At 41.7% G+C, this 144179-nt stretch overlaps 1 protein-coding gene across 4 annotated transcripts; it reads left to right on the top strand.

The window, feature by feature from the left end:
• Positions 1-36983: 36983 nt before the first annotated feature.
• On the top strand, positions 36984-142516 carry Rnf38 (ring finger protein 38). Of its 4 annotated transcripts, none has more exons than XM_051187694.1 (13): positions 36984-37569; positions 81776-81846; positions 111858-111905; positions 118772-118965; positions 121618-121831; positions 125325-125492; positions 126505-126675; positions 128240-128401; positions 129126-129232; positions 131159-131243; positions 134688-134809; positions 138612-138711; positions 140128-142516. In XM_051187694.1, exons 1-13 carry the CDS (start codon positions 36999-37001, stop codon positions 140188-140190), a joined length of 2076 nt encoding a protein of 691 aa, XP_051043651.1. In that variant the 5' UTR covers positions 36984-36998; the 3' UTR covers positions 140191-142516. The 4 variants fall into 4 exon arrangements, with proteins under 4 accessions (XP_051043651.1, XP_051043650.1, XP_051043649.1 ...); XM_051187693.1 differs by having other exon boundaries at positions 111858-111920; XM_051187692.1 differs by having other exon boundaries at positions 111858-112007.
• The last annotated feature ends 1663 nt before the right edge of the window (positions 142517-144179 follow it).

Raw genomic sequence — 144179 nt, 5'->3', positions numbered from 1 at the left:
GTGTGAAGGATGCAAGAGTGAGGGGGTTGCAGATTCTTTCTCTGTGCTGTCAGAGAGTGCTGTAAGAAGAGGGTCTGGAATCCAGAAGGCTCTAAGAAGCCATTGTGTGAAGCTGTGAAAGTGAAACTTGGATTATGGTGAAGACCTTACTATGTAGGAGATATCAGAACCATAAGACATTGCCTGCTAAAGAAAGCTGTACACTGGAAATTGAGCCAGCCCAAGACAGAGAGGCAGGCTGCAGGCAACAATGCTGGAGGGGCTGAGCCATCTAAACTTTCCTTCTTTGACACCAGAAATGGAGCAGCAGGGTTTGGAGTTTACTGCTTTGTTTCCATCTTGCTTTGGACCAATATTTATTTCCTCACTGTGCCCCGACACCTCCCTTTTGGAAAGCTAATGTATATTTTGTGCCATCGAGTGCTGGCAGTATGTAATTTGCTTTTTTATTTTACAGGAGTGACAGTCAAGGGATTACCTTGCGTCCTAGAAGAAACTTTGACTTCTGAAACAATGTTGGGACTGTCAAAGACTATTGAGATTTTTGAGGTTGAGCTCAATGCATTTTTTTTGTTTTGGTTTGGTTTTCTTTTGTTTGTTTTGTTTTATATTATGATATAGTCATGAATGAGAATGCCCCCCCCCAGGCATTTGCATGCTTGGTGATGCTTGGGGGAGGCTGTGGGACATGCAGTCTCCCTGGAGGAAACAGAGCACTGTGGTGGGCTTTGGCCTCGACCACTTCTAGCTCACCCTCTCTGCTTTGTGTTTGTGGTTGAAGATGTGATCCCTCGTGATCCCTCAGCTCCTGATCCAGCCTTCAGCTGCCACACCTCCTGGGCTGTTATGAACTGGTCCTCTGGAACCATAAACCCACATAAAGGCTTCCTTCTACAAGTTGCCTCAATTACAGCAAAAAAAAAAAAAAAAAAAAACTAATGCAGATGTCTGCATATTTAGGGTCACAAGTTTGAGGCCACCCTGGACTACACAATGAGACCTCATTTCAAAATACTACTAATAAATTTAAAACAATAAAATAAGGGATGGAGGATGCTCAGTGAGTAAAATGCTCGCTGGGCTCACATGAGGACCTGAGTTGGGATTCCTAGCTGCCAGCTTTAAACTTGGTGTGATGGCACATACTTGTAATCTCTGCACTGGGAAGCAGAGACAGGAATATCACAAGGATTACCATCTGGTGAACACCAGATTCCATAAACGACCCTACCTCAAAAAAAAAAAAAAAAAAAAAAAAAAAAAAGAAAGAAAGAAAGAAGAAAAAAAAAAAAAAAAAAAAAGAAAGGAAGATGGATGCCTGACTTCAACCTATGGTTTCCACATGCACACATATGGCAAAGCACCTCCCCCACACATACACACAAATAAACAATTAATAGAAACATACCGTCTTAGTGATTTTCTAGGATGCAAAGTGTTGCTGTTAACTTGCTGCATAACAGCTGCTAAAACTCACTTCCTTAGTCCCAGATAGACATTTGGACCATAGAGTACATTTCAAATGGGACCTCCAAATAAACTTTCAAATATTTGAGAACAGAAAGTCTGTCTATCTTCCTTTTGCAGGCTAACTGTCCCCTGGGCTTCACTCTTCCCTCAAAGGTCATGGCTATAAACCTAGATTCAGGCTATGCACTCTACAGCTATGAAGCATGTCCTACAGGTAGGCTCTGTGGGAGGAACTGGGAACAAAATGACTAGAGCACAAAGCCAGCATCCCAGAGTATTGTCATTTGCTGACAATAACAGACAAACAGAAGCTTGTAAAGTGCCACACCAGTCCCACAAGAAGGTACTTGGACATCGCAGGAGTCCAACAAGGAGGCGGTTGGTTCCACCCAGGAGACGAAGAGAGCTTAGTGCAAACACAGGACTTGTCTCAAAGTGTCCATGCAGAAGTCCCTTTATCACTGACTTCATTCAGGGATTTTACCTCCTTCTGCCTTCTTTTCTTGGCATTCCTCTGACACATCCTGTTGGAGAGTTATGCTTCAGAAAAAAATTTAAATATATTCATCTGCCACCTTAGACATGTTTTCATATGAGAAGCTAGCAGCTTGTAGCAAGAATGACTATTTCAGCACATGGAGTCTGAAACCATTTCAACAACCCCATTCTTCTTATAGTCCCTCCCACCTGGCTTCCTCTTTTGTCATCTTTCTCTTTCTCCCCCCAACCCTCCATCTTTCACTCACTTCCAAAGCCTCTTGACAGTCCCATAGTGATCCCTCCAAACCAAGTTTTCTCATGAACTCAGAGGGACTGAGTGACTCAGCAGAGGCCACAAGCTTCCTGACATGATCGGGATTCAATCCCAGATCTTTTGATTGTGATTATAGGGAAAGAGGCCACAGGGTTGCACCATGACTCTTTGCGAATCCAAGAGTACATTTGAATGTGTGATCATCTCCTTCACAGGTCTGACTCCCTATCCAGCAGCCTTCTGCTCCTACTGAATAAAGTATCCATCGCTGAATGCATTTAGCCCAGGCCTGCTAAACATGCCAAATGTCTCACCATCACTTTCACGTTAAGTAGATGTCTTCTCACTATGTCCTGAGCAGCTACACTCTTAAAATCCTCCATCTTATCTTGGAAGGACGAAGTATAACAAACAGTGTTTGGGATTCATGAACTAACTTTTAAATAATTACGTTATTATTGTCATCATGTGTAAATTTTCAGGACTTGGTTTCCTCCTTCCGCCATGGATTCCCGGGACCGAATTCAGGTCAAGCTATCTCTCACCAGCCCCCTTTATGTTTTACCTTAAAATTTTACTTATTTATTTACTTATTCATTGTGAGTGTGTGTGTGTGTGTATACATACAACTTGTAGGAGTTGGTTCTCTTCTTTCACCACGTGAGCTCCAGGGTTGAATTCAGGTCATCAGGTTTGGCAATAAATGTCTTAATGTAATGATCCATTTCACCTGCCCGCTTTCCTTCTCTTTTTCTTTCTTTCACTTTTCTTTCTTTTCTTTAAGATTTATTTATTTGTTATGTATACAGTGTTCTGCCTGCATGTATGCCTGCAGGCCAGAAGAGGACACAGGAACGAGTGATAGTTGTGATGGTTGTGAGCCACCATATGGGTGCTGGGAATTGAACTCATAACCTCTAGAAGGGTAGCCAATGCTCTTAACCTCTGAGCCATCTCTCCAGGCCCTATTTTCTTTTTTGGAACTGGTTTCATGCAGCTGAAGCCAGCTTTAAACTTGCAGTGATAGAGGAGGACTTTAATACCTGATCCTCCTGCATCATCCTCCAAGCTGTGGGATTATGGGCTTAGACCACTACACTCAGTGTGGGATCCAACCCAGGACTTGACCAAGCATGCTAAACAAGCACCCTACCAACTGATCTATATTCACAGGCTAAAAGGAAATTTTACTTACTTAATTAATTTAATGTGTAGGTGTATGTATGCTATATATATGTTCATGTGGGGGTGTGTGCCAGTGTGTGGGTGCATGCACATAAATGTGGTCATAAATGTGAAAGCCAGCAGTGAATACTGGGAGTCCTTTTAACTAGTTGTGATGGGGTCACTTTGCTGAACTTGGACATATGCATTGGCTAGACTGGATGGCCAGTGGATTCCACAAGATCTGTCCTGCCCCAGCTCTGGGTTATAAATAACTGTGCCACCTCACTGTACTCTGGCTTTTACAAACCTACTGGGAATTAGAGCTCACGTGTTCCTACATTAACAGCAAACACTTTACCCACTGAGCCACCTCCTCATCCCCAAATGGGAATCCTGCATAAAACCATTACATCGGTGGGGCCGATAGTTAAACAAGCAAACAAACAAACAAACAAAAAACTTTTTGTTTTTTCAGAATGTACCTCACTATGTAACCCTGGCTAACCTTGAACTCACATGTGGACTACTAGGCTGGACTCTTAACTCACAGAGATACATCTGCCTCTACCTCCTGAGCACTGAGATTAAAGGTGTATGCCTGACCAAAACTTTTCTTTTAAATATTTAATTTTTTTAGATGTATGTGTGAGTTCCTCCATGTATGTATGTGCATTCATGCATGTCTGGTGCCCAAGCAGGTCAGAAGAGGGTTCCAGACTTGGTAGACTCCGGTTACAGGCAATTGTGAACTGGTGAATATGGAGATCAAACCCAGGTCCCCTGCAAGGACAGTCAGTCCTCTTAACCTCTCCAAACCCAAGGGAAAGAGAAATTATTGATCGTTCTTTGATATCCTCTACAAAATCAGTTTAGGCTGGTGAGTCGGCTCAGTGGGTAGGGGTACTTGCCACCAAGTCTGATGACTTGAGTTTGTTCCCCAGGGTCCACCTGGTAGAAGGAGAGAAAGTTGGTCGTGGTCTGACTGACACACATACATACACACAAAATACATTAAAATGTAAAAGGAAACTTTCAAAACTCAAAGCTTAATATGCTCTTTTACATTTTTAACTTTATCTTATTTTATGTGTATGAGTGTTTTGCCTGTGTATGTATAAATATACACTATGTGTGTATGTATAAATATGTACTATGTGTGTGCCTGGTACCTGAGGAGCCAGAGGAGGGCACCAGGTCTCCTGGAATTAGAGTTGGAGAAGTTTGTGAGCCGTTATGTGGGTGTTGGGAGTAGACTATGGGGAAGGACAGCAGGTACTCAGCCATTTCTCCAGCCCCTACATCTTTAAACATGAAGATGAGTGAGAATAATTCATATCATTTACCTGGGGATGCAGCTCATTTGGTAAGTGATTACTTTTCACACACAGAAGCCTGGGTTCATGCCTAGCACTTCATAAACCGGGTGTTGTGGGATATACCTGTAATCAGAGGTATACCTGTAAGCAGAGATAGGTGGATCTGCACTTGAAGACCATCCTCCCATACATAGTGAATTTGAGGCAGCCTGGTCTACAAGACCCTACATTTAAAACAAAAATCCAGAGCTGGAGAGATGGCTTAGTGGTTAAGAGCACTGACTGCTCTTCCAGAGATCCTGAGTCCAGTTCCCAGCAACCACATGGTGGCTCACAACCATGTATAATAGGATTTGATGCCATCTTCTGGTGTGCAGGCACACATGCAGATAGAGCACTCGTGCGTTAAATAAACAAATAAAAATTTAAAAAATTTTAAAATTTAAAAAAAAAAGTTGGAAACTAGGCAGTGGGTAGTGCATGCCTTTAATTTACCTGGCACTTTGTATTCAGAGTCAGGCAGATCTCTGTGAGTTTGAGGCCACACTGCTCTACAGAACAAGTTTCAGGAAGGCCAAGTGCCTTAGAGTTTCTGTTGCTGTGAAGAGACACCATGACCACAGTGACTCTTATAAAGAAAATATTTAATAGATGGGTGTTGGTGGCACACGCCTTTAATCCCAGCACTCGGGAGGCAGAGGCAAGCGGATCTCTGTGAGTTCGAGGCCAGCCTGGTCTACATAGTGAGTTCCAGGACAGCTGGGACTACACACAGAGAAACCCTGTTTCTGAAAATAAATAAGTAAAAAAATAAAAGAGAAGTAAACAATTAAGAGTTGCTTATAGTTCGGAGGTTCAGTCCATTATGATCACGAAGGGGAGGCATCGTGAGGGGAGCAGGGCATCGTGAAGGCAGACATGGTGCTGGAGCTGAGAGCGCTACATCTTGCAGGCAACTGACTGTCACACTGATGGAAGAAACATCAGGAACTAAGAAATCACAGGCAACAGGGAGGCTGGGACCGGTACTTGTACTTCAGCACCAGCGCTGGTAAATTATTGCTGCGGGTCTGTGGGAGTATCCTCCACCTGCCTTTCTGGCCTCTGGCATCCAGATGCTGCAAATGAGGCAGGCAGCTGGATCAGAGGTTCTAGACAGCCTCCCAGTTGTTAGAGTCCTTTTTTCCTGAGATGCTTTAACATGATTTTGAGGCTTTCCCATTTCCATGTTCAGAGGATGACAACCTCGTTCTTACTGTGGCTTGCCAGCTACTGCAGGTGCTTACAGACTGAGGACAGAGGAGGGTTGTTTTTTGCTTCTGTGTTTAGAAAACAAGACCAGGCAAGTCTTCCAAGATAGGGTGTTGCCAAATATTTGTTTGCACCGTAAAGACGAAGACGTGACTTTGCCAAGGTATCTTATGATTGGTTTAATAAAGAGATGAACGGCCAGTAGCTAGACAAGAAGAGGTTTGGCAGAAATTCTGGGGCAGAGAGGACTCTGGGAAGAAGAAAGATGGAGTTGCTTACCAGACCAGGAGAAAGCAGACAAGCAAAACATAGATTAAAACATAGATTAAAAAATATGGGTTGTTGGAAACCAGTAGTCTGCTGACCCTGTCCCCTGACACGAATGGCCATGCCATTGTACATCTCTCATTAGGAGACTGCGTAGGGGACTCAGTTTCCCTTTTAAAGCAAGCACCACACACTTCTCTCTCTCTCTCTCTTTGCTTTCTCTTCCTCTGTCTCCTGCTTTCAGTTGGCCACTAGATACCCCCCTTTTGTTCTCTATCCCCCTCCCTCTCTTCTCTTCTGTTCCCGGTGCCTCTATGTCTCTTCCCTTCTCCCTCACTCCCCTTTTTAAATAAACTCCTCATTCAAGCTCTATCTGCCTGGTGTGTTATTCCCTCCTGCCTTGGTCATTCTCACCTACTATGGAACCTGCTGTGCTCTCCCATGGGGTCCCTTACCTTGGGACCCCACTCACTTGGGACCACCTCCCCCCGCTTCTCCAGCTTTTGTTCTTATAACTGTAACTAAAGAACAACATGGGTTAATTACAGTTATAAGATCTAGCTAAGAACAAGCCTAAGCTGAGGCCAAGGTTTAAAAATTAATAATAAGTCTCTGTGTCATTATTTGTGACCTGGCAACCCAAAGAAAAATCCCTCTACAGTGGGGTGCATGAGGGCAAGGTAGCTCAGAGCAAAGTCATGGGCTTGTGATCATGGTTGAACATTGCACCTTGTCAAGGGGGTTCTGGGGTCATGACCTCTTCCTTCTGCCTAGAGCATGTGAAGGAAAGCACCAGGAAAGAAACCTCACTTACACTGTATTTGCCGCAAGGCTGACTTGGACTGTTGCAGGTCCAGGTTCAGTTGCAATTCATTTGGGAACTATCTCTAACCTCCTCCCCGTTTTGAGATGGGGTCTCTATGTAGCTCTGGCTGCTCAGGAACTTGCTATGTAAACCATGCTGGTCTTAGACCTATAGATATCTGCTTGCCTTTACATCACAGTGCTGGGTTTAAAGGTATGTTCCACCACACCCAGGTCTACCCAGTTAATAGCCATTCCTTGACCACCTTTGTGGCTGGTCTAACATCCTCATGACTAACAGGCGAAACCTTTTGGAATGTATTTACTCAACAGACCAGAAGCTTCCAATAAACAAAATGCTAAAAATGTTCTCAGATAGCATTTGAGGCCTTAACAGGGACTACTTAGCTTTGCTGTGACCCCTCCCAGATATGCCTACCAATGTACTAAAAAGTGTCTTGATTGTGATTTTCTTTGTCCTGTTGCTACAAAACTTCATGGCCCTGTTAACATGCTAGAACATGGAACTTGGGGTAGCCTGAATCTGTGTTCTCAAGCTATGGCTGTTCATATTTGGCTCTAAAATAAGCTATTCTGTGTCCCCTTTGAGGTGAAACTTGTGTTTTTGCTTCAATCGAGTAAATTCTTTGAAAGCCAAGTCTGAAACCTTCGCAGGCTTCAACACAGAGGATCTCCACAATTATTTGGAAACAAAAGGGGAAGAGGAAAACGAAGGGACAGAAGGAAGAGCATAAACTGGAGGGCCCCCCCCCCACTTTAAACCTCAGCTAATGAGTTTTGGTTTGTGTAAGGTTTATGTCACTATTTTTTCCTCTATTTTTAATTGGAAATTAAAATGCATTTTGTGGGGCTGGATATAGCAGCACAAACCTGTAATTCTAATGCTCATGCCAGGAGTCAGGATGATAGCTACAAATTAGAGGCCAGTCTGGTCTATATAGAAAGCATTATTTATTGGACATTGTGTATAGACCTTTTTCTAACCTTTTCACTACAGTTAAGACTATTTTACGGTTTCCCTTATGTATCTTTGCTCTATTTTGTATAACTGTAGCTACATAAATTACTCAAATACAATGCTAATTATTGAACATTTCCATTAATTGATTCATTTATTCAAAAATGCTTCTGAGCCCCTACTATGTGTTAGGAACCATACTAGGTACTTACTGATGAATAAGGTATGTCTTAAGACTTCAAATATCCAAAGGCTATTTTGGGAGAGAAATGGGAATATGAACAGACCCTTGACATTTTTAAATTGCTATTCATTGTCTCAGCTATTCACAAACAGCCTCAAAGATCCATGGCATGAATTTAATTGTCATAAGAACAATTACAATGATGTGGCAGGCTGTTTGGAGGATTAACTGAGATAATGCATTTTTAAGCACCTAGCATGAATTTGAAACAAGATCTACATAAGAATCTTTTGCAGGAGGGAACCACTGGCTTGGAGAGGCAAATGTAGGAGGATTATGAGAAAAACCATTCCACCCTCCAAATTTCAGTGAGGGAGAGAACTTTTTGTACCCAGTATAGATGCAGAAATCATTTTAAATACATGAAGTTACCTGTAAAACAGATGTCACTGTACAAATCCTTCAGTGGAAGAATTTTTAAACTGTGTGTGTGTGTGTGTGTGTGTGTGTGTGTGTGTGTGTGTTTGTGTGAGGCCAGAGCAAGCATTTGTTTAATTATTAATTAATTTAGTCACTTCTTGGCCTTTTGACTAAAATCAAGAGTGAGTTTGTATTTTTTTATTTAGTGTGCATCTCTGACTGAACTTCACATTGCAGAGCCAATGAGGACTTTGAACGGCTGTTCATCTTGCCTCAGTTTCCAGAGTGCTGGGGTTATAGGCACGTGCTGCACAGTTTATACAGTGCTGGAGATGGATCCCAGGGCTTTAGTTTGCTGAGTATGCAAGTTCCAAGCTGCAGCTCCAGCCCCCCATGCACTTGTTTTAAAACTCATCAAATGCAATCAAGATAGAAAAGCAAACACACACAAATTCGTGTGTGATCGAGATCATGTTTCCCTTCATCTCCATCCACAGGACATGTTGCTTCCCTGTCTGCATAAACATAGTTCCTCATATCAATACTTGCACAACTTAGTATCACTTAGAACACAAACTTACTGACACATCTTTAAATGTCTGCTGACATAAAACACAGCTCTCACCTCAAAAGGAAATGAGAATTTACTCTGGAGCCAAATACAATTTAGCATGACCTGGGAAACATAGAATAGGTTGCCTCAAATAACATGTTCTAACATGGAAAGAATTGTATGCGTTTATAGTTAGAGAACCAAAAATATAAATCAAGGCGTTTAAAAAACACACTAGTGGGTGGCTAATGAGATGGCTCAATGGGCAAAGGCACTCTCTGCCAAGTCTGAGGACCTGAGTTTGATCCCCAGATCCTCTGACCTCCACACATACGTCCACATACATAAACACATGTACAGACTGTTAAGTTTCAAACCTGGGACAAACAGCTGAAGTGCCGATTTAACACATCAAAGCTGAGCTGGCCTCCAGGTTCTCCCAGCATCCCTCAGTCCCTAACTGGTACAGGATATGGCTGGCATACCTGCCCTCTACCCTGAACTCTCCAGCCCAGGAGCTGGCATACCCTGCCCTTTCCACCAGAGGCTCTTCCCTATATGACCCAGACATTTTGGTTACCCACCCTCTTGGGCCTTTGACCTCCTGGCTGCTGCCCCTGGCTCCCCTCTCTCCCCTCCCCCTCCCCTTTCCCCTCTCCCACATATCTTGCTCTGCCTGGTCATGTCCACTCTGGACTCTCCCAGATGTCCCTGCCTCAACCTATACTCCCTCTTTTATCTGCGATAAGCTTTCCCCTCCACCATACCTGGGAGCTGTCTTTTCCTTTCCTTTTTATTTCTTTTTTCTTTCACAGACAAAATAAATAAACACAATAAAATAGAGACACATGGGTGAGAATGTCTGGTGACAGCAAAGTGGGGGTGTCTCTGCAGTGGGCTTCAGAAGCTATCTGGTGACATTCTTTGCTCCTCAGTTGGTGGGAGCTGGTGGTCTGTTAATGCATTTCAAAAGCATTTACCTCACAATCACAGATATGTTAAGCCTTACACAGACCCGGTCAATGAATGACTGACTGTTAGAGAGCACTAAAGATAGCCTGGGATACTTTGGTCCCAGATTTGCAACATTCCAACTCTACTATGTTAGGTACAAAAGACTGGGACAAAAGACTAACTGAGGTGTCTATTAACACATCAAAGTAGACACCAGCTAGCTCTCCAGGCTTGACAGCGTGACTGCTTGACTCAGTACCTCTCACCCTACCTCCTACCCTAACCCTCTCCCTCCCAGGGCCTGGGCTTCCTCTTCCCTTCCCCCAACTTCTCTTGCCTATGTAACCTCAACCATTTTGGACAGACAGTCTTTTGACCAATTGGTCTTCAGGCTCGTATTCTGGCTGGCCTCTTACTCCCCCCCCTTACTCTATTATGCCCCTCCCCATGGCCTGCTTTAGTCTGCTGGGCAAGTTCAGTCTTGACCCTTTCAGGTGCCTCTGGCTGAAGTGATCCTCATATCTACAATAACCCTTCTCCTTAACCATACCTAGGAGCAGCCATGTTTCCATTTTTCATTAATTCACAATCATAAAGTTCTAATCAGTCAGTCTGGAAAAATCTTTAATCTTGTTGTTGCTTTTTTTTTTTTAAACTGGGAGCCTGATTTCACATATCTATTATTATTATTTTGTTTTTTATTTTCATACATTATAAGTTGCTTCATTATAAAAATTTCATGTTTTGCTGGGCATTGGTGGTGCATGCCTTTAGTCCCAGCACTTGGGAGGTAGAAGCAGGTGGATCTCTGTGAGTTCAAGGCCAGCCTGGTCTACAGAGCAAATTCCAGGACAGGTCCCAAACCCACAGAAAAACCCTGTCTCAAAAAACAAACAAACAAACAAAACAAAATTCAAGTTTCTCCTTCCCAAATAGTGCCCTGCTTTTTTGATGTGTGGGGTGTGTGTGTGTGTGTGTGTGTGTGTGTGTGTGTGTGTGTGTGTGTGTACCAGTGAGTTGAATAAGAGCCACTTACAGGAGCATGAATGGCTACACCAGTGGCTACATCACTGAAGAAAATGTTGCCCCCCCCAAAAAAAAACCCTGCCTATAGAGCCCCAAGAAGGTGTGAGCCAACTCCTCCTCCCCTTTTTCTCCTCCTCCCAATTCCCCCATCCTCTTCTTCCTTCTTTTCCTTCTCCCTTTTCCTTCCCTCCTCCTTCTCCCCCCACCTTGTCTCCCTCTTTCTCCTCTTCCTCTTTTAAGGACAGTTCCATATATGCCAATTGGGCCTCGGATTCCCTGTGTAGCCAAGGATGAATTTAGAATCTCCTGCCTCCACCTCCTAAACGCTGGAATTGCAGGCAAGCACCACCACACCTGGCTAGCGGTCCATCTTTCTTGACTCTGATGGAACTTTTTGAAAACCATTTTCATTTATTGTTCTTCCCTGTCTCCTCTCAGTGGCTCTGCTTTGGCAGCCTCTGTCTGCCTCCCTCTGAGCCCTCATTCTTTCATCATATGTTCACCTCTCCCTTGCCTGCTCAGAATTCTTTAGTGAGGTTGGTCGAGTGTAATTGGCGTCTCTGTGATAAGAGAACATTTATGTCACAGAATGCTTTGAAAGTTCAGAACCGTGGACAGCAACAACGCGCCCTCCCCTTTCCGGCTGTCTTGGTGTTAGCCACGCCCATGCTGCAAACAGCGTACTGGAATTATTAAACGAGGGTGAGAGACCGGGCATAAACTCAGTGTGATAAGTGCTATCCTGACGGAATAAACAAGCTGCTGTGGGATAACCAAAGAACTCCAGAGAGACTGGGTTCTCATAATATATCTGGGAGAAGTTGTGTGCAAAAGATGACATCTCCCGGAGGATAATCGGAAATCTCCAGATATTTGCAACAAGCATTCCAAGTGTCATTTTACATCATTAATTTTTTTCTTAATAACAATGTTTTTCTTAGTGCATCATATTTGGATTGATTGTAAATAACAAAAACAAAGTTAATATTGTTTCTTTAATGTAAAAGAAGTCTAGAGATAACTGTGAGAGTGGTTCAGGGATAGGGCAATTAATTAACACGTGAAAAGCTTCGGTTTGATTCCCAGAACCACACAAAAAATGGGAGTGTGGGTCAGATATTGTCAACCAAAAGCTGATGTAAAATGAAGTGGAGACACCAGAGTTATTAGAAACCCAAGGGCCTTGGGTCATCAGTGGCCTACATTTTGAAAGGAATTTCATTGCAGAAACTGGCAACTAAAACTTCAGCCATTGTGGCTGGGGAGATAGTTCAGTAGGTGAGAGAGATTGCTATGTAAACATGAGAATCCCCTGCTCTTAAAAAGGCAGGAACAGAGCTGGAGAAATAGTTCAATCTGTGTCTTCTGCTTTTTGCAGAGGACCCAGGTTCATTTCTAAGCACCCACAGTTGCTGGTTCACAATTGTAAGTTCAGCTCCAGGGAATCTGATGTCCTCTTCTAACCTCTGGGAGCACCTACACACATGTGCTCATAGTCTCTCTCTCTCTCTCTCTCTCTCTCTCTCTCTCTCACACACACACACACACACACACACACACACACACACACACACATACAAAGTTTAAAATTCTAGTCATCGCTTTCCTGAGCTGTGGTCTCAACAGTACTCTGTGACCTGTGAGAGAATCCTGGGAGGGACCAGTCTCTCATTCTGTATCCCAAAGCACAGCAGATGAGTAATAACTGAATGCACACAGGTTGTGGCGTGTTAGGAATGTCATAAGTATCTGATACTTTGTGAAGGATTCTCCTCATATTCTAATTCCTCCAATTTCCACTAGCTCATCTTGAACAATTCAGGTTTCGTCTTTGTTTTTTCAGTACATGCTAGGCAAGTCCCCTACTACTGATCTCCAACCCCAGGCAGAATCTGCCTTTTCCTCAAAACCCCAGACATATGGAGACTCCTGTCACCCTCTGCCCTTAGGCATGGATGTTTGCCTCTTCAGGATAACAGCCACTCTCTTTTCAGCCATTCCTTGTAAGAGATGATGTAAGAGTTTCTCCATTGATTTCAGTCAGTGTCGGGCTATTGTAATCCAGGTTGACCTCAAACTCAAAAGCTCACAACAGTCCCCCTGCTCTAGCATCCCCAAGAGCCAGGGTTACAGGCCTGCACCACCAGGCCTGGTATTCTGGCATTTGAATTGAGGTTTTTCGTTTGTTTGTTTTTGAGACAGGGTCTTGTGTAGTCCAGGTTGTCCTCAAATTTACTATGAATTTTTGATCCTCCTGTTTCTACCCCCTAAGTGCTAGGAGTATGTGTCTACTCTATGCCAAAATGCTATTTGGTGCCAGAGAATCAAACCCAAGGCATTGTACATGTTAAACAAGCACTCTACCAAATGAGCTACATCTCAGTGTGATTTGTCTTAAGAAAGTTGTGTGGGAGGCTGGAGAAATGGTTTCGTGGTTAAGAATACTTGTTGCTCTTACAGATGACTTGAGTTCAGTTTCTGGCATCTACATCAGATGGTTCACAGATTACCTGTAACTCCAGCTTCTGGGGGATCTGCTGCCTTCTTCTGGACTCCAAGGACTGCACTCATGTGTGCATAATCCCACATACAGACATATGCACATACAAACAACTAAAAATAAAATGTAGTGTCGGGTGGTGGTGGTGCATACCTTTAACCCCAGCACTTGGGAGACAGAGGCAGGCAGATCTCAGTAAATTCAAGGTCAGCCTTGTGTACAAAGTGAGTTCCAGGACAGCCAGGACTGTTACATAGAGAAGCTCTGTCCTAAAAACAATAAATAAATAAAATGTAAAAGTAAATCTTCTACCCTGAGCATTCTGACAAGAACAAGACTCAATCCTAGGTACTCTTTGGGCTCTAAACTGACTAAAATAAGACACTGCACATTGTTTTTATTTAATTATTCTGCTTCTTTGTTTTTGAGGAAGGATTTTGCTATGTAGCACTGGCTGACCTAGAACTTCCTATCTTCCTACTTTAACATCTTGAGTGTTGAGGTTCCAAGCATGCATCACTATGTATGGTTTCCAACATTTAAACTTAACATTGGGGCTAGGTAGACAGCTTAGTGGATAGAGTGCTTGCTGCCCAAGTGTGAGAACTAGAGTTCAGACCCCCCCCCCCAAATCCACATCAAAGCTGAGCATGGGGACTACCTGTCATGACAACACTTAAGGCAGAGGCAGGGGGTTCCCAGGGCAAGCTGGCTGTCTTAGTTACTTTCCTGTTGCTGTGATAAAACAGTATAGCCAAGGAAGTGTATAGAGGAAAGGGTTTATTTGCCTTGGGGTTCCAAAAGAACAACAGCCTATGATGGCAGAGCAAAGGCAGCAGAAGGCAGGAGACTGGCACAGTGGCTGCGAGTTCATGTCTCAAACTGTGAAACAGGAAGCAGAGAGAGCCTACTGGAGACAATATATGGTTTTTTGAAATCTCAAAACCCATTCTCAGTGAGATGCTTCCACTGGCAAAGCCAGACCTCTTAAACCTACCTAAACAACACCACCAACTGGGGACCAAGTATTGAGATGCATGAGAGTATGGGGGTATCTCCTTCAACCCACCATTGCCTGACCAGCAGGCTCACAGTCTCTACTCAGTCTCTACTCTGCAGGCCAGTGTGAGTTTCTCATGAGCGTATGGTCTGTAGATCAAGACCTCAAATCTCAACTAAGCACCTCATTCATCTTCATTGTGTGTCTAAACCACCTGGATGATGCTTCCTTTAGAGATCTTATGAATATCTATATAGATATAGATATATCCCTGTGTGTCCTGGAACTCACCATGTAGACTAGGTTGGCTTCAAACTCACAGAGATCACCCTGCCTCTGCCTCTCAAGTGCTGAGTTTGAAGGTGTGCACCACCATGCCAGGCCAAACTTCTGATTCTCCTGAGTCTACTTCCAGAGTTTATAGCCTAGCCATCATGCCCATTTTATGTGGTGCAGGGGATCTTAAATACAGATCTTTGAGCATTAGCCAAGTATCCCACCATTAAGCTGTATCTTCAGCCCACATACAGAATATTTATAGCTTCCTGGAGGGATCTAGTTAGGGACGTTCAGGAGAGCCACTATTGGGGTTAGTTTTGCCTGTGTTTGGACCTTAGATAAGTGGAATCATTCTGTTTGCATCCTTTTGTGTCTGGCTTATGTCCTCCATTACCATCTGAGAGACTTATTTATGCTGTATGTAGTAGCCATTCTTTTTCATTGCTATGTTTCTTGTTGCAAGTGGCTCAATATCATTTCAATGTCAGACCAATATTTTGCCAGTGCTGAGAACCATGGTTCTAGGGTTAGACATGAAGGAGCTGAATCCCATCTCCAATTTCACTTGACCAAGCTTTGCCACTGAAATGTCCTCTATTAAATTGTCTTTAAATCCAACTAGATCTTTAACCTCACTCAAATACCATTAACCTTGATTGGCATCATGGTAATTTGAAGGGTCCAAGATGAGAAGCAATGTGCCAAGAGGACACACCATCTGGAGGTTGTGCTTTGGAGAAGGACCACTTTTGTAGTAACACAGTGGACTAGGCTTCCAGTTGACCTGGTGCTCCTAGTTGACCGAGAAGGGGCAAGGAGGTAGGCTCAGCAGGTGTGATAGTAATCCTAATTTGGAGGTGCCCTGTCCCAAATAGGAATCACGGTCTTGTGTCTTGTGGTCATACCTTTCAGGAGGCTCATAGGAGATGAATCCTGTTCTGTGAATCACTGCAAAGCTAGGGCAGTGGTTCAGCAGCAGAACCCTGTGGGCCAAGGTTCTCTGGAGCAGCAGAACTGATGGAATGAATACTAACAGAGGGTTTACTAGAGGGGCTCACAGGCTGTGGTCCAGCTAATCCAAAATGGTTGTGGTCTTTCAAAGGAAAGGCTAAGAATCTGGTGGGTGTTTCGTCCACAAGGTCAAATGTCTGAGCTGGTCTTCACTCTACATTGGAATCCCAAAGGAGTTAAGTTCTAATACCAGCTGCAGGATATATAAACATGCCGTGGAGGCTGAGGGCAAACACAGAAAGAAAGCAAAAGTATCCTCTTATGGATGCCACCAGAAAACACAACCCAGATACGGGGTGAGTCTTCCCGCCTGAAATGATCCAATCCCTTAAGGAAATCCCTCACAGGCATGCCCAGATGCTTGGGTTTTAGTTGACTCCAGATGTAGTCAAATTGACAACCAAGATCAGCCTTCACACTTGCTTAGCATCCATGAGGCCCTGGATTCATTCTCCAGCACCACAAACCAAAGAACCAGCAAATAAGAGTCACTATAATAACTAGGGAAGCCTGAAGCCACAGCTTCCTTTGGGTACCTACACAGCCTGTCCCAGAGGCACCTGAGCAGTCAGGAGTTATTTTTAGCATAAGTGAAGTGTCTGCTGTGGGAATCTGAAATGAACCCCACAGGCTTGTGGTTTGAATAGTTATTCTTCAGCTGGTGGCACTATTTTAGGAGATTATGGAAACTTCCAGAAGTGGGACCTACTGGCAGAAGTAAGTCATTAGGAGAAGGCTTTTGAAAGTGATAGCTCTCTGGGTGGTGGTGGTGGCAGCAGCGACTGTGTGTCTTTAATTCCAGCACTTGGGAGGCAGAGGCAGTTGGATCTTTGTGAGTTTGAGGCCAGCCTGGTCTACAAAGTAAGTTCCAGGACAGCCAGGAGTACAGAGAGTAACTCTGTCTTAAAACAATAAATAAATAAATAAAAATTTAAAAAAAAAACCCAAAAATGAAAGGAAAGAAGGAAGGAAGAAAGGAAGGAAGGAAGGAAGGAAGGAAGGAAAGAAGAAAGGAAGAGAGAAAGAAAGAAAGAAAGAAAGAAAGAAAGAAAGAAAGAAAGAAATGAAAACCCAACAAGAGATTCAAGCCTCAGGACCTGCTTCCTGGTCCTCTATAATGTGAACAGCCTTAGCCACAGACTCCTGTCAGCATGACCTAAACTGTTCCATCATGCTTTCCTCAACATAATGAACCAAAGCCCTCTAAACACTTGGGCCAAAATGTCTCTCCTCTTTTAATTGTTCCTGTCAGGCGTTGTGATTTCAATAACAGGAAAAGTAACTAACCCTCTGCCTGATTCTGTAACTGGCATCTCTAGGCTTCTAGGATAGAGATAGGGTATTAATCCAAGTTTGTCCTAAGACAAAAAGAAAGGGCAGGACTAGCAAGATGGCTCAGTGGATGGAGGCAACTGCTGCTGTGCCTGATGGCTTAGGTTTGATCATGGTAAGAAGAGAGAAGCAACTCCTAGAATTCATCCTCTGACCTACATATGCTTTCCTTAACACTCGAGGGCCCTATCCAACACACTAAATGAATGTAATTAAAAACAGGAAAAAAACAAAACAAAAACAGAAACCGACAAAGGAGAAACCCTTGACTCATACCCTCTCCAGTAGATATACCAACAAAGAGCTTACTTCCTTCTTGAGCCAAGTAGTATTTGGTACCTAAAGACAAAGACATAAAGATGCAAAACAAATGTAAATATGCAAATCCATGACAAAAAAACACTGAAGGGTTATATTAAAATTAAAACCAAACTAAGCAAACACTATGTGGTTCTGTGTTACCTATGGTAAATGTTTTACTTTTGTTTTTTAATGTTTTAGTTTTTTGAGACAGAGTCTTATTATAAAGCACTGCCTGGTCTGGTCTGGAACTTCCTATATAGGCCAAACTGGCCTTGAATTCACAGAGATCCACCTGCTTGGCTTCAGGAGCACTGAACTAAAGGCATGTACCCCCATGCTTGGCACCTTTGACAAATTCTAATCTTTCTAACCCTGCCAGCTCTTCTGTAAATTTGGAATAAGAGAAGTTTCTGTCTCATCAGGATCATTATAAAGATTAAATAAAACACTGTATTGCTGTCATTGCAGACCTGTAGGAGGCCAAGAGACAGAAGGGGGTTAGTAAAGACCACCACAGATTGTGACAGAACTGTCCAGGTCTTCTGACACAAATCCCAGTGTCTTTTCCACGGGTCACTTGGTTGCACCCTGCAAGTTGTTTGGCCCACTTAAGGTTTACGAATTTGGAAATCTCAATCTCACACTAACCAGGACTTTTGCTCCAGAGAGAAATACACACACACACACACACACACACACACACACACACACACACACACACTGTGAAGGCCTGTTTTTCCCTGAGGCTCCCCTAGTCAGCTTCAGAGGACTGGGCCCCTACCAGGTCACTCCTCCCAGGGGTAAAGAGGAAACCATGCTTTTCTCAAGGACGTGCAGGAAAGTGAAAATGACATTCTCAGCTTGCTGCTGATTAGCAGACAGAGCAAACAGAACCCGAAGCAATCTTCCTTCTTGAAGGCTCTGAATCTTTTTCCCTTCCCAACAGCCACTGCAGGGGGTGGTGGTGGTGATGTAAACAGCAATATGATCAGAATTTAATGAAGGAACAAATCTCACCAGGAGTGAAATACCATTATTTAAAAAAAAAAAAAAAAATTAAGGCACCGTGGACAAAAGCCCCCAAATCAGAGGTTTCCCCTAGCATTCTCAGAATCCACTTCTCAAGCTGTTAAAAACACCCTTAAAATAAACCTGCCATCTTGTGAGGACAGGAGGAAGGTTACTCTCCTTCTACCACCATCTGCAGGACTAGCTTAGCTCTAGGCTTCCTTGAGACGCACACCCCCACTTCCACCCCCAGCCTGTTCCTTATTACATATCAGAGTGGGGTTGGTTGTACTTTCTTTCTCTAACTTAGGAAGATTCAGTCAATTAACATCTGAACATCAAGGAGACACTTTTGAGACAGTAGTTTGCTTTATGATGTATTTTATTCTTGCAGTTTCACGTTTTCCGATAATTTTGGACAGTGTGTTTGGCCCTTCTGTGTCTTCTGTATTGAGTTCAGATTAGGTCAACTCAAATCGCCATTTAAAAGGGGAGGAAGTCTTGCTGGAGTCAGGGGCTGGATTTGGGGGCGGGGCCACTCTACAGCTGTGATTAGGACTCAGTGTGTGGTGGTGGAAGAGGGCAGCCTGTGATTCACATTAGCTTTTAATCTCTGCTGGAGACAGGTCTGGGCCAGGGCAGAGATTGGATTATTTGTGATGAGTGCTGGGATTGGACCAGGGGTTGGGGTCAGGGAAGGGTAGAGCTGTATTCCAGGAAGGAAAGTACAAAAAGAGAGAGTGTACAGGGATCTGTCAGGACAGAGTACACAACAGAAGGGGACATGTAGCCAAGAAGGGATCACAGCAGAATTGGCAAGCCCTACTACAATGGCTAAAATTAAAGGACTGATGGGGCAGAGGGTTCGAGGCTGGGAAACAAATGGAGAGCTGTTTAACAGGATGCATACAGTTAAATATGTGTATATACCCCGTGACTGCACTTGCAGTCTGGTTAAGGTCAAACAACATGGGGAGGTTACATTCAATAGTGCTGAGCAAGAGGAGACAGACAATGAAGAGGAGACAATGTGTATCCCACCTATATGACATCCCCAATCAGGTGACCATTATTCTCTGTTGACAAGAATCCAAATAAGGGCTGTATTCAAAGTATAGGAGGGCTGGAGAGGGTAGGGAAGAACCAAGCAGAGAGATGGTGCAGCTATATTTTGATCTGGGTGTTGGTTACATAGGTAGGACACATATAAAAATCCACTGGAGTGAGAGCTGGCAGGGGTAGCGGCTGAAGTAGGAGGATTGCTTTAAGTTTGAGGCTAACTTGGGGTACCTATGAGTTCCTGGACAGTCTGGGCTCTGCAGAGTGACACCTTACCTCAAAACAACAACAGGGATATTGAGATGGCTTGCTGCCAAGCTTGACAAACTGAGTTCAATCCCGGGGACCCACATGGTAGATGAGATAACCAACTCCTGAAAGTTGCCCTCTGACCTCCACAAAAGTGCTGTGGCATGTGCTTGTATACACAGTCCCCCCCCCCCAAACTATACACATGCCTCAAACAAATGTAAAAATAAAAACGTTTTTTTTTTTTTTTTTTTTTTTTTTTTTTTTTTTGGCAAGAAAGTTATTCTTCAAGGAAAAAAGAGCAGAGAGGATGAAACAATACAGAATGTGTGCTAATAGATACAGGCATGAAACGTTATCATAAAAAGTAAATTTGTGACCTGACTCTTTGGGTTCAGTTAAAGATAGGTTGGCAAATTAGTTCCTCAGTCATGAGTTTCTGCCATGGCTTGTTGATCCTGAAGCTGGGTCTGGAGGACGGTGGGTTTGTAAAGGTGTGCTCCTTCTAAGTAACACCCTGGTGACACAATATAAAAAGCCACAGATTCAGAGTGAAAAGCACTGAGCTTGAATGTGAGCACTTGGCTTTAGCATCCAATCCAGTAGGAATAACTGGTGTGTTGTAATCAGTCAGAAGGTGGGTTACAAATTATTCACTGGTAATTATAAACCACTGAAGCTTTTAATAATATTCTTTCAACTTATTTGAATTTATAATGCGTGCACTTGGTTGAAAACAAATTAAATCTTATAAAAGAAGATACAGTGAGAAGTCCATTTTCTTCCCATCCTCGCCTGCAAACAACAGTCCCTCAGACTTCCTCTCTAGAGACAAGCACAGCCATCGGCTTCTTAAATATCTTTCCAGAGGTAGTCTATACATATTCATGAATGATTTCCTTGAAGAAAATCAGAGCAGACTCAAGGTCTGTCTATAATGTTGCTTGAATACCAAATGCTTTCATGATAAAAATAATACACACTCTTTGGGAGAAAAAAATGGCATAAAAGTCCTCGTCGGCCACCATCCACCTCTCGGTTTCAGAGTTTACCACTGTTAACAGTTTCGTGTGTAGCCTTCCTAACAACCGTATGTACCTGTAAAAATACATGTGCTAAATAAACATAGTAATATAGTAGTACTATAAATAGTGAATTTACAATCTGAGTTTTTAAACCCATAATATATCAGGGCTATTTTACACCAACAATTACCCTTAACTCCACTTACCCTCCCAATGGGCATGTAACATTAAAGGCTTTCCAGTGGGTGGGAAGGACAAAGATGGGGCAGGGTAGCACTTGGGAGTGTGAGATGAAAGCATCATGGGTTGAGGGCTGCTGATGAAACTCACCTGGGTCTCAGTTTCTTGTCTGCAAAATGGAGACAATGACAGCTCTCCCTGTCTCATGAGACTGCCATGAAGATGACATAGAGACAAGGGAATCGATACCCTAGTACTGGGAAACCTGGCAAATACTGTGCCAGTGTGAGTAATGGCTGTTCCTGGAGGGGAGGGGCAGAAACTCCAGGGTTTGCGGTGTGACAGCCAGGACTGGAGAGGGATTCTCCTGCTCTCCTTTGCCAAATAAACCATTTGCTTTTGCATAATAATTGTGACCCTATACTGAGTTATTTGTCAGGCATTTGGTTCTCGTCTCTATTTTGTTTGTTTGTGTTGAACCACAGTTTTACTGTTAAGACAGCCCAGGTTAGCCTGGAATTCTTGATCCTCCTGCCTCTACTTCCTGAGTGCTGGGACTCCAAACAGATGCCAACACGTTCAGTTTCTTTGTTTAATCTCCCTCCCTCTCTCTCCTCCCTCTCTCTCATGCACACACACACATAATCCTTCTGACAACTCTACAAAACAGAAATTCATAGATACATTATTCAACTACCGAGGCTGACACAGTTGATAAAGGACAGTCTCACTTCTGTACCATCCCGAGATCTGTGTTGGGTTTTTTGTTTGTTTGTTTGCCATGATTCAATTACATGCCTGTGCTGTGATTTAGTGACTGGAGAAAGAGTGGTTGCTCCACCAGCACTGAGACATACAAAGCATCTGATGGCAAACTGAGTCTCACAGGCTGACACACTGCTGTCTGTCCCAGGACCCTTCGTGGCTCTTCCGTACTAAACACAGGAAAACCACAAACTCAAGGTGAGCCTGGGCTATATGAGACACTGTTTCAATAAATTCACCCTTCTACTTATCTAGAAGCTTTTTTTTTTTTTTTTTTTTTTTTTTTTATTTTGAAACAGGTTTTCTCTGTTTAACAGCCCTGACTGCCCTGGAACTTGCTTTGTAGACCAGGTTGGCCTCAAACTAACAGAGATCCATCTGCCTCTGCCTCCAGAATGCTGGGATTAAAGGTGTTTGCAACCATTCCTGTTTTAAGAGCTCCTTTTATATATAATTTGGTCTTATTTTATGTTCATTGGTGTATCTGCATGTGTGTCTGTGTGAGCATGTCAGAAGCCAGGAGTTACAGCTGTGAGAAGCTATTTGGTGCTGGGAATGAACCCCAATACTCTGGAAGAGCAGCCAGTGCTCTTAACCTCTGAGCCATGTCTCCAGCCCTCATCTAAGACCTTCTTATCAGTCATATCATGCCCCACTTCAAAGCCCAACATCTCAGGATTGACCTTGTTGAAAAACACAGTTACTGAACTGTAACTTGCTAAGGTGAAATCAGAGATGGGTATATAACTCAGTTGGTACAGTTGCTTGCTTGCCATGGGTGGGATCTTGGATTTAATCCACAGTACAGAAAACAGAAGGGACAGAGGTGGGGCAGGGTGGTGGTTCAGGGGAATAGGGGAAAAAACAGTGATACAAATAGGCTGAGCATGGTAACACACACCTATAATCCTGGCAATCAGGAGGTGGAGGCAAAATCAGGAGTTCAAGGCCATCCTCCTCTGCACAGTGAGTTTGAAGCCACTATCTGAAAAATATCTACATCCTAAAAGAAAAATAAATGACCTCCTATTGAAGTAAGGTAGACCCTGCCCTGATTAGGGTCCTTGGCAAAAGGCCTCAAGAAACAAACCAGGATATTCCACTGAATATCAAAGTAGTAACTAGAGTTATGCAGCCATAAGCAAAGGAATAACCATGAGTGGGTAAGAAGCATAGAAATATACTACTACAGATTTCAGAGCTTTGGACATCTAGGCCTTAGGCCTTAAGCAATAAATTTCTGTTGTTTTAAGCACCCAGTTTATGGTGTTTTGTTATGACAGCCCTAGAAACTAACTCTAAGGCTCAGCACTTAAACCGGGCCTAAAGATCTTGGTCCAAGATGCAAAGATGCCTTCTTTCTCTGTCTATTTCTATTCCCTTAATTGGTTGCTGGTATCCTTGGCTATTTGCTTGTTCACCACTCAGACAATCACACCCATGACGTGTTCCCCCCACCCCCTTATGGCAGGCAACACACCAGCAGTCTGTTTATTTCCCAACATGCTCTGCTCAGGGCCACTCAGGTCCCCTGCCCCCTGCCTCTTCCTGGCTCTGGGCCAGCCCAGCTCCTCTGGGGAGACAGTAGATTGAAGCCCCCTTCTGGGTTGCCTAGGCGACAGTGCCGACTGAGTGCCCTCGAGCCAAGCAGCTGTGGCTGCAGGGAAGCAAGGGGCCAGGGGGAGCTAAGTTCAGGGAGGATGATGGGGGTGGACCCTAGAAGAACCCCCAAAAGTGGCGCTGACAAGAGCCCAAAAGGAGACGCAGAAGTCCCAGTCTCACCAGGTCCAGTGCTAGAAAACAATGTACAAGTACTTCCTTGGGAGATGCTGGAAGGAGCTCAGCTCTCTGGGTCTTTGCATCCAAACAAACCCTGGTGGAACCTATGCACCGAGGCCCCTTGACTGCACAAAAGATCAAAAGATGACAAGACTCAGGCAAATGAAGACTGATGTCCTGCTTGGTAAATTCTTCCCTATAAAATGCAGTGAAGTGCACAGTGGATGAAGAGGAAAATGCAAATTTCTCATTTATACTAATCCTAAGCAATGCCTGCTCTGCACAGTGAAATATGCTGGGATTCCGGTTACAGAGGGAAAGGGACAGAGAAGAATCTCATGCTAGAATTGCCTTCAGGCAGCAGATGGTTCTGCCCTCCCCACCAATCATTACCTCAGGAATGGACTTCAGCAATTGCAGGCTGCAATGCTCCAAGGCAATTCTTTTCAGTCCACTGGGTTAGGTCAGGCCTCAGGGAGGGATGGGATTCATTCCTAAGTCAATCAGTTTGTCCTGTTGCCCTGACCACAGGTCAGTACAAGCGTGGTGTATACTCATTCTTAGTCAGGGAAGAGTAGTGCCTGACTTTGGCTCTGATCACTGAGTGGGATTCACACTGGGTCTTCCCAGTGGCCCTGGCTGCCACAATCTTGCCATCAGATGGAGTCTGATATGGTGCCGGGCCGTGATGGAGAAAGACTGATAGTGGACCCCTCATCATCAGCTCCTCAACTTTGCACTGTATCAGCCGATAAGCTCTGTGTTTCTTAAGGTGGTTTGTGTTACTTCCTACCAAGAGATTCAATAAAAGACATATCAGAGAGCTGGCAAGATAGCTCAGAGGGTGAAGGTCCCTGCTGCCAGGCCTTGCCATTGAAGTTAAATCTTTTGGACTCTTGTGGTGAGAGGAGGGAACAGATTCCTACAAATTGTCCTTTGACAAAGCGTATAGATGCGTGCGTGCGCGCGCGCATGCGTGCGCGTACACACACACACACACACACACACTCACACACACACTATTTAAAAAATGTTTTTAAGGGTCTGGAGACAAGACTCAGTGATTTCAAGCCTTTGATGCTCATCTAGAGAACCCAAGTTTGGCTCCTAGCACCCATGTTGAGCAGCTCCTAACTGTCTCAATTCTATCTTGAGATAGTTGATGCTCTCTTCTGGCCACCTCTCACACATATGTCATCCACTCACATAGACACACACACATGCAGAAACAATATTTTTATTTATTTAGTTTTTATTGAGCTATACACTTCCCCCTACTCCTCTTTCTTCCTCCCCTCTCCCCTTCCATCCTTCCCATGGCCCCCTCCACTCCCAAATTACTCAGGAGATCTTGTCTTTTTCCCCTTCCTAGGCAGATAGATCCATGTATGTCTCTCTTAGGGTCCTCTTTGTTACTTAGGTTCTCTGGGGTTGTGGCCTGTAGGCCGGTTGTCCTTTGCTTTATGTCTAATATCCACTTATGGATAAGTACATACTATATTTGTCTTTCTGGGTCTGGGTTACCTCACTCAGGATGGTTTTTTTCTAGTTCTGTCCATGTGCCTGCAAATTTCAAGATGTCACAAAAACAATATTTTTAAGGTTACTAAGAAACCTAAAAACAAATTCTAGAAAAAGATATATTAGAAATTATAGCTGGATATGGGGGCACATGTCTGGATCCCAGAGCTTGGAAAGCTAAGTTGAGAGAATTTCAAATTCAAGGCCAGCCTTGACTATATAAGGAGATCCTGTCTCAAAATATCAAAAAGAAAGACATAAAACCTTCTAATTCCATAACTGTCTAGCTAGAATAACGGATTCTCTTGATGCATATATAAAAAGTGCTAAAGAATACCCGTGTATATGAACATTCACAGACAGTATGCTTGCTGCTCTTACTGATCTATCTGCTGTGGTGAAAGTTTATCTCCAAACTTATTTATAAAAGTACACAACAGTTATTTAAATAAACATTAGTTAAGCTTCAAAAATACAAAAGCAAGAGTAATCAATTCCTCGGTCTATGAAAAGCAAATTAAATAGGCATGGAGGCTCATGCCTTTAATCCCAACACTCAGCACTCAGGAGGCAGAGGCAAGCAGATCTCTGAGTTCAAGGTTAGCCTGGTTTACAAAGTGAGCTAGCTCCAGGACAGCCAAGGTTACACAAAGAAACTCTGTCTTGGAAAAAAACAAGACCAAAACTAAATCATTTTTGAAAGGCTTGGTGAAATTCAAATTTTCTTTTGAGTTAGATAAACTTAAATATATCATTAAAAATTAAACAATAATCATTAACAATGGCAAAAACTGAAACAAAAAGCTGGGCCTGGTGATGCAGGAGCGTAATCTCAATGTCTTGGGAGGCCAAATGGCAGCCTGGGCTACAGTGTGAGCTCAAGGCCAGTCTGGAGAATACAGTAATAGTCACCCTGAAGGCAGAAAGAAGGCTGGAAAAGCAGGTGGAAGGTGGAGTTCCTGTGTGTGTGAAGCCCTGGGTTTGATTCCCAGGGATGAGAAAGGGAGAGAGAGACACACAGAGACAGAGAGACAGGAGCAAAGCAAAGCAAAGGAAAAAAAAAAATCCAAAGCATGGCAGCCAGTGTGTGCTATGCTAGAGGCTAAGACAGGAGGATCACTTGAGTCTAGGCAGTCAAGTGTTCAAGTGTTGAGTTTTTAGAGTCCTTTTCTCCTCTAAAGGAACCGATGTTGGCCAAGCACAGTGGTATATGGCTGTAATTCCAATATTTGGGAAGTGGGGATAGGAAGGTCAGGAGTTCAAGGGTAGCCTTGCCACTTGCTAACTTTGGGATCAGACTGGAATATATGAGAATCTGTCTCAAACAAAAAACAAAAATAAACAAACAAAAAAAACTACAGCAAACAAAAAAGAAATAATGGTAGATTTAACTAGTGGATGATATACATTTATATACTGAGTGGAAAATAAAATACTATAAATTGTCTTATAAGAAGCCTTGCAGCTTCTGCCTGGGACATTTGCTCTGGGAGAAGCTAGATATATAGGAAGTCTACCTAGTTGCTAGAGAGATGGCTCAGTAGTTAAGAGCACTTGATGCTTTTTCAGAGGACCTGAGTTCAATTCCCAGCTACCACATGGCAGCTCATAACTATCTGTAATGCCAATCAGGGGATCTGATGCCTTCTTCTGATCTCCCTAATCACTAAGTATGCATCTGTTGCACACACATACATTTAGGCAAATACACACCTAAATTAAGTTTACCTACCCTAGATTCACATTGTTGAAACATAGCCAAAGCCAACATTGAGGGTGCAGTGTACTGGTAATTAATACCCAGATGTTTCGGCCATTCTCAGTAAGTTTCAGAAGTCTTTCTTTTTTATTTTTTTGGACAAGGTTTCACTATGTAGACCAGGCTAGTTTGGGACTCACAGAGGATTTCCTGCCTCTGCCTCCTGAGTGCTAGGTTAGAGGTGTGTGCCATCATGCCCAATTTGAAAGGGTCATCTTGATGTCCAGCCCCAGCTCCTCTCCAGAGCTTGGTTTACAATGAGCTTTGAGAAAGGAGAGTTTGTTTACACCTCTAAATGTTAGAGGGGCTGTGTAACTGATAACCCACCCTTTGTGGATAAAAGGAATAGTTGCAAAGAAAAGGAAGTGCTCTCTCTTGTCAAAGATTATGAAGAGATCATGGGAGATGAGACCTGAGAAAAGGCCTTTGTAATTGAGAAGTCACCATTGCCTTTCACTCAGGCAGAAAGGAAACTGGAAATGTTTTTGAGAAAGTGAATGGTAGGAAATGACCAATAGTAGATTGGTCATTCTTTTTTCTTTCTTCTGAAATAGTTTAACATTTCCAGATGATCCTTCCCTGAATCAATTATCTCATTGGAGATTGCAAAATGGTGATTTTTCTAAGTCTATCAAACCTGTTATATGTATTAGCTGACATTGTTTTTGTGAAGAAGGATTTCCCTTCATCAAACAGGGAGGAATCTAATTTCTTCTTCAATGGCAGGTTAAATGCTTCATTCTTTCTCTTTAATTACCCAGTTCCTGACAAAGGAGTTGGTATCATAGCATTTCTTTTTATTTATCTATTTTTTTTTTTTTTTTTTGAGACAGTTTCACTATGTAGTCTTGGCTATCCTAGAACTTGCTATGTAGATCAGACTAGCCTCAAACTCACAGATAGCCACATGCCTCTACCTCCTGAGTGCAGGGTTTAAAGACTAAACTAACAGCTGGGCAATGCAAGGGCATGCATTTAATCCCAGTACTGAGGAGGCGGAGGCAGTTGGATCTCTGTGAGTTTGAGGCCAGTCTGGTCTACAGAGTGAGTTCCAAGACAGCCAGAACTGTTACACAGAGAAACCCTGACTTGAGAAACAAAACAAACAAACAAAAGAGACCAAGCTATCACACTCAGTGGATCATAACATTTTTGATGCTGGTAAACAAGTTTTCCCTCCCTCCTTTCTAAGTCTCTGTCTCTGTCTCCTCCTACCCCCAGTCCCATAATGTCTATGTGGCATATTTATTCAATGTATTACAATCAATTATAGACCAAATTGGTCTTTGTTTGTTTGTTTGTTTGTTTGAGACTGAGTTTCTCTGTATTGTTTTCAAGCCTGTCCTGGCACTCACTCTGTAGACCAGGCTGGCCTTGAAGTCACAGAGATCCACCTGCCTCTGCCTCCCGAGTGCTGGAATTAAAGGCGTGCACCACCAACACATGGCTCCAAATTAATCTTTAAAAGAAGCAAAGAATATAGGGTTAAGGATATGACTCCCCCCCTACAAAAAAATCCTAGGGATGGGGAAATGGCTCAGTGGTTAAGAACACATACTGCTCATCCTGAGGACCTGAGTTCAATTCTCAGCACCCATAGACTGCTTACAATTGCAGTTCCAGGGGATCTCATATCCCCTGACCTTTGTGGACACCTGTATTCATGTGCACATGCCAACCCCTTCCATGCACACAATTAAAATAATACAACATTTTAAAAAAATGTCCTAGACCAGTGGTTCTCAACCTTCCCATTGCTGTGACCCTTTAATACAATTCTTCATGTAGTGGTGACCCCCAGCCATAAAATCATTTTTGTTGCTCCTTAAGAACTGTAATTTTGCTACTTTTATGAATCCTAATGCAAATATCTGATATTCAGGATATATGATATGCAACTCGCAAAGGGGTCAAGAGCCACAGGTTGAGAGACAGTGTTTTAGGAGAAGACAGTGGTTAAAGAAACATACACACAAGGCTGGGGAAGTCCTCTGTTGGCAGAGTGCTTATCTAGCATGTTTGAAGCCTGGATTCTTTCTCCAGCACTTGGAAGGTAGAGGCAAGAGGATCAGAAGTTTAAGATTATCTTTGCCTATATATTGAGAGTTAGTTCAGCCAGAGCTACCTGAGACCTATTCTCAAAATGAAAATGTTTAAAAGGGAAGAAAAAAGACTAAGTGAAAATATAAACTCATACCTAATAGTAAATGAAACAATAAAAACGGAGCTGGTGCAGAGGCTCATACCTGCAATCCTGGGGGAGAAAAGTATGACATACTCTCTGACTGTATTTATAATCCAAATATCTCTGTTCCCTCACAGCTCTTGTAGTAGAATGTGAAGACATTCATGAAAATGATTTTGTAACTCTCTGTCTTGGCAGGGTTTTGCTGTATACCCTTGGCCTATGTGGAATCCACTATGTAGAGCAAACTGGCCTTGAATGTGGATTGATAGTCTTGCTTCTGCAGACTGAGTACTGGCACTATAAATCCATGTCATCATACCTGTCTTGCAGCACTGGTTCTGGTTGTGGTGAGTTGGAAGCAGTTTGGGTGTCCATTATTGAACAAGTCCTTGAGTAACCTGTGGTGAATTGGCTATTATACAGTAATTAGTAGCAGCGGAGTAGAGCTTATCTGCCACCTGGCTTTGTCTATTTTTTTTTAATATTTGTTTATCATATATACAGTGTTCTGCTGACATGTATCCCTACAGGCAAGAAGAAAGCACCAGGTCATATTACAGATGGTTGTGAACCACCATATGGTTGCTGGGAATTAAACTCAGGACCTCTGGAAGAGGAGCCAGTGTTCTTAACCACTGAGCCATCTCTCCAGTCCTTATTTGTTTATTCTTGAGAGAAAGTTTCATAGAGCCCTAGCTGACCTTGAAGTATCTTATGTAGCCAAGGCTGGCCTGGACACTCTCAAGTATTGGGATTATAGATGTGTGCAGATTATTGACTGGCTAACTGAGCAGACTTTAAAAATATTTTGTGGTTAGTGTGCTATAGTAAACTCTTCATCTCTTAAGAAAACAATGTGGAAGCTAGGTGTTAGTGGTGCACACCTTTAATCCCAGCACTGAGGAGGCAGAGGCAGGCGGATCTCTGTGAGTATGAGTCCAGCCTGATCTACAGAAAGAGCTCCTGTCTCAAAAAAAAAAAAAAAAAAACAAAAAAACAAAAAAACAAAAAGAGAAAGGAAGGAAGGAAAAAAGGAAGGAAGGAAGAACAAGGTGGCTCGATGTGTAAAGGTGCTTGTCACCAAGCCTGCTGATCTGAGTTGGATCTTTGGCACTGACCAGGCGGAAGGAGAGTGCTGACTTCTACAAGTTGTTCTCTGCCCTTCACTCACATATTATGGAACACACGTGTGCTTATGAGTACACACACACACACAAAATAAATGAATAAATAACATGCTTTAGTGAGGGAGAAAATAAAGAGAGGGGATACACAATTCTATTTTCCTAAGTAGAAAATACATGTCTTTAAAATAGCAATCTACATGTTAAACGTCTACAAACCTGACACATACTAGAGTTATGGCCTTCAGGGAAGAAAGGGAATAAGATTGGACAAGGCTTGTCTGTGGTGGTGGTGGTGGTGAGGTTGGAGAAGCCAGGTGTGGCATGCATGACAGTAATTGTGGCCCTGGGAGGTGGAGGCAGGAGACCCAGGTCACCTTTAGCCACATAGTGAGTTGAGTTTGCGGCCAGCCTGGACTACAGGAGACTCTGTCCAAAACAATAAAACAAAACAACAACAACAACAAAATTAGAAGAAATGATGAGTAAAAGAGAAATAATAACAAATGAATAAATAAAACAAGAGGTGACTTTCAGATAAGACATACAATCAAGTCAGTGAAAGTAAAAATAAGTAAATGACTAGATAAATAAATGGCCACAGTCTTTCTGGAAAGTAAAACTAATAAGAAAAAAATTGAGGCAAACCAGATGTAATAGGGCCTATCATTAATCCTATCAGCGGAGGCAGGGAGATCAGAGGTTTGACAGCCAGACTGCTCTACATAAGGCCTTGTCATAAAAAAGGTATTCATAATGAGGGATCTAGTCTAAAGAAATCGGGCTGGGTATAGGGCTCAGTGGTAGAACACTTGCCTAGCACATAAAATGCCGGGGCTTAATCTCCAGCTACATTCAAAAAGAAAACAAAGCAAGAAGTTTACACACATCAGCTTCACAGCAATGGAAAAAATGGTCACCATTCCCAAGTAAATCAGAGAAAACTTTGTGGGGTTCCATGTGTTTGTGCTGTGCTGGTGGTACTGCCATGTGGTTTTGATGGTCAAACTGGCCATCTCCTTGCCAGATGCAGCGGCACACCATGTCTGTAATTCTCAAATTTAGAGATAGAGGCATAAGGATCAAGAGTTCAAGGCCAGCCTGGTACACGGAGACCTCCTGCTAACAACCAGCTAGCAAAAATCCTGAGCTTCTAAAGTCAAAACAAAAACAACAACAAAAAATGGGAAAAACAAAAACAAAACAAAACAAACAAACAAACAAAAAAAAAAACCTCAAAAACCCTCATCTCCTGCTTCAGCTTCTTCATTCTTCGTTAGGCCTTGCTTTTTCTCCTGTGTGACCAGGTACAGCGATAATTTCCATTGAGCACAGTTTACCCTGGGTTCTTCTTTGGTTAGTAAAAGACAAAAAGCACTCTTTTGTTAAATTTGTATGACTATTTGCTGTTTTTTTTCTTAACTGTACATACAACTACAGGTCTGTTATTGTTTTATAGTTTCTCATGAAATTGCTCCTTCAGGGTTTGGGGTAAGCGGTTTAGTGGAGCCTTCTCTTGACATGATGGACTCTCCTTCTAGAACTAATGGGTTAACACAGTAATAGAAAAGTAACTAATCTACCCTATCCCAAGAAAGAAAGAGGGAAGAAATTAAATAGAAATTCTATATTTTCAACTGATGTAATTCCATTCACTGAAGCACATCCAAAATAATTGAAAGAAGGGGTTCAAACAAACGAATAATCCAACATTTGCAACAGCTATATTCACAATATTCAAAAGGTGAAAACAACTGCTATCCATAGACAGATGACTGGACAACTGAATGACCAAAGGTGGTGAGTTCATATAAGAGCACATTATTCAGCTTTAAAGAGGAAGGAGACACTGATGTGTGCTACCTCTCGGATGAATCTTGAAAACATGCAATTAAATGAAATGAGGATCCTAGAATACTTAAATTCCCAGAGACAGAAAGTACTGCCTAGCACATGCCAGATCCTAGGTTGTATTTCTAAGACCACATTAAGAAAGAAAAGAAAAGAAAAGAAAAGAAAAGAAAAGAAAAGGAAAGAAAAGAAAAGCATTATGATCTGCCAGAGGCAGAGAAGCCACTGCTGGGAGAAGTGGTCAACTGGATTTTGTTTGTTTGTTTGTTTTGCTTTTTTATGTGCCCTGGTGTTTTGCCTGCATGTATATCTGTGTGAGGGTGTCAGATCTCAGAGTTACAGACAGTTGTGAGCTGCCATGTAGGTGCTGGGGATTGAACCTTGGACCTCTGGAAGAGCAGTCAGTACTCTCAATGTCTGAACCATCTCTCCAGCCCTTCAATTGGGTTCTTATTTAGTGAGTAGACAGTTTTTGAGATGAAGGAAATGGAGATGGATCATGGCAAGGGTTACATTGCTCAGCTAGTTAATACCATTTGAAATTACAATTGCACCCTAGAAAAGGGTTAAAATGATAAATTTTATGGTACATATATTTCACCACAATGGGGGAAAAAAAAAGAACAAAATGTGAAATGGGTAGTTCTATTATTTTCTCTCCTTTCTAAATCATTGGTTCCCAGCTTAAGAACACTAGCAATTTTATGGTTCTGATTCTAGCCCAACCACCTTGGTGGATATCAAATAAATAAACTGACTTAAATCAGAGTCTCCTGCTCTCTGCACTGTATTTCCTATCTATCAGGATTGTATAAACATTACTTTATTGCTTAAATAAAAAATATTCCTTATTCTTTGACAGGCGGTGGTGGTGCACACCTTTAATCCCAGCATTCAGATTGCAGAGGCAGGTGAGTTTGAAGGCAGCCAGAGCTATATAGTGAGACTGTCTGAAAACAAACAAAAAATACTTATTACTCTTCTACCTCAATACTTATGCTCTGTTTTTATTTTAGTTTTTTAATTTTTACTTATTTATTTTGGTTTTTCAAGACAGGGTTTCTATGTGTAGTTTTGGAGCCTGTCCTAGAACTTGCTCTGTAGAACAGTCTAGTCTTGAACTCACAGAGATCTGCCTGCTTCTGCCTCCTGAGTGCTGGGATTAAAGGAATGTACCACCACCACCTGGCCTTTAAATTCTTTTATTTTACTTTATGTGTATGGGTTTTTGCTTGCATGTGTATCTGTGTACCACACGTGTGCCTGATTGTCTGTGGAAGTGAGAAGAGCGTTTGGGATCACCAGGAGCTGAACTTATAGAAGGCTGTCAGCTGCCATGTAGGTGCTGTAAACTGAACCCAGGTCTTCTGAAAGAGCAGGCAAGTGAGATGGCTTAGCAGACAAAAGCAGCACCACCACCCAGCAACCATAACAACCTGAGTTAGAACCTTGACAATGCCTGGGGGTTGGGGGAGGGACTAATTCTGGCAAGTCATCCCCTGCCCCCCCCCACACACACACACAAAGAAAATGCTCTTACCTGCTGAGCCATCTCTCTGGTCCCACCTGCCCTGTTGACTCTACCCCTTCTGCCCGTCTATTCTACCGTCTGTCCCTCAATTTGGATTTTCCTCACCCTTTGTCTAAAAGTTTTGTAGCCCATTTTCTTGCCTTTTTGTTTCCTTTCAGCCTACCTCCTATATAGCTGCCAGAGTGTTTCCAAAGTATGTCCTAAGCATGGTGACTCCAACAAGCCCCTTCACTTATTTTATAAGTAAGCTCACATACCTCCTCAATATGGCATTCAAGACTTCATAATCTGGCCTTATCTTTTAAACACATGTTAATTATATATATTAATGGAGTTCAGTATGATATTGCCATATACAAATTAGCACCAATCAAATCCAACCACCTATTTCCCACCCTTCCCTATGTTCAGTAATCACTATTCTATTTGCTTGTTGATTTTTATCATTTTTTATTTATATATTTACAAATTTTAATTAATTTGTGCATGAACTACAAGTTTTCTTTATGTAGTTCAGACTGGCTTCTTTTTTTGGTTTTTCGAGACAGGTTTTCTATATATTGTTTTGGAGCCTGTCCTGGAACTAGCTCTGTAGACCAGGCTGGCCTCAAATTCACAGAGATCCCCCTGCCTCTGTCTCCTGAGTTCTGGGACTAAAAGCATGCACCACCACCACCTGACCAGACTGGCTTCAAACCTGCAATGCTTCTGCATCTCCCTTCCCAGTGCTAGAATTATAGGATGTGTGACCATGATTATCTCTCAGAGTTTCCCTGTGTTTCCCTGCTTGTCCTGGAACTCACTCTGTAGATCAGAGTGAGATCTGATCTGCCTGCCTCTGACTCTGAGTGCTGGGATTAAAGGCATGCAGAACCACCAGGCCTACTTTTTTTTTCCTTTTGGTTTTTCAAGATAGGGTTTCTCTGTATTGTTTTGGAGCCTGTCCTGGAACTAGCTCTGTATGCCAGGCTGGCCTTGAACTCACAGAGATCTGCCTGCCTCTGCCTCCCTAGTGCTGGGATTAAAGGTGTGTGCCACCAACACCTAGCTTCCTTTTTCTTTTTTTTTTAAATAAAAAATTTATGCAACGAGTAGTAGTGGCACATGCCTTTAATCCCAGCACTCTGGAGGCAGATGGAACTCTGTGAGTTTGAGGCCAGCCTGGTCTACAGAGCAAGTTCCAGGACAGGGTCCATTCCAGAGCTACACAGAGAAATGTAAATCATTACATTTATTTATCTGTGTGTGTGTGTGTCCTAGGATGGAACTTTGGTTTTCAGATGTCTTTACCTGCTGAGCCATCTCAATAGCCTATTAGGTCAGCTTCGCAAAAATTTTCAGTTCTACATATTTAGCTGCAAACGATGAGCTTTCATGTTCTTCACAGCTGACTAATAGTGCCCTGATGTGCGTATGTATACCACAGCTCAGCTTCCCAGTTTGAGCTCTCTGACCCCTGAATTGCCTCAGCTGTGCTCCAACCTTGTCACACCTGTGGTTTTCCTACACCTTTCTTATTAACACCAATGGAGGACGGAACCTGAAGTGACAGGGACACAGCAAACAGGACCTGGCCTATGCTTCATTTGCATTGTAATGCGATTCAGGGCTATGCTGGCTCCTTTCTCTCTCTTCCTCCAGTTCTCAAGGCATCCTTTGGTGGGTGCTTTGGGCTGACTAGATCAAACTGCTAGTCTGCTCCTTTTCTTTAAGGGCTGTCAGTTATGGAGTTTGCTCTAAATTCGAGTTGTAAGAGCTGAAACTGGGGTATGGACTTTGGGGATACAAAGGGACTAAACTTTGCTTAAGACTGCTGAGACTCATGACAGGAAAAATGGTCCTGAACAGCGGTTTACAGATGTTCTTCAGTGGGCATTGGGATGGAGGCCCTAACCTGAAAACACCCCCTAGGAAAAGCCTGAAAGTCATGGAGGGAATTCAGGTCCTTTAAGGTCAAGGGAAATCTCACTGTGTTCCAGTACAGCTTTTCCCAACCGATAAGTTCCTGGTGAAATTCTCAACCTTAAGATTTTCTTTTTGGCCGGGCGTTGGTGGTGCCCAGCACTCAGGAGGCAGAGACTGGCGCATCTCTGTGAGTTTGAGACCAGCCTGGTCTACAGAGCGAGTTCCAGGACAGGCTTCAAAGCAATACAGAGAAACCCTGTGGAAAAACAAAACAAAACAAAGAAAAAGATTTTCTTTCTTTCTTTCTTTCTTTCTTTCTTTTTACTGAGATACATTCGGTGTATCTCAGAAGTTTGGCCACATATTTCTTATGTGACCAGGAATGACCTGTGATGCAGCTTTCATCTTTAACTTGTAAGACTCTCTGACCTCCGAGGAGATTGCAAGCTCTTTGAAGGCCTGGACAATGTCTTCATTACCATCGTTTCTCCATTTCTGAGCATTGCTAATGACCGGATAGATGAAAGGCAATGCATCATCTAGTGTCAACATGGAGTTGAAATGTCTTTTTTCAACTGCAGTTGCCAAAGATCACCCTCTTTGCCCTCCCCTCTTTGCTTTGCACGATGCAGGGAAAGGTTGAAGATGACATTTTATTAAAACAATCTAGCCAGCAGCTTAGCTGCATGCACCCTTACCCACATGCCTGTACTTAGAGGCACTCAGCACATGGTTGAGTTTATTTTGCTCTTCCGCGCATAACACAGAGGAGGATGAGAAGGAAATGGGTTCAGCCGCCAACATCACGTTTACGAAAAAGGGGACAAGCGGGGCGAGGGGGAGATTCTGAATCTGCAGAAATCTCCCCCAAATAATAGAAAAGCTTTCTGTGTAGCCCCAAGTGTTTCCTCACTTCACAGTCTCTCCCTCTTCTGAGATTAGGCCCAGTTGCCTGACCGGCTTCCTGTCAGTGCTTTACCAACAAGGACATTTAAAGTGAGAAAGAGGAAGAGAAAGTCAGAGATGGGGATGAGGGTCAGGGCTGAGCCCGACTGGGTTTTGCTGGGAATACAAAACTGGGTCTCCAGGACCCAGGAAAGGGCGCTCATCTCCAACTCTCGTGTCTCCGCCTCTGCGGTCCTCTGGGGGTCCGCGGAGACTGATCTATCACCAATCAGCCTCGGAAGCGAAGGGAGAGTTTCTTTCCTAAGCGTCTCAAAGGCACAAACTTTGAGGAAACAGCTGAGAGGGAGGACCGACGTGCAGGGGGGCAGCGGCAGGAAGCAGGCAGGCGCAGCGCAGGCTGTGCCACGCCGGGCGGGATCAGGCTAACCGGGACGGACCCGGGCACACTCCCCGGTGCAGACACCGCCCGAGGCGGCGGAGCGGCAGGGCCTGCGCAGCGGTCTGCCTGGGCCCTGAGGCCCGCGGCCGCGCCCCGGGGGCGGGCCGGGGGGCGGGGCGGCGCGGGGTGGGGAGCGCGGATGCGGAGGGCTTCGGTCGGGGCCTCCCCGCCTGGGCGGGCCGCGGCGGCAGAGGATCCCCCTGGACGCCGCCCGGGAGCCGCGGCCCGGAATCCGGCGCTCATTGGCGGCGCGGCGCGGCCTCCCCGCCCCCCGGCGTCCCCGCCCCCTCCGCCGCCGCCGCGGCCGGGCTCCGCCTTCTGGCCCGCCGGGAGCCGCCTCCGTCGCCGCCACAGCCTCCTTCGCCGCCGGCCCGGGCCCAGCCAGCGCCCGCCGTGCCGGAGTCGAGTCGCAGCCCGAGCTGCTGCCCGCGGCTCCGCCATGAGCGGAAGCGCCGCCGCCGCGGTCGCTGTCGCCGCCGCCGCCTCAGCTGCCGCCGCCGCCGCCGCCGCCGCGCACTTCCAGCCACGGCCGTCGTCTCCCAGGCCGGGCCCCGCCGAGCTCGGGCCCCCGCGCCGCCCGCGCCCCCCGCCACCACCGCCGCCGCCCCGGCCCGAGCCCGCCGCCGCCGGCCGCCTTAGCCCTCCGGGCCACGGGCCTCTTCGGACCGGGACGCAGGGTGGCGGCGCCTGCGGCAGAGCGCCCGGAGCAGGTACGGGGGTCCGCCGGCGGGGCGGGGCGGGGCGGGGCGGGGCGGGCTGTGCGGGGTGGGGCGAGGGTCAGTCCGGGCCAGGGGTCCCGCGGACAGGGAGGAGCCTTGTCCGCCACAGCTTTGTCCAGCCCGGGAGCCCCCGGGAGCCCCGGCTCCTCGGCCGAGCAGAGCGCCTCACAAAGCGTTTTCGCACCCGCTGGGCAGCCCCCTCCTGCGGGGTGGGCAGGGCAGGACCTCGTGAGGAATCGGCACGACCGGGGAGGAAACTGAGGCTTACCGGGGGAAGTGACTTGCCCAAGGTCACAAAGCCAGCTAGAGTCGTGTCTTGGCTGGGAACCAGGGCCACCCTGGAGCTGGCGCGGGCCGCCAGCCCAGGGGCCTGGGAGGAGGCAGAGCCCCTGAGAACTAGAGTGGTTGGGAGGAGGGGGCAGGGGCCTGAGCCTGGCACACCCACCAGGGTAGCTAGCGCTTTTGGGGCTGACCAAGAGCGGTGGGAGGAGAAAGAGGAGCTGCCTTAGGGAGCTTGGTGCCCTGGGAAGCTAATTTGGGGAGCTGGAGGGAGTGGGGTTGGGGGTGTATGTGCCTCTAAAGGGTTTTATTGAGGTAGTAGTGGAGAAGAGCTTTGGAAACTTATCTCAAGGACCCATTGGTCCCCTCCAGGTCATCTCTCTCATCACTGCCTAGGCTAAGCCAGCCCAGCGGGAATGGGGAAAGAGGCCTGCCTCTTATAAGGTGTCTTTTCCGGGAAATTGCCCGAATTTTGTTTATGCCCCGAACAGAAATGCTAAAAGCACACATGACATAGAAGGCCATACGAGTTTTTTTTTCTCGATGGTCTAGACTTATCACACTTAGAGAATTACCAGAGGAAAATCAGCTGTCCCAGGCCTGAAGGGGGAAGGAAGTTGGGAGGGTTGGGACAAGTAAGTCACCCTCCTGCCTGCTATACAATGCAAGAGAAATCCGTTTTCATTTGGGGTGATTAGGTGAGTTGCATTTACTTTGAGGGCATCTTAGAAAAGGAGAGAGGATGTCAGTCCAGAGGAGAGGGAGAAGGCAACAAACGGATAGCAGGCAGTGAAGAAAGCCCAATAGCAGTCGTGGAATGGGGAAAAAGGAGACGGTATATAGTCAGTGTGGAGGAAGGGAGATAAAGGGATTGCTGAAGGGGAGGGAGGAGGGCAGCTAGTTTGGAGAAAAAGATCGTGATGCTTCAAAGAGGGAGCTAAATACAGTAAGTTTGAAACGAGTCTCTGCAAGCTGAACGCCGTCTACAATGTAGACTTTACATATTGGTCTGACAAAATTTCATGTTGAGTAAGGACAGTTGTAGTGTTTTTATAGACACATACTGGCCTTCGTATCACAAACCTTTCTTCATTCTCACCACTAAGGATACAGGCCCCAAAGTGCCTATGGTATTGTCTTGGAAGTAAGGCTTGACAAAAGAGGGAAGAGAAAGACTAATTAGCAAACGAATTAATTAAGGCCTTTGTCCTGATTGACTCCTTAAAGTCAGCTGTTTCTTTGCTGTCCTGTCCTGTACCTGAGCTTTCCATCTTGGCTGCTGCTGGAAGGGTGCTTTGGGGTTGTAATCTCAGTGTGGGAAGACTGCTGTGGAGGGGTCAAGAGTTCTAGCCTGCTGGTCACCACAGCAAGTAGGAAGTCAGCAAGTTTGAAGCCTGGTCAATTTAGGAAGATTCTGGGATTTTGTTTTATGGTGTGTGTGTGTATTTAAATGTTTACTTTATGTGTGTGGGTATTTTGTCTGCAGGTATGTATGTGTATCACATGTATGTGGTGCCCATGGAGGCCAGAGCAGGGAGTCAAATATTCTGGGACTGGAGTTAGAGGCCACTATGAGCCTTCATGTGGGTGCTGGGATCTGAACTTGGGGCCTGTGCAAGAGCAGACAGTGATCTTAACTACTGAGCCATCTCTCCAGTCTCAAGATCTTGTTTTGAAATGTAATAAGGTAGAGTTCTTGTCAGGCATACTTTAGGCCCTAGGTTCAATTCTAATAGTACAAACAAATGTGACTCTAAGAAACATACTTAGCAGATATGTCCACATGTATGTGCATGTATGTATAAGAAAGTTTATTTGTCAGAGACTTGTAATCAGATACATGCAGCCTGGACAGCAGTGCATACCATTTCATACCTATCAGACAGGCACAACTTAAATGTTCTGGTGAGTGGTAAGTAGTAAGACTGTAGGGAGATACACCTTTGTTGTTGTCTTGCTGGGGATAGATCCCAACTCCTCCCCCATGTTAAGCATTCTGCCATAAAATTTTATCTCCAGCTCTGGAGAAACACTTTTATTTTAAAGACAGGGCCTCACTATGCAGTCCTGGCTGGCATGGAACTTGCTATGTAGACCCAGTTTGGCCTTGAATTTAACAGAGATCAACCTTTCCCCACTTCCCGAGTTCTGGGATTAAGGAACTATACTTTTATATAGTGTTGGTGAGAATATAAGTGGGTACAACCACCTTGGAGAGTAGTAGTGTAACAAATACCTAGTTGAAAGCTGGTTGATATACCCACCATCTAAAATGTGTAAAAACAATAATAAATACAAAAGAAGTGCAGGAATTAATTCTGTTCCAGCTCATGTATGGATGGCACCCATAGGGCCATACATAACCTTCAAAAGAGCCTTCCCAGCACAGACTGAGGAGATGGCTTCCTAGGTAAAGTGCTTGCCTTGAAAGCACCAAAACTCAACTTTGGATTGTAAAAGCCAGCTGGGGCAGTGTTTGCCTGCAACCCTAGTATAGGGGGAGGGCAGTATGGAGACAGATTACCCTGTGGGTTTAATGGCTAGCCAGCCTAGGAATGGATTCAGTGAGAAACTGCCTCAGAAATATGGTGGACAGTGGTAGATGGAGATACCCAAACCACCTCTAGCTTTCACACGAGCATGCAAATACACGTGCATTCATTCATACACTGAATACACACACACACACACACACACAGAGCCAAGGCCCCACACAACTCAACATTACATCGATGTGAGAAAGTAAATAAAAGCAGCAATGGTGTCACATTCCTATAATTCTAGTACTCAGGAGCTAGAACATGTCCAAGGCCAGCATAGGCTACTTAAAAACTGTCTCAACCCCCCCACTCCAGTAAATTGTAGCTAATGCATAAAAATGGACATATATCAGACAGATACTTGATATGGATTGGGAAAACAAATCCCAGAAGAATTTTACAGAATGTTTCCACTTGTATATATTGAAAACTCAGGACTATTTGTGGTTATATACATACATAATAATGTAAGTACATGCACAGGAACTATAACAATTCACAAGTAGTACTTATCTTTGGGTAGAAAAGATGAAGCGTGGGGTAAGACTGGTATTCAAAGAGCTTTAATTTCAAATTAAGACTGGTTAATGTTGGACATGGGGTAAAGAGATTAAGTATATTATTGTAAATATTTTTCAGATGTCTGAAATATTTCTCATATGTAAAGCATTTTCTCATTTATAGAACACACAGTTTTATCCCATAACACTAGGTCTGTAACTACAGCTTCTAGTCCAGCATGGTGTGGTAGGCAGGGCTGCCCCTTACCTTTTCTGACCTGTAACCTATTTTTGCCACGAGTAACTTAAAAAAAAGGGCTCTAAGATTATTTTTAATTAAAAAAAAATGTAAGCGTGGGTGTTTTGCTTGCATGTGTAATGCTGCATGTCTGGTGCTTGAGGGGGCTGGAAGAGGGTGTTGGATCTCCCAGAACTGTGGCTCCCAAAACTGTGGCTACAGTTGTGAACAGCTGTGTGAGTGCTGGGAAGAGTGGCCAGTGCTCAACTGCTCAGCCATTTCTTTCCAGTTGGTAATGGACGTGGAGAATTTCTAGCTTCTCTAAATTTTCTGGTGGACCTAGATCAGCAGTTTGAGCTTTGTCAAAATGTAAATGCTGCTGCATGCTCTGACCTACCAGGTAAAAGATGGGCCACACATCTGACTCTGATGTGCACTAGAATTTAGGACTTGTAGATTTGTTATCAAACAGTCCCAGGTTCTTCCTCAGTCTGTGCTTCGTTCCTGCTTCACGTCTGCATGTGATTTGAACTACACATCCCAGGCCAGCCTTCCACTTCTAAGTGCAGGCATAGGCCACCGAAATGCTACTAACTCTGTGGAGTATAAAGGATGACAAGGGAGCACCTGGGAGATGGTTCAGTGGGTAAAGTGCTTGCTGAGCATTGTGAGGACCAGAGTTCAGATCCCTAGCACCAAGCAAATGCTGGGCAGTGCCTGGGAGCCAGAGACAGGGGATCCCCAAATCAGCTGGCTAGCTAGCCTAGCTAAATTGGCAAGTTCTGAATTGTTTAAGTGAGAGACCCAAGGTGGAGAATCATCTAAGGAGACACGATGCCAACCTCTGGCTGCCATATAAATGTATCCACACCTGACACACATGCATTCCCAGCATGTGAACATGTATGTGTGGACATACATACTATATATATATATATTTTTTTTTTTTCACTAAAAAATATACTAACAATAGGCTTGTATGCCATTATCCATACCCTGTTTTCCAATCTCCTACTAGAGGTAATCTATGTGTTTCAGGCTAGGATGACCTTGAACTTCTAATCCTTTTGTTTACAACTAATGATGGGGAATGCTACGATTGTATATAGGCCTGCACCACCAAACCCATTTTAAACTGTGTTGGGGTTTGGTGCATGCTAGGCTAAGCTTATGTCTACAACTAAGCTATATCCCTAGTATTCTTTCTAGTTTTTTTTTTTTTTAGACTAGCTGGAAGCTCAGGCTGACTTCCATTATACTATATTGTAGGGAGATAGTTCGGTGGCACTGACCACGCCCATTGGGGGTGGAGCCATGGGCGGAGTGACCTGTGGAAGGAGGTCGGAGGGGGCCAGGAAAGGTGCTCTCTTTCTGGCGTGATTTGGACAGGAGAGGATCAGGTTGAATTTCCTGGTCTTCATCTGTCTAGGTTGTAAGTTATTTCTCCCTGAATAAACATCTATTCGGCCTATTTGTTTATCCTGATCCTTATTTACCGCGATACTATATAGCTGAGGTGGGTCTTGAACCCCAGATTTTCCTGCTTCAGTTCTACACTGCTAGAATTTTAGATATGTATACCCACTTGGCTATTCCCATTTTAATCCAGTTTGTGAATTCCTCTTAGGCAGGTAGCCAAGGGGCTCACTTAAGACATTTTATTAGAATTTACAGGCTTCTACCTCATTGTCACTTTATAGTTGGGAGAAGAACAAAAGAGGTCTAACAGAAAGCAAGCCCCAAAAGGTAAATATGTGGGTGTTTGAGAGGGGATGGGGTGGATCTCAGAGCCTTGACTATGCTAATAAGCATGGTCTCCACTGAGCTGCACTCTCAGCACTCATGCCTGCCCTGCTTCTTCATGTTCATTTATTTATGTTGGGTGGATGCAGATGCAGAGGCCAGGGGACAACATGCATTTTCTCCCTCACCATGCAGGTTCCAAGGGTTGAACTCAGGTCATCAGACTTGGCCACAAGTATCTTTACCTGTCAGTCAGCTCTCTGGTCTCCCTCACCTCTTTCTTAAGAGAAAAGTGCAGTTGATGGAGATTGTTGTAGCATTTTGGTTTGTTATCTACATTTGAGCTTCAGCCATTTGAAACTATTATAGTAGTGTTAGGAAATGAATGCTTATTCTTTGGGTTGGAAGTTTCCTCTCTGAAATTCACAAGTTTTTCTTAGACATTATACTTTTAGTTTTGATTGACTTAAGAATTTTTTATTAGCCAGGCTTGGTGGTGAATGCCTTTAATCCCAGCACTCAGGAGGCAGAGGCAGGCAGATCTCTGTACATTCAAGGCCAGCCTGGCCTACAGAGTGAGTTCTAGGAAAGGCTCCAAAGCTACACAGAGAAACCCTTTCTTGAAAAATTGAAAACCAAACTAAAAGAACAACAAAAAAGTCTTTATATTAGGTGAGTTTCTAATGATGAAATTTGTGAGATGCCTGTTTTTACTGAGGCACTTTCTGATAACTCATTTTAGAGGTACAGCATGGCTTTGGGTGGTATTTAAATTTCTTAATTAATTGGTTAATTTATTTTAAACAGGACTGCTATATATGACCTTCAGAACAAGACCACTTATTTCAGGTAGCAAGTGAGGATAAAACTTTTTGTCAGAGCTGGGTTGTGGTGGTGCATGCCTTTAATCCAAGCAATACACAGAGAAACCCTGTCTCAAAAAACCAAACCAAACAAAACCAACCAAAACAAAACAAAAAAAAACAAAACAAAACAAAAAAAAAAAACATTTTGTTAGGAGAGCACCCAAGGGTTTGCAAAATGGTTCTAGTGGATAAAGTTGTTTGTTACCAAGTTTGATGACCTGAGTTTGATCCTTGAGACACATGTAATAGAAAGAGAGAACCTACCCCTGCAAGTTCTTCTCTGGTTTCCACATCATACAGTGATATGCTCTCTTCCCTCACTAAATATATTTTAAGAGTTGGGCACTGCATACTCAGAAAGGACACTATTTCTCAGTCGCACAAATGTGAAGCATTACCTGACATGACCTACCAGGATTCAGCAATGACTATGTCACCCATACTTACTGTGGTTTGGTATTGAAGGCTGGCATGGTACTGGATTTGAGGCTCTAAAGTGTGAATTTTTCTTTCTTGTTTGCTGTTTTTAGACAGGGTCTCCTGTATCTCAGGCTGGTCTCAGACTTGTCATTTGGCCTCGTCTGGCCTTGAACTGCTGATTCCACTGTCTGCAGCGCTTGAGTGCTGGGATGGGAGTACAGTCTTGTTGTACTTGGTGCCAAGCATCAAATGCAGGGCTTGTGCATGCTAGGCAGGTACTCTGGTTACATCCTCAATCCTTGTAGTTCTGTGAGTTGAGCCTAGCATCTCAGTAAATGGTAGGTGAGCACCTCACTACACACACACACACACACACACACACACACACACAGAGGCTCCCAGCTCCCCACCTGGATTTGTCATTAGAAGGATTTCGGTCCTGGTCTTTTAACACTACATGAACCTGAATCAAAGAATTCAGCTTTATGTTTAAACTACTATGAGACTAGAGAAATACAGAAAAAACAAGAAAATGGTTTATGGAAAAACAGAATGAGAGAAATCCACAAGAAAGACAAAGGTGTTTTTAAAATGAAAGTGAGAAAGTAGCTGTGTACTGTATTCGCTCTTATGTGGGGGCATATAATGTTATTTTTCTATCTCTATTTCCTATTCATACTATTGTAGCATTCCTGAATCTCTGAGACCTGAGGCTTTTTAGCCAATTCAAAAATATTTACTCATTTATATTTTCCATTAAGTTGTTGTTTATGCTACCTGCTGTTTCTTTCTTTTCTTTTTTTCTTGGCGAGAGAGGAAGAAGTATGTACCAAGGAGGGTACATACTCCTAGTGCTTCTGAAAATGATGTCAGAGTGTTTTTCACAACAGTTGTCATGGCCAAGTGATATTCCTGATGGCTCAAGGGAGGAGAGCTGTATGTGAAATGGGTTCTGTTGACCATGGTGGATAGAGAAGTCCATTCTGCACTTGTTAATGTCTGCAAGGAAGTTTTGAAGAAATTATATGTAAATAGAAATGCTTAATGAAAATAAAATGGCCTTGTGTCCACACAAGGAGGAGAGACAGATCTTAACTGTGGACCCCATCCAAAATGATTTAAGTTTTTCTTTCTCGTTTTTTTTTCTTAACAGGCTATTAGTGCTGTTTTGGGGTAGAACAGAAACTGGACTGATGTTGGGTAGGTGTAGAATGACGGGCTTCACTGTGTCTCTGTCAAGTCCTGATACAGAGAGCTATTTCTGCATTTTCCAATTTTGTAGTAAAATATATGTAGGAATAAAAGTGAGAAAGTGTGAATATAATAATTGAATTTGTTCAGACAAATGGAGAAAAGTAGTAAGAGGAAGAGATAGATGTATGTATGAAAGAAAGAGTTGCTAGGTGGTAGGGTATTCTTTGTAGGGTTTGGTGTGCTCCTGCAGTTGAAGAGAAGGTGCCCATCTCATTCTGCACTAGCATGTTTTAGCACTCCTTGCCAAGCAAGCTAAGGTTGAGTAGGCTGGAAGTAAAATAAATTTCATTTCATAGTCACCTTCAAATATCGAGCTGAGATGCTTGTGATTAACAAGATTATTTTGTTTGGTTTATTGTAAGCTGTCTTGCTTACCATAAAAAACTAGGTTTGTGTCCCTCCTGAATTCTTATTGCTGCCCAGTACATGTCTGAGCATCTCCCAGTAGTGACTTTAAGGCGCAGTCTGAGCACTGGTCCACTCCAGCGAGGGCCTTCATGTCAGCCAATGCTGAGGCTCGGGTGGGCACTTTGGGCAGGTTGTTTGCTTTTCCTCTTTGTTCGGCTCCCTGAACTTCTGGGCTTAGTGATTGTTCCTGTCTGTCGGGATGAGCTGAGCAGGATTCTTGATGGCCACCCACAAGAAAAACCCACAAAGGCTGAGGATGGTTGAAACAGGATGATTGCTGGGAGTTTGAGGCCAGCCTGGACTGCATAGCATTATCAGGCCAGGCAGAGCTACCTCGAAAGACTTTGTCTCTAAAAGAGAAAGAGAATGGGAGGTGGGGGCGGAGAAAAGAAAGCAAGCCCCTACAGACACTAGCAAGCAGAACCAAGACCACCATCGCAGATCCAGTTCTTCCTCCATTGCTGCCTGCCACTCATCCTTCTCCCCTGTGAGCCTGGAAAGCACACCCTTCCCGAAAACATACAAAGAGGCTTTGTGCTTTGCGGATGTTCTGAGAGGCGGGATCACTGTGATTATAATTCCCTAAGCACAGCCTAGTAATGGGGGCAGGCAGGGTAAGATGGTATCCAAGTTCTTGTTGGTAAGGAAAAGTCAGGCGGGGATTAAAAATTATCTGGAGACAGCATCCAAAAGTGGATAATGGAGCGTTGTTGTAATGCTGACAAGAGTGAGTCTAAGTGAATATATTTCTGAGTTTTAAATCTACTACTTGCAAGATACTTGAAGCTTTAAAAAGCACAAGACTGTGCCTGGGATATTTTTTTCTGTTCTGAAATTATAATTGAAAAGTACTTCAGAAGATGTGTTTCTGTGTTTGTTTACCTTTATGTTTGTATTGCTGGAGAGACTGTTCTAGAAAGCAGTGTCTTGTCTATTAGCTAGAGATACTCCCACTAATTTAGTCTTAAAAATATTTATCTTTATTGCTTTATTGTTTTTATGTATTTGTGTATGAATGTATTACACTTGTGAGCATGCCCAAGGACGATAGAAGAGGGAGTTGGATCCCTTGGGGTTGGAGTTAGCAGGTGACAGCTTTGAGCAGCCTGGGAACTGAACCTAGGTCCTCTGCAAGGGCAGCAAATGCTTTTAATCACTGAGCCATCTATCTCTCCAGCCCCTCTAGTGGAGGTTTGTTTGCTTTGTTGAAAACAGACTTCCACTGTGTCACCCAGGCAGGCTTTGAACTTGTCATTCTGCCTCAGCCCCCTGAGTTTTAGGACTATAGCCCTTTACCAACAAGCCTGACTTTCAATTTTGTGAGGTTTTTTGTTTGTTTGTTTGTAGGCAGATAAGTTGATTTGGTATTGTTACCACTAGAAAAAATAGCTAGTCTGGGATATGTGTTAATACGCTTTTTTAAATTAATCAAGTATTTCCTTTAAAAATATTTTTTTGAGCTGGGCAGGTCTATCTCCGTAAGTTTGAGGTCAGCCTGATCTATAGAGTGAGCTCTAGGACAGTTACACAATGAAACCCTGTCTCAAAAAACCCAGAAAAATAATATATATATTTTTTTGAGATAGGGACTCTGTGTAGCCCAATCTTGCCTCAAATTTGCTATGTAGCTAAGAGTAACCAAACATCTGATCTTTCTGCCTGCACCTCCTCAGAGCTGAGATTATGTAATTGTGTTACCATGCCCAGTTTAGGGCAAGCATTCTAACAGAGCCAGCTGCGTCCCATAGCCCATTTTATTTTGTTTTGCCTTTTTTTTTTTTTTAAACATTTATTTTGTGTATGTGTGCACACACATCTGGATGTCAGATGACAACTTCGGGAATTGGTCCTTTCCATCATATGGATTTCAGGGATTTAATTCAGGTCATCAGCCTTGGTGGCAAATGCCTTTTAGCCATAGAGGTGTCTTACTTGTTCCCAGGTATAAACTCTTAATATCCACCACTCAATTTCATGATGTGCTTCTAAGCTTTGTTGTTGGTCATTCAGTGAAAATGACTTTTTTTCTTTCTTTTTTTTAAACTTTGTTTCCTGCCTGTCTGCCTTTCCTTTAGAAGTTTTATTTTTTAATTTATTTTACGTGTATGGATGCTTTTCCTGCATCTATGTCTGTGCTCCACAGGTGTTCAGTGCCCAAGGATTCTAGAAGAGTGCACTGGATCCCTGTAGAACTGGAGTCACAGGTGGCCTTAGCTGCCCCCATGTTGCTCAGTTAGTGCTCTTGATCACTGAGTCATCTCTGCAGTCACACCCCACTGCCCCTTTGAAATATTCTACCTACCTACCTACCCACCCACCCACCTACCCACCCACCCATCTATCTAACTACCCACCCACCTACCTACCCACCCACCCACCCACCCACCTACCTACCCACCCACCCACATACCCACCCACCTACCTACCCACCTACCCACCCACCCACCTACCTACCCACCTTCCTACCTACCCACTACCTACCTACCCACCCACCTACCTAAGACAGGATTTCACTGTGTTTCCTGGGACTTACATGTAGGTCAGGCTAGCCATGAACTAGCAAAGCTTGCCTCAGCTTTCTGAGTGTTGGGATTAAAGTCCTACACCAACATGCCTGACAAGGTAGGTAGGTAGGTAGGTAGGTGGGTGTGTGTGTGTGTGTGAAGTGACCAGATAGAGGAAGGCTTTGGATCCTCTGGAGCTAGAGTTGTGGGTAGCCTTGAGCCTGCCAGAAGTGGGTGCTGGGAATGGAACTCTGGGCCTGTGCAACAGCAATACATGCTCCCAACCACCAAGCCATTTTTCCAGCCCCATTCTCCTTTTTTTTCTTTTTTCTTCTTTCTTTCACCATTTTTTCCTTTTCTCTTTTAGAGTCTCAGGCTATCTCAATGATAGCCCAAGCTTATCTTGAACTCTGAACCTTTCTAAGCCTCTTGAGTGCTGGGGTTATAGACAAGCACTACCGTATTTAGCCTAGTCTTCCTTCCTTCCTTCCTTCCTTCCTTCCTTCCTTCCTTCCTTCTTCCTTCCTTCCCTCCTTCCTTCCTTTTCCTTTTTATTTTTTCTTTTTTGCCAAGAGAACAAGATTTTATTGTGCCAATAATGTGCCAAACCAAAATTACCAACTGACATTAGGAGAAAAGCGACTTATTAGGATTAAAAGTTGATGGTGGCAGTTGGGGAGATGGTTCAGTGGAACAGGGCCCAGGTTCAATTCCCAGCTCCTACATCCAGGAGATGAGATTCTGGATTCTGCATGCTCATGCTGCAGACACCATAAACTAACAACTCAAATGTTTAACTTTGGTTGAGACTGACAGAACCAGGTCTCAGGTGTCCTCACACAAACCCCAAGAAGCTTGGAGTTCCCACTGTAGCTGGAACTGGTTGGCCTCAACTCTCCCTCACCTAAAGTTTGGACAGTGAGTGAACACTCAATTCAGGTCTAGAAAAGGAACTGAAGACTTTTCAGGGATAGGGGTCTGTGAGTGGTGCCTTGTGAGACAGCCTAGTTATTCTCAGCATGTAAACAGTCAGTGTATTACTTATTACTAGTATCTCAAACAAATTGCTTTTAAAAAGAGAGAAAGGAATGCATCAAACAATTGTTTGTATCGGTGAACTCAGTTGGTGGAATGCTTGCCTAGCGTGTGTTAGTCCTTGGGTTTTGTTCTTAGCACCCTATACACTGGTGTGGTGACAGCCCCCTGTAATCCCAGCACTTGGGAAAGGGAGGAAGGAAGCATTCAAGGTCATTCTTGACCATGGGAGTTCGAGGCTAGCTTGGATTACAAGGGACTCTGCTACCTAAAATGAAAAAAAAAAAAAAACGAACGAAACAAACAGCAGAGTGGACCATAGTATTTTCAGGGTGAGGATAAAGGACCCTATCTGTAATTTGTACTGTCATATGTTCTGTATAGGTTGATAGCATGTACCTTATGAAAATGTACAGCTATAAGCTAGCCCATCTTATTCCTGGGAGTCATATTCACAGTAGGACTCTGATTGTTGCTTTCAACATGATTTTGTCCTGGTTTAAGGAAATCTGCCTTAAACTTACATCCACACAAATATTGCTGGAAAGTAATTATTTATGAAGAGCCTGTCCAGGGCCCACAACTGTAGCTCAGTTGGTAGAGTACTTCCTCAGCATGCATGAGGCTATTGGTTCAATTCCCATTAAGACCCTGTCCAAACAATCCTTGGAAAAGTTAGTATTGGCATACTCACCATTTCTGTCTCTCATGGGCTGAGCTCCTGTGCCACCATGGGACTCCATTAGCAAGAAGGACATCATCAAATGCATACTTTTAACCTTTGACTGCCCCCATCCCCAAGCCATCAGCCCAAATATATTTTCTTTCTTTCTTTCTTTTTTTTTTTTTTTTTTTTTTTTTTTTTTTTTTTGAGACAGGGTTTTTCTGTGTATCCCTGGCTGTCCTGAAACTACTCTGTAGACCAGGCTGGCCTAGAACTCCCAGAGATCCACCTGCTTCTGCCTCCTGAGTGCTGGGGTTAAAAGCATATTCCACTACTTCATTGATGGTGTCTGGGAGTAGGCTAGCATAAGAACAAATGTATTTTAGGGATTCTTGGCCTTTAACAAGAGGGCAAAACAAAATTATACTCATAGTTGTGGCATGGCTGACTATGGTGGTGCAACCTCATAATCCCAACACTTGAGGGATAGAGGCAGAGAATCAGATGGTTCTTATATGTGGACTTTTAGGCTGTCCTCTACTACAGGTTTGTTAAAAAACAAACAAAATATGTGCACTATGATGACCTCGATAATTAATCTTTTTAAAGCATGTGTGTGATCTCATCACCAGAGATGGCTCAGGGGTAAAGTACTTGCCACACAAGTGTGAGGACCAGAACTTGAATCTACCAGCACCCGCATTAATGCCAGTGGGTTTAGCAGCCCCCTGTAATTGCAGTGCGCAGGATTTTCAGAGCAAGCTAGTCAGCTAGACTAGCCTAGCTTTAACTGAATTCTGAATTCAGTTGAGAGACTCTGCCTCAGTGAGTAGTAAGGTTGAAAGCAATTGAGGAAGACTCCTGATGTCAGCCTTGGGCCTCCACACTCGTGCATATGCATGCACCAGCACACATATACCATTTACGTGTAAATATATATATATATATATACACACACACACACACATGCAGACATGCACATCACATGTGCTTATATGAGAGGGAGGATACTTACTTTAAAAAGCTTGGGGGCAGCCGGGCACTGGTGGCGCATGCCTTTAATCCCAGCACTTGGGAGTCAGAGGCAGGCGGATTTCTTGAGTTTGAATCCAGTCTGGTCTACAGCGTGAGTTCCAGGACAGGGTCCAAAGCAATAGAGAGAAACCCTGTCTCGAATAAAACAAACAAACAAACAAACAAAAAGGCTAAAAAAGCTTGGGAGCAGGGGAGATGGTCCAGTGGGTAAGAGCACTGGCCCAGCACCCACATGTTACTTCACTCACAACTGTCTGGAATCCAGTCCCAGGAGCTCTGATGCCCTCTTATGGCCTCCTCAGGTGTCAGTCATGGACACAGTGTACACACATACATACTAACAAAGCATACATATAAAATAAATTAAAATAAAAGTTCGGGCCAGTGAGGATGGCCTGCCTCCAAGCTTGACAGCCTGAGTTCAGTCATTGGAACCCACATGGTGGGAGTGAACTGACTCCTACAAGTTGTTCTCTGACCTCCACACTCGCAGCTTGGTGCCCATTCCCCCCAAATAAGTCAAAATAGAAGTTATGAGAAGGCTTACTTTTCTGTGTAGTACCTAAGGTTAGTATAGTTGGGTTTTTGTTGTAGTCCATGCTTGCTTCAGCTTGACATGCATATATATTCCCTTTCCCCTGATTTCCAATCTTTTTACTCCCCCTACCCCCCCCCCCCACACACAGGCTGGAGGTGCACCTTAGGTGTCATTCCTTAGGTGCCATCCACGTTGAGTTTTGAGACAAGAGCTCACATTGGCCTGCGGTTTACAGGTTAGGCTAGACTGGCTGCAGCAGCCTTTCCAGCTGTTGGATTATAAAACAGCCCTGCCTTAGAGTTCTGCATGCTGGAATTGCAGGCTCAGGCCACCATGCCCATCTTATTTTTAATTTCTGGGTAACACTGTCTAGTTAAAGTGTGCTTATACTATGAGGCTCTATTGTAAGTAACTTACTTAGATTAATTAATTAATCCTTGCTGTAGTCCTCTAAGGTATATGCACTGTCATACTTATTGTACAGATGAAGAAACTGGAGCATGGAGCGTGTAAGTAATAGTATATACACACAACTCTTACTAGTGTTGTCTGTGGAACTGAGGTTGTGGTTGAGGTAGAGTATTTGCCTAGCATGCACAAGGTCCTGGGTTGCATCCCAGTACAGCCATCTATAAAAGTGTCATCTGGGATAGGACCCAGGCAACTGCTTTGTAGAATCTGTTCTTACCTGGCAGGCTTCATTGCATCTCACTTATAGATGGAGAGCCTTCCTTAACTCAGTAATTAGTTTTGATAACAAGACATTGAACATGACTAAAAGTAAGGTATTTGATATTTTGAGTCAGGGATCCTTCAGTTTCTGTAATCCCCTGGGGATTACAGGTGTGCACTACCAAATCCAGCAAGAATTTGAAGTCTTTATTTTATCTTCGTCCCTCCTAAAATTATATGTATTTTGAAAGTTCTAAATTACACATGTTGAAATTTATGATTTTCTTTTCTTCTCCTCCTCATCTCCTGTTCCTCCTGCATCTCCTTTTCCCCTTCTTCTCCCTCCTGCTAATTTTCCTTTTTCTCCTCTCTTCTTCCTCTCATTTTCCCTACTTCTTCCCTAACTCCTCCTCTGTCTTCCTCACCTCCTCCTTCTTGGAGCTAGGGTCTTGCTGTGTAACTTAGGCTGCCAGGCTGCTTTGAATTCTTGATCTTCTGGGTTCAGCTTCATTATTGACTTTTTTATTTTAGAAGTGGTAATTGCATATGTGCCCTGGAGAAAATAAGTTTGATTTAGGCACATTAAAATGTACTGGGAATTAAACTCAGGGCCTTGAACATGCTAGGTCTGAGCTAAATAAGTCCTGAGATAAATAAAGTCCCTCACATTTTGTGCTTACAGATTTTTTTTTTTTTTCCTTTTTTGAGAAAGGGCCTCTACATAGACCAGGCTGTCCTATAACTCACTCTATAGACTAAGCTGACCTTGGAATTCACAGAGATCTGCCTACCTCTGCCTCCCCACTGCTGGGATTAAAGGTGTGTGACAGCATGCCCCACCTTGGCTCTGGGTCTTAACCAAGTGCTTGTTTGGCTACTTAAGCAAACTTGTTAAAGAAAAATGTGACTCTGCTTATGAATGCTTTTTTGTGATTACAGTACTCTAGTCATTGTATGTGGTGTGTGTTGTTCTCCCCCTTCTCCCCCTTTGGGGTTTTTAGCTTTAATTCCCAGCCTGGTGAAATAGCTTAGTGGATAAAAGTTCTTGGCATTCGAGATTCCTGGAAGTCACATAAAACCTGAACCTGGTAGTGCACAGCTGTGATCCCAGCTCTTCTGTGGAGATACTGGAATTGGAGACAGAATTGTCTATAGGCTTACAGGCCACCTAGCCTAGAGTATACTGCAGGCCAGCAAGAACAAAGAGGCCTTGCCTCAGGACAGGGTGGCAGGTGAGACTTTGACCGCTCTGCATTGGCATGCTATGTATACACGCGTGTACACATACATAAACCTCCTTTCTTTCTCTGGTTAGTTCTGACATGTCGTATGCTCAAGTACAAGTACATTCCTTAATTTAGCAGCATAGGACTATGACCATCCAAACATTAATTAGTTGGAGATCCTGGGATTGTGTTGATAGTTGAGACAGTGGGTTGATTGAGGAAGATAATCTAGTATAGTGATTCCCAAATTGCTTGGAATGTTTGTTCTTTCTTTATCAGTAGTTAGGTCATGAGTGGCCTGATGTAGGACTCCAACGTAAGTAAGTCTCCTCCTAAGTAGTTACAAGTTATGTTTAGAATAAGCTCCTGGGCAGTGCTAGGTCACACTAGTAAACTATTTAGAAAATGTTCTGTGGAATTTACGGTACAGTGTAGGTGAAATACTTACAGACGTTTAGAAAAATGGCCCACTTTTGAGTTTTGAATTAACAACTCAGTCTTTTTACCCTAGTTTACTTGTGGATACTTTCGAAAAATGAATCCTGCCTTTCAAAATTGCTGAACAATATGGAAGTGGTTCATATAAGGAAGGCCTTTTCTCTTTGTATAGGTGGAATGAGAAATGATTAATGCAGATAATTGAGAACAGTTTGAGGACACAGACTCACTGGCTTGAGTTTCTTAATAAATGTAGCCTCAGTGCATCTAGAACAGCGGTTTTCAACCTGTAGGTTGAGACCCCCTTGGGGTTCAAATGACTCTTTCACCAGACTCACCTAAGACTATCAGAAAACACGACAATTTGTAACACTAGCAAAATTACAGGTATGAAGCAGCAACAAAATAATTCTATGGTTGGGGGGGGTCACCGCAACATGAGGAACTGTATTAAAGAGTCACCACATTGGGAAGGTTGAGAATCATTGCTCTAGAGTGTACTGTTTGCAGGCTCTTTTTTATTTTGGCTTTTTTGAGACAGGGTTTCTCTGTATCCTTTGCTGTTCTGATACTTGCTGTGTAGACCAGGCTGACCCTGAACTCACAGAGATCTGCCTGTCTCTGCCTCCCAAGTGCTGGGACTGAAACACCTGCATCAATACCAGCTGGCTTGTTTGCAGGCTCTTAAGGAATAGGTGGTTGACTTTTTTAATAGCAAGGGCATGAGCTAAGAACTCATGTGACCTTATTATTATTCAAGGTTTCTTTAAAACTGCATGCATTTTTGGGAGCAGTTAGAAATTATTATTGTTGTTCAGAACTCTGGAGGCAGAGGCAGGCAGATTTCTGTGAGTTTGAGACCATCCTGGTCAACAGAGTGAGTTCTTGGACAACCAGGACTGTAGAGAAACCCTTTTTCAAAAAAACAAAAACAGTACAAGTTGTTATGGTGTGTAATGATGTCTGTGAGATTAGATAAAAAAGCTGCTGTTAACAAAGAATGAAAAACTCCGAATCCAAGACTAGCATGGCAACAAGTCAAAAAATTTGACTTCTTAAAACATTTCTGTAGCTCTGTGAACTTGGTTTTGAGATCCAAACTGAAGTGAATGTAGAATATCAGTGATAGAGTGTTTGGCTAGCATGTGAGTTCCCACCCCAAACAACAACTGCCTCTGGAATGTTCAGGCAGTGCTGTACATACTTTGAGTCTGAGTTTTGGTAGAACAGAGTATTTCAAAATGAATTCTGAGTCAGTGTGGTGGCACATGTCTGTAATCCTAGCTCCTGGGAGGCAGAGGCTGGATGATTAGAAGTTCAAGGTCAGTTTTGGTTACATATCAAGTCTGACTCCAGTTTAGACTACATGAGACCTGTCCCCTGTACCTACCCCCCACCCCCAACCAAGAAAAGAATTCTTGTTTCAGCTTAATTGGCAGGCCTGGTAACGCACACACACTCATATGTTGAAGGCCAAGGCTGGTTTCCTCTGTCTTCTCCACCTCCCCAGTGCTGAGATCACAGGTGTGCCCTTGCATCTGGCTGTTTATGTGGGTGCTGGGGGTCCAAATGCACAGTGTGCCCTTTATCCACTGGACCCTTTTCTCAGCCCTGATTTTGTTATTTGTTTGAGATAAAGTCTTGCCAGATATGTCAGGCCAGCTTCAAACTCACAATATTTCTGTTTTTGCCTCCCCTGTGCTGGGATTACAAGTGTCTACTACTTGTACCTGCTTACAGATTTTTTAAGACAGGGTTTCTCTATGTAGCCCTGGCTGTTCTGGAACTCACTGTAGACCAGGCTGTCCTTGAACTCACAGAGATCCACCTGCTTCTCTGCTCCTGAGTTGCTGGGATTAAACAAACATGTGTGTCAACATGCCCTTTGTAACAAATATTATTTTCTTTTTTCAGAGAAAGGTTTTCTCTGTGTAGCTTTGGAGCCTGTCCTGGAACTCACTTTGTAGACCAGGCTGGCCTCGAACTCACAGAGATCTGTCTGTCTCTGCCTCCTGAGTGCTGGGACTAAAGGCCTGTGCCACCACCACCCAGCTGACAAATGTTATTTTTAAAATTTATTTTATTTTTTATTAAATTGGGACAGTTACTGGTGGTTAAAGGCACTAGACATGAAGCTTGATGAATGAATTTGATTCCTGGAACCCACATGGTGGAAGGAGAGAATCAACCCCTGCAAGTTGACCTCTGACCTCTACGCTAGAGCCTACACACATGCACGCAGTGTGTGGTCAGAGGACAGCTTTGGGGAATCTGTTCACTCCTTCCACCTTTATGTGGGTTCTGGGGCTGGAATCAGGTTGCCAGGCTTTCCTGTCGGCCCCAGAAGTAATCTTAACAAACAATTCTGGAGCTGTTGGGGAAGTTTAAAGGGGTAAGATGTGGGTAGAAATGAACTACCATACTAGAATATTTTTATTTTTAATTCCAACCGTTCATCTGTATATGTGTGCACCTGAGTTAAAGGATAGCCTGAGTTAGAGGATAGCATGTGGGTCCTCAGGATCAAACTCAGGCTTGGTGGCAATGCCTTTACCTAGTGAGCCATCTCACCAGCCCCACAACAACATTATTTAATAACACAGTGGAGATATGAAGATGTTTCCTTTTGAGATAAAGTTATTTGGTAAATCGTTACTTTTTTAATATTATGTAATTAAAAACCCAAGGCCCAAATTCATTTTAAGACTATTAAACTCCCTTGTTTTATATGAAAGAAAGATTTAGAAATTTTAATTCTTAAGGTTGCTTTAAAAAGGGAGATGCAAATCAAATTGGGCCTGGGCCCCACAAGTTACCATGTTACTTCCTGTGCCCTGGAACCAAAGAGGGGCTGTGCTGCAAGCGCTTCAGAAAGCAGGCAGGTAATGAAGCAGGACTGGACTTTGGCGAGTGTTTCTTAGGCACAAGTGTGTGTGGTCCACCCGCAGCCTTCCTCAGAAAGTGTTTGCATAGAGCCTATCTGAGAGCTGAGAGCATGGAGGAAATGTGGGAGGCAAAGGGAAAGATTGGTGGTTGTGGGGGGTGGTGCTCAGGGTGCAGGTTTTGAGATAGCAAGAAATTAAAGGTAGAATGTGGTGGATCTTTCTCCCTGCCTGTAATGGGGTGAGCAATACTTGCCTATTTTGGAAAAGTATGCTTCCAGTAAAGAGGTTGCATCTCCGTTTTAAGATGATGGATTCCCACTACAACATGAGTTAGACCTGTTGGTTTTGTTATATTTGGAATTAAAGTCAGAATTGGCTTATTTTAAAAGAAAAATAACTTCTGATGTAACATTGTCAATGAAGAGGAATACATTTCCAAGGAGGCTTTATGGTACTGGGTGTTGACTGTCACACGTGTGGCACTGCTATTGTGTTCTAACTAGGGTGTAAGTCCTTCTATCTTCCCACAGTAGTGTTGGGCTCACACTTAGAGATTACAGACAGCTGCTCTTTGCTAGCCTCACCCATTGTTTGTCCCCAGAAGCCTCTCATAATCTCTGTGTGGAGGATGAAGGGTAATAGGGATTGTGTTAGGGTTTATAGCTGAGTTAAGCCAGTGCCTCTCACCTTTACTTCCTTAAAATATGATAAACTTGTGAACATTGCAAGAACACTGGGCAGGCAGGTGCAGTGGTTACGGGCACTTCTTTCTGCTCTTTCAGAGGACCCAGTTTGATTTCCAGTAACCACATGACAGTTCACAACTGCCTAACTCCAGCCCCAGGTAATATGACATCCTTTTCTGGCCTTCCCAGGCACAGTATACATGTGGAACAAAGACACACATGCACACATAAAAATAAAAAGGAAAAAAGTTAAATGCAAACACCCAAGTGATGATGGAGCATTTCTGGAGTAGCCAGGAGGTAAAGTGACAGTTCTTTAACTTGTGTACATTAAGTAATCAAAGGGAGGTCGCCTTAGTTTTGGATTCACCTTGCTTAGATGAGGCCTGATAATTTGCCTTTTTTTTTTTTTGATAGCAGGGGGGATGAGTCTTTAATTGAGCCACATCACCAGTCCTGATGATTTGCCTTTTAAGCCAGTCCTTATGTAAGCATTTTGACAGCTCAGATGGGATGGACAGGGACTCTCCCTCTGATACTTGGGAGCCAAAATACTGAGTGTTACAGTTCAGATGGAAAGGTATTCTGGCACTGGGGAGCCAAGGAATATCACAGGTCACAGCATAGCAGCTTACGGCCACCCCTCACCCCCACCCCAAAAGTGGAATGTAACTAAGTGTTACAGCCCTGCTCCGCTCTGTTCAGGGTGGTCTCTGCATCTCTGCTCCAGCAAAAGAAGGTCTCACTCAAACCTCATTCAAGAGATTTATTGGTATGGTAGAATCCAGGAGAATGGCTGCCCTCTGTGGCAGAGGACAGCTGGTGGCCAGAACAGCCACAAGCTGAACAGACACAGGGTTTATATAGGGATTCTTAGGGATGCAGTTTTTCCTGGGGGGTTTCCAGGGTGGGGATTGGTCATATTTCAATCCTTGAGCTCAGATTGGCTAGATCTTGTGCTTGGGGATTGGTTGGTTTTCTGCTCAGGCTCAGGTTCAGATTTGGCTCTGATTCCAGGGACAAAGTGTGTTTCTTTCACTGGTCCTTTTTAGCCTTTTGGCTCTGATTTTGGGGCCAGGGTGTATTTCTTCCACTGGCTCTGATTCCAGGGACAAAGTGTGTTTCTTCGGCACTGGTGTCAGGGACAGGGTGCATTTCTTTGGTTCTGGTTGCAGGACCAAAGTGTGTTTCTTCAGTTGGCCCTTTTCCCTTACATCCTAGATGATGTTACAATTGAAAGGGATGGGCAATTTCTAGAGCTGTGAGGCAGCATATAAATGACCCCAAGAGGAACCAAACTCTCCATCTTGCTCCCTCCCTCCCTGTTTGCCTCCCACTCACCTTTCTCCTCCATTTTCTCTCAGTGCAGAGAATCTCTTGAACCTAGTCCCAGCCTCCTATGTAGGTGGGGCTTATGTATTTATTTGAGACAGGGTTCTGTGTATCTCAGGCTGCCCTGTACTCCATATATAGCTGAAGATGACATTGAGATTCTGATACTCCAGCATTCACCTTCCAGGTGCTGAGATTGCATGTTACCCCATGTTAGTTTCTTTGGTGCTAGGATCAAACCTGGACTGTGTGTGTTCTGGACAAGTACTCCACCAGCTACCAGAGCTTCCTGGATAGGATTTTCCCTTTGACTTAGTTTTATTGTTTGTCCCCTCCTAGTCTAATGCAGAGCTTCACCATGCCAGGCAAGCATTCCACCATGGAGACCCTTCCAGTCCTGTACTCCTTTAAATATATATATATATATATATATATATATATATATATATATATATGAGTGCCACTTGTACAGTCATGCAACAGAAGAACATGTGGAGGTCAGAGGATAACTAGTAGGAGTTCATAGGAGTTCTTTCTTTTACTGTGTGGGTCCTGGGCATTGAATTTGGGTTGTTGGCCTTATGGCCAAAACTTTACCTACAGATTGTCCTTTGCTTCTACACATGTGCTGTAGCATGTACCCCATCCCTTACCCCAAAGCAATTACTTTACTCATGGAGGCATCTCCCTATCCCTTAAAGAAATTAAGGACAGGTTTTATATAGCCCAGGCTTACTTGAACTTGTGCAGTTGAGTATGAAGTATACCTGGTCCTCCTGCCTCTACCTCCCAAGTCCTGGGGTTACAGGTGGTACCACTGTGCCTGGTTCATAACAGTGCTAAGGATTCAGCCCAGGCTTTGCTCCATTATAGGCAGGAAATCCAGTAACTAAGCTATACTCCCAGATCATTGTAAGAAATGATTAACATTTTCTCTTATATATTTCTTTATATATTTTTTAACATGCCATAATGTATTAGGGAGGTTTCATAGTTTAATTTTATAATACCTCTACTGTTGCCTTTTGGTTTTTTGAGACAGGGTTTCTCTGTGTAACAGCTCTGGCTGCCCTGGTACTTGCTCTGTAGACCAGGCTGGCCTCAAACTCACAGAGATCCACCTGCTTTTGCCTCCTGAGTTCTGGGATTAAAGGTGTGTGCCTGGTAGAAGAGGGAGTCATATCCACTGAGGCTGGATTTATAGGTCTATAAGGGAGCTGCCTGACGTGGGTGATGGGAACAGAGCTGGCACCCTCTGCAGAAGCATCCCCCCCCCCCCCACCTCCACCACCCGAGGCAGTTCCCAGCTAGGTCTGGTGGCTCCACCAGTCACAGTGAGAGGCAAAGGCAAGCAGATTTCAGTGAGTTTGTGGCCAGCCTGGTCCACATAGTGAATTCCAGCACAGACCTTACCTCAAAAAACAAAAATGAAAAACCAAGACTTGAGGCGCTCCTCATGCTCAGTCTTCCAGGTGCTACAATTATAGACACACACCTGGTTGCTCTGCCTGTGATGGAGCCATTAATTCTTTTGATAGCTACCCTAAGATGTGCTGGTGAACATGGCAGAGTGTCATGGTGGGGAGGGTCTGGAGGTGTAGAGCAGCTCACATGGCCACCAGACAGTAGAGCAGAATCCTATTACTATTTTTTTATTTTATTTATTATTTTTTCTTATAGATCCAAGTTCCCTCCCTCCATCCCTCCCTCCTATACCTCCCAACTCCCCTCCCATCCCATTCCCCACCCATTCCACAGGGAGGGTGATACCTTTCAGGAGGGATCATCAAAATCTGTCAAGTCATTTGGAGTAGGGCCTAGGCCCTCCCTGCTACCTCTAGATTAAGGGAGTATCCCTCCATGGGGAATGTGCTCCCAAAGTCCTTTTGTGCACCAGTGATACATCCTGGTTCCATTGTCAGAGGTCCCTTAGACTGCCCAGGCCTCCTAACTGAGACCCACATTATTTTAGATGTGTTTGTGTATCTCTGTGCCTTTGATTGCCATGGCTTCAGTGGGGAGGTCAGAGGACAACTTGTAGGAGTTGGTTCCCTTTACCATTTGAATCCTGAAGATCAAGCTCAGGTCATCAGGCTTGGTGGCAAGTCCCTGTACCTACTGAACCATCTTGTTGCCCCTTAAATGATTATCTTTAAGGAATTTATACTTATGATGCACCCCTTTAGTCCCAGCATTTGGGAGGCAGAGGTAGGCAGATCTCTGATTTCAAGGCCAGCCTGGTTTTAATAGTTAATTTCAGGCCAGCCAAGACTGCATAGTCAGATCGGTTCTCAAAAAATAAAAAAGAAAGAAAGAGGAGTCTGTTCTTAGCTGTAAGTATGACTTCATGGCTTCAGTGGTATAGTGATCGCCCAGAAGGCATGAAGCCCTCCGTTTATGCCCCATTCAGCAAGACCAAACAAAATAACCCCTCAACAAAACCCAACCAAACAACAGAAACCTGCTTTTGAATCATTTCTATATTTGTTTACTAATTCATAACTTGTATTCTCATCCTTATTAAAATCTTTCACTATGCCTTCTTAAAAGTTTATTAAGGCAGCACATACCTTTAATTTTTAGCACTAAGAAGGCAGAGGTAAGCAGATCTTTGTGAGTTCAAGGTCTCTGGTTAGTCTGTATAATTCCAGGGCAGCTAAGGCTACATAGTTAGACCCTGTCTCCAAAAAGAAAGGAGTGTATTCTTGGGGCTGGCAGTATGGCTCTGGAATACATGAGGGCTGGTAAAATGGTAGGTTACTTTTCTTTTGTGATAAAGCACTCTGATCTGCACGCATACATACATGAATGCACAGTGGCATGCATACACCACCAGCAGCACTCACACACATACTAATAATAAATTAAATTTAAAAACAGCTTTAAAATTTTATTAAAATGTATGCATTTGTTAAGCCAGGTATGGTGGAGCATTCCTTTAATCCCAGTACTCAGGAGGCAGAGGCAAGTGAATTTCTGTGGGTTTTAGGCCAGCCAGGTCTACAAAGTAAGTTCCAGGACAGTCAGAGCTATACAGAAAAACCCTGTCTCAAAAACAAACAAAAGTTATACATTTGTTGTCTTCCAGCTATAAAAATTAATATTGTTAAACATTCAGACATCTGTAACTTGGAAAACAAAGGGCACTGTATTTGAATTCTGTAGCGATCAGTAAGACTGGTTGTGTGACTGACTATTCTTGTAGTGCTGTTTTTGAAAATTCTGTGTGTGCAAGTTTACAAAAGTGGGGCCATACTGTATTTGTTTGTGCTGAGGCTTGTGCTCAAGGCCTCTGTATGCTAAGCAGGCACCATGCCATTGAGCCCACCCTGCATATTGTTTTGAAACTCCTTTTCATATTTTTACCTGTCCAGTTACTTTCCTTCTTCTTTTTTTTTTTTTTTTTTAATTTATCTGTTTTTATTTTGTGTGCATTAGTGTTTTACCCCTGGAACTGGAGTTACAGATAGCTGTGAGATTCCATGTGGGTGCTGGGAATTGAAACTGAGTCCTTTGGAAGAGCAGCCAGTGCTTTTAACCATTGAGCCATCTCTCTAGTCCCTGTAGTCACTCTTCTTAAAAATCTTTGTTGCATGTGTAACATCTGCTTAGAAGCATTGGCATTTTCCAAGTTTGCAGCTCAGTAAGTCACCACAGTGTGTAACCAAGCAAGTAAACAAATGGAAGATTAAAAAGTACCTCAGAAGCTTCCCACTGTGCCCACTGCCTCACTCTTAAAATATTTCATACTTTGGCTGGGTGTGGTGGCACATTTGTATAATCCCAGCACTCAGAGGTTGAGGCAGGAGGTTCTTGGGTTCTAGGTATGCAAGGCTCAGTCTCAAAACACAAGACAAAACAAATCTGCAAACAGTAGACTTTACATTTAGCTTTAAATTCCCACCTCACACAGTTCACTTATGTAGAGTATAATTCAGTGTTGTATATTCAGGTTTTTATACCTATCGCCCCTATCTAATTAGAACATATTTTCACTGCCCAAAGAATCCCCTTACCCAGCAGCACTCACTTCCCAGTAGATGCAATGCTAGGCTCTCCTTAGATTTGCTGGTTGCATTCCTTCTGTATAAATGGAATCAGAAAAATATGCACTTTTATGAACAGTATCCATGCTTTATTCATTTTCTTAATGACCAGACAAAACTCATATGTATAGATCACATTTTATCCTGCCACCCATCAGTTAACAGACATCAAGGTCTCAGCCATTGTTGGACTCTTGTGAATAATGTTACTGCAAGCATTTGTGAGGAAGTTTACATGAATTTATGTTTTATTTTTTCATGTGTTTCTGCACAATCTACCAGGGAGTAAGATTACTAGGTCAAGGTAATTATATTTAACCCTGAGGAGCTTCCAAACTCTCCCAACACATTTGTGCAATTGTGCACTTCCTTTAGCAACACATGGATGTTCTATATCTTTTTCTTCTGTTTTTTGAAATAGGGTTTACTGTGTAGCCTTGGCTGTCCTGGAACTCACTCCATAGACCAGGCTGACCCCCAACTCAGAGATTCTCCTGCCTCTGCCTCCCAAGTGCTGGAATTAAAGGTGTGTGCCACCTCTGCCACCACTGCTGTCCCCCCCCCCCACAGCTTTGTATTATTTAATGGCTGATGATTTTGAGGGTCTTGCCTGCGTGTTGGTTTACTTAGATGAAGGCTTTCTAAAGTTTTTGCCCTTGTTGGGAGCAGAGCTGAAAGTAATATTTTTATTCTTTATGACAAGTGTTTTAGTGCTTCTCTATTTCTTTACTGTCTTTTATTTTTTCCCTTTGTAAATATCATTTGGAGTTTTTATTTATCTTGTTTTTTCATGTTTCATATGCTCTTTTGAAGATGAGTTTTTAAATGCCTCATGGCATTATGTAGCCAGATTTACAAGTATTTGGATTCAAATGTATTTTAATTTGTTGTGATGTTTCCTTTCATTCTTTTTTTTGTTTTTGTTTTTGTTTTTTTTTGTTTTTTTTTTGAGGCAGGGTTTCTCTATGTAGCTCTGGCTGCAACCAGGCTGGTCTCAGACTCACAGAAATCTTCCTGCCTCGGTCTCCCAGAGTGCTGGGACTAAAGGTGCTCTTTCCTCCCCTGCTTGCTTTCTTGCTCGCTGGCTCCCTCCCTCCTTCCCTCCCTCCCTCCCTCCCTCCATCCCTCCCTCCCTCCCTCCCTCCCTCTCTCCCTGATAGAGCCAATGCAAATCAGTCCATTTGGTAAGTACTGCATTTTCCAGGATCTGGTTTCCACATAATCTGTATTATGGGTTACATGAAGAGTGATCTGTATTGACTCATAATCCAATGCAAACACAATCCCTAAGATATGATTAAGATTTGTTATTTCAACCAGGTGTGGTGGTGCTTATCTTTAATCTCAGCACTCAGGAGGCAGAGGCAGGTGAATCTCTGAGTTTGAGGCCAGCCTCGTCTACATATTGAGTCCCAGGATATCCAGGTCTATACAGCAAGACCCTATCTCAAACAAAAAAATTTGTGTTTCAGTGACATAATTGAAAATATCATTTTTTCCTCATAATTTGTCTGGTTCTACAAGTTAACATTTTTTTTTTTTTTTTGGTATGGTTACCCTTGGAAGAACAGACCAAGAAAGGCCATTTGTAGAGAATGACTTCATGTATTTCTTGGTGATTGGAGGGAGAGCAAGGATGTAAATTGTAAAGAACACCCAATCCCAAAGCATTAGCACATTTGCCTTTGTTCTGATAGAATGTGAATAAACCACAGCTAGGGATGGAGTGCAGCCGGGGAGAGTACTTTTACCCAGCATAAATATGGCCCTGGATTGGGGAGCATTGTTTGAAGCACATGTCTTGGTAGAACATGGTTGAGGTGAGATTATCTACCTGCTTCATGGTTAAAGCTGGGGGAAAAAAATGGCTAAGTCAGAAATAGGCTGTTCGAAGTCTTAGCCCATCAGCTGCTCTTTCAGTGACTGTGAATCACCAACTGAGGGGCACTAGTCCAGTTCTGTCTGTCTGTCTGCCTGTCTGTCTGTCTGTCTGTGTATGGTGTTTCAGGGTTCCCCTGTGTAACAGCCCTGGCTGCCCTGGAACTTGATTTGTAGATCAGACTGACCTAGAACTCAGGCCTTTGGCTTCATCTCTTTTCTATGTTCTTTTTCTAGAATATAGCATTTTTTCCCCAGGGATATAAATACCACTTATATGCTGAGAATTTTCAAATTTGTATTTTACGAGAAATTCATACTTACCATGTCCCAAACTATTATTATCCAGGCAGACTACCTACTTCCTAATGCTTTTCACCAGAAAATGACACTCAGTTGCTTAAGCTGGAAATCTGGGAATCGTTTTTGGCAACTACAATTTTCTTGTCTACCTTTTCTCATCATATCATTCTCCAAGTCCTTTTAATTCACCTTCAAAATGCATCTCACAAGCCAGCAAGATGGCTCAGCGGATAGAGGTGCTTGTCCCTAAGCCTGATGACTTCTGTTGGATACCTGGAACCCTTGGTAGTAGGAGAGAACTGACTGCACCAAGTTGTCCTTAGACCTTTACATGCAGCACACACAAGAATATAAAAACTGAAGGGCTCGATAATGTGTGTCTGTAATTCCAGTTCTGGGAATGCCAAGGCAGGAAGATTATATGATCCAGGTCAGCCAGAATGCCGTCTTTCTGTTGAAGCCATTCCATCGCTCTTTCTCTCTCTGAACTACTCTGGTTGCCTTTTGACTGGTCCACATACCACTCTCTGGCCTGCTCCCCATGTTCTCTTACAGATAGCCAGGGTAGCTTTTAAAAGAATGGGTCACATGTCTACTTAGGGGCTCCCCATTGCATTTGAACTTACCTAGTATTTTTCTGTTTTTTTGTTTTGTTTTGCTTGTTCTGTTGTTGTTGTTGTTCTGATTTGAGACCTTAGCTCCTGCTCATTCTAGAGCTCTTACCAAGCCTTCCAAGCCTCCTTTCTTCTTGCCCCTTTACCCATCTCCCAATTTCCCTCCTTGTGGTTCTGAGGATTGAATCCAGTGCGTTTTGGCCTGCTAGGCTATGCACTACCACTGGTTTATACCTCTAGTCCTCATTGTTTCCCTCTTTCTGTTGAAGAGAGCAGTATATATACTCTTAAAGCACAAAGTCATTTCCCCAGCCCCTGATTTTGTTCACATTTGTACCTGTTAGATGGAAACATCGTTTTTTTGTTAATCAACATTAATATTAATCCCAGTTTCCTTTCCTATTTCTGTGATAAAATACTTTGATAAGGCAACTTAAAAGTTACTAAATGGAGGAAACTAGGCACAAAGACCCTCTATTTTCTATGCTTTCCTTAATATTAAATGTTCCAAATAGGCAAACCTGCTGTGGCAGAAATATCTGCTGGTTCACTCACAGCTGCTGGAGAAGACAGAGAAGGGGTTGGGCAACTGCTAATGGGGCGTGGCACTTCTCCTTGGGGTGATGAAAATAGTCTTAAATTAGCTGTGACCAATGTGTAACTACCCAAGTACTTAGCAAACCAATGAAGTTTGTGATGTGTCAACTACATCTCAGTAAAAATTTAAATGTTAATAATGGTTAAGTCAGACTTGGTGAGTCATACCTGTAATCTCAGCGCCTGGTAAACCGAGGCAGAGGCTTAAAGAGAATTCCAAGCCAGCTTGCACTCCAGTGTGGGACCCTGTCTTTCTGTAGGAGGGCTGGATTACAGACATGCTTTGCTGTCCTGACTTTTGTAGGTGCTGGAAGTCTAGACTCAGGTCCTCATGCTTGAGCAATAAGCACTTTACCCACTGAGCCATCATCAGACCCAATTGTTAGGCTTATTAGTGTATAGATGTGCTTTATGTTTATAGTACTAGTGAATGAATGCGTACCACTGCACTGCATCTCCACACTTATGTTTACTATATTTCATACATTTATGGCTGTACTTCGATCCACTCTACCCTCCAGTTCCTTTCCCCCTTCTCTCAGTTCCCATGAAGTTCCCTCTTTACTTTCATGGCCTTTAGAAACACACATTTCTTCATTTCACATATAAGAGAAAATATATTTCTCTGATGTTGTATTTTGCTTAATATGATCTTCAGGGCCACCCACTTTTTTGATAAGGACTTCATGTGTCTGTACTCTTGTGGTACTCGAGTTTACTTTGGGAGCCACCCGTTACTGGCCGGCTGGAAAGCTAAGCCTAGGGATCGGCTTGTCTTTGCCTCCCAGGTGTTACCCTCCACCGATGTTAGCTGGTGTTACCTGGAGTTTGGGGTCAGACTTGGTCTTTATACTTTTGCAGCAAGCACTTTACCAACTGAACTGTCCCCCACCTGTTTGGTTTTTTGGAATTTGAAGCAGAGAATACAAACATAGGCCAACATACCTACAGTCTCACTCCACAACCCAGACTGGTCTTGAACGCATGGAATCCTCATGCCCCAGCCTTCCATATGCTGGGATTATAGACAGGGTCCATCATGCCTGGTTTGTCTTTGTGTTATTGAGACTAGCCTTTGTGACTGGGATGAGTTGGAACTTGAGTGTCATTTTTTGAGGTTCTTTGTTTCTTGAAATAGGGTCTAATGATAGCACAGGTTGGCCTCTAGCTTCTAATTTTCCAGCTTCAGCTTCCCCAGGCCTGGGATTTTAGGTGTGTGCTACACTGTCCTGCTCTCAGGTTGAGCAAGATATCTCTCCATAGAGAATGGGTTCCTCAAATTCAGTTTGTGCATTATAGTTAGATCTTGGTCCCAAAACCAGTGGTTTATATGCTGGCCAAGCCACCACTGTCACCTGTATTCAGGGGTCCTAGTTCAGTCCCATGCTGGTTCGCCAGTTGACAAGTGTGGAGTCAGTGATCTCTTACTATCTCTGGTCAGCTGATTCTGTGGGTTTCCCTATCATGATCTTGACTTCTTTGTTCATATAATAATCTCTTCTCCCTCACTTTGTTCTCCAGGAGGTTGGCCCAGTGGTAGTTACTGATCTCCACATCTGCTTCCATTTGATTCTGGAGGAAGGATCTAGCTTCTCTGGGGTGTGGACTGTGGGCCCTCATAGTTTTAATTTGCAATTTCCCTATCACTAAAGATATTGAACTTTTTTTTTCCTTTTGGACTATTTATATTCTGAGAAATGTCTATTTATTGCTTACATTATTTGTTCTTTTGAACCAAAGTTTTTAAGTTCTTCGTGTATTTTGTATATTAATTCCCTGATTGTTGTTGCTGTTTTTTTGCTCTTTGCTCTTACTCTTTACTCTTGACTTTTTGGGGGGCCGCCATCCAGCTCCCAAATAAATCACACACAAAGCTTGGCATGTTTCTTGCCAGCTTTTCTTAATTATCCCATCTATCTTTGTCCTTGGGGCTTTTATCTTTCTCTATTCCAGTATACCTTTTCTTTCTTTCTTACTCTATGTCTGGCTGTGTAGCTGGGTGGCTGGCCCCGAAGTCCTCGTCTCTCAGTCCCCTCATATTTATCCTCTCTGACTGCCAACCCTCCTATTCCTCTCTCTTGCCTCACTATTGGCTATTCAGCTCTTTATGAGACCATCAGGTGTTTTAGACAGGCAAAGTAACACAGATTCACCAGTTAAACAAGTGCAGCATAAACAAAAGTAACACACCTTAAAATGATACTCCCCAGTGCCTGATGGATGGAGAGCTGGTAAAATTTTTCTCTCAGTCTATAGGTTGTCTGTTCACTTTAGATTGCTTCTTTTGCTGTGCAGAAACGGTTTAATTTGATCCAATCCCCATTTGTCAGTCCCTGCTATTTTTTCCTGAGCTATTGGAGTTGTGTTCAGAAAATCATTGCCTGTGTCTCTATCTTGAAATGTTTTCCTGTCTTTGATCATTTGGAATTGATTTTTATGCAGTGAAAGATAGGAATCTAATTTCAGTTTTCTTTGTATCTAGTTTTCCAGCACTGTTTATTGCAGAGACTGTCTTCCCTCCAGTGTATGCTTTTGCCTCTATTGTTGAGAATCAGATAGCTATAGTTGTGTGGATTTACTTCTATTCCATTGGTCCATGTCTCACTTTTTGTACCTGTTCTACACTGTGCTTATTACTACAGTTCTGTGATATAATTAGAAATAAAGGTGTTGTGTTTCCTCCAGCGTTCTTTCTGTTTATGGTTGTTTGGGTATATGGAGTCATGTGTGCTGATAAAGGAATTTAAAGCTAAAAATTTAAAAAGCTGTCATGAAACAGATCTAGATAAATAATTTTCCTGCTAAAGAAATTTCTGTTATTCCAGCTTTTGGGAGGCTGAGGCAGAAGAATTTTGAATTTGAGGCTACTGTGGGCTACATAGCAATAACCTATCTCAGCTGGGCAGGGGGTGACACACACCTTTAATCCCAGCACCCCAGAGTCAGAGACAGGTGGATCTCTGTGAGTTTCAGGCCAGCCTGGTTTACAGAGTGAGATCCAGGACAGCCAAGGCTACACTGAGAAACCCTGACTCAAATCACAAAAATAAAAACAAACAAAATCCCCCAAACAACAACAAAACCAACAAGCAATAACCTGTCTCAACAAAACACAGGAATGGTGGTGTGCACCTCTAGGCTCAGCATTTGGGTAAGAGGCAAAAGATGATGATCAAGGCCAGCCACCCAGCACCCCTACCCAAAACAAAACAAAACAAAACAAACAAAAACAAAACAGAAAGGGCTCAGTGGTAGATCACTGGCTAAGCAGACAACCCCTGGAATCAGTCCCTAGCTACTAACTACTCCAACCCCTGAAGCATTAAGGATCATTTGATGCTAGACTAAAACTTGCTAGTTTTGATCTTGCAAGGGTAAAGTGATGATTATTAAGTCAGTGACATACTCACTAGTTTATATTCCATTTCTTTATTTCAAACATTTTCCCTAACTTCATTTGTTTAAAGTTTATATGAGTTCAGTTGTTAGTCTTTATTTTTTTTACTGTTATTTCTCTATATTTTTTATGGTGTTACTTGGACTGAGCCACGTACTAAGCAGTCACTCTACTTACTACTGACTCATGCTCCAGCTTGTCACCATACTCACTGTAGGCTTTTGAAGGGCCTTAGAAGTTTCATTATGTAGGTGGTGTCACTATTCTAATTTTTAGTAAAGGTAAAAAACTGCCAGCCCTCCATACCAGTCATGGACAGCATGGCACTCTCTCGCCACCTGGTGGCAGCATATCATAATTTGAAAGTCTTGAAACTAGTATTTTTAAAGGACATTGGTGAAGAGAGAAGTTATTGAATGAGACAGGTTTTTCTCTGTGTGGGGTAATGAAAATGCTTTGAAAATAGCAGCACAGCTGTTCACACACATTACGGATATAATTAATACTCCTGTATTATGCATTTTCAGTGACAAATGGTAAAGTTGATGTTGCAAGGTGTCACAATTTAAAAACAGGGACATAACAATGTATGATAGCATATAAAGAAATGAGAGGATTGAAGAGTGTGGCTTTGGTAAAAAAGAACTAACGTTTCCACTCCTATGTACTGTCCAGGGAGAAAAACAGACCGGGCTTTTAGTCAGTGACCTTTCACAGTATCCAAACAGAAGAACCCTTGTACATACAGCATGACGGTACGAGAGCCCTCTGACACAGTGAGAAGTCTGGAAGGTTTCATCAGCTGAGTAACCTCCAGTCCACAATAGGGCAGACACATCCTAAATGTTTTGAACCATAGTTATTTGCAGCAGCAGCAGCAGCAGCAGCCGTTCCTCTGTTTGGCCTTGTTCTCCTCTTCCACATTACTTAAAGAATATATAGTATTTCATTATTTATGTATATGGGTGTTTTGCCTGCATGTATGCCTGTATATACTAAATATAAGTGTTCTTGCCATTGGTGATAGGTTAATCAAAGAAGTCTTGTATTAATATAAAATACTCATTCATACCACCTTCTTGTGAAGGGAATATTTTTTGCACTATTGGATGTATAGTGTTGTGCCTGATTAATTCACTGGGTACCAGGAGTATCCAGTTATGACAACCACCATGTTCCTAGGATGTAGCCTAGCATATGCTGCTGGGCTGTATCATAAATCATATCTAATCAAATGATTGAAAATAATTTTCAAGGGCTGGAAGAGGGCTCAGTAGGTCAGGGAGTCTGCTACCAAAGATGTGATTTTAATCTCCAGGACCCACAGGGTGGAAATAGAGAACTGACTGACTCCAGGTTATCCTCTGACCTCTACATGTACAATACAGTATGTGTGTGTGTGTGTGTGTGTGTGTGTAGTGTGCAATCACACTCACACTCGTGCACACACATACAATTTCCAGTGCTGCATTTATATTTCTATTTGAAAACGAATATACAAATTATATGAATTAGTCATTTCTATTCATTAAGAATTTATGACACAAAAAGTCAGATTTGTGGGAGCCTTGAACACATTAGCAAACTTTCTATTGACTTATTTTACTCCATGTTTTACTCCTTGTCTGATAAGGCATTCCTAATCTGTATTAGTTTCTGCTCATGAGTAGTAGTGCTCTAGAAAAAAATAATTTTGTCTCCAAAACCTTACCAACCCATCATTAACCAATTATAAGTATTTATAGAGTAAATTTAGATATTCAGTGGTTTTTCAAGTAGTCCAGGCTGGCTTCAAATTTTATGTGTAGTCAAGGACAACTTTCAACTCCTCACTGCTTTCCTTTTCCAAACTAGTGGGATTGCAAGCATGAACCAGTATACCAGGCTCAGTTGGGTGCTCTGACAGGCCTGTTTCAACCTGAAGCGATCATATGCTGGTTTGGGATAAGGAATTAGGAATGGCAAAGGATACAGACATGCATGGTGTCACAAATGCCGTGGTTCACAGTGAAGAACACCTTCCATGCTCAGGTCAGCCTCCCCTCTCCCTCTAGCCTGTTTTTACAGCAGCTTGCTATGTAGCCCAAGCTGGCCTTGAACTTTGATCCTCTTGCCTCTTCCAGTGCCAGGGTCACTGGCACCTCCTATCATGCCCAGTGTGCCTTTTCATTTTAAAGATGTAAGTTCTGACTTGCAGAGGGTTGACCTGAACACTGATGGTCAGTTGAAAGCTAAACTGTACCGAGAAACTACCTTATGGAAAAGGTTCGGTGAAAAGAGAGCAGCTTACTCTGCGACCATCAACAGGGCTAGTGTTTGCTTAGTTAACTTTCCCCTTGTTATACTGTGATTGTCTGGTTTCAGTATCCATCTCTGATATCCAGAATATTCAGTCAGCCAGTATACAGTCCTTCTGAGAAGTTACATAAGAGAGAAGATTTTGCTAACATCTGCACAGTACCCTGATATAATTTATCATGGTGAATAGGAATACGGCAGTGATGGGATATGGTTTTATGCCATCCTCACTCTGCCTTTAGTGTCCTCTGTGGACCTCCCATTTAGACTCAGTACAAAATAGTGGAGGTAGATTTGGTAAGCTATAAAAGGTTCTTGTTTTTCACACTGACATGTAGCACTGTTGAGTTGCATTTGGCTTTCAATATTTTAGTGAAGACACATCCTCTTCAATGCTCCCAGTTAAGAATGGGAAGATAAGGACTTTGTCTTGATAATAGTATCTGCTATGGGGTGGATTCTCAGTGAATCAGGTGCTTGCTGCTGAAGCCTGGCAACCTGGGTTTGAACCTTGGAACCCATGTGAAGGTGGAAGGGGAAAACTCACTCCACAGTGTTGTCCTCTGACCTCCACACATGTGCTGCAGCATGTGCGTGTCCTCTCATTGGAAATAATAATGAATAAAATAAAAAAAAAACCTGATTAGTAAGTTTAATCAAATGACTTTTTTACTTTGTCCTATATATAGCTAAACTTTTTTTTCCAGTGTTAAAAGTCTGAGGCTTAACAAAATGGGGGAGGCACTGTAATGAATGGAGAAAGGGAATGGAAAGACACATTCATAGATTTCTCTCTGATTATGGATGCGATGTGACCAGCTGCTTCCCACTGTGATAGATAGATGACCTTTGAACTATGAGACACCCTTAAGTTGTCACCCTTAAGTTGCTTTTCATAGTATTTTATCAGAGCATCAGAAAAGTAACTGAAGGAGAGGGGGTGGTAACTGGGGACAGGGAGTAACTGAGATAGTTTCTTCCTTTTTTTTTTTTTTTTTTTTTTTTTTAAGGTTCTTGATTGTATATGTAAGTGTATGAGGCGTGTGTGGTCAGAGTACAACAACTTCCCAAAATTGTTTCTCTCCTTCCACCAAGTGTGTGCTAGGGATTGAACTCAGTTGTCATAGCAACAAGTACCTTTACCATTGTAGCCATCTTGCTGGCCCTGACAATACCCATTTAGACAGGTTGTTTGTTAATGGGCATTTACTAGTGTTATGTATTTTCTCATACCCATATATTTAGGCCTTGAAATGTATAGCCATTACTGCTTGTTTGAAGATTCAGAAATAGTGGTGTTTTGTTTAGATCTTCTACCCACAAATAACCAAGAGCTTAATCAGCATAACTTTATGTGTACTTAAGTTTAGTAAACAACTAGTTTTCAGATTTTAATATATTCATGTTTTTTTTAAATATTGTTTTTGTCGTTGTTTTTTGAGAGTCTTGCATAGCTCAGATTGGCTTTGAATTAAGTATGTAGTAAGGCCAGACTTTGAGTTCCTGACTCTCCTGGCCTTGCCCCCTGGTTTCTGTGAGTACAGATTTGCACCACCATCCTGGCTTTAATTTTTAAGTATAATTGAAGAAAAAATGCATTATCGGTATTATTTTGTGCCTGTATGGATGCATGTATGCTTTGGCACCGTGTGGCACAGTTCTTGGTGGAGCGGGTTCTTTCTTTACATCTTATGTGTTCTTTGTCACACTCAGACTGTCAGGCTTGATTCTTTACCAGCTGGTCCCAGCTTTTTGTTTGTTTGTTTGTTTTTCAAGACAGGATTTCTCTGTGTAATACCCTTGGCTGTCCAGGGTTTTGTTCTATAGACCAGGCTGGCCTCCAACTCACATCCTGCCTCTGCTGCTTGAGTACTGAGAGTAAAACCATGTGCCATCACTGTACTGCTCCTAACTTGTTTTTAATTATTTTCATGTTATGTTCATTCGTGCATGTTCATTCGTGTTTTTCTTGCACATGTGTCTGTGGATGTATAAGATCACTTTGAGCTGGATTCCAGACAGTTGTGAGCTGCCATGAGGGTGCTGGAATTTGAACCTGAGTTCTCTGGAAGAGCAGCCAGTATTCTTAACATTGAGCCATTTCTCCAGCCCCCAGCTTTTGTTTGTTTTGGTTTTCCGAGACAGGGTTTGTCTGTATAGATAGGTTTGGAGCCTGTCCTGGAACTCTAGGCCTTTGTCTCCCGAGTGCTGGTATTAAAGGCATTGGCCACCACCATCCTGCAAGAAGTTTTGTGTTCTTTTATTTTGTTTTTAAAGGACTGGTGCTACAGCTTGTGAGCAGTTGCCCAGTACATGGGAGATTCCCTAGGTTCTGTTCTCAGTCCTGTCAGAAATTAATTATTTAAATAATTTCCATGTTCAAAGTCTTCTCTCCAAGAAGCACAAGGAGGACAAGAGGGGTTCAGTAAACGGGCGCACTGAGTCATGTCCTCAGCTTTTAGAGAATATTGGGAGGAACAGAAGTTTGTCTTCTCTAGAGGTAGAGTCATTGTCTGTACTTGGAGGGCTAAAGGCCCTGTGTAAGGTTCTCTGTAGTCCTCAAGCATGGCTGAAGGGAGGAGGGAGGGGTGAGTGTGGGAGATCCAGACCCCGGAGGCCCTAAAGTGATGCTCTGTGGGAATGATGTTTGCAGCCCCGAGGAGGCGAACTTTCTCTTAGGTGGAACAGAGAAGGCCCTAACTATGCAATCTTCCTTAGGCTGTCATTCCAGGTGACAAAAGTGCTGATGTTACAAGTGGTTTTTTGTTCTATTTTTAAAGTTAACTTCCAAGCACAGTGAGACACACTTTGAATCCCAGCACTTGGGAGGCAGATGCAGGAGGATCTCTATGAGTTTGAGGACAGCTCTGGTCTACATAGAGAGCTTCAGAACAGCCAGGGCTTCATAGAGAGACACTGTCTCAAAAACAAACAAACAAACAAAAAAATATATGTGTGTGTATGTGTGTATACACACACATATATGTATGTATGTATAATATGTATGTATATATATACTGACTAACTGGTAAGTTGGGGTTATTTTTCATTTAAATTTCTATTTTTTTATTTGTGATGTCCATTTTCAAGATAAAACTTAATGATTTTCTGAATTTCATTGGTATCTGTTGTTGTGGCTCTTCTTTTTATCTTTAATTTTATTAATCTTTGTCTTTTGATTAGTCTGGCTTTTCAAAGAACCAGCTTCTTGTTTCATTGATTCTTAGCTGTAATTTTTGTTTCCATTTAATTAATGTCTGCCCTGCCTTGGTTTCTTTTTATCTGCTGCCTTGGGTTTGGTTTATTCTTCATTTTGAGGGCTCTAAGATGTATCATTATTTGAACTCTCTCTGGCTTCTTTGTTGTTGTTGTTTTTGTTTTGTGTTTCTGGACAGGGTTTCTCTGTGTAGCCACCATGGCTGTCTTGGAACTGACTCTGTAGACCAGGCTGGCCTCAAACTCAGAAAGACAGACCCACCTGCTTCTGCCTCCTGACTGAGTGCTGGAATTCAAAGTGTGAGCCACCACATCTGTGGTGGTGGTGATCAAGTAGATTACAAGGAAATGTTTTCCTGTATTTGTTGAGACTTGATCTGTCTCAGAATATGGGATCTATTATGGGACAAGTTCCATGGGAATAATGTGTATTCTGCAGTTTGGGTGAAATGGTCTATAGATACCTGTTAAGTCCATTCGGTCTATAATGGCATTTAATTACCTATTTCTGTTAGTTACTTTTTTTTTTTTTTTTTTTGGTTAGGGAAACATGTCAGTTGGTGAGGGTTGAGTGTTAAAGTCACCCACTAGTATTGTGCTAGAGTTAACTGGCTTTATATCTAATATTTGTTATAACATGGGTGCACCTGCTTGAGGCATACTTTTGGGATCATGATGTCCTCTTGTGTTCTCTTAGTCAGTCTGAAATGACTAACTCGTTTTGGTTGGAAGTCTATTTTGTCAGATACTGGAACAGTGACATCTGCTTTTTTTTACTAAGTCCATTTACTTGGAACATTTTCCATTCTTTCCCCCAAAGGTGACATCTGTCTTTTGTAGTGACATCTGTTTCTTGGAGGCAGCAAATAGATGGTTTCTGTTTTTTTTGATCTAATCTACTAGTCTGTGCCCTTTTTTCCAAAGATTTATTCTTATTTTTAACTGTGCGCGCCCACACCTGTGTGTAGGTTTGTGCATGTGATTGCAGGTGCTCGAGGAGCTCAGTGGTGTGGGAGCCCCTGTATTTTGGTTGGGGAATTGAGACTATTAATATTCAGCTATTGTTGAAAAGTGTGTATTAATTCCTGCCATTTGTTGATTTTGTATTTTTTTGCTTTTTCCTCCCTTGTTTAACTATTATTCTAGTGTGATTTATCCTTTCCTGTGGATTTGTGGATGGATTTGTTCTGTTTAGTCCAAAGATTCCTGTATTTTCTGTGGCACTGCCTTAGTGGTCATGCATTCCTTTAGCTTATTTTTGTCGTGGAAAGTTCTTATTTTTCTTTCAGTTACAACAGACGGTTTTGCTGGGTTGGCGGCTTAATCAGAACTTGAAATACACCTGCCCAGGCCCTCCTGGCTTTTAAAGTTTCAGTTGAATAATCTGCTGTTGTCCTGTCAGGTCTGCATTATGGGACATGGTGTTACTTGCTGCTGTTGAGATGCTATCTTTGTTCTGTGTATTTAGTGTTCTAATTGTGACAAGGGCTAATTCTTTTCTGGTCTGTCTCTAGGTCTGACTCACTCTGTAGACCAGTCAGGCTGGCCTTGAACTCGAAGAGATACACCTGCCTCTGCCTCCCAAGCTCTGGGATTAAAGGTGTGCGCTGCTGCCACCACCACCACTGGCCAGTCCTCACTTTTTAAAATTTATTTTCTTTTTTGGATTTATTGTTTTGGTGGAGGACATTTATTTACTTGCAATTTCTATTCATTCATTCATTCATTTATTTATTTTGGATTAAGGTGAGAAGACAACTTGAAGTCTGTTTTATCTACCTTTGGGTATGGGGCTGGAACTCAGGTTGTTGGGCTTGGGAGAAAATACCTTATCACTGAGCCATCTCACCAGCCAAGAATAGTTTTTAAGGTTACAATATGGAATGATGCTAAGTTCTCAGGTTAGGGAAAAGCACCAACAGCATTTGGAAGGGGTTGGAATCTTTGGTAATTCAGATTTTATTCTTTAGCTTTTAAACTTTTTCCTAAAAAAAATCTAAGAAGCAGCTGTAGTGTTTCTAAAGCCAGGGTGAATTTGATGTTTTAACTGGGATATAGAGCTTTGTTGCTCTAGCAAGAATTTCTGAGCTAGAGGTTCCTTAAGTTCCCAATGTCTGTGTACTGCAGGATTGCATTACAAAGTAGCAACCTGCTTGCTTGCAGTCTCGTTAGCCCTTTAGTGATCACTGAACAGCTAGTAAATCATCAGTCCTGTTAGGCACTAGTCTCTTGGTATTCTCTTCCTTAGCTCGGTGAGCTGTTTCATCCTGACTGTTGGCTTGTGTCCCTTCTTTCTTGTGTTTTATTGTGCTTTCTTGTTTGATGTTGAGTAAGCACTGGCACCCAGACAGTCTTGTTTGCACGTGTTTCATTTGCCCATCAGAGTATTTTGAAAATATAGTTTATGGTAGTTGCTAATAATAAAATTATAGTAATTTATATTAAAATATTTTGGGAAAAGGACCTGACTTATTGGTGCCAGTGACCAGGGAGGGACACATACTTGCTTGGCTTCATCAGTGTATCACACTCATTTGTTAACCAGAGTTAATTTTCTCTGTGCATTTTCATTTATACTGTGTCCTCTGTGTGAGAGCCAATAGGTTCTGATCCAGGGTCCACTCACTCTTCCTGAACATCTCTATCCCTGTGCAGTGAGACAGTCTGAAGCCAGAGGATGACCCTGCATGCTGGATTCTCCTTCCTCATTCTTCCAAGTGCTGGGATTACAGGTGCATGTCACTATGGGGCCAGTTGCTTTTGTAGGCTTTTTTCTTCCAGTTTAGAGATTGTCTGACTTTCATCGTTGAGTTAGTCCATTTCTTCGTATTTTAGTCATTCTTTCTGTTGCTTTCTGGCTTGATGGCTTGAAATATTTTGTAAATTTATTTTTTATTTTATATGCATTGATGTTTTGCCTGCATGAATGTCTGTGTGAGGGTGTCAGATCTTGGAGTTACAGACAGTTGCAAGCTGCCATGTGGGTGCTGGCGATTGAACCTGGTTCCTCTGGAAGAGCAGCCAGTGAGTACTTTTAACCCACAAGTCATCTTTTTCAGCTCCAGCTTGAAAGACTATTGTAGCAGTGTATGCTAATTAACACTATCTGCTTATAGTGATTCCTAATTGTTATTTGAGTGATAATGTGTCTCCAGTACTAAGTGGTTATTGTATTTTGTATATAGAGACAGAATTGCTTTTTTCTCTTTGATTGTGAACGTGTGGCGGCATTGGTATTTCCTCACACTTGGGACATTTCCCTTGCTCTCACCCTAAGGTTTGTGCTGTCTCACCCTTCACCCTGTTGCTGTCCTTCACTAAAGCTCCTTGCTCGAATATTTTTCTTGTCCTGCGCCTTTTGGGTCATCAGAGTTGTCAGGGGCTTTGCCATTCAGCTGATCGTTATCCCCACCCCTCTCACTTCCCAGCTTGAACTAGGCTTCATGAGAGACAAGTGCCTGAGCGCTGAGCTGTAGCCCCAATTGGCTTCATGTGCTTTCTTTTTTGTTCTATTTAAAACATTTTATTTTTCATTTTATATACCAACCCTAGTTCCCCCTCCCTCCCCTTCTCAACACTTCCTATTCCTTTTTTTTTTTTTTAAGATTTATTTATTTATTTGTTGTGCATATAGTGTTCTGTCTGCATGTATGCTACAGGCCTGAAGTGGATACCAGATCTCATTACAGATGTTTGTGAGCCATCATGTGGTTGCTGGGGACTGGACTCAGAACCTCTAGAAGAGCAGTCATCTTAACCACTGAGCCATCTCTCCAGCCCCACTTTCTTACTCTTTATAGAATGCCATTTTCTTTTTCCCCTGCAACGCCTCTGATCCAGGTTGTTCCTGTGGTCCCAGCATCTTCTGCTCCCTAAGATGGGATTGTGTGCATTTGTATTTTTGGCTCCTTTGGTGATTATGTGAAACATGTAGGCTCTTTTCTAAGAGAATATTTGTCTAAAAATAATTATTTAGGGACCAGGAAGAGTTTTCCTAAGGTTAATAATGCTTGCTCTGCAGGCATGAGAGCCTGAGTTTGAATCCCTAGCACCTACATAAAAAGTCAGACAAAGCTTCACGGGCCCGAAACCCCAACACAGCCCGGGGATGAGAGGTTGGGCAGCAGGGGTGCAGAGACAGGCAGATCCTGAGATCTCTGTGGCCAGCCAGAGCAGTAGATACTGAGACTTCTGGTTCAGCAGTAGACCTAGACTTGAGGCAGTAATGTGAGGAGTGATAGAGGAAGATGCCTAGCATCCTGCTGTGGCCTCCACACAGGCACATGCATCTGCATATTCACATGCATTCCTCAAATACACACAATGAAAAAATTACTCTCTCTCTCTCTCTCTCTGTGTGTGTGTGTGTGTGTGTGTGTGTGTGTGCGCGCGCGCATGCGCGCGCGCATGTGTGTATATGGCCAAATGAGTGTCTGGAGGCCAGAGAGTGATGCTGGGGATCTTAATTGTTCTCTACCTCAGTTTTTTGAGACAGGGTTTTTCATTGACCTAGATTTAGCATTTCTGCTACATTGGCCAGGCAATGCTCCCAGCCAGATAGTCCATTTATTTCTGTTTCCCCAGTGCTAGGGTTACAAATGAGTGCTACCTTGCATGGTTTTTATGTGGGTACTGGGGATTTGAACTTGTATGTTCATGTTTGTTTTGCAAACACTTTACCCACTGAGCCTGGACCTCAATGTATAGATCAGGCTGGTCTTGAACTCACAGAGATCCATCTGCTTCTGCCTCCCAAGTGCTAGGATTAGATATGCAGCACATGTAGTTTCTGTGTGCTAACTTTTTATTCATGGCTTTATGTTTATACCAGCTTTTCAAAAGATTAGGATAGGGTGTGTGCTAGAGATAGCTCAGTGGTGGAACACTTTCCTAGAATGCATGAGGCCCTGTGGTCAACCCCTAGCATAAAAGCACATTAACTGCCCCCCCCCCCATGTACACACATAGAATTTTTTTTTCCTGGTTGGCCTGGAACTCTATGTATAGATCAGATTGGTCTGCTGTGACTGTGTCTCTGCATTCTGTCTTCTTTGAGATTATATATTCAAAGCAAAACAAGAACCCTCTACTTTTTTATCTGTAAGAGTTGAGTCTTTTCTTGTCCTCCCTCCCTCCTCTCCCCTCCCCTTCTATTTTTTCCATCCCTCCCTCCCTCCCTCCCTCCTTTCCTCCCTCCCTTCTTCCCTTTCTTTCTCCCTCCTTCCCTCCCTCCCTTCTTCCCTTTCTTTCTCCCTCCTTCCCTCCCTCCCTCCCTCCTTTCCTCCCTCCCTTCTTCCCTTTCTTTCTCCCTCCTTCCCTCCCTCCCTCCCTCCCTCCTTTCTTTCCTTTCTTCAGAGTCTCACTATATAGCTTTGGCTAGCCAGGAACTCTTTATGTAGACCAGGCTGGCTTCAAACTCATAATGATCTGCCTGCCTCTGCCTCCCAAATTCTGGGATTAAAGGTCTGTGCTACCACATTTGGTTTCATTTTAAAATATTATGTAGAGCTTTTAGTTACCATTTTGTGTATACTGTGAAGCAGGAATTAAAACCTGTGGAAAAATGCCCCAGGGGATTAGAACTTGTGTAATGTTCCATGCCTGTGGTCAGCTTGAGAGGATGAGCTCAAGCTCAAGGCAAGCTTTGGTATCCTAGAAACCCACAGATAAAGCCCACAACAGTTATATGTTCCAGTTATATTTGTGTTTAGAGTAACACACATTTCATGTCTTTGGGGTTTTTATTTTGTTTTGATTTGTTTTGAGACAGGGTCTCATCATCTGGAACTCACTATATAGACTAGGCTGGCCTCAAACGTATAGAGACCCATCTGCCTCTGCCTCCCAATTGCTGGGATTAAGCATGTATGCCACCATGCCAGTAATATTTGAAATATTATTTCACATAGACTTACAAAAAAGCTCTATTGTCTCAAACACTGTCTTTTGTCCCTTTGTTCTTTGTCTTTGAAGAATTGATCTTTCATCTTCATCTTCCATCAAGCCTGGGCAAATTGTATTTTATATGTTGGATTTATAGGTCAGCCTCAAAGTTGTACACACTGAGCAGGAATGTGATAATACTTTTCTTCAGTAAGGGTCTGCTTTACTGCAGGCTGTGTTTACTTAGGGTGTCTCACGTTGAAAGCAGACCTTGGCTGTGCTTCAGAGTGGTGAGGCAGGGGTTTCCTAACCAGGCCTCAGTTTCAGATTTGCCTTCTCATTGTCTGGTGGTTTTTGTGAATCACTGTCTGTTTTTCCCTTCTGTAAAAAAGCTACAAGTAGGGCCATGGATTGCTAAGTGAGTAAGATGACTGCTATCAAGCTCGTCCACCTGAGCTTGGTCCCTAGGACCCACGGGGTAGGTAGAAGGGGCACCTGATCCTACACCACGTTGTTGTCTGACCTCCATGCACTCATGTGTATGCACATGCAACTTCTGAAAATTCACCAATGATCTTGCCCTGCTTCTTTATAAGCTTGTTTAAGGGTTAGATGGGATAATGGAATAAGGCTCTCTAATTGGTAAAGCAGTTGAATGTAAGGAATTACTGCTGCTTAACTCTCCCTTCCTTTTTCTCGTAGGTAGTGTTGGTGCTTCTTTTCAGTGCCAGTCCATCCATCACGACCACATTTGTCATGATGACAGTGACAAGGTGAGGTCCTTGTTGATGTCTGCCACCCTGAAAATGCATGCCACCCTTATTGTACTGCTGGATTCACCTGTGTAACTCTGGGCCTAGAGCTCCCGGGGCAACTTGAGGTGTAATATGTTGAGACACAGAGTACAGACGGTCTTAGTGGTTTGTGTGTCAGATTATTGGATTGCTCTAGAACACCTGTAGCTCAACCCTCAGAAGAGGTGATCTGGCTCCTGCCTGGCTCTCCAGGTCCCTTGTTGTGTCCTTGTCCTTCCTCTTTCTCTGCACAGGCTGGACATAAAACAAATGCTCTCTTAGCAGTTAGCAATTCATGTGTTTCTGGTTGGAAATACCACAGATATTCCAAATTTGTTTCACTTTTATATATAGTTGATTAGACATTGTCATCACATTTTCTTTTTCTTATTTTTTTAAATGATACTGTGACCATGTGTGAGTATACTTGTGTGTGTGTGTGTGAGAGAGAGAGAGAGAGAGTGTGTGTGTGTGTGTGTGTGTATGTGCATGTGCATGTGCATGTGCACGCACATTTACTACTTTGGGCCCGAGTTGTTTCATTTTAAAATCATGTCCAAATTAATGGTGGGTTTGTTTCATTATGGGTTGATTTTCGTTTTTGTTTTTGTTTTAGGCAAGGTCTTACTGTGTAGCCTTGGGACTGGCCTGAGACTTGCTATGTAAGACCAGGGTTGGCCTTGAACTCATACTTCCCAAGTTCTGGGATTAAAGATATGAGTCATTATGTCTCACCGTTGTGTTTTTACCGCTAGTGGTACATAGCTGTAATCCTGGCATTTAGTAGGTAGAGGCAGGAGGATTCAAGGGCATCTCTGCTTCATAGCAAGTTTCAAGCCACCTGGGCTCTGCAAGACCTTTAGAATATCAAAAACAATAGGGGAAAAAAGACTTGAGAAACTTGCCTTGGGGGCCTTTCTCTCGTGCCCCTTCCAGGAGATTTCTGTGGTTTGGATGTGCCTGGAATATCTGCTGCTGATTTGGATGAGATCAGTTTCCAAAGGCTTTTCCCATTTCCGGTGTTTCTGTACATGGATGTGTCATTTCCTTGGCAGCTGCTTTTCTTTATATTGGTCAAGAACTTCCTCCACTGTTGGAAATGAGAAGTCAGTTAATCATTGAGTTTTTCCAAATGTTTTGTTGTTGGTAATCTCACTGCTCCCATGGCATTCCAGAGTTTCTCTTCCTGTTACAGTCACCTAGAGCCACAGGGAGGTCACTGAAAGAGACTTCCTAAAATATATATACCAGAGTTCAGAGGTGAGAATTTGAAAATAAAAGCAGAAAAAGATGAAGTCACTTTGTCAGTAACAATGTAAAGCTATTTGGGGTTCAGTTTCTGGCTTCTGCCTCTTCATTTACAGTATAGAAACCAAAGTGAGCTTCTTGGTCTAGAGTCTAGAGATGAGGTTCTGTCTCTATTAAGTACTTTCCATCCCCCTCAAAATGGTCCTCATTTTACAGTCTTTATATGACTAATTTTGTGTTTTTTCATAATTAGAACCCCCCCCCCCCAAATACATGGATGGAGGCAGGGAGAGGAAGATTTTTCTTTTTCTTCCCCTTTTCAAGACAGGGTTTCTGTGTGTAGTCCTGGCTGTTTTGGGCTCTGTACACCAAGCTGGCCTTGAACTCACAGAGATCTGCCTGCCTGTCCCTCCTAAGTGCTGGGGTTAAAGACATTCCCCACCACCACCTGGTAAGAAGGAGAGAATTTTAAAGGATAATGTTTGGCCAGCATACTGAGGGACAGTCCAAGACTGTTACCCCACCTCCCTGCTGCTGTGTGTACACTGTGTTTCTCAGGGTAGAATGAGAGGGCCCTCTTATCTGTGCACTTATTGTTTATTCTGTTGATTGGAGCCAGCAAATAGTATTTGATGGGTTTCTCAGCATTAGGGAATACATCAGGATACAAGATGTATAAAAAAAAAATGCTGTTTTTTCATGATTTTCATGTAACTGGGGAAAACAGACAATAAAAAGTAAATACCAATTATATATTATGTTACAATAAGATACAGTAAGAATTAGATAAAAGGAGAGGTAGGGCTAAATGTGATGGCATAACCTTTAATTCCAGCACTTAGGAGGTAGAAACAACCAGATGGATCTCTGAGTTTCAAGCCAGCCAGAGCTACATAGTTGGGACCCTGTCTCAATTAGAAAAAGGTTGATCTTGGTAAGTAGAATGATGTCCATCAAGAGGTAGATGATACAGATGGCAGCTTTTGGTATTATTCTTCCAATTTATTGGGGGGCGTAAGGGCTCTCCTCATCTCATCTCCTCTGGTCTCCTACCTTACACGTTTGAGACAAAGATCAGTTACCCAATGTGGGTGACAGAACTTTTCTTGAGGAGATGCAGCATACACACCTACTTAGCCCAGATAGGGAGTTCACAACGGACCAAAGTCTAATTTGGTGAACCATGAGTTTTATTGGGGTTTTCTATAAGAACATGGTTGAGAGGTTACTTACAGGAGCAGAAATGATGCAAAGACAGCAGCATCACCAAAGCCATCCCAGCAAGGGTGACACCCCACAAAGCCGGGAACCTGGATCTCACTGCACAGCCTACAGGCAACTCAAGGGGATATAGTGTCCTTCCCAACTTCTTCCAGGCAGTCCAGCTGATTTCGGCTTCTTACAGGCAGCTGGTCTGCTCTGAGGGTCTTCTCTGCAACTCAGCTTCTTTCCATCTGACTGGGAGGCTCAGTTTTTATTGCATACTCTGGCAGGGAGGGGCCTAGTGAATCTGGTCAGTTTCAGGACTCATTGAAGCTCTTTTGAGTTGTTTACCTTCGTGCTTAAGGAGCTTCCCTGCAGGATGGAATGTTTCAAAGGAAACTGTTGTACGGTACCCAGCTGGCCTAGAATATATAATTCTCCTGCCTCTGTTTCCCAAATAACGAAGTATAAGCCATACTTCCAATTCTTGTTCAGGTTTTAAGTAGTTTATTAGGCATGGGAGGGGCACTAACACTTAAAAAGCAGATTTCTCTATTTGTGTTAGTTCTTGACTTTATAACAAATGGGCATTGGTTTTCCAGGGTTAGAAGTGAAGGTGTCCTAATGAACTCACTGTGTCCCCCTCTGTTTTTGTCTGTTTACCTCAACTTCTCTCCTCCCCTCACTGCCTTTTCTGCTGTGCTCTGCATTACAGTGGCAAACACTTTTGGAATTTATTTGAATCTTCCCTTAAGCATTGTTCCAAATATTAGAGGTAGCAGATTGAACAAAACAGAACATGTAGAAGTATGCTTTTTGCAAGGAGAGAGGTTAGATAAGAAATATGTTATTCAATGGTTATGAGTTATAGGGAAATTGGAGAAAGATCAATTGTCTTCTAAAAAATAGGGTTACAGTATTCTTTTAAGTAGGGACTGCCTTATTTCTGTTTTGTAGTTGAATATAAGATACAGATTAACAATTTGCCCAACATCACTGTAAGTAGACTGCTGGAACTCAGACCCAAATTGCCTAGCTGATGTCTGCATTCTACTATGTGAAAAACAAACCCCTTTCTTCCTGTAGTTTCACCAAGCTACTTATGATGTGCATAGGCAGCATCTGCAAGTGGTAGAGGCCCTGTAGTGTTGCAGTGAAATGGGGTCAGTTGCGGCTAGTCTTGAGTCTTTTCCTGCCTAGTTCTTTAGTCTTTGCCTTATCTAGTGTGGGTCTAGGGACAGACCTGACTGGGGTGCCAAGGAATGAAAACAGATGGATACCCAGACAGAAAGCTGGGATCAGATGGTTGGGCTCTTAGAGGGAGAAACTTCAGTACCCTAGAAGCACAATGTTTATTATGTAGAGTTGAACGGAGGGGTTATTGCACTCAACTGAGCAAGGAATTGGGGTTATAGTATATAGTAGGCATGGTCTCTGTAGGGGAGCTGCCAGTCTTTAGGCCATAAATAATGGGGGAGCTATGGTGGCCATTTTCTGCACACACCATCAGTATCCATGCACAGACAAAAAGGGAGGCAAGCCGTTTCCCTCTGGGTCTGAGGCTAAATTCCCTTATTAGTGGCCCTCCTCCTGCTATTTATTCCCCTCTCCAGGCAATGGTCCTTTTTGCTTTCCTGATTTCTTCAGTTACTCTAGGATATGTACTCACTTTGAAGATTTAGAGCTGGGGAGTCTCAGATGAATTTAATGTTTGTCTTTCTGGGTCTAGATGTCCTGGAACTTGCTTTGTAGACCAGGCTGGCCTTGAACTCAAAGATCCACCTGCCTCTGCCTCCCTAGTACTGGGATTAAAAGCATGAGCCATCTTTTCTAGTTCCACTCATTTACCTGCAAAGCTGCTGTTTTCACTTTTCTTTACAGCTGAGTAGTAGTCTGGAGTGTATATATGTACCACATTTCTATTAGCTGTTTGTCAGCTGGAGGACTTTAGACTGTTTCCAGTTCCTAGCCATTGTGAACATGACTGAGTAGGTATCTGGAGTAGAAAGGCAAGTCCTTTGGCCGTATATCACCAAGTGATATAGCTGCTGTAGTCATGTGGTAGCTTCAAGAGAATTCTCCACATTGATTTCCAGAGAGCTGGACCAGTGTATGTGAGTGAGGGTTCCCTTTTCCCCATACTCCATTTAGCATTTGTTCAGTTATTTTGTTGATCTTTGATATTTAGACTCTGGTAAGATGAAATCTCAAAGTTTTTATTTGCATTTTTGTAATTTCTGGGGATGATGAAATTTTTTTTGAAATTTCTTAGCTATTTTTTCTCAAATGTACTTAATATAATAAATATAACTATTATGCTTATTCAAAACACTATGGTGTATGAACTCATTAAATAAACTGGTTTATATATTCCATCTTAGCTACCAGTGCCTTTACTTTTTTATTTCCTTCTTCCCTCCCCTTGTACTTCCCCACCTTAAAAAAGGGGTGGGCAGATTAAATGAACTCACTATGTGGTTGGGGATGGCAGTGAAACCCTGTCTCCCACAGACTTGACTTTTCCCTTTGTTGTGTATTTAGGTTCTTTACTGTGTTTGAGTTTCTGCCTTTTCAGGTTATGCCACTTCTGGTTTTTATAAAAAGTTGTTAACTTGTCTAACATTCCAGGAAAACAGGATCTGTGTAGCCAAGTGTGACTTCCAGTGCCCACTGTGCAATGGTTTGGCAGAAGTCAGAGGTGGATGGGTAGCGGTGTGGGGGGAGGAGGGAGGGAGTAGTAAGGGCTCTTGAGCTAGGACAGCAATAGTGGATTTGTTACATGTGGGGTTTAGTATTTCCCTTTCAAGCATCAGTATCCAAGCTTACTGCCCCTTCTTGTGGGAACAAAGGGCATGTCTTCAGAATAGTCTAAAAACTGATGTCCTGCTGTGCTCTCACTCCTCATCGAAGATCTTCAAAAGTCAAAGCTTAGAATCGCACCCCACTGTCCTTCACTTTTGCCTCTACTTGTCTGCTTCCCTAGGAGCATCCCCTGCTTTGACCAGTGCAAATTGCATAATGCAGGGTCCCGGTCTGAGCACCAATCACACAGCTTGGATTTATAAACCTGACTGGGGTGACCAGGGAATGAAGAAAGGACAGACACAGACAGAGCTGGTGGGCAGTGTGATTGTGAAAGGCACCAGCTCTGCAACAACCTGGCACTTTAGTGCTTTGTCTCAGTAGGAGGTCCCTGTAGGGAGCTGTCTCAGGTTGCAGTCTTGTAGGTAGAGGGAGCCACAGCGGATAGCTTTTTTGCACATGCTGGTCCATCTCCTAAGTTCATGCACTTGGGCCAGAGGAAGGCTTTGCCATCCCTTGGAGCCTCACCTGGGGAAGGCTTTGCCAGTCCCATGATTCTGAGGCTTTGTTGACATGACTGTGGCTTATGTCATTAACACACATTTACTCACAGTTTCATCTACATTCACTCAGAACAACATCCCCTCCTTACACATTCACTCAGGGCTTCCTCTGCTTTCTATATCATCTTGGCAGATAACATTTTTTTTTTTTTTTTTGGTAGTTAACACAGCCTCAGAAATGTTTTTAATGTGACTTTTAGGGTAATCATGATCAAAATAGGTTGATAGTGAGAAAACCTATTTGGGTTAGTTTAGATGGCATCTGAAGTTCACTCTACGTGTAGTAATTCTAAATGGAAGGAACTGATTGTATCTCTACCATAAAGCCACTAGTAGACTGGAGTATTAGTTAAGGAACACCAATTTCAACGCAAAGAAAATTGTTTTAGGAGCTGCTTTTTAAGGACATGTGTGTTTGTCATTTATCTTGAAGTTCCTTGATTATACATTAATAGAGAAAATTCCATTAGCTTAAACTAAGAAATCAATTTTGAAAAATTCCAACAGTGTTTATCAGTTCAGAAAAGCAGTTAGGAGTAGGGTAGATCCATTATCTGAAGTTATTAGGACTGGAAATGTTTCAGATTTTAAAATATTACATAGATTTCCTCCTTGAACATAGTTAATCCAAAATTAGAAACATTGCAAACTTTGCTTACATTTTATTTTATTTAGAGTGTGTGTATGTACACACCAAGGCTCATTCGTGTGCCAGGTATCTTTTCCCAGTAAGCCATCTTGCTGTCAGACTCTTTTGTAGTATGTCAAAACGTTTCTGGTTAGGCACGGAGAGATGATCAATGAGTGAAAACCCGAGTTCATTCCCCGACCCATTTAAAATGACTGGTGTGATAGTGCATGTCTACAATCCCTCCATAGGAGAACCCCAACATGTTCATGGGAGAATTCTCCAAACCTGCCTGCAGTAAAGTGGCAGAAAAGAGAGACCCTACTTCAAAACAAAGTGGAGTATAAGGATTGCATCCCAAAAGTTATTCTCAGGCTATGAATATATACCTTGGCATGTGTGCAGTCACTCATAACACAGACCCTAATTACTCTCACAACCAGTGACTCTCACATATACCATACCCAGGCACATGTCCCAGTCACACACACTCACCCCCCCCCAAAATCACTCATGCACATACCCCAACCACTCACACACCAAAGCATTCACACACACACACACCCCACACGTTTCTGATTTTAATAGTATTTTAGGTTTTTTAGTTTAGAGCTGCTAAATATAAATTGTAGAAATAAAAAGTATAATTTTAAATCAAGCCTTATAACATGCAGTAAGGGTTTAAGAGGTCTGTAGGACATGGGTAAAGGTAAACTAAATATAATACTGGAGTAGAGTTAATTGGTTATAGAAAATGTGAATGTTAAAGTTAACTGTTAAGTGACAAACTTGGTTAAAGAACAGCTTTTCAGCCCTGTATTTTATATAAGGAACAGGCGTATAACAAAATGGTACAAAAACTGAAGATTAAAGGTACGCAAGGAATCAGAGATGGTGACACACGTGTGACCCCAGCACTCAGAAGGCACAGGCAGGCAGGAAGACTGGGAACTGAGAAAAAACGGCCTGTGCTACATGACATTATGGCTCAAAAGATAAGCAAGGAAAACAACGTGGATTTGAATACACAGTAGAATTGATTTTTAAAATTCTTTTTAAAATTCAATTCCTGAGCTTTCTGCTTCAGTCTCTCAAATGCAGGAATTAAAGGTGTCACCTGACCCAAATAGAGGCGACATTTTTAGTAGAATCAAATCATACATTATTAATCTGTATAAGAGAGGCAAGAGGTATAATGTGTAGTTAATATAAGAATATAAGATCATGAACAAAAGAATATTTGATACTATGGTACATACTTTTTGTTCATGGTTAGTGGCTCATAACTAACTCCCCAAGGCATGTCAGAAAATTCTAATTTTGTTTCTGCCTTGGAGCTGGCCATAAAGGAATATTTTGACCTACTTTGTGTGATACAAGTGGCAAGGGCCTTCATTCTCCAACTCCACGAGGAAGGGAATACTGAAGAATCTAGGGAAAGTTTTCAATTAGTAATAGTTCTTCAGACACACGTCATTGGCCATGGTACTGCTGCTGTAAGGAGCACTAGAGAATCTGAACAACCAGGCCTAGACCCAGTAACACAGATATGGTTGCCTTTGCTTCAGTCATCCCTCTACAGTGCTATCCCTGTAAGAATCCAGTGGCCAGTGCTGGTATGTTTCCACATAGAATGTTCTTGTAGAGGGTGCACCCAGAGAGGGCAGCGAAGCTGTGTCCCTTCCCTCGACCTCAGCCTGCCATCCATCTCTTGTTCGTGGTAGTGTCCTTTACAGTGGGCAACTAAGCATATGGAGGGGATTGTGGGAAACCTAATAGTGTGTGTGTGTGTGTGTGTGTGTGTGTGTGTGTGTGTGTGTGTATTTGTTCAGAAGCACAGGTCACAAATTGAGGCTTGTGTTAGCATATAAAGTGTGAAGGGAGCTGAATGTGGTTGTGCACATCTGTCTCAAAACAATCAATCCTTCAAATGCCAAACAGACATCAACAAAACATGTAAAGAAGGGGTCTATGCTGGGGCCTGGGCCCTAAGCCTGTGGGATCTGCCTCTTATCTCCAGGTAGACAGACAACTGAGGTTAAGGACATCTTAGCCAGTGGCTGGCTGGATATCCATGTGGATGGAGGGACATCCATCAAAGATTGCTGTGGCCTTGCATATTTGTTGGTAGGGAACAGCCTTATCTTTTAAGAAGTCTTCTGTGTTAATATTTATGTTATTGAGAGCAGAGAAAAGAAATTTGTTTTTTTCCTTACTCAACTCCCAGCATTTAAGTCAAAAACCATTAAGAATAAGAAGAAAATGATAAGATCCCAGGTATAGAGGGTATTCTGATGCTGTAGGAGGATTACCACTCGGTTAACATGCTGACAAGCAGATATAGTCATCTATGAGATACATTGCCTAAGAGGATTTTAATAATAGTAAAAGGATCTTAATAATAATTTTATGTGGCTAGGAAGTATAGGATGACTAAGTGGTGTAACAGTGCTGAGCTCTCTTTAGAAATCCTAATTAAGGAAGGCCTGCTTCCTCCAGTATAGCATGATAAATAAGAAAAAGATCCAGAGACAGATGTTAGGGTTCAAGTTTCAAGCTGAAGATCAGAGAGGTAAAGCAGCTAAGTCAGTAAACCTTACCTCTACTAAGCTGAAATGGCAGTCCTGTTCCACAAATACTCAGAGGCAAAAGACTCTCAGATTCTGTCTTCTCCTCCTTATATTCCTCTCTCTACCCAGCCATATTCTCTTGGCTCCACCTCCCCAGTGCTGGGATTAAAGGCGTGTAACCTCAGATGCTGAGATCACCTTTTTGTGAGCTGTTTGTTTTAAGACGGAATCAATTTCATGTAGTCAGTGTGGCCTTGAACTAACAAGAGATCTGTCTACCCCAGTTCTGAATTAAATGTGTATGCCACCACTGCCTAGCCCTATGGCTGCTGGGATTAAAGGTATGTATCAATCACCACTGCCTGACTTCCATAGCTTGAGGCTGGCTTTGCTTTCTGAATCCTCAGGCAGACTTTAATAAATCATAAATAATACACCACCACACTCCAGGTTCATTCAGGTTGTTGGCAAAGTTCATTTTCCTGTAGTGGTGTGACTGAGAATCTGAGCTCTTGCATGGTTCCAGCAGTAATAGGCTCTAGGAACTGCCCAGTCCTTTTATGTGATCCTTTCCATAGGTGGTTCACAGCATACCTCTCTGCTTCAAGATCAGAAGGAGACTCCGTAGACAGCTCAGTGGAGTATTATGTAATGAAACATAATTGCAGGAATGACATCACCTTACTTTTGCTGTATTCTAGCTAGAACTCACTCACAGACTTCTAGTGTACTCCAGTAGGAGGGGATTACACAACAACAGTGACTCATTAGTGGTTACCTCAGGCTATGTCCATAATAGAAGGGGGAAATAGATAAAGATAATTTGAATAATATATTAGCAAGCTGATTTATTAGTGCCTTTAAAGTATATATGTGTGGTGTTTTGTATTTTTAATTGCATTGTGTGTGTGTGTGTGTGTGTGTGTGTGTGTGTGTGTGTGTGTGTGTGTGTGTGTTCACTGAGGTCAGAGAACAACTTGAGTCAGTTCTCTCCTTTTACCATGTGGACACACGTATCAAACTCAGGTTATCAGACCTGGTGGCAAGTCCTTTACCATTGAGTCATCTCATTGGCCTGCTTTTTAGGACTTCAAAAAACTATCTTTACCATTTAATTTTAGAACATCCTCAAAATCTATCCCCACAAAGACCCCAGACCTGTGTCCAGTAGGTAGCAGTCACCTGCCATTCATCTCCTCAGTTCCTAACCAGCATTTATCCTCTGTATACACTCACAGGACTTGGGCATCAATGCCTTGGTGGCTCTTTGCAGGGGGATGTTTTGTTTCCCAGAGTTCTGTGGATGGAACCCAAGGCTTTGTGCATTCTAGAATACCCTACCTAAGCTGCACTCCAGCCCTCTTTCAGTAGTACATGGATTTATATAGTATGCAGCCTTTGTGTCTGGGTTCTCTCACTTGCATGAGCATTTCAAGGTTTATACTGTAGCATAAATTCTTTATATGGCTTAATGGGTGAATAATATCTGATTGCATGGATATAACACATTTGTTTATCTGCTCATCAGTTGGCAGACATTAGGATTATTTCCATTTTGTAGATATGAATAATGATCCTTTGAACTTTTGCATGTATTTGCTTTTTGGTCACATGATAGATTTTTGTTTAACATTTTCAAGAACTAACTGTTTTCAAAGAGTCATAGCTTATACATTTCCATCAATAGGTGAGGGTTCACGTTTTTCCTAACGGGTTTAGAATGTGTTTTAAATTTTTGTCATTCTAGTGATTGTGAAGCAGCATCTCATTGTAGTTTTATTGTATTAACACAGTAATGAATGATAGGGGGTACTTTTCTGTTTGTTTGTTTGTTTGTTTGTTTGTTTCCCATCATTGTGAAAGCATACATTGACAAAAACAACTTAAGGGAGGGCAGATTTATTTTGTCTCACAGTTGGAGGTGTAGCCTGTCATAGTCACAGCTGCAGGAGCGAGAGACAGCCGGTCACATTGTACCTATAGTCAAGAAACAAAGAGGGATGAATGTACCTGCTCAACTAAGTTTCTACTTTGTGTTCAGTTCAGGATTTCAGCCCAGGGAATGGTGCCACCCGAAGTGGGCTCTCCACCTCCGTTAACCTAATCAAGATAATTGCCCACAGGTATGCCCAGAGGCTAATCTCCCAATCGAGTCTAAATCTTATCAAGTTGATTATTTTGTGGGTAAATTCTTGTGTGTGCTCGGATACACATGTGGGGATTAGAGGACAGTTGTTAGGAGTCAGTTCTCTTCTTCCACTGTGTGGGTCCTTAGGTCCAAACTCAACTTGCAAACTTGGCAGCTTTATCCTCTGAACCATCTTGCCAGCCCCACCTGTATTTTCTTAATGTTCTGTTAATTTTGCATCATCTTTCCTGGTCTACCTAGAATTTATTTGATATTTGGCATTATGCAACTAGGTGTGTGTGTGTGTGTGTGTGTGTTTTTTTTTTTAAACATGGATTCTTACCTTGTTTTGTTGAAAAAAAAAGCTGAGATAACTGGAAGTATGACATATTGATATATATCTTAAGATTATTGTTGATAATTTTGTTGGCCTTCAGACTGTTGTCATGTATTATATTTATTATTCTATTTATAGAACACTGTTGGAACAAGAAAGCAAGGGTAATGTCTTTTTAGAGTTTCTATTGCTGTGATAAAGCACCATGAACAAAAACAATTTGAGGAGGAAAGGGGTTTATCTTACCATCCGAGTCAGAGCAGGAACTCAAGACAGGAACTAAGCAGGAACCAGCCAGCAACTGCTTATTAGCTGCTCCTCATGGCTTGCTCAGCCTGCTTTCTTAATAGTACCCAAGACCACCAGCCAGGGGTTTTACTGCACACAGAGATATGGGCCCTTCCACACCATTCTCATCAAGCAAGGGAAATACACCATATGCTTATCCAGAGGTGGATCTGGTGGTACATTTTCTCAGTTGAGATTCCCTCTTCCAAATGATGCTAGCTTGTGTCAGGTTTACAAAAAAGTAGCCAGAACACTTTTAATTTTTCATCAAAAGAAAACTCCATTGTTAAACAACAACTACCATCAAAACCCAAAATATACTAGCTAGAACAGGGGAGCAGATTTCTCTTGGAGCTTAATTTTTTTTTTTATTTACTCCATAAAAAGTTACACTATTTAAGCATTTTTTATTTAAGGTTTTGATTTGTGCTGATTAGAATTCTGCTCAGGGAACATATTTCCTGAGCTGAAGCATGGAAAGGTCTGTAGAATGTGGAATAGACAGGAAGCAGCTGGCTTTGTGGAGATGTAGTTTATATCGCAAATGTCCATAGTCACTCAGTGTTGGCTGAATTATAAAGATGTATCTGTAGTAGGAGCTGCTGCCAGTTCATTAAGTGGGTAACATTTCATACATATACGACACTAGGAGTCTCCACAGCAGTGTGTGTCAGTTGGTCTAGTTGTGATTATGCATATACATGAAGTGAACTAGGATTCCCTAGAGAAAGCTTGTTTCTTCTCAAACACAGTGCAGTAACAAGGTGTTCATGTGGTTCAGTCAGCCAGGAAAGAACATGTAGTATGCCTTGCACCCAAAGTCTTGTAAGGATTTCATCTCCTCATATTCCTTTTCAGTGATTACCGTTTTTTTCCTGGTCATCCCTGAAATGAACTGTATGTGCTATTCTGGTCCTTAATTTTTGTTTAAACCAGTTTTTATTTTTATTATTTTGAAGTATTTTTGTAAGTAAATTAATTTTACTTCACTGGCTTTGGTTATACTTCTCCTTGATTTCTTGTTGCTTCTGTTAGCTGCACCTGGCTAGTTTTATGTCTCTCCTCCCCAGATATTTCTGGAACCCTGTTTGTCACCTCGGATTGTCTTTTCATCAGGTCTTTAACCCAGGCATCTTTTGGTCGCAAGCTTTTAGAGCAGGCTGCTATTCACATTGGTCCCATGAGTCCATTTATTTAGCTTAAGTGTGGGCCCCAGTTCCTAGGTTACTGCAGTTCATATAAACCACAGTAAAGCCTCCAGGATTTAACAGATGGGCATTATAACAAAGAGAACTTATAATTTGACTACGAAGTGTCCCTGTTCTCAAAGTAAACTGGCCTGAGTTCAGCTTCAGGGCTTTTTTCTTCCTGCTCTGGTTGCTTGGCTTGCTACTGTCCCTGGAGTTGTCCTTTCTTTCCAAGGCAGTCCCCTTAAATAAACACTGCTGTTTTCTACTTCTACTCTTGGTTGCAGTAAAAAAAAAAAAAATTGGCACAATCTTTTAGGAGCAATTTAGATTATAGCTAGAAAAAAAAGTTTGCACAAGTAACTCCACTGCTACAAGTTTGCTTTTATGGATATATTTTCAAATGTATGCCAAGCTGCATTTTACAAGAGTTTTCATGATTAAAAGACCATCCCTGGCAATAAAAGTATAGGATTTGTTGGAAAGAGTAACAGATGTATGCTTAGCTTTTTTCTGTGTCTGGCTGTACAGTGGACTGGGCAAAGCTATGCTATTAGGATAGGATACCCCTAAGATTAGGCTCATAGAGTAATGTATACTAAGAGTTATAATTACAGTTGTACCCAAGATGTTCTTCCTTATGTAACAGCTCTGTTTTAAAAGGTATAAAAGGACCGGGGAAATGGATCAGTGGGTAAAGCTTGCCCAAGCATGAGGACCTGAGTTTGAATTCCTTGAACCCACATAAGGCTGGGCATGATAGCATATATTTGTAATCCTGGTGCTGCAATGGGAAAATAAAAGGAGACAGGAGAACCCCTTGAAGCTCTTGGGCCAGCTATCCTTGCCTAAACAGCAGCAAAAGCAAGAGACCAATCATAACACCTGAAGTCTTCCTCTGACCACAACACGTGTATTGTGGCATGTGTTCTTGCATACAATCAAATGGGCACTCACAAATGGATATATATTTTTAAAGGTACAGGCAGACAGTAGAGGAAACCTTAATTGCTTCAGGGTCAGTTCCTATCTGCACCTCCTGTCCTAGAGATTTATGCTGCATCATGCATGTGTGTGCTCTTGGCTCCATGTCTCATGCTTTCCATCTTTATTTTCCTGATCTGACTCTGTTGGTCCTGGGCATACAGATTTAGTAATCTTTTGAATTCCTTAGTTGATGACTTTTCAGCCTAGATTTTCTTTCACCCTCTTCTCATCTTCACTGGCATGTTTTTTCTCCATTATGCCGCTGTCTGTGGTCCTACCCCACTGTAGTCTCTCACTTGCACAGTGGGAAGGCTGCCTGCCCCAAGGCACAGTAGTAGGTAACTGCTGCTAAGGAAGACTTTCAGCGGGCTTAGGTTTGGATGGACTTTTGCTGCCCCCTTCTGGTTCTTAGCAGCTGTAATTGGAAGTTGGTGCTAATTAAATATTCCTGTGGACGGTGTCCACATTTCTTGTGAAATTCTTGTGGATTGTTTGTAGTGGATGCAGTTTTGGCCTGCTTGTAGATGGGCTAGGCCATTCTGTCCTGATTTCAGTGGAAAAATACTTTTAGGAGAGGAGAGTGAGAAAAACAAGCTTTATGAAAAGTTTTGAAGTTCCTTGTTGTTGGTGGGTTCCCCCCCACCTCTTTTCCCTTTCCTTCATTTTTAAAAGAAGATCTATTTATTTATTATGTATACAATGCTCTGCATGTATGCTTGGAGGCCAGAAGAGGGCACCAGATCTCATTATAGATAGTTGTGAGATCTGGATCACCGGTGCTGGCGGAGCTGGAGGCGCTGGAGGCGTACATTACCATGCCTCTGGCTCTTCCTTGGAAGAGGAAAAGAAAAAAACTTAAGAAACGGCTGGTTCAGAGCCCAAATTCTTACTTCATGGATGTGAAATGTCTAGGTTGCTACAAGATGACTACAGTTTTCAGCAGTGCTCAGACAGTGGTTCTTTGTGTAGGTTGTTCAATAATGCTGTGCCAGCCCACAGGAGGAAAAGCCAGGCTCACAGATGGGCGTTCTTTAAAGCAGTGCTATTGACTGCATGTTGCATGTGCTAGAGATGATTTCCTTGTGGGGAGTGTTGTTATTTGTGGCCTCTGGGTCCAGTTCTTCAGGAAGGACCAGCAGGAGGCTGCTGGCACCCACTGCACCTCCAGTGTGTGAGGCATAGTGCCACTGCTTCCTGCAGGAACCGTAGGTTTGCTTCTTTTCTACAATGCCCCATGCCATTGCATATTTGCCCTCTTTATCCCAGGACATTTCTGTGTTAGGGTCTGGGGTCCACATCATCACCATCATTTCTGGCTTGAGATATAAAGGTAAGAGATTTTCATTTGAATTCTTAAACAGCCCAACCTAACCATATAGCAGTGCATTCCCAAACTTCAGAAGGCCACCCACTGTAGACAGAATCCACCACCAGCCCATTTATAGGAGTTATCCATGTAAGATGTGTTGACAAGATGTTTCTTTTTATTGGAACCATTATAGATGGTTATGCTCAGGACCTCTGGAAGAGGAGCCAGTGCTCTTAACCACTGAGCCATCTCTTTAGCTCCCAGGAAGTCTTTTCCTTCCTTCCTTCCTTCCTTCTTTCCTTCCTTCCTTCATTCCTTTCTTCCCTCCTTCCCTCCCTCTCCCCCACCCCCTCCTCTCTCTCATGTGCATTGGTGTACCACAGTACTGGAGTTACAGACATTTGTGAGCTACCATGTGGGTGCTGGGGATTGAACCTGGGTCGCTCTAGAAGAGCAGTGAGTGTTCTTAACATTGAGCCATCTCTCCAGCCCCCTTTACTTAATTTTTATGCCCTATTTTTTCTTTGGGAGCTTGCCTATTGAGACAAATGGAATTACTACTTCAGTGAACTATTTACTTATCAACTGAGCTATTAACTACACGTGGCATGTAATGTAGCTCTTGTGATCTTTTGTCAGATTCCATTAAGACTCATGTTAGCTTTAGGAAGTTTACTGTCTTGGGGAGAAGAATCATAACTGCAAGGTAGAGTGATTAATCCAACATTAGAACACAAACGAAAGGACACTAACTCAGGAATAGAAGCTAGGCTTGTTGGATCGGGGTTACCATCAGGATATCTGGCAGTGGATGTGAAGAGAACTGCTCAACTCCTGACAGTACTAACCACTAGAATTTAGAGGCTTCCAGCAAGAAGGCCTTACCCTGGGTATCTACATGGGTATTTTCCATATTAATAGTTCTTTTAGCATTAGAAAAAACGATTCTTTTATTTTGAGGCAGGGTCTTAATATGCAACCCTGCTGGCCTGGAGCTCACTGTAGACCAGACTCAACTTTATTTCATAGAGATCCACCACTCTTTGCCTCCTAAGTGCTGTGATTAAAGATGTATGACACCATACCTAGCTAGATAAGTGATTCCTTCCTTCCTTCCTTCCTTCCTTCCTCCCTCTCTCCCTCATCAAGAGTGTATTTTCTGCACACTAAACTTTATAATTTAGCAGGACAAATTTGGTAAAATTTGAATAGGAAAGGCACAGTGAACTAGCACAATTAAAAATTGCTTAACATTTTCTTTCAGGGAGGATACACCCATTTCAACTTAAGAAAAACACTTTATAGTCCAGGTTCTTTATTTCTGTTTATACTTTAGGTCATGACTTTGTATGGAATGGGCTCCAGCAGCTCAAACTCCTTCTCGTTAGTTCTCACAAAGTGTGCCTCTCTGGGTGGCGCAGGCTGGCACTGAACCCAGGTGCCTTGTCTTTAGCTTCCCTTTTCTTCTGATTGTTTTCTTTCTGTTTGAGGAAGCCGTCTCTGTTCTTAGAATCTTGCCCTTGTTTACAATGATGCCCACAGCATGCTGGGTGACATTGTAGACCCTTCCCGTTTTGCCATGGTAACACTTATGGGTCATTCCTTTTGAACAGTGGCCCTCCCCTTGATGGCTATAATTTCATCCTTTTTGTAGATTCTTATGTACGTGGCCAAAGGAGCAACCCCATGTTTCCCAAAAGGCCTGGAGAACATAGCAAGTGCCCCTCCTCTTTCCCTTTGAGTTGTGGAAGATGGCTGCTGAGGCCAAGACAAGGGATTCTTCATGTGCATTGCATTGCTCCCCTCCTCTCCCCTGCTCCCTCCCCTCCCCTTTTCTTTTCTATTCTTTTCGAGACAGGGTTTTTCTGTGTAGCTTTGGAGCCTGTCCTGGAAGGACTAGCTCATGTAGACCAGGCTGGACTTGAACTCACAGAGATCTGCTTGCCTCTGCCTCCCAAGCAGTGGGATCAAAGGCATGGGCCACCACCACCCAGCTGCATTTCTTAATCATCTTTTTAATGTCTTAAAAATAGGAAATGACCTTCTTTTCCATCTTTGAACTTTTTCTGCCTTCTAGCATGTCTTCAACATGGGCATCCATGATAGACAAGTAGAAATATGAACTGCTTTCAAAGAGCTTACAGTTCAATGAGGGAAATAGGCATTGCATTGTTTTATCATAGTGTTTAAATAGATAAGAAATACAGCCTTATAGCCTTCTTTTTCATAGAACAATACTTAAGATAACCATTATCTTAATATTCCTTAGTATGTAATAAAACAGATTAATCTGAAAAACAAATTTTACAGGTGTTTGTGTATTCAACATGCTAGATAAGAGTTTTTAAATAATGTAACAGCAGATCAATACCAAACCATTAGCTACAGTTAAAACCTTAAAGGTGGAGAAAACTAATGCTCCAATACAGAGAGAAAAACATGATGGCATAAAAAGGAGAAGAATTGTTAGAGTAAAACCCTTGAGAAAATGAGGCTAGACTTCCAATTGGAGTTGTGTGAATTTTCTCACTTGACTGTCAGGTGTTAAAATCTTTCGTAGTTCTTCATGCTGGATGCCTACCAAGGTTTTTAATGACTGCTGTTACTCCTTTGCATTAGAATGTGGGGCACCTGGGCTAATGTCAATCACATTTGAAGTATTTTCCTGTTTGATAGGCAGTGAATTGATAATCTTTTTTAGCCCATTATCACCATGGCAGGGAGCATGGCAGCATGTAGGCAGACATGGTGCTGACTACATTTTTAAAGTTAATTTATAAATTTATTAATTGAAAAATTAAGGCACTTAAATGCCTTGTATACTTCAAGAAGTTTTGTTGCCATTCACAATTTCCACCTGTCATGAAAATCAGTTGTTAAAGGGGGGAAGGGGAGCTTAGAGTTAGAATTCTCAAAATGCTCTTGCCACAACAACTTTTCTTTTAGATGCTGCATATGCAACTCTAAAAATGTTGTTAGTTCATTAGCATGTACTAGTTACATACATTCCAAGTGCCATGCCACATGGAGCTAGCTAGCTGATACCTTCTGGGCTGTGCAATTGTAGAAAATTCAGAAAGTTTTGTCTTTTTTGTTTGTTTGTTTGTTTAAAGCAGCTCTCCAACAGGGCTTTCTGCCATTGTGGAAAGACAGCAAGCAAAGCTTTAGCTCAACTGCTGTTAACAGCTACTCAGATATAGTTTCAGCCCCACCACATTAAAGTTGTTAGGTGTCCCTTATGAAAAGCAAGCCACTTATGTGTTTTTTATCAGTATCGGATTTGGGGGCTAAGAAGCTTTATGTAGTGTCGAATGCCTCTAATTGACTTTAATCCCAGCACTTGGGAGGTAGACAGGCAGATCTCTGATTTTTGAGGCCAGCATGGTCTTAGTGTGAGTTCTAGGACAGGGAGGACTACATGGTGAGAATCTGTCTCAAAAAAAAAAAAAAAAAAAAAAAAAAAAAAAAAGTGGAGGGGTAGGGAAGGAGAAAGGATTTAGAGAAGGTGCATCCACTGTATGCACCCAAAGGCTTGTTTGGGACTTACAACTTTCAATGTTGTCTCCAAACTGCTTTATAAAACTGGCAGAGAGAGAGAGGGGGAGTGGGGAGAGAGAGAGAGAGAGAGAGAGAGAGAGAGAGAGAGAGAGAGAGAGAGAGAGAGAGAGAGAGAGAGAGAGAAAGTAATTACATACATATGGGAGTGTAGACCTGCCCATTGAGGGGATACTTCACAGGGGCTAGAACTTTGATTCAGCAGTTGCTAAGCACCTGAAATTATGGGCCTTGGAGCACTTGTGTTCAGTCTGATACTGTTGACAAATGTACACAGTTACCATATGGTGTTATTAATCAGTAGAATGGATAAGGTCCCAAAAGATCCTGAAACATTTTGTTTGTATTACCTGGTCACTGAGACTCGGATGGAGAAAAGTTTAAGCGGGCTAAAGAAGTAGAGTCTGGGTTTGGTTGCTTTCCTTTCTCTGTCCTCTTTCCCATCCTCCTCCCCTACTCTAGGTTTTTAGACCGGATTTCAATATAATAGACTAGGTAGACCTCAACCTCTCAAAAGTCTTTTCTCAGCTTCCCCAGTGTGAGAGCCCACCACGCCCTGTTGGGTCTGGGTTTTCTGTTCATTGTTTTATAGTTTCACTTCGCCTTTTAAAATACGACCTTTTAAAGACTCATAATTTCTACCTGCTTAAAAAGTGCACCGCTTCCATAATTTATAATGGCATTCTGCGATCTTATTTTCTTGTGTTTATTGCGCCATTATAGGTTTTGTCTTCTCTGTTGGGTCTTGAATTTAATCATGAGCAAGCCGGCTTCAGTATTCGAGTTTACTTACTATCAGCAAAGTCAGAGAATCTCAGACTCGAGACTCGTCTTGAGGGGTCGAATAAGTTAGATACAAGCTTGCTTGTCCTGTTGTGAGACCCTTTGTCTACATCAGTAAAAACTCCTACTTCCTCGGTCATGTAAATACATACTATATTGTGAGGTTTACTGCTCCACTGCAGAGTTTTGGAGCTGCTGGCTGGAGCAGAAGCCGCCACTGCATTAAGCACTGCCTGCGCTGGAAGGCGCTGCTCCACCTCTCGACCTTCGGCGCTAACCCGGGCGTGCGGAGCGAGTGAGCTGGGCGGGGCTGCGCAGCGGTGCTGCGCAGCGGCTCTGTTGCCGGAACTGGCCCGAGTGGCCTGGTCGCGCGGCCCCGCCCCCGCGGGTGGAAACAAAGGGGGCTCGGCGTGGGGGAAGAGGCGGAGCTCCCTGGCGGTCCTGCGCTTGGCTGGCTAGGTTTGTGTGGGCGAGGGGAGGGGCCGGCGTTCGGGATCCAGAGGTGGGAGGCCCTTACGCTCCGCGGCCGGAGACCTAGCGCCTGGGTATCGCTTGCGCGCGCAGCGCAACTTATTGCGCTGGCACGGCCGGTGTGGGTCCGCGAGCGCTGAGGCGGGGTGCAGTGGGGCGGGCGGGGTGCAGTGGGGCGGGCGGGCCTCCGGAGGCCGGGGCGGTTAGGACGCTGGGCGGAAAGGATGGGGCCTCCGAGGCGCTAGTCGGCTCCTCCGGGGCTGGGCGTGGAGCCGTGGTTTCCTGGCGAGGCCCGTGTGATGGTGCCAGGAGGAAGGAAGCGCCGTGACAGCGCCTCAGTCGGAACCCAGGTTCCAGGGGCGAGGAGGCCCGGGGACGGCGGCCCTGGCGAGCTGGCCGCTGGCGGGGCGAGCGGTCACAATAGGAGGCGGCGGCCCGGCGCGGAGCGGCGGCCCGGCGCGGAGCGGCGGGAGCAGCTCCGCAGGGCGGAGCCTCCCCTCGCAGGTACTGGCCGCGGCGGCCGTTGGCTCCAGCGCGAGGGCGGTACTGGTCGCGGGAGGTTGGGGGCCGGCGGGCCGCGCTTGGCGGACGTTTCCCGGCAGCCCGGCGCTCTTTGTTCCCGCCGCGGCGGGGAGCCGGCCCGCCCCTGCCTGGCCTAGACGCAGGTGAAATGATGTCACCTGGGAGAACTCAGAACCCGGTCGGAGGGTCCCCTCTCGCGGCCTTCTGTCTCCGTGGGTTTCTGGACGGGCTCCGTTTTTGTTCTCAGTGGATGGAAGTTTTTCCTTTCAGGGCTGAAGAATGAGAGAGGTTGGTTTTTGAAACGGGAGCTTTTCGGGTTATTGAAGGCAGGCTAAAGAGAACTAAGTTATTTTCTTGTGTATGATCCGGCGTGAACACATCTCTTTTGTGTTGCAAAAATGTGTGCTATTCGCTAAAGTTGAACACGCTAGTTCTACCATACATAGAGTTGAATACTTAAATATAGTTAATGCTAGTATCGAATGAATTGCGATTTATTTTTTCATAAGCGGTGAACATTGACGTATATTTAGGCGCTCACAATACTTAGAATTCTTAAACTTTTGGTTCTGCCTGTTTTCGAATAGTGTTGTAGTAACTTAACACAGTTTCTTTCAATAGCAAACAGCTTTGTAACTAGACTTTGACACAGCTGGGCAGTGGTGGTGCACACCTTTAATCCCAGCACTCTGGAGGCAGAGACAGGTGGATCTCTGTGAGTTCAAAGCCGCCTGGTCCACAGAGCGAGTTGCAGGACAGCCCGAGCTATACAGAGAGACTCTATCTTGAAAAGAAAGGAAAAGAAAAGAAAAACAAAACAAAAAAGCAATCATCTTAGCCGGAATAAAGTAAAAGTTTGTTCATTTGGGAGACACTGCCTAATGGAGAAATCCAACTTATGAAAGAAAATCAAACACAAGATCAAAACGTGTCAGATCTGGTGCAGAAATGTGGACCACTTAAAAGATAACAATTTTGGGTGGTAATTCTCACTGAATTGTCCACTTGCTGTATAGAGTACCTTATGATTTATAAGTGTAATAATAGTATAATGTATTTTCCTTTTGAAAACGTGCTCATTCTAAGCCTATTCATTTAGGCATCTACTTTTAAGTTGATTCCTGTAATTTTCTGTGTGAATTACTCCTACAAGAACTGGAGGACTTAGAGGCTGCTTATTAGGTTCTGCCCCCAACAGGTCTTTTGGACTTCATGTCCTCTGTAGGCTTTGAAACAATTGTAGTTAAATACTCTGTTTTTTTTTCCACCAGTGGTGTCTTAAAAGGTAGTTTGTGTTGCTACACTTGTTAAAATTTATGCCCATCTTGATTTTCTAAAAATATTAAAAAAAATAATTGTATATAGACAACTCACCTTAGTTCTGTGCTTCTGCCTCGTGGGTCCGGGAAGTTGATAGGTGTGGGACTTGACAGCAAGCATCTTTACCTGCTGAGCCATTCCACTAGGCCTTATTCTAAACTGAGTTGGCAAATGTAAAAAATCTGGGTAGGTACAAAGACTTTACTGGAGAAGACTGTAGCAAAGCAGCACTTAAGGAAGTTTGCAGGCAACATAATGGAGGAAAATAAAGATGTATTGTCTCTCCCTTTGCTCTTAGCAAAGGGCTTTTAATTAACTTGTGTTAACATTGCCAGATTATCTGTGCTTATATTTTTGCTTAGGTTAAGAAAGGAATGTAGGTGAGAAATCCTTAAAGTAAAAATCTGGAAAATGGTTAAGTATTTGAGTGTTGTAGAAAGGCCATTGGTCACAATGTTTTTTGTTGCCTTGGTTTGGTAACACTGTTTTGTAATCCCTTTTACTGGGAAGACAGTTCTTGATTTGTTTTGATTGTTGCATGGTGTCTAGGTCTTCTTACAAATATTCTGTTTTCCAATGAGATGCATATATGAGTATGGTTTTAACTTGTAGTTTGCTTTATTCATAGCTTGCTTTCATCTTCTCTGTTGGGAACACAAGCATTGTAAGTGTTCATTTGCATTGTGTAGTTCTGGTTCTATTCCATCTGCCAGTAGATATTAAATACCTATTATGACATTGTTTAAAGAAAGTAAGTGAATTGTGTGTAGTAAATTAAAAGAGAAATTTAAACAGATGATGTACAGGGGTGGCAAACACAGTCTCATTTTCTCCCAGCTGATTTGTACATACTACTTAGTTGTATGTATCTCACTTCCCTCTTTATTGTTGTGCTGTGGAACTCTGGACTGGGGAAAGGAAAGGGAACAGTCTTCAGCTATTTTTTTTTTTTTTTTAAACCAACCTTGGTTTTGAATGTTTCCCAAAGACATAGATCCACTTAGTTTGTCTTAATTCAAGAATGTGAATAAGTTTTACTTAACACATAAATTTCATTGCTGAACAATAGTGATTACCCTCCCTGAAATAGATTATTACTAGTTTTAACTCAATTCCTTGTGGCTTTTCCAAAAAAAAAAAAAAAAAAACAAAAACAAACAAACAAACAAAAAACAACAACAACAACAAAAAAAAAACACACACGCACACACATAAATGTGCATTGGTATTCATCCTTAACTTCCATCTTGAGTCAGGGTTGTTTACACCCTTTCCATACACCAGGCTAACTGGCTGACGAGTTTCCTGAAGTATCTTGTCTCTGCTGCTCATTTTGCCACAGGAGCACTGGTATTACATGTCTGCCATTCTGCCAGGCTTTATGTGGGTTCTGGGGATTGAAACTCAAGTCCTTATGCTTATGAGATAAGCATATTACCCATTGGGCCATTTCCCTAGCACCCCAAGTGTTATTAGTTGTTCTAAACAGATTCATAATAATCTTGTGATGTAATTCAGAAAAGCTGATTTTATTAGTTTGGGATATTATTCTCTCAGTAGAGTGTGTCTTGTGATACACACGTCTAGGTAATAGTGACACAGTGCTAAACATAGTATATATGTTTTCTAAACTAACATTTATCTCATATTTATGATGTTCCACAGATTTAACCATATTCTTTGTTTTGTCTTAGTTCAACTTGTTTGTTGACAAGGTTGCCTACAGACCAGACTGGCCTCATTTACCGCGTAGTGGTGGTTTGCACTTCTGGGCCTTCAGAGCTGTGCAGTTATATGCCACCATACTGCAGTTGTGATGTGACAGTTCAGGGTTCCATAGTTTGACCCCCTCTCCTCACTCCACAGCACATATTTTAATTTCAGTAAATTTTGGTTTTGGCTACAGTTTATTACTACATATGTTTATTTCCAGGGAAGTTGGTAGAACTGGGGTGCTTTCTCTGAAGAGAGACCATCAGGGAAGAGAAAGCAGAGTGGAGAGGTGTAAGATAGTAGAAGGGAAGGCAAGCATAAAGCATACTTATACCTATAAGAAAAGCCATAAACCTAATTTCTACAATTAATATATATCAATGATCATGACAGAAAGATTTATTGAAAGGATTTCAGAAAATAAAAGTCACCAAGGAATAAAAAGTGATTAAGGAAAAAAAATTACCAATAGAAAAATATTGTGATTTTTTTTTTAAAATTAATTTTATTTATATGTATGTCTCATCTGTACCAGGATGCACAGGTGAATCCTAGGGACTGAACTTGCATTTCAAGCAACCTGATTTGTAAAAAAAAACACATTTTGTTCTACCTGGCTGGCTATTGTAGTGTATACATCCTTAATCCTAATTAATCCCTACTGAGGAGTCTGAGGCTGGGTGATTTTGAGTTTAAGGCCATCTCTGTTTTGAAAAAGGAAAAATGGGAGGGGGCCACAGAAGACTACCAAATCTCTGCTTTATTCATTTTTATGAAAACAGAAACCAAAAAACTGAATATAGTAGAAAGCTACCATTAGAAACAATTTAAAAAGGAATAATGTCTCCTTAAATCCTGGTGTTTTTTAGTACAATAGCTTACAACTGTGCTAATCTCCAAGACAAGGATTAAATTGTTGATTATTGATGTTGTAACTACCCAAACAGAAGGGTCCCATTAAACAGAAAGTATCATAAGCTACTAGTGCACTGATGCTTAGTAGGTATATGTAAACATTAGTCTTACTTCCCAGTTATACTCAGTGAATTAGTCATGTAGTTCCATGTAAGACAAACATTAGAAAACAAGAAGTTGTGAGGTTGCAGATTTACTCCCCTCTCCTGGGTGGTTCTGTGGCAGATAGAAGCTGCATTCTGAGCATTAGGCTCCAGTTACCAAATATCAGTAATGCTCAACCAAATATCAGTAATGCTCAACATTAGCAGGCTAGAGACCAACAGAATCCTATCAGTTTAGGACTGTGGTACAACCTTAGGGTTACCCAAGGAAAAAATCAGTGAAATTATGCCTAAAACTGTTTTTACAAAGTAACAAGTTGATTTTTTTTAAAGATTGATTGATTGATTGATTTTTCAAGACAGGATTTCTCTGAGTACTTAGTGTCTGTCCTGGAACTCAACTCTGTAGGCTAGGCTGGCCTCAAACTCACAAAGATCCTGCCTTTGCCTCCCAGGTGCTGAGATTAAAGGTGTGCACTATCACCATGTGCCTTTTAAAGTTAAACTACAAGATAATGAATTAATAGATTCTAAGGTTTAAGGTCCTATTTCATCTTTCTGGAGTGCATGGTTTTAATCAATTCAGTTAAACCTGCTGTACGTTTATAAAGTTCAGAGACCTGTGATAGTGTGATAAACATCATTACCAAAAGAACTTTGGGAGAAAATGGTTTATTTCTTTAGCTTATATGTAGCTTATAGCCCATCATGAAGGGAAATTAGGACAGGAACCAGGAGGCAGGAACTGAAGTAGAGGATATGGAAAAACACTGCTTACTATCTTGTCCAGCATGCTTTCTATTGCAGTCCTGGACCTCCTGCCCAGGGATGGTACTGCTTGTTTATAGAGAGCAGGACCCTTCTACATCAGTCATTAATCAAGAAAATGCTTTACCTAAGCCTTTAAAAATGTATATATTTGTTGTATTTATTAGAGGTAGAATCTCACTGTGCAGCTCTTACTAGCCTGGAACCCAATATATAGAGCATGCTGGTCTTAAACACAGATCTTTCTGCTGTATTAAAGGTGTGTACCACCATGCCCACCCTATTGGCCTATTTTATGGTACATTTTCTCTATTGAGGTTCCCTCTCCTAGATGAGACTCTGGCTTGTGTCAAGTTGACAAAAATTAGTCAGTACAGGACCCAGTTTCATTTAATTGTTACATTGTTTGAATAAAAATATGCCTGGATTGGGGAGGGAGCACTGAGAATCAAATGTAAGGTCCTATGCAAGCTAGCCAAGTGCCCTACCACTGAACAATATCCTAACCCTATAAAATGTCTTAGTTTATGCTTTCATAGGGAAAGTTTGAGTTTTGTATGCTTTCTTTTAGTTGTGTACACTAACTATGTTAGCTTTCTGTTGTGTCTATCACACTACCTGGAATTATAGTTTCAAAGTCTATTATCTTAAAATTAACTTGTATCAAGGGCAGGCATGGTGTCACAGGATTTTAATCCCAGAATTTGGGAGGCAGCAACAGACAGGTGTCTTGAGTTCAAGGCTAGCAAGGTCTACTCATGAGTTCTAGGACAGTCAGAGCTACATAGTAAGACCGTGCCTTGAAAAAAATCAGCCAAACAAGAACCTTGTATGAGACGTCCTGGTATGCATTAACTATTGTGTCTTCTGCTCCTTATCTTACCTGGCTGGAGCTCAAATGGATAGAATGTAGTATTCCCCATCTACTCATTATCAGCTGATAATGCTCCAGTACCTAGGCTTGCTGTCCTCAGTTCCCTGCTCTATGGCTCCCTTCTCTCTCCTCACCGTGCTGCAGTTTAGTTTGAAAGGCTAAAGGATGACTCAGTTCTGCTTTTAGAATTTCCTCTGATTAAGTCAGGTCCTCTTATGATGATCTCCCTCCTGGTTAACTTAAAACCCACCGTTGGAATCTTGATTACCCTGAAAAGCTTCCCACTTTGTGCCCCTCCCCCAAATCAGTGGAATCTGCTCTCTCAAGTGGAATGGTGAGAACTAGAGTGGTGAGAATTTACAGTGATATTTTATATAGGAAGTTAGCTTATTGTATGTATACAAATAAAATGTTTCTGTGAACTAATGTAAGGGTCGGTGCTGGTTTTGATCAAGCCCAGCAGTGGTTTTATTGTAGACACTATAGGACTTAGTTTCTGACAGAAGGAAACTGATTGTAAATGAAAGCTATTATTAAGACCACAGGAGCCTCAGGTGTCAGATTTTTGTTTGTTTGTACTTATGATGAAAATTTTTAAAAATATTTTATTTTTTATGTGCATTGGTGTTTTGCTTGCATCTGTGTCTGTGTGAGGGTGTTAGATTCTCTGGTAACTACATTTACAGACAATAAGCTGCTGTGAGGGTGCTAGAAATTGAACCAGTGTTCTATAAGTGCAACCAGTACTCTTAACTTCTGAGTCATCTCTCTCTCCATCCCCTGGTGATGGAAATCTTAAAATCTCCAAAGGATCAAAGAGTAAAGCTGACTCTGATTTCTATTTTATCAGCCAGGTACTTGTACTTGTGATTTGTAAAACTGGGCATAATTGTTGACAGTAAATGACTAATTAAAACACACTGCAGTTAAGCGTACTGTTTGCTCTTGCAGAGAACTTGAGTCCAATTCCTAGTACCCACATGGCAGCTCACAACTTTATGTAATTCCAGTTTACAGTATCCACTGCCCTCTTCTAGCCTCCAGGGTTACCTGGCGTGTATGTGTGATGTGAGATAATGCTCTTGTACACTGTAAAGAGTTTTTGCTCATATTGGTTTTATAAAACTCTGTCCAGTAGCAAGTATAGGTGGGGCTGCCAGACTAGGAGAATTCTGGGAAGAGGAAGTCTAGCTCAGACGGTAGAGCATGAGACTCTTAATCTTGGTTGTGGGTTCATGCCCCTCATTGGGTACCAAATGAAGGCAGGTTAAAGGAATGACAGATACTTATTTGTGGAGCACTCACACAATGATGGTAAACAATCACCCTGGTTTCTGCACCTGGAGGCGCAGGGTCTGCAGTCCAGGATGCTGAGACCACAAACCAAGAGAGAGCCTCAGTGAGCTCTTCCTTACAAGGGGTCATGTCCATACACCAAAGCCATACCCTAAGGTGTTACCTTAAGTCTTGATGGAACAAGATGCCACTACATACGTGGTGCACAGACACAACATCCACAAATGTTTCTTTTAAAAAGGGGGAAAACACTACAAAGTTTACTTACTGTGGAAATAAAAAGCCTAGGAGAATTAATTACAGGTAGTGTAAAGATCTGGTAGAAGACACAGCTCATTTGGGGAGAGTTTGATTGTGAAGTTCCTTATTGAATGACAAGAATGGCAAATACACCTCTAATCTGCTTTAAATTAGTTTTGTTGTTGTTTTGAGGAAGGGGCTTACTGTGTTAAACTGGTCTAGAATTTGTTAACAGCCGTATCTCAGCCTCTAGAGTGCTATGACTATAGGCATAAGCTACTCGGAAGGCTGAACTTTTTTCTTTCGCTATGCTGGGAATCAAATCTATCTTTTATTTTTAGATCAGTTATGTTCTAGTATTTGTTTGCTTTATAGCATTTGAATATCATTGTAGCTGGCAACTTGCCTTTGTCAATGCCTTTTTTTTTTTTTTTTTTTTTTACATTTATTATCTATTGGTGGTGGTCTGGTGGTGCACATTCAAACCATGACACTTGGAGGTCAGAAGACAAACTTAATTAAAAAAATCTTTATAGCTTAGTTCCTTAGCATGCATACGTGGTGTGTGTTTGTGTGTGTGTGTGTGTGTGTGTCTGTCTGTCTTAGTTTTTGGAAGACAAAATATTCCCTTTATTTAGCAATACATACTCCTAAAGGTGAAGAACATTAACACATTGTGTTTTCAATACACAGATAAACTATAGTTTATATCCAAAGCGTTTTGTGTAGTAAACAAGTACTTTTTTAACTTCTGGGTAGTGAGTGGTAGTGGTAGTGGGCCTTTGGCAGTATTATTGTTCTTATCACTAATATGGTTATGTATCAGGTTTTTAACGCAACAACAAGAAGTTATAGATGGTCTAGAGATGACCATAGCACGTTTTATAGTATTCAGTGTCATGATGTCTATGCTTTCCTATCTGGCATTTTGTAGTCCACCATACTGAAAATTGTCAGTTTCCTCGATACACTGCGCTCTGCCAGTTAAGCAGGTCATAGTGTCTGCTGTTATCAAAATACTTGCTATACAATGATTTACTTGTTTCTTTTTCTTTCTTCCCCACTTTTCCTTCTTTTATAGCATACACTTCTTGAAGGTAGGAGAACATGCCTTTCTTGTTGTTTAGTGCCTGTCACCAAGGAGACTCAAACTAACGCTGTTGGAATGAGGCAGTGACTGTAAAAGTCAGACAGTGCTGAGCACATGATTTTTAGTGTGAGGACAATCAAGTCCTTAAACTTGGAGTTCCCAAAGAGAATTTCATTACCACAACTCAGTGGAAGAGTGACGGTCATGCTTCTAAAATGCTACAGATTAAGTATTTAAGCCACAGTCTAGCATTTTTAAGCAGCAGTTGTACTTTCAGGCTTATCAGTTTGTCTTTGGTTCCTTAACAAAGCCACTAGTTTTCCCACTGTTCCTGTTGTTTGAGGGCCTGTCTCCCTCCCTCCCTCCCTCCCTCCCTCCCTCCCTCTCTCTCTCCCTCCCTCCTTTCTTTTCCCTCCTCCCTCCTCCCCCCCTTTTTTTTTTTTAAAGTCTTGAGAACTGGAACTTGATTTCTAGCCCAGGCTGGCTTAAAACTTGGGATGTTCTTGCCTCCTTGGCTTCCCTAGTACTGAATGAACATAACTAAAGTTTGAATACAGTGGAGATGCTATCCCCAGTTAAACATAAGGTTACTGTATGTTATATGTTATACATATACAGCTGAGAGTATATAAAGTTTACCATAAATATTGTCAAATCTTATCTTTGTCACCATGGTTACTTGTTAGTCTATAAAGTTGTAAAAACACTTAGGGAAGAACAATAAAGTCTAGGCAGACATTCATCACTAAGGTGATTATACCTCAGGTATTTTTACCATGTAACCTGACCATTAGGGTCTTAGAGTTAATACCAATGAAAGAGATTATCAATAGAAATGTGAGGAACAAGGACTTAAATTCCTGAGCTGCAATGTTTTTACCTCAAATCTTTTTTGTGTAGGAAGCTCCATTGCTAGAGGCAGTCTCTGCCTCCTGTATGTTGATGTTTAAATTTACTCCCCTCCCCCCAATCTTTCTGCTGACAGAATTGTCAAATACCACAAAACCCAGACTGTCCTTCTTAGGCTTGATTCTCCTTATTGGTATGGCTAGCCATGAACTATCCTTTTCTTCTCCCTCTTTTTCCCAGATATCTCCCGGGGCCAATTCAGCACCTCTGCCTGGCCATCCTAACAAGGTGATTTGTGAAAGGGTGAGACTTCAGAGCCTGTTTCCTCTTCTCCCAAGTGATCAGAACACTACCGTTCAAGAGGATGCTCACTTCAAAGCTTTCTTCCAGGTTCTTATATGTTTACCCTTTCCCTACACAGGGCTGAAAGTCACACAGTCTAGTTTGTTTCTAGGAAGGCTTAACCAGACATCTCGGTAGCCTCTTAGTTTCTGTTGTATATGGGAATAGATGCTCATCTTAGAGGATGTCTTCAGTATAACTTTCAGACATCTTTTCTGAAAATGCCTTCTCTTGAGCTACTGTTCATTATTTGACCACTTAATATTTTATTTTTTTAAGAAAATCTTTTTTGTCTTAATCATTTGTCCTAATCAGTTTCTGTAGGAAAATAGAAGATACTAAAATATGTAAGGTTTAAGAAAGGAAAAAAATGAAAGCATGTGTTTTAAGCCATTACTACTTAATAGCTTAGTGCCCAGAATTTTATAGGGATACATATTTCTGAGCGGGTACATAGGTATTTGCTTTCTGTACCTCTTGATGTTAAAAATTTTAATGTAAGATGAAAACCAGTACATACTAATTGGATTCATGAGATTACTTCAGTCTGCTCATATAAATCACTGGCTTCTGAATTTTAACTCTATATTCGTAGAGACTCAAGCTTTAATAACAGAAACCAATATTACTGTAACTACAGAATAAGTCACATCTACAGAATGCTTTTGAATGGTTGGTAGGTGTGTGTGTGTGTGTGTGTGTGTAAATCCATAAATCCTGTTCAAAGTACTGACATAGTTGATGACCAAAACTAAATGTTTTTAATAGAAACACTGTTTTGTTTTGTTTTGTTTTTTAAATACAAGTGACAGGTTGGCACCTAGAACTGATGTTAAAGGAATACATTAAGTTTGGCATGTGTTATTTCTGTTAGTAGCTGTAGGTAATCCAGGGCACATCGGTCTGGCATTCCTTTTAGAGTTTGTTCTGGATTCTCCGTTATGTGTGTATTGTGTTATGTTTTTAAACTCTCAGAATAAACTAGGCATCTTGTTCTACGTAAGGAAATAGGCTTTTAAAAAGTTCACCAAGGTGCACAGTCTAATTATTGATAGAACAAAGAATTTATCTGATTCTTGTCGTGCTGTGTCTTCTATATCATACTATCTTTAAATATCTACATGCATTTCTATAAACACATTTTGAAAGTGTTTAACATATAACTGTTTGAGGAGGCCTAGTTGTGAATTGAATGGTATATTGACTACCATTTTAGTTACAGGATTATCTGTACACAGAAGTTCAGTATTATTAGTAGCTGACCGATACTTAAGAAATTTAAAGCCAGACTTGGTAGCAAGTGTCTGTAATCCTAGCACTCTTCAGGTTGATGGAGGTGGATTTCATCTATGTATATTGTTTGGTCTACATATCGTTTGATCTATATTGTTCCAGGACAGCCAAGACTACATCGATAGACCCTGTCTCAAAAAACAAATAAACCAAACCCAAAGGAAGGAAGGAAAGAAAGGGAAAGATTTAAGGCTGGGCAATGTCTCACATGCGTTTAATCCCAGTTTGGGAGGTAGAAACAGTTGGAGAGCAGCCTGATTTACATAGTGAGTTTCAGGCCAACCAAAAAGGGGGAAAAAAAAAAACCTAATGATACACTTAACTGCTGCCAATAGTAAATAATAATTTTTCATTTTCTGTGTTCTCCATATTCCCTTGAAGGTTTAGGGTATTAATAGTATTAACTTTAAACCTAATAATTACAAATGTAGTAGATTAAACCCAGGTTTTAAAAATAAAACAATAAAATTTGAGCCAACTGTGCTTAGTGGGTGTATGTTTTTTTAAGTTGGCAACTGAATCTAGAGCTTTATCCATGATAATTATATCCTATAAACTCTAAGTAGTCATATGTTATACCCTCTAACTAATCATATTACTTCCTCTGACACTCTGGTACACTCTCTAATCCCCGAAGTTTATTGAAAATTAAAAAGCATTGTAACTTTGCTTATCATGCTTATTTAGTCTTTCTCTACCTTCAGAGCAAAGCCATCACTGTATTTTCTCCAAGGGAAGACCAGAGGTTTCTCTGCTACATTACTGCCTTGTAGGTTTTCTGGGTGAGAAAGTAGATTGATGTTAGGAAGGTCTGAGGAGATACTGATAGATTAGCTAATTCTCATGTCAAAATGAGTGTCATTTGTTAGTTCCAACTATCCTCCCCTAAAAAACCTGGCTGGCTGCAGACATTACTCAACATTCTTAGTGGTTAAGAGCACTTCCTGTTCTTATGAGCACTGGAGTTTGGATCCAATACCCACTGAAGACAGCATACAGATCCTTGTAACTCCATAAGGGACTTGAACCCACACCTCAATAAATATAAATAAGTAAATGTAAAATCTGGTTACTACATGAGAAGGAAATCCTCAGCGAGTCATTCCCTTACCATGTTCTCTTTTTCCTTTGGCTCTTCTTAGATAACTGCTTTGTGACTTTTTTTTTAAACTTAAATTTTTTTTCTTTTGATTCTTTGGGAATTTCACATCATGCACTGAAATCCCACTCATTTCCCAGTCCTTTCATGTCTTCCCTCCACCCTTGTAGCCTCCCCCCAACAAAAGAAAATTACACTGCTCTGTCTTTCCTGCCTCTCCATTATATTGGGAGCTACTGTGTGTCATGCACTATACCTTTTTGTTCAAACAGCTTTCCTTGCAGATGTTCCTTGCAGGAATTGTTGGTCTTGTTCTGGTGCAGCATCAGTATTGGATAGACCCTCACCAGAACTTTTCTCAGATGTCCTGCTGTTGCAGGATAGCCTGTGGCTATGGTTCTGCAGGACCAGTCCCTTCATGCCCTCCAGCAGGTCATAAATAATGTGGTAGATGCTGGGGTGGGCCAATTCAAAGCCCTGTATGTGGGCCTGGGTGGTAGCTGAGTTGGTCAGTTCGGCTTCCTTCAGGACCACCTTCTTTCTAAAAAAACTTTTTTTTTTTTTTTTTTTTTTTTTTTTTAGATTTTATTTGCACGTGTACAAGTGTGTGTCTATATGCACACATGAGTATGAGTATGTACACGGCCTCTGGAACTATGACAGGGTTGTGAGCCATCTACCTAGGTAATGGTAGTCAAACTCTGGAAGAACATTTTGTGCTCTCAAGTGCTAAGCCTCTCCAGCCCTGCCTTCCTTTTTGTTGTTGTTATCTTTGTTTTGTTTTGTAGTGTTGTTGTTTGGTTGGTGGGTGGGTTATAGTTTGTTAAAATTTTAAGACAAGGACTTGATATATTGTTCAGACTAGCCTTGAATTTGTGTTCCTCTTGCCTCTGCTGCCAGACTCAACCGTTATCTTTTTTCTTTCTCTTCTCTTTCTCTCAAAGCCCCTCTCTGTTTCCTAGTAGAATTTCCCATTTTCCAAGAACTCCCTTGTAGCCTTCTTTAGGTGAAAAAATAATTATTTTTATTTTCAGGCATGTGGTTGGATATATATATGGTTCATTATATTAAAACAATTTAGCAGAGGGAGCATTACTTTGAATCCTTACTCTTGTTTCTAACAGTTATCACTAGCCTAGAGACAAGGAGGCTAGGTTGGCAGGGGTCTCTGCCTTCCGGGCACTGGAGTTCCACACATGTGTACCATATTTGCCCTCATAAAGTAGTTCTGGGGTTCAAACCCAAGTGCTAAGGCTTATAAGCAAACACTTTAGTGACTGGGCTGTCTCCTTAGCCTATCACCAGTGTTAATAAACAAAAAGCTTTTGTTATTTATAACACTTTGCCAATTTTGTCATTCTTGTTTTCTTTGTGTTGATGCAGAGGTCAACTCTAGTCTTCTAGTGTCTTGCACCTTGTCTTGACTTAGGGTCTCAGTAGCCTGGAACTCAGCACAGTAGGTTACATGGCTAGCCAGTGAACTACAGGGACCTTCCTGTTTCTACGTCCATCCCCAGTGCTAGGATCAGCCTTGTTTTTTATGTGGATTTTGTGGATAGAGCTGTTTAACCTACTGAACCATCCCCCCAACCTGCTTGTTGTTTGTTTCCTTTGCTTGTTTTATAGTACACCTTTTAGTTGCAAACAAAACAAAGCAAACAGAATTTTTGTGCATTGTTCACTTTTTGTAATTATGTATTACCTGGTTGAGAACTAGGGCTATATAATGAAATCTTTTTTCATTCAAGAGTATCAGAGCTATACATCAAAATACAACCTGTCAGGTAAAAGAATAATTTAATACACCATCTGTAAATAAGGGATAGTTATCCTCACCAAGAAAAACATATTGTAAGTATATCTGATCATAGTTTGACTTAAGCTTGTACAGCATTAAATGAGATAATCTGTAGAAGTTATTTTACAAACTGTTTTGTGATCTGAATAGAAAATTTACTACTTTCCCAGGCTTATGTTTTCATCCATCTCAAAATGTAAAACAAAAAATCTATAAGTAAATAAGTTACCCTTTACTGGCAAATTGCTTTTCTGTTACTGTATTACTTTTCTGCAGCTCTCACATTTATGTAAGGTAGATAAAATTCAGTGAGTTTGTTATCCCTGGGGTATGTTCAACTGACTTTTTTTTTTTTTTTTAAGGGAAAACCAGAAACCTCATATTTTGTTAAAGATAAGACTTGTAGAGAAAGTCTGGCAGTTTGAAGAAGAATTAAGAGACTTTTAGATCATGCTATGCTTGATTTAAGATGAAGTTCTGAGTAAAACTAGAAGAAACCTAAGTTTCTTTTCTTAACGCATCAAAAAAATACCAGCTAGGTCAGGTGGGAACCCTGACTTTAGCTCCCAGTGAGGCTAAATCCATTGTGGTAGTGAGAGCATGGAGCAGCAGGGTGCCCGAATTCAGAAGAGTCTCCCTTTTTTTGGTTCAGTCTAAGACCCAAGCCCATGGAACGGGGCCACCATAGTTAGGATGTTACCTCGGATGTGCTCACAGGCTTGATTCCATAGTCCTTCTCTACCCCCCAGCATTCAATTTGTTTCTTCCTTGGAGTGAAATCTTTGGGGTTCTTAATTTGTATCAATGTTCTGTACAGTAGAGACAGTAACATTTAAATTATTGATGTCCGGTACATTGAAAAGTTAGCCCACTGTTACAGTAAAGAATTCTCTGAGAATTCCAAACAAAATTTTCTTCAAAAAGACAGTCCCTCCTATATTAATTCAGTGTTTTGTGGAGTGTGGTTCTAGCAGCACCAAGTATCACTGGGAATCATATATCAGAAATAGCAATTCTTGCTGGGTAGGTGGGGCACACCTTTTTAATCCCAGCACGCAGGAGATAGAGGCAAGTGATTCTCTGAGTTCAAGCCAGCCTGGGTTACTTAGACACTATCCTCAAAAACAAAAACAACTGTACTGGAGTACCACATAAACTGGGCCTGTAATTCCAGCACTCAGGATAAGGAGGCAGGAGGACTAGAAAGAAGTTCAAAGTCATTCTTAGCTATAGAGCAAATTGAAGGCCTACCTGGGCTACTTGGCAGTAATCTTGCTTTTGTGCATGTTTAAAGTTTGGGAGCTCTCAGAATATAAAAACTGGCTCTCTTATTAAAATAAAATTAAAACAAGAATATTTAAATAATATCATTAAGAGAATATAGGTTAGGTGATATACCTGCTAAATAATTTGGAAAGGTCAAATGTAACCTTTTAGCTTTTTTTTCCCCCTTCTAAAGTGACAGGGTCTTATGTAACATAAGCTAGCCTTGAACTCACTATGTAACCAAGGGTGGCTTCAGGTTATCATCTTCTGGCCTTCATCTCCCAAGTACTGAAATTACACTGTAGACCCAGCTCCATTTATTAATTTGCTTTGTCCCTAAAATCAGTTGGTTTCTTATCTCTTTCAGAATATGACATTGTTGGGGCTAGAAAGGTGGCTAGCTAAAAGCACTTGTTGTGCTTGCAGAGGACTTGGGTATAGTTCCTAGCCATCCACATGACTGCTAATCATTTGTAACTCTAGTTCCAAAGGACCTGCTGTCCTCTTCTGGTCTCCACAGGCATTAAATGCACATGGTGCATAGACACTCAGGCATAACACCCATACACATAAAGATAACCCCTTTAAAAAGTTAATATTATAGTATGTATCCCTGTATATTTTTCTAATGTTTGATATATTTGTGTTCGCCACAAATAAAACTTTGTAAGCCAACCAAAAGTACTCTAATGCCTAATAATTAGAACTTTGAAGTGTAGATTAAAAAAAAGAAAAGAAACAGTTCTTCCAAAAAACATAGCCCTGTCAGATTTCAGCTAATTTGGAATTTTGTCAGTTTTGGTGAGACTTAATTGGGAGATGTATTGGCTGGGGAATCCTGAAGTTAGTTAATTTGAACATTGAGGATACTCCCAAAAGTGCTGTGACATTCTAAAAAGAGTCATTGACTTTAATCCATGTAACTGTCACAGAAGAAGTAACTGTAACACCCCCTCCCCCCAAAAATGGTAGAGATGGGTGATTTAGTGTTGAATTTGGGGCCTACTCAAGAGGAGGAGGGGGAGGGGTTTTCCCTAAGCATACTTGACTATCACTACCTAAAGGATAATGGCATGTCTCAGATTAGGACTTCTAGAAAGTCAGGTACTATATAAAAGTCAGCTGCTCTGTTCTAGCTTTATTATCTAACACGTTGGTTTTTGAAACATTTCAACCCTTTTCTCTTTGACCCTGCCCTTACATTTCTTATTTAGGATTTTTAATTTGGATTGATAGTGCAATGTATATCCTTTATTTTTTTCATGGCAAATGTATTTTTAGATACATATTGCATGTGCAGCAAAATGAAATTCTTACCTTGTTTTAATTCAGCAGTTGTTTTTGTTGCATTGGCAGAGTGAAGATAGTCCAAGTCCTAAGAGACAGCGCCTCTCTCATTCAGTCTTTGATTATACATCAGCATCACCAGCTCCCTCACCACCAATGCGACCATGGGAGATGACATCAAATAGGCAGCCCCCTTCAGTTCGACCAAACCAACATCATTTCTCAGGGGAACGATGCAATACACCTGCACGCAACAGAAGAAGGTTAGTTGATTACTGTTCAATTCTTTACTTTCCTCCCACTGGTAGATTTGTGGATATTTTTTAGTCTCAGAAAGCAGAGTTTTGTATACATTTTATAAGCATATCAGTATATGCACATGGGTATATGCATGCATAAAATTATTAAAAGTTGTTTAGGTGCTTATCTTAGGTTATAAAGAGTTTACTAAGCTCTTCATTATAAGTGAAGAGACTGAAAGACAGGAAAGCGGTCCAAAGTTATTCTATGCCATTATTTATACATTCAGCTATCTTATGATTTAGAAGTGATTATGAAGCTAGACTGCAGCTTAAAGGTAAATTATTTACCCAGTACCACAAAGTCCTGCATTCAGTACTCCCCAGCATACAACACACCCTTCTTATGGGCTAGTCTAAAATTCAGATAACTGAAAAAATGTGCTATAAGAGTACATTAGAGCATAGAGATGAGCTACTTCTGCCCTTCTGGTGTTCTCATATCATAAAAGCTGTTTTTTTTTGTTTGGATTTTTTGTTGTTTTTTTACAAAACAGATGTGATGTTAGGATGAAATTCAGTTCACCTTTTCAGTAGAGCTTGGTCCTTGCCTTTCTTTCCTTCTCAGAGGAGTTAATTTCTTCCTCAGCTCCTTGCTTGTTAGTTGCCAGAGATCACTTTTTTATTCCAAGGAAATCAGTGTCTCATTTGGGTTGAGGTACCTGTTTCCATGTACACGATAACAATAATTAGAGGAATAAATAAGTTAGGAAAGAGTTGTGAACTAAGTGGTTTTTGCCCCTACACAGAGAGCTCATCAGGTATTGAAGCTTTAACCTTCATTATGGTTGTCTTTGGAGATGAGACTTCTGAAGAGGTTGTTGAGGTTGACTGAAGTCATAAGGATGGGGCCCTTGTTTAATAGAGTTCATATTCTTAGAAGTGGAGATGTCAGAGAACTCACCCTACCATATACAGACATGATGATAAGGTACAGTGTAAGCTAGGAACAGAGCTCTCATCAGAACACCAGATCAGTTACACCTTGGTCAGAGACTGCTAGCCCTAGAACTTTGATATAATAAAGTCTGGTTTGAGACATCCAGGTTATGATAATTTGTTACAGCATTCTGAGAAGATTAAGTAGATTTTCAAACCACCAGTGGCATCCCAAATCAGCCAAAATAAATCCATGTTAGAGTTATGTTTAGACACTTAACACCTTTTAAATATCCCGTAGTATATGTTAGGCAATTACATGGAAATACTTAAGTAAAGTGATGACTGGATGGATACCATGCAAATTATAGCTATTAAATAAAAGCATGAGGAAATAGGATTGTCTATAAGCAGTATAGCTTAAATACCTGGCTCTCTCTCTCTCTATATATATATATATATGTATGTGTGTGTGTGTGTATTCTTTTCCTATTTTATAGTATACTATTTGTTGTGCATTCAGAATGTGGAAACAAACGTACAGTCAAAAGGCTAACATGTACCAACTCCTTGGTTAAAACTGGCCTCTCAAAAATTGCCCACACACACACACACACTGCCATACCATGCCTCGTCTTCCTTCCAAGGGAGTAAATTGGTAGTTTAATGGATCCTCTGTTCATTGTAGTGTGTGTGTGTGTGTGTGTGTGTGTGTGTGTGTGTGTGTGTGTGTGTGTATCTTTTGTTGGTTTGGTTTTTTTTTTTTTTTCTTCTTCTTCTCTAGACAGGGATTTTATGTGTAACCCTGGCTGCATGGAACTTGCTCTGTAAACCAGGCTGGCCTTCAACTCAGAGATCCAACCTGCCTCTCCCTCTCCAGTACTGGGATTAAAGGTGTGTACCACCACTGCCTAGCAATCTATATATATTCTTGAAACAATACAGTCTGGTATTTTGTTTTCATTTAGATGTATTCTTCTTTGACTTTGTTAAGCATCCTGTGTTTTTTGTTGGTGGAAACATTTTTACTGTGGTATAATTTTACATTAAAGTATGACAGTTTATCCACCTATAGTTATGTCCAGGTCATTTTTACTATAAAGAGTACTGTTAGGAACCTTTGCACATACATCACATTTAAAGGTACAGAAGTTGCACTAGATAAAAACCTAAGATAGGAAATGGATGGCAGGGTGTGTTTGCAGATGAGATAGTAACTAGCTTTTGTTTCTAAATTTGCAAACACTTAACATCCATAAAACAATACAATAAATCACAACCCAGCAAGTACATGATAAACAACTAAGTAAATAGATGAGAAAAAAGTGCTTACTTGGGATGCCAAGATAGCTCATAGCATAAGAGTGCTTGTTGCCAAGTCTGATAATGTGAGTTTGATCCCCAGGACCCACATAGTAAAAGGGAAACATGAACTCCCAATAAAAATGAGGAATGGTAACTTTTCTTTATGGAATAATTAATAAGTGTAGAAATGAGGGTAATAGGCAATACCTATGAGTAACATAGTGATCCCTGTAGAACCGTGCATGTTAAAATTTACATGAATTTTATATTTAAATTGGTTGGCTTTTAAAATTGATGGAGAACCATGGCAATTATTAATTACCTCAATTTACCTTAGCATATATTATTTATAGGTAACAGATAATACAGAAGAAGCCTTATTAGTAAACATTACAATAATGATCTTCTTTTTTGGCATTTACCCTATTATAGTCCTCCTGTTAGGCGTCAGCGAGGAAGAAGAGATCGTCTGTCTCGACATAATTCCATTAGTCAAGATGAAAATTATCACCATCTCCCTTATGCACAGCAGCAAGCAATAGAGGAACCTCGAGCCTTCCACCCTCCGAATGTATCTCCCCGTCTGTTACATCCAGCTGCTCATCCACCCCAGCAGAATGCAGTCATGGTTGACATACATGATCAGGTACAATAACAGAAAGCCAGTTTAATGGGATTCACTGATTTTTGTCATAGGTTTCTTTAATTTCTAAAATGTAGCTAAGTTTCCCATTCCCTTTAATAAAAGAAATTTAACCAGATGTTGTAGCACTTTTGATTCCAGCACTCACCAGCAAATCTCTGTGTTTGAGGCCAACTGGGGCTATAGTAGACCTTGTCCCTAAAAACAAACAAACAAACAAACAAGTGGAAAAAAATAATTTAAAATTCTACACAGGTTAAAAACTCAAAAAATTAATATGAAAGAAGAATCAGTCTTTAACTGCATCAAAGAATTGTTTAAAGAAAATTATAAAATTGTTGAGGAATATAAAGAAAATTGCAAAAGATAAACATTTGGCTTGAAAGATCCAGTTTTGTTAAACTTGTTCCAAATACAATTACAGTAGATTTTCAGTATAATATGAAAAGTTGATTCTAATTTCTATGCCACTATTTTTTTTAATCTCTAATAATTGATAGCAAACTGTTGCTAGTTGTTTTTGTAAAGCGCCCCCCCCCCTTTTCTGTCTCTTTGAGATAAGGTTTCACTATGTGGGCCAGGCTAGCCTAACTCAGAGATTCCCTGCCTCCCAGGTGCTGGGATTAAAGATGTGTGCCTCCACCACAGGCTTGTTTTTGTGCTGTTTTCTTCTTCCTCAGCCCCACATGTCTGTCCATTGCATAGTTACTTTTTTCAGTCCAAGGCAGTCCACAGATATAAAGTACTTTCTGCCTTGTCTTTTAAGAAAAAAAAAAAAAACTGATGGACTTACCCCTTGGCATAGAGCTTCAAGCAAATGGTTCTTTGGGGAAAAAAAAAAAAATGTATTAATTTCTGTTGTGTGGGTGTTTTGTCTGCCTGTATGTCTGTATACTGTGTGCATTTCTAGTGCCCATGGAGGCAAGAGAAAGGTGTCAGGTCCTCTGGAACTGAAGTCACAGAGGCTGTGAGCCACCTTGTGGGTGCTGGGAATCAAACCCGGCTTCTCTGCAATTGCTCTTAACCACCAAGCCATCTCTACAGCCCCTGAAAATGATTTTTAGTTGGCTGAGTAGAAACAGGTAAAGGCACATGAAGCTAAGCCTGACCATCTAAGTTCAATCTCTGGAGACCACATGGTACAAGGAGAGAACCAATCCCAGCAAGTTGTCCTCTGACTTCAGAATGTACCTTAGCATGTGTGTTTTCAAAGATAGACACTTATAAATGTAATAATAATAATAATAAGGATAATGTAGTAATAATAATAATAAGGATAAGGAGATGGCTCAGTAGATACTGGGCCTGTTCCACAAATTTGAGGAATGGAATTAAGATGCATATAAAAAACCAGAGTGGAGACTGCCTGTGGTCTCAGGTGGGGATAACAGATTGCTGGGACAAGCTAGCTAGCCCAAGTTGAATCAGTAAGCTCCAGGTCACCAAACATGGCTGTGACAAAGTAGAAGGTGGGCCATGAGCAAATAGTAGAGGCTATGGAAAAGAAAGTCTAAACGGTTAGTAACCTATGCCAAAAAATGTTTAACCTCTCTAGTTAGAGAAATGCAAATTTAAACCAAGCTTGCTATTCCATTTTTCATTCGAATTTGCAAGCATGTTAGTATTACCAATCTGAGGAGAGATAGGAGGAATTGGGTCCTTTACTGTTGGAGTGTGATTACTTCATACAGCCTTTTCAGGTGATTAGATGATAACTTTAAAATTTTGAGCATGGAGCTGGAGAGATGGCAGAGGAGTTGAGTGCTTTCTGCTCTTACAGAGGACTTGAATTTGTTTAGCACCTAATTTGGGATGGTTTGAAACTGCCTAGAACTCCATTTGCAGGAGTTTCCCAGTATGATTTGAAATAAGTAATATTACTGCTAATATAAAACATGATTTTTTTTTATAGTTGTGTTTGTATTGGCAAAAGAGTAATGACTGTTTGAGTACCTACATTAATCATGATAACTATTAACAAACAAGTATGCTTGAAATATGTGGTTAACTTCAAAAAAAAAAAAAAAAAGGGAAGGCATAGATGGCTACAATATTCGGTAGACAGGGGAAGTTTGGCATTTCTTGTGTTTATGGTGGGTGCTGATAATTGAATCCAGGGATTTGAGCAACCACACTTACACTAAGCTCTGTATCCCCAAGCCAAATTTAATTTTTTAATACCACCTCTGTTTTACCTGTTGCAACTAAATAACAATCTTTTTATATTGGATATTAACAAACACACATTCTTTGGTCTAGAGAGAGGGAGGGTTCAACAGCTAAGAGCATTGACTGTTAATGGAGAGGAAGGACTCAGGTTCAATTCTAGCATCCAAATTGCCAGCTCACAGCCATGTGTGACTCCAATTTCAGGGGATCTGTTGCCGCCATCTGGCTTCAGTGGGCACTTCACTTGCATGGTCCACAGACATATGTGCAGGCAAGAAACACCCATATACATTATTAAAAAACAGAATAATCTTTTCAAAAATCACAAGCTTTAATTTTTCTAAAAGGTTTGTTTTTCAGATTTTTGCTCTACAGGGTAACTTGAAAGACTTAACATAGCAGTCAGTTGGGTTTATTTATTTATTTATTTATTTAAGATTTATCTATTTTAGACATGAATATTTTCCTTAAATATATGTACATACACCACATGCATGCTTGGTGCCTGTGGATGTCCGAAGAGAGTGTTGGTTCCCTTCAGAGTAAAGAATGGTCATGAGCTGCCATGTGGGTGCTAGACACTGAATCGGAGTCCTCTGCAAGAGTAACAAGTTCTCTTAACCACTGAGCCATATCCAGCCCCCTTTTCAGTCTTTTTGTCAAAGGGTTTAGCTCTAGTTCTGTGAGGATAATGCATTATCTTCATAAATTATTTTTCCTATACAACATTCTGTTTGAAGCTACTAGAGGAAGCAAGGTAAGGCGTCACAAACCTATAATTCCAGCACTAGGGAGGTGAAAGCAGGGAGGGGAGCAGGAGTTCAAGGCCAAGTTGGCAGCATAGTGAGAGGTTAACTTGGACTACATAAGTCTCAAAAAAGAAAAAAATGAGCAAGTACATTGTGAAAATCTATATAGCAGATAGGGGAATCAGTAAATGTTTGGGCAGGGTCTCATTTGACCCAAGCTTTCTTTTAATGTATCCTGTGTAGTAAAAGATGACCTTGAATTTCTCATCTTCTTGTCTCTGCCCCCCCAATGCCAAAATTACATGTTTGAGCCATATGCCTACTTTATGTGGTGCTGGAGTCAAACCCAGGAACTCATCTGACAATTACCCAACCAACTGTCTTTTCAGGCCCTAAATGTTAATTTTTGAGACAAGGTTTCTCTTTGTAACAGTCCTAGTGGTCCTTGAACTCACTGAGATCCACCTGTCTCTGCCTCCCAAGAGCTGAAATTAAAGGCCCACTTTTTTTTTTTGGACAAATGTTACTTTTTAAAATAGGTAACATTTTCTCAAAAGTTCTACTTTCTTTGCCAAAAGCTCCATCAAGGAACAGTTCCTGTCTCCTACACGGTAACCACTGTGGCACCACATGGGATTCCACTCTGCACAGGCCAGCACATCCCTGCTTGCAGTACACAACAAGTCCCAGGATGCTCTGTGGTCTTCAGTGGACAACACCTCCCTGTCTGTAGTGTGCCTCCTCCAGTAAGTCTGTTTCTTTATTCTCACTTGATCTTACTATTTAAAATAGCATGCAAACTGGGTTTTGTTTATGACTTAAAGTTCATCAGCCCTCCTTTTAACAGATAGATTTAAGAACTGTCTTTGTAGCTTCACTTCCAAGTAAAAAGTTTAATTTTACGGTCATGAAAAATCTCAGCACAATTATAATTGACCATTAAGCAAAGTTATCTTTAAGTTATGATACATTCTATTTACAGTGATAAAAATGTATTCATTTGTGTCTTAAATCCTGTTTCTTCCTATATATATAAACAGTGTAATTAGACCTTAATAAAGATTGGCTTTAGGCTTAATGATATAATATTCAACACTTAGCACTGGGGCTTCAGTGGGTACTCTGAGTGCTAGTCTTGTTTTTTACCACGAGAAACCTGTTAATGAAAATGTGATTGTCCTCAATTTCTATAAATTTGATCATAGAGACAATGAGATTCAGACTACCAATTTTTCCCTCTAAAGCCTTATATTTGATCTTGTAATATTCTGACCCACAGTTCAACTTCCTTACAAAACATGAAGGTGGCTGAGATCCAGAGGATCTCTGACTGTCTTCAAAGGAAAGCAATTGGAAATTATGAGTATAAGTTTAATCCTCTGGTCTACCTGTGAGGTTAAAGTGCACATATAGGTGCCAATGACAGTTTAGTAATTCAGTGACCCAAGCTGGTCTCTCAGAAGAGGGTGAAGCATTGTGCTGTATGGCCAGCTGACATCATGAGAAGATTGTGAGGAAGAGGTTCTTTGCCTGCATAGTGCCCCCTCACCTTAATTTCATTAGTTTAAAAATATTTTTACATGATTTGGAAGAGTTATAAAGTACACACTTCACTGTTTGCCAGTATTCTAGTACTTAATATAAGTTAGACATTTTTGTATGAGTTTGGGGAGGTGTGTCAGTTTGACTCATATTTCTGTTAAGAACATTGTATATTTTGGCATTTTTAACCAAAAAGCCATGATCTTTCCCTTACAGATGCTTCAGGCATGTTCGGTTCAGCACTTGCCAGTACCGTATGCTGCGTTCCCACCCCTGATTTCCAGTGACCCATTTCTTATACATCCGCCTCACCTTTCTCCGCATCATCCTCCTCACTTGCCTCCACCTGGCCAATTTGTCCCTTTCCAGACACAGCAGTCACGATCGGTAGGTACTTATTTCTATTCATATTTATAGCTTTCTCGGAATGTTTAGGTTAGGGTGATTAGTAAATGTAAGTAATTGCCATGTAAGCACTATAACTTTGATACTCTTACAGCTCTTAACTTAGATATGTAAATGAGCTTAAAGTTACTTTAGAGTTAGCTTTTTTTCTTAGTTTAGCATTACCTAAGTGAATTTTTATTCCTTCATGTCTGTGGACTTTCAGGCAGGTAAAAGCAAATAAAATTTCCTACCTAATTGATACTAGTTTTTTTTTTCCCATTTTATGTATTCTAATAATTTTTTAATGTGTGTGTACATTCTGTAGTTGGGAGTGAGGTAGGCAGCATGGCACATGTTGAAGCCAGGACAACTTTGTGGAGTTGGTTTTCTTCCAGTTTGCCAGGATTGCTCAGTAAGCACCAGTACCTCCTGAGCCTTCTCACTGGCCTCTTATGTATTTCTAAATTGAAAAATGGAAACCTTATAACTGTCAATACTTAACATTTTTTTAGAAAAGGGGGGGGGAGTGTGTGTGTGTATGTGTGTGTGTGTGTGTGTGTGTGTGTGTGTGTGTGTGTGTGTGTGTGTGTGTGTGTGCAGGTACTTCTAGAGACCTGAAGAGGTGTCAGAGCCTCCTAGAGCCGGAGTTTCAGTTTGTTGTGATCCACCTAATATGGGTACTGGGACCTGAATTCTGCCTGGCAGCAAACCTTTTAGCCATCTCTGCAGCCCCAAAGAACTTTCTTCTTTTCCTCCTCTTTCTGCTGTCCTCTCCCCTCTCTTTCCCCTCCCATTTCCTTCTCACCCCTTCTCCCTTCTTTTCTTGGCTAGTATGTTTTTTGTTTGTTTGTTTGTTTGTTTTTGAAATGGTGTCCTTTAACGTTATATTGAAAAGATTGGAATGAGGCCACCTATTACACATTTCTTTTAAGAAAAAACACTTCATGCTATGAGTACAATGTGTTTTATAGTCATTGAATTTGTGTTGGAGTCTCCCTCCATGTCCCAGGTTGTCCTCAGTCGTCCTGTCTTTACCCCAAGTGTTAAGATTATAGGTATATGCTAACATGCCCAGGCACGGTACATTCAGAAGTAAGTTAAGGGTATGTCAGTTTTGTAAATAAAAGTACTGGTAAGTATATTATCTAAAACTCACATGTTGACACTAAAACTCATGACTTCTATATTGAGTGAATTTCCATTATACCATACCCCACTGTTCCTCCTCCTGACTTATACACACACCATATGCTAGTCCATCAGGGCGTTGTGACAACTCAGAACTTGAGCTTCCATCTAATCGATTTACTGTGATTTCTTCTTTCCTTTCATTTTATGAGAGTTTGAGTAGTAAAAAAAAAAAAAAGACATATGTACTATAATGGGTAATGGAAATGTTTAACACACTAAATTAACACAAACTAAAATTCTAGGTAGGAAATTTTGTGTCCACCTGTATTTTAGTTTGATGTATCAAGACAATCTTGGCCTTGAAAATATTTTTCATCATTTTATTATTTAGAAAAGTATCAGAAGTATATTGATTTCCTTTTCCCCTCCACAGCCTCTGCAGAGGATAGAAAATGAAGTGGAACTCTTAGGAGAACATCTTCAAGTAGGCAGTTTTACTTATCCCCCTTCAGCCCATCCGCCAACATTACCTCCGTCAACACCTTTGCAGTTCCTGACACATGATCCTTTGCATCAGGAGGTGTCCTTTGGCGTAGTAAGTCTAAGTGCATTATTATATTCATTTATTTGTTTGACAGAACTCATGTATTCTTAAAATCACATGTGTGTATGTTGTTTTACCTATATTAATATTAAAGAGCTAGCTAATGACACTAGGATGGTAAGTTTTTTAAAAACCAAATAAGTGGCAGTTGGGCATGTTGGCACAGGCCTGTAATCCCAGCACTGAAAAAGTAGAAGCAGGAGGATTGTTTCAAGTTTAAGCACAGCATAGTCTGCCAAGCAAGTTCCTGACCAGCCTGGGCTAGAAAGCAAATGGGGCAGTTGAATGTCTGGCACACACCTTTCGTCCCAGCACTTAAGAGGCAGAGGCAGCTGTATCTCTGTGTTGGAAGCCAAGCCAGTCTACAGTGTGAGTTCCAGGACTGCCAGGGCTATGTAGAGAGACTGTCTCAAAAAAATCATGAACAACAAAAACAATAACACATGCTAAGACCTGCAAGGTAGCTCAGAGGGTAAGGGTGCTTGCCATGTAAGCCTGGCAACTTGAGTTCCATCCTAGAATTCTCACAGTGGTAGGAGAAGAGAACCAATGCCATAAACTTGTCCTCTGATCATTACATGCATGCTGTGACATGTACACCTACACACATCATGTACACAAAACAATTTTCTTTTTAGTTAAAAAAAAAAAAGTAAATTATTTGGCATTGTTTGTAAACACAGGATGATCATTCTCAACCTTTGCTCTCCTACAGCCTTATCCTCCATTTATGCCTCGGAGACTCACAGGACGTAGCAGATACCGATCCCAGCAGCCAATACCACCTCCACCTTATCATCCCAGCTTACTGCCATATGTGTTGTAAGTTCTTTCTCTACTGAATTCTGTTGACTCTGCTTGATGAATGCCTTCTCTACACGGCCTGTGACTGTGTATGTGTTATAAGATGCTAAGTGGTTGTGGGGCCAGAGAGCAAATTAAGGAAGAAGTAGGGGAGAAGACAATCTGAAACAATTTGTCTAGCAAATAATAAGGTGGAAAATTTAAAGTATTTGCCACTTTTATACAGTTAGAGTCACTTTTTTTTTTAGATTTTATGTGTCTTGTATACAGTGTGTGCATGCAGGCCAGAAGAGGGCATTGGATCCTTGGAACTGGAGTTAGATGTGAGCAACTATATATGGGTAGTGAAAACTGAACCCGAGTCCTGCAAGAACAGCAAGTGCTCTTAACTGCTGAGCTATCTTTTTAGACCCTAGAGTCACTTCATAACTAGTAAACAAACACAACTGTTTCTTTACATTTATTTATCATGCATGGTGTAGGGGAGCACATGCATACCATGGCTTGTCTGTGAAGTCAGAGAACACCTTGGAAAGGTCTGTTCTCTCTACCATATGTATTCTAGGGATCAAATTCAGGTGATCAGGCTTGCTGGGAGGACCTTTACTAAGCCATCTCTTAGGCCCTTTTGATTATCCAGCTTTTGATGGGGTTTTCCTGGAAAAAAGGCAAGTCATTTCTGTATTTAGAACTAGGCTGTTAGGATTAAGCTTACCTGTAATGAACATTGCGGGTTAAACGTGGTAGGATTTTTTTTGTTGTTGTCGTTTTGCTTTGTTTTTTTAATTATTTCTTTCTGACATTGTGAAGCATAGAAGTAGGCCAAGTCCAGGGTTGTTTATTAGCCTTGTATCTATGGAAATGGATTCTTCTGTCCTCAATCATAGGGCATGCTCATAACCCTCATGCTCCAGCCATTATATCAGTAAACTATGTAGTGGGAGTGGGAAGCTAAGTGTGGGGGTACACTGTAATACCAGAAGTCAGAAAACCAAGGCACAGGGAAGCTATTCTTAAATTCAAGGCCAGCCTCTACACAGAATAAGTACCAAGCTAGGCAGAGTTTACATAGCAAGACCCCATCTCAAAGAAACGAAACTTTAAAAAGAAAACAGGTTCCTCTGTCTACCTGCTTCTCTTGACAACATTTCCAAGAATGGAACATATTACTATTGTTGCTACTTCATTGGCTGGGACCTAGTCACATGTCTACAATTACTTTCTAAGACATATGTCTTAGATCAGATATAATCTTTAAACTGCAAGTTATTTTTCTGATAATTTTAGCTTCCCTTCCTCCCCCATACCACATACCTCCCTCTCCTTTCTGTTTGTCTTAAAATAAGGTAATATAACCTCCCAACTTAAAATCAGCATCAGTTTTGTACTAAAAGACATAAAAAGCTTAATAGGGTTTTGTGTTAAATTAATAGATTAATATGGAGGAGGAATACTGATAACTAGAAATTTTTCTAGTCTACATATATATTACTGTTTATCCTAGCAGTTTTTATTATATAGGCCTTACATGTTTTATCAAATTTATTTCTACATTTAAAATGTTTCATTACATTGTATTTAAGTGTTAGTATGTTGCACATATGGCAGTGGGCATGTACATACCTTGACCCACTTGTGAACGTCAAGGCAACTTGTGGGAGTCAGGTTTTCTCCTCCACTGTGTGGGTTCTGGGGATCAGGTTCAGATTATCAGGTTTGAGAGAGCTCCTTTACCTGCTTAGCCATCTCTGATCTTCCCATTTATCATTGTTATGCTATTGTAAATGCGTGTTCTGTTCCTAGTAAAGTCACTGCCTTTAAAGAGTTGACACTGAGCTAAACACTGACCATTCTTCTTCCATGTAACTTGACCTTTGTTCTCCTACCGTTTATTTATGTTAATGTACTAACATGTTAGCATTTCCTTGGTGGTTTTCTTTATAGATCAATGCTTCCAGTACCACCTGCAGTGGGCCCAACTTTCAGCTTTGAATTGGATGTGGAAGATGGAGAAGTAGAAAATTATGAGGTTAGTAGATGAGTGTGAATAATTTAGAGAGTATTGTGTGTAATTGTCGTATACTTTCACATGAACATTTCTTAGTTAACTTTGCATTTTAAGATACAAATAAGTCATTAAATTGTTTAGCTTCCCTAGAATATGTGGACATTTTCCACATACCTGTTACAGTAAGTAGATAATACAGGGAGAGAATGCAAATGATGAAAAAATGGTGGGTTTTGATTAGGTCTTCAGAAAAGATTTGTGGAAGCAAAGATGTTTGAGCCGAATCTTAGGGGTTTTATTTTATTTTTGCATAAGGTTGAGGAAGGAAAGTATTATACATTGTGTTATATAGATTATGATGTGTGATTAAAGTGAAAGGGAGAAAGTGGACCTGGTAGGGTGACACATGCCTGTCATGCCAGTACTCAAGAGTTAGAAGCAGAAGTGTAGCAAGTTTGAGGCTAGCCCAGGCTACATAAGAAATGAGGAAATGGAGATTTGAGGCATGATAATGGGATTGGTGCTTGATAGTCTGAGTCAGGAGGATCTTGAGTTCAAGATCAGCCTAAATTATATAGCAAGACACTTGTCTTTGTAAAAAAGGCAACCTAGGTTCTGGAGAGATGGTTCAGAGGTTACACTCATTGGCTGCTGTTCTAGAAGTCCTGAGTTCAATTCCCAGCAACCACATGGTGGCTCACAACCATCTATAATGAGATTGGGTTCCCTCTTCTGGTGTGCATGCATACACATGGGAAGAACACTGTATACTTAATAATTATAAGTTAAAGCAGATAAGTAATAAACCATTAAAAATTCAAGAAGAGTGAGATACTAGTATAAAATAGGTTAACATAATAATTATAACATCCTATGATACGCCAAAGTGTTTTAAATATGAATTTATGTTAAATTCTTGTAAAAACCCAATTCATTGGCCTTTTTTATCCTTTTCTTTATATACTGCTGGGTACAGTTTGGTATGGAAAAGGTTTCTTTGAATAATGTTGAAATTCATATCATTTTGCCAGCCTTGATGAATTAATGACACCACAGGTTCCTGAGTACCTGGTGATGTAACTATTGGACTGGACACAACAGGCCCGATGAACATTGCAAAGAGTCAGATCTTTCAGTGTACAGAAAGTACCAGGAAATGTGCTGAGCCAGATAGTCAGAGGTGGAAAGTCATTAGAGTCACACTGGGAATGTCTGTATCTGTACTTGTTTTTTATTTCAGGATAGGTTCCCCATGCTGACCTTTAGCTTGTTATGCATCCTTGCACTTCTTATTATTCCTGCCTCTGCCTTTTAAGTGCTGCTATTAATGTTTCCACCATACCTGGTTTGATGTTGTGCTGGGACTGGAACCCATGGTCTTGTGCATGCTAAGCAGACAATCCACCAACGGTCACACATTGAGAATTTCTGCAGATCTTTGACCTGGTTTCTTCAACAAATAAAGGACAAAAAGACTTGAGGGCCTAGAGAGATGTCATACCATTACTTAGTGCCTTGTCAAAGGACCAGAGTTAAGATCCCGGAACCTATGTCAGGGGGCTCATAAACATCCTGTAACTCTAGCTTCAAGAGATCCAACCTCTCACTCTAAATCTCCATTGGCCAACATACATACATACATACATGTGTACACATATGTGAAGTAAAGTAAATATAATTTTAAAAGACTTGACATATCAAGCCATGGTAGCATTGAATCCCAATTTGAATAAAATACTTGTTTTAAAAATGATCAGAAGTATTTGAACATTAATTGGATATTTGATGTTAAATTTTTGACACAATTTTGCCTGCTTGTATGTGCCTGATGCCCTTGGAGGCCAGAGGAGGGTGTCAGATGGTTGTGAGTGAGCCCCATGTGGGTGCTGAGAATTGAACCAAGATCCTTTGGAGGAGCAGGCAGTGCTCTTAACTGCTGAGCTATTGTCTTAGTGTTTCAATGAAGAGACATCACAACCATGTCAGCTCTTATAAAGGAAAGCATCTAACTGGGGAGGTTAAAGTTGTAGAGGTTTAGTCCATTATCATCATGGTGGGACATGGCAGCACATAGGCAAACATGGTGCTGGAGAAGGAGCTGAGAGTTCTACAACTTGATCAACAGGCAACAAGAAGTGAACTGAGTCGATACTGGATGTAGCTTAACCCACCCCCACAGTGACACATTTCCCCTGAAAGGGCCACACCTCCCAATAGTGCCATCCCATATGAACTTTTTTTGGGGGGGCAGCTACATTCAAACTACTACAGTTATCTTTTCAGCCCTGTTGTGTTCTTTTGAAAAGTCTTTAATAAATTATGTAATAAATGTAATCCATCTCTCTGAGGCTCTTATAAACCAATCATATCTAAACTAATGTCTTTAAAACTATTTTGTGTGTGTGTGTGTGTGTGTGTGTGTGTCGGTCCATTCGTGTGTCCGTCCATCTGGGCATACGCCTTTGCCATGACATGAGGTAATTGGTGAGAGTTGGTTCTCCTGTCTGGAGATTAATTAAGCTAAGATTGTCAGGCTTGGTGGCAAGTGCCTTTACCTGTTGAGCCAAAGCCATTTTGATTAGAGCAGCTGGCTCTGTTACTTATTCATCTCTGTACTGTATTAGAAATGGATCTGTCTTTGACAAAAGCATCCAGTTTTTAAGCAATTGGTTTTCATTCCCATAGTGTCTGTGCCCTTCCTCTCCTGAAAAATACCATGTAAAACAGATACAGGAGAGATTGACCTCCAGACTGGGCATGACTGTCCTTGTGAGCATAGAAAGACTTACTGAAAGCAAATGTGAAAAATCTTAAAAAGTCAGGGTATAGCCTCAGAAATATGAAAGGAGTCAACTTAAGGTCATTATCCCAGGAATCCCACTCAGTTGTAGCCTAAGTGTGAAGTTTTCTTTGTAAAATTTAAGGTGTAAGTGTGAGCATATTGGCTCACACCAGTAATCTTAGCACTCGAGAAGCCAAAGCAGGAGAATTTCCATGAGCTTATAGCTTGCCTGAGCTACAAACTGAGTTCTAGGATAGCCTAGGTTACAAAGTAAGATCTTATTTCAAAATTAATTAATGTAATGTAATTAAAAGTAAATAGTAGTTACTCCAGTGGATGGCTGAAGAGAAGGCTCAGTGGGTCAAAGCTCTTGCCACTGAGTTCAATCCCTGGGACCCACTTGGTGCAAAGAAAATCAATCTCCCCTGCAACTCGAGAGAGAGGGAGAGAGAGAGAGAGAGAGAGAGAGAGAGAGAGAGAGAGAGAGTGTGTGTGTGTGTGTGTGAGAGAGAGAGAGAGAGAGAGAGAGAGAGAGAGAACACGCATGCGCACAACACCTCTGACCTCTATATGCCCTCCATGGTACCGTGTGCATACATGTGCACATACATGAGTAATTATGATATTACTTGAGTAGAAAATGTAAAGAAAGATGAAAATCTGTCTCTTTTCTCTTTCTTTAGGCCCTGCTCAACCTGGCAGAACGACTGGGAGAGGCGAAGCCTCGGGGCCTGACTAAAGCAGACATTGAACAGCTTCCTTCCTACAGGTTCAACCCTAATAACCACCAGTCGGAGCAGACTTTGTAAGTGTGTTTCTGTGATGTTCCTCTTACAGTTTTCTCTTGCCTTTGTGAAGTACAAGTTTGAGTGTCAGGTAATGTGATAAAGGTAAGTTGCCAGTTCTGGGTTTGTGCTGGCCAGTAAGGTAATTAGTTAGTCACATGGACAATTTATATTTCTTAGTCACAGTAGCAAGTGACTGTTATTAGAAGGTTTAAATATGGAATGAGCTGAAATTCATAAAGTTCACCTGTTGAGTATTTTTAGCATGTTTGTGAAGCTGGGCAACATCACCATTATGACCATTTCATTGCTCCACAGAATGGTCTCCTCTCACTTGCTAGTAGCTACTCCCATGTCTTCTCAACCCTCTTTCTTCATGCCTTATTGCCCCTGTATCTAGAGAGCACATATCTGCACTCATATAATAGTGATTCTCAACCCTAAAATACAGTTCATCATGTTGTGGTGACCCTCAACCATAAAACTATTTTGTTGCTACTTCAAAGTAACTAATTTTTCTACTGTTATGAATTGTAAATATCTAACTTTGCAGGATATCTGATATGTGACCTCTGTGAAAGTGTTCTTTGACCCTCTCCCCCAAGGGGTCACAACCCACAGGTTGAGAAATGCTGCTACAATACTGTAGTCCTCAAGCTGCTCAGAAAGTCAATGTAGTATAACTTTTCCCAGGTTCATGTAGAGCAGCTTGTGTCAAGTGTTTGTTTTTATGGCTAAAAATACTCCATGGTACTCATATCATACTTATCTTTCTATAGTTGATGGACATTTAGGTTGTTTCCATTGCTTGACTTTACAAGTGATGCTACTTAGAACATTTGTATAAACATTCTTCTGTGGGTTTATGTTTTCATCTCTCTTGGGTGGAAGTGAATTGCCTGGAAATGAGTTGCTAAGTTAAGTTCATAGCCCTATGTTTAACCTTTTGAGAGTTGTCATGGTTTTTCCATTTTATATTCTGAGAAAATGCATAGAGACTTCAGTTTCTACATTTTTAGACTATTGTCTCTGGGTTGTCCTGCTGGGTTTAAAATGTTAGCTTACTGAGGTTTGACTTTCCTTTCGCTGGAGGGTGCTAACATTAAACATCTTTTCTTGCGTTTATCAGCGTGTTTGCATGTGTGCAATTATTTTGAGAAATGCGTTTTTCTAATCACTGTCCATTTTCAAATTGAACTGTCTTTTTTTGTTAGCCATCTGAAGAAGTTTCTTGTATATTATAGATAAAAGTTCCTTGTCAGATAAAAGATGTTCAAGTGATATCTCCCAGTCTCTGGACCTAGGAGATGGTTTAGTCTTAAAGTGCTTGTTGAACAAGTGTGAGGACTTGAGTTCAAGTCCCAGCACCCATGTGCAATGGCCAAGTACGGCAATGGACGCTTATAATTCCAGCGGTGGGAAGGCAGGGGTAGGCAGATCCCTGGGGCTTTCCAGCCCAGCCTGTTTGGAAAGTAAAAGACTCTGTCTTTGGTTATGTAATACAAATTGACCATCCTTGACAACATGCACACAAGGTAACATTATATAGACTGCGTTAGTTGTATTTAAGGATATATGCATGCAATAACAGTAAAACAAAGAGGCCAGAATTTGAAAGCACAAGAAGGGCTCTATATGAAAGAGTTTGGAGAAAGAAAAGGGAAGGGAGAAAGATTATAATGATAATCTTAAAAAAAACAAACAAGGTTTGGCTGGGAGATAGCTCAGTAGATAAAGTGTGTGCATGAGGACCCAAGTTCAAGCCCCCAGAACCCACTTTTAATTGTGTGGTGTGTACTCATGTAATCCCAGCACAAAATCCCTGGAGCTTGCTGACCAGCCAGCCTTACTGAAACAGCAAGCTCCAGTTTTAATTAGTAAGTGGTTCTGTCATAAACATAAAAGTTAGATCAGGGCTAGTGAGATGGCTAAGAAAGTAAAGGTGTGCTACAGGCCAGTAGCCTGAGTTCTGTTGCCAGAATCCACAAAAAGGTGACTATAGAACTGAAGTAAATGGAGGGAAGGTGGAGAGCAGTTGAGGAAGAACCTGCTGTGGGTCACACTAGCCTTTCATCCCAGCACTTGGGAGGCAGAGACAAGCAGATCTCTGTGAGTTCAAGGCCAGCCTGGTCTACAAGAGCTAGTTCCAGGACAGTCAGAACAACACAGAGAAATCCTGTCTCGAAAAAACAAACACCACATTTCTTAAATTTCTGGTGAGTTTGTTTTGTTCTGTGATGTTGAGGATCAAACCTAGGGCCTTAACACATACAGTCAAGTGCTTTACTATTGAGGTGTATCCCCACCTAATTTTTGATTAATTTTGTTTCAGTTCCTTTTTATTACTTGTTTTTCTTTTTAATGATAGTGTTTTCCTCGTGTGAAAAAAATTTATCTACTATTAGATCACAAAAATTAACTATTTTCCCCTTAATCTAGAATTTTGATCCCATTGTTTTAGGTAAATTATTTTGCCTATCTGTGTTTGTTGTGTATATGCAGGTATACATGTATGTGTGTGCACATATAGGCCAGAAGTTGATTGATGTCAGGTGTCTTTTCAACCATTCTCCACCTAATTCTTTAAGACAGGGTCTCTCACTGTTTCAACCTCATTAATTGACTAGACAGCTTTTAACCCAGAGATCCCAGCTTTTCTCTGTGAGTCCTTTGGATCTGAACATAGGTCTTCATATTTATGCACCAACCTTTACCCACAAACCTCCCCCCTCCAGGCCTTATTTAACTTTTTATATGGTGTAAGATTTATGGATCTACCTTTGTGCTTTTTCATGTGAATATCCTGCTATTCCAGGCAGTACCTTTTTTCTCTTTATTCCTTCCTTTCTATCTCCTTCCTTCCTTCCTTCCTTCTTCCTTCTTCTCTGTCTGTCTCTCTCTCTCTCTCTCTTTCTCTCTCTCTTTCTCTCTCTCTCTCTTTCTTTCTCTCTCTCTTCAAGATTTCTCTGTAACTTTGGAGCCTGTCCTGGAACTTGCTCTGTGAACCAGGCTGGCCTGGAACTCAGAGATCTGCCTGCCTCTGCCTCCTGAGTGCTGGGATTAAAGGCATGCGCCACCACCACCTGGATCAAGTGCCTCTTTTAGCTTGTTATTGTTGTTTGTTTGTTTGTTTGTTTGTTTTGTTGGTGGTGGGTTTTTTGTTTTGTTTTGTCACAGGGTCCCACCATGTAGCCCTGACTATCCTGAAGTTCAATAGAATGGGCTGACCTCAAACTCACAGAGATCCTCCTACCTCTGCCCCAGATACTGAAATTAGAGGTGTGCACCACCTTGCCCAACCTTGGTATAGTAGTTTTAGTTTTCAGACTAACTTAATGTTAATTAGAAATACTCTTTTTTGTCATTTCTGATGGATGTGTGTTATATTTTAGGATATAGTCTGTATAGTACCTGCGTGTGAATGGTGCACAAGCCTGTGCATTCACAGGACATTGGGTGTTCTCCAGTTTTATTGTTTGTCACTGCTTCTAGACAGGCCATCTCTGCCTCTGGGTGCCAGGGTTACAAGCACACATAGCGATGCCCAGCTCTTTACATGGATGCTGGGCCTTTAGACTTAGATCCTCATATTTACAAGTGCTGTTAACCACTGAACCATCTCTCTAGCTCCTTAACTAGAAATGTTTTGATAATCTGTTAGTAAAGCAAAGAACTTTGAGTAATTCCGTTAGCATCATCATTTTCAGGAATAGTGGTAATTTAAACAAAATTCAGTAATATTTTGATAACTGAGAGTGTCTTTGTAATCATAATAGTCATAACAAATAGGAAACGAAAACTGACCTTTTTGCTCTTTTGCAGGTGTGTAGTGTGCATGTGTGATTTTGAGTCAAGGCAGCTTCTTAGAGTCTTACCCTGTAACCACGAGTTCCATGCCAAGTGTGTCGATAAATGGCTTAAGGTAAAATGATCACAAATGTAAAGAAAATAACTTTTATTCTTATTGACCATAGGTTCATCTGAGTAGGGCCATGGTTTGGGGATGGGGGGGGTGGGTATAGGAGATAAATGGAAGCATAGCTTTTAGAGGAAGCACTCTGCAAAGTCTAGTAAAAGAGTAGCTGCAGAGACTGGAGTAGCGGTTCTGTGTGTGCTTAGCATGGGTGATTTCTGGGTTTCAACTGCCAGCATTGTTTTAAAAAAGAAAGCTACAGCCATCAGCATGGTGAGAACAGGGAGCAGATTATTTGTTCCTATTATCTGTGTGCTTGAATTTCATTCTGGTGTAGTTCAAGACCTGGGCTCCTTGTTAGGATTCACATTTTTTTTTTTTTTAAATCGGAGTATGGATGGAACCTCACTTGGGCTTTCCTTGCCAGAGGTTTTTATGGAGAATAATAAGCTTTTCACTTAATTCTGACTAGTCCTTTTCTTGTACATATAGAAAAGCTCAAAGATTAAGAATAGCATAGTAGTGTTTGAGCAGTTAAGAGCACTGACTCCTCTTCCTCAAGTTCTGAATTCAATTCCCAACCATCACATGGTGGCTCACAAGCATCTGTAAAGAGATCTGGTGCCCTCTTCTGGCCTCTGGCCTGCAATCATACATGCAGGCAGAACACTGTATACATTTTTTTTTTTTTTTTTTTTTTTTTTAAGTATAGCAGTGATCTGTGAAAGTGACTCAGGCTTTTGGGATACACCTGCAGTCCTAGCACTCAAGAGGTGGGAATGGGAGAATGAGATCAAAGTCCTGTTTCAAAAAAAGAATTAGATTAGTGTGTATGACATCCTGGATTTAACCCCCAGCCCCACACACGTTGTTCTGCAGTGGGGGTGGGAGGTACAGAAAGGCAAGGTTTTGATTTTAAGTTAGTTAACTAAGTTTTTCCAAACTAGTGATAGCAAGTCATGATTATGATTTTAACAAAATCTGTCTTGGAGATTTTTATAGGTTGTCTTGTTTGTTTGTTTTGTTTGGGCTTGTTTTAAAACAGGATCTCCTGTAGCTGAGACGAGCTTGAAAATCTTGATCCTCCTGCCTCTGCCTACAAGCATTGGGGTAACAGGCTTGCACTGCCACCCTAGTTTAGGAGGCATTTGATTTTTTGGTTTTTGTTGTTATTGGTTTTGGTTTTGTTTTTTCAAGACAGGGTTTCTCTGTGTAGCTCTGTAGACGAGACTGGCCTTGAACTCACAGAGGTCTGCCTGTCTCTGCCTCCCTAGTGCTGGATTTAAAGGCATGTACCACCACCACCACCTGGCCAAGGTTTGTTTTTTAAAGGAACAGAATATAAAGACCATATGAAAGTAACCGTAGGCCTGGGTACTTCACTGTGTGAGACATGACTCCAGTGAGCTTCCTCTTGTTTTTCAGGGAAATCGTACTTGCCCAATTTGCCGAGCTGATGCTTCAGAAGTGCATCGGGATTCAGAGTGACCAGCCTAAGAGCACAGATTTTGTTTGGGTGTTCCTCATCACGTGTATATATGGACTATCCATTGAACTTAACCTGTGTGGCTTCCAGCCCTCCCTTTACCAAAAGGGTCAATGGACCTTTCTTTGCACTGTGTGACTTAATCAACTATAAAAGCTTACAATTAGTCTTCACAATTATGGGATTGTTATACTAACTGTGTGATTGGAACTCCAAAGATCTTTTCTTTAGCTTAATTTTGTGTGTGCACTAACATTCCCTGGTTTTTGTGTGATCATTCCGAGTGTTGCTGCAAGATTACAGTGGACGTGATCTTTTAGCATGTGCTTTTATAAAAAAATGGTAGCTCCAGATGATATAGCAATCTACCTTATATAGAGCCTTCAGAAACTGTGAGTGGAAATGAATGCAGTGTATGAGTGTTGGTGGTAAGTGAATCTGTGTGAGAGAGTGCGTGCAACTACATGTGTGGGGGCATGGTAGCTACTGCGTGTATGAGATCCTATATACCAGCATGTACCAAGAATGTGTGTGTAGTTTTAATTATGCTGCAATGTATAATCTGGTGTGTTATTTAAACAGCACTAGTACTGTACACTGGTTTTCCCCTTGTGTTTGCTGTTGCACACTGATTGCTAAGGGTGCATCAATTCTAAGCATTGAATACTCCATCGCCTTCCCTCCCAATGAATGGAATGAGAAAAGCCTTCTTCCTTTGCTTCAGGCAGCTGTCCCCTTCTCTTCCTTTGTGATCCTAAGTGGGTCACTTAAGAAAAAAGTGTCAGATTCTCACTCCATGACCTGATTTTTTTTTTTTTTTAATTTTCAATTCTGTCATAAAAGAAACTTTTGTCTCCAACTTGCTATTTCCAAAAAGAAGGTGCAATATCATACATCATCATTAGCAATATTAGCATTTCAATCAGTGATCTGAGTGTTGATACTTTCTGTTTTTCCTTTACATTTCTAGTAGTGTCTTACAGAAAGGTCCTGTGATTTTATTAATGTGTAGATTTGTAGTCTGTTCCCGAAGATGTTCAAGTAATATATTTTCAAGAATACCACTGGCCCCATAAGTCTTGCCTCCTTGACTTCCACTAGAACAAAATCTGTTACCTACTCAGCCTGGTTTCTGGTGTGTGTTCTTGCTCAGGCCTCCATGGGCAACTAAATTGTTTTAAGAGAACTATTTCTCTTGGTGTTAAGTGAGTTCCCACACTCCGGTCCTGAAGTTCTCATCAAACCTTTGCTTCTGGATGGATCAAGTGCTGTGGCAGCTCATTCCTTAGGCCTGGTTTGCTTTGATGTCTTAATGTTTTTTTCTTTTATGTTAGAGTGAGAAAAGCTTAGTGCAACAGGCACCATGAATACTTGCAGTGTAAATGAAGATTGGATTTTTGTATAAAAAGAAATAATGCTGTCAAACAGGAATTGACCTTTATTTAATCTGAAATGATACATACCTGTGTAAAACAAAACAGATTCATTGAACCTAAATCAGATTGTTTGAAGTCATTTATCAGCAACATTGGAATCCTTTCTCCTTCTCTCAGTGTGCTCAGCCTTGTCTGCCTTTTCGTGAGTTATGGCATCTGTTTGGCAGCCTCATGTGCTGCAGCCTTTCCGTCACTATGTGACATCTTGCTGCCAACCTCACTCAACTCGCAATTGGCACTGGGCCTATTTTTTTACTCTGATAGGGAGAGTGTTCAACTACTTGTTACTGCCATGATCCTTACCCTCCTTCAAGTCTCTAAGCTCATCATAGCCTAGAGTTCAGGAAAGTCAATTCACACAGAAGCACAATTTTGTCTTCTTCCAGACACTGTTGCCTCTATCTCGTCAGACAAATAGGATTTGACCTACTTTCTGTTTGCCCCTAGATTTGTGTTTATGTCAGAAATACATACACTTAAACAGTGGTAAAATGCACTTGTTACTTTTAAATCATTAGGATACCCCCTCCTGTTCCTAATGAATAAAAAGGTGTGTTAAAAACCAAAATTATTGACATATAACAGTCAGCTCCAAATCACATACAGCTTAATCTTTTTTTTTAATTTAAAGAAATTATGTTTAAAATGTCAAGTCCATATTATATATACACTTTTATATAGCTGCAAAACCTTTATACTGTACAGCTCTAGCATAACACTGCTCCACTCAGTATTTGTTTTATTGATGCACAAGTGAAGCACTTTCCTAATTTATAGATACTGACTACCAAGGCACAGTGTGCCAATGACTGGAAAGTAGCCTTTCTTTATCTGTCAATGTTTGCCATAAAGTCCCCTTTCCAGTAGACTTTTTTTTTTTTTTTTTTTAAAATAGAGGTAATTGACAATTTAGAAGGCATCAGGTCTGTCCTGGTGAAATTCTCTGTTTTGCATTTCTTACTGCTGTCTCCTTGGGGGTGTCTTGTTTTAGCACAGCACTCTTAGAGATGGTTCAGACTTTTGTTCACTGAGTGGTTAGTGTATTTTAGGAGCATGCTTGGTGTGATCTCCAAGTAGCCATGGTGGGCATCTTTGTGGCCAGCAAATGAGAAAGTGCATTTGGCTCCTGCCCAGCCGTCACTTTGGGAGATGCACCAGGTGGCAAATGGATGTTGGCAGCCTTGGTCCTCTCCTACAGCAATGTTGGCTTTACTGTCTTACCTTAGCTGTGGGTTTTTGTTTGTTCGTTTGTTTGTTTTTTGTAGGCTTTAATATTGGGTGGGTTTTTTTGGTTGGTTTTTTTTTTTGGTAGGTTTTAGTTGTGGGGTTTGTTTGGGGTTTTGACTTTTTATTTTGTTTTTGTTTTGTGTGTGTGTGTGTGTGTGTGTGTGTTTTTTTTTTTTTTTTCTTTTGAATGAATGAATCACCATATTTTGTATTTTTTAACTCCAGCCTCCACAAACAACTCAAGGCCTCCAAGTTATCAAGATAATCATACTAAGATTTTTCTGTCCTGAATTTTGTTGTTTTTTTTTTTTTTTTAGCAGAATCTGAAATTATGAAAGCATATTAGATTTTATACACTCCCTGAACTGTAATTTGCTAAAATTCTTAAATTTGGGCCTCTTGTGATAATTGCAAGTGTGATCTGCCTGCCAGCTTTTGAGAATATTTTTCACAGTATCTCTAGGCCTTCTTTAGAAGTCTGTCCCCCATAGCGCATCTGGTTACCTCATGTTGCTGTTTAAGATTATGAAAGCTCACAGGGGTGTTTGTTGGAATCATTTGCTGAGTCATTTCCTCAAATCATATTCCATTGTATCAGTTAACATATAGTTTTAAATGTATGTATTATAAATACCTGTAACCAAATCATTTGAAGGCTTGATAAATTTTTAACAAAGTTTGTACATTTTTTATGAAAGTTACTAGTAATGCTTTACTAAGTAGTGCAATGAATTTTTATTTTTAATCCCTGTGCCCAATTTTGGAGTTGAGAGGGTTGTTGGTAATAAATGTATGATGTACACTTAAAATATTGTTGTATTTCATGTTAGGTGTGTTTTTAGAAGCTGTGTTTGCAAAGGGGTAGAGGGTTTATTGGATACAGCCAGGGTAATAGAGCTGGGTTGAGGTGATAACCACTAAGCTTAATCTTTCACAGTGTATTCTTTGATGTTGGTATAAACAAGTAGGAGTCACAAAATGAGCATTGTAGCATTGGTACCTACTTATTTCCTTATAAGGCCAAGCAAACAGCAGAAAATGTAGCCACACATGGGTGCATGCATATCTGACAAGCTACAGGTGTAGGAAACTAAGCATCTCTCTGTGTATCACTGTGCCCCTACCTCCCATGAACCATAAGATGCAGGAAACAGCCTATGTAACTGGGAAAGCAAGGGCACATTAGGGACAGTTTGCATAACAAGGGGAAAGGACCCTCTATTTCTGTCATAAATGATTCTATAATAGGTCTCATTTGACTCAAAATGTAAGAAATCTACTGACCTAGTTACTTGAGCAGGTAACTGAGTCTGGTATCCCACCAGCAA

This window comes from Phodopus roborovskii, unplaced genomic scaffold, assembly GCF_943737965.1.
Source record: "Phodopus roborovskii unplaced genomic scaffold, PHOROB, whole genome shotgun sequence".
NCBI classification, from domain to species: Eukaryota; Metazoa; Chordata; class Mammalia; order Rodentia; family Cricetidae; genus Phodopus; species Phodopus roborovskii.
Note: the sequence above shows the minus strand (reverse complement) of the source record. Positions and strands in the feature narration are given on the sequence as shown.

Excerpts from the sequence above, each read along its gene's own strand:
- Rnf38 (XM_051187692.1), top strand. The coding sequence starts at position 36,999 with ATGCGGAGGGCTTCGGTCGGGGCCTCCCCGCCTGGGCGGGCCGCGGCG. Across the intron at positions 37,570-81,775 it reads CGGCAGAGCGCCCGGAGCAG|GTAGTGTTGGTGCTTCTTTT; the intron begins GTACGGGGGTCC and ends TTTTTCTCGTAG. Across the intron at positions 126,676-128,239 it reads AGACACAGCAGTCACGATCG|CCTCTGCAGAGGATAGAAAA; the intron begins GTAGGTACTTAT and ends TCCCCTCCACAG.